Below are 143,807 nucleotides of genomic sequence, written 5' to 3' on the forward strand. Positions count from 1 at the left end.
CTCTCTAATTTTTTCTCATTATGAAAGTGCTGAAGCAAATAGTTCCTCAGTCTCTCTTCTGGTTCCTGGTATGTAAGTGAAGCAGAAGGAATAAAATATATATATAAAATCCTGTATTAGATGCTCATCATGTACTATCTCACTATGACTGAAAGCAGAAGTGACAGAAATCTCAAGGGAACCTTTTCTCGTGAGCTTCCTTGTCCATTTTTGCAGAGTCAGGAGATGCAGATAAACTCGGTTTTTCAGAACTCAGTTCTAAAGCTGATACGCAGTTACAGAAGAGTTTTCTTCAGTTTTTTTTTTTCACAATACTAAGCATCCCACGGTCCTGGTTTTTTGTTTAATGATTTTCCCCACAAATTATGTAGCAAAAAGGCTTTTTACCTCTCCATTGCATCCCACTGAAGATGGAGAGCGGAAGGTACTGTTAAAATAGCTGCCCCTTGTTCCTACGGAAGGACAAACTTTGCAAATGATGTTTGCAGCAGAACAACGTTATTCAAATCATGCAGCTTCACCAGTGTCAAATTTAATGTGACAGCTGAAGTCATTGTAGACTTGACTGGAATAAGCAAATATTTCAGAAGATGGTGGTAAATGTTTACTTGTTTGCACAGAAGCTTTAAAGGGAGTTATGACAAATATTTGCAACCAAGGGTGACCGCAGAAGTGACTTTAAAGAGGAAATAATCTTCCTAAAAAACGAGGAACCTTGGGGATTTTAATTCTCTCTTCGCAAAGTCTTCACTTGAGAAATTGATGCGTTGGTTGTTTTAATTTTTGCTGTTGCTTTTAAAAATTGGTTTGTGAAACAGTGTTGATCTTGGGTTACTGGTAAATCATTGCCTTCTCTTCTTTTTTCTATATGTTATTTAAAGTGATATTGTAACTGCGAATCCTTAAACTTTTGGCACCTACTTGCTCGGTGATACAGAGCGCTCGGGGAGCCCTGGACCTCAGTAACAAAAAGATCTCCAGAGATGTTTTCACAAGTGCCAAAGAGCTGCAGAAACCAAAACCAAAGTCCCATCCCCTGTTCAATGTTCTGACATTTGTTTTGCAATTATCGGAGCCATTAACTTGGTCTTCACAGGGGTTGCTTGTAGGCTCCTAAAATTTTCCTCAAAATGAGGCAAATATTCCTTTTATTTCTGGATTGTTTTATATATCTTGCTTGAGAAAGCTTCCATTTCATGGTCAAGTTCAGAAGTCTTTTGTTTACCGTTAAGACTGGGTCAGTTATGGTGACAAACAATAAAATATTTCACCTAGCAAGCAGCAAAAAGAGGCTGATTTTATTGTTTTGGGGCTAAAAATATGTCTTGAATTTGCCTGAAATTCTAGAAATTTCTTAGACACTGGGAAAAGTCAGTCCCTTTCTAATTTCACTGAAATTCTCTGCGCTATAACAATCTCAGGAATGGTCTCCACTTCCCCTTCTCGTTGGCCATAAAACCTTTTTAACAGCTTCTCCAAGATGTGGTTGGATCATCTCGTGTTACGTCCTGGCCTTATGTAAGAACTAGTATTTCACAGCTGAGCAAGCTCAACGCAGTTGTGTTTTAATTATTACTTGTGACTGCTACTTAGCAACTCTGCCATTATTTGTTAGGCAGGATTAATTAAGATTGTCTAGGCAACCGTCTGGAAAGCCACAACTGAAAGGATCTCGAGTTGTGTCAGTTCGCAGGGCAAGGTTTGGAAGGTGCTGGAGAATGTATCTGGAGTTGGCGTCACGGCTTTTAGTCACGTTTTCTTGCTCTGTGATGGCTCAACAAAGCTTAAAATCATCTGGAACAACTGATGTTTTTGCAGTCTCGTGGAGCTGGGTTTTTACACCAAAGCTTTGCTGCTCAGGGTTTGGGTCTCACCTTGTGTCTTAGAAGACCCAGCAGCATAAACTTATAGGTATCCTTATTAGCAACCGCACGTTACGGCATCGTGCAACAGCTGGTATGACTTGCACCATGATGAACGCTTATGAAAATATTGTCTTTGGGTAGATTTTCACGGTATGGGGGAAAGCAAGGTGAGCCGACGTGGTGTTTGGGGAAGGCGCCTCCTCCAGCTGCCGCGCTCGGCGCCACAGGCATTGCTTTCACTTGCGTGGTTAAAACATTTCGTGTGCTCCCATAGAAAATTCTACCATCGATGAAGGCCTTTTGCAGAAAATGAATGGGTGTAAAAACTACCTGTCAGCAGGGCAGGTTTGGACAAGGGTGCTTGCACACACCTTTATCCACTACTGTGTAAGCCTGAAGTAATGAGCTACACCTGGTTACCGTGAAAAAATAAAGTGCAGGGCAAGAATGCATTTCCTGCAGGATCCTCCTTTTCGTGGGGGTTTTTGGGTTTATCCCGAGACAGAAGCATGAACTAATACTTTGCTACTGGATTAAGTAAAGATCTGAGACACTTGAAAGCAGGATGCTCCTAGTTATGCAACACTCTTTATTTTCCCACTGCCTTTCTGGTAACAGCTACTAATTAACAGGAAAAAGAATACCCGGATTACAGCTGGTTAGAAGATGCAATTTATTTTCAACTTTCTGTAGACGTGCCCTGCTACGGGCTAAATCCTCAGCTGTTTGCACTGGGTTGCTTTGAAAATCGATGCTTTGAACACTCATTGTCCTTCTTGCCCCAAATTTGTGGTGTCCATGTAAGTGAACGCTGTGATTTTCAGTACCGCCTCAGGTTTTTCAGCCAGAGAAAAGCCCAGGAGGGAAAATTTGTCTTTTTTTGTGTGTTACCTTTTCCTTTCTCACTGTCTTGACATCTGCTTTGTCTGTCTGATTCCTGGGTGGCAGAGGAGGAATGGAGTGGTTGGGTTTTTTCGGTTGTGACCAGACTCTTGCCAATGCTAATGAAAATGTCTGCACTGAGAGTAAGTAAGCACAGGAGTCAGGGGAGATTTTGTGCTAATTTGACCAAATAAGTATCAGGGAAAAAAAGGCACAATTTGAAACCATTGTGTTGTCTCTCAATATAATGCTACGTGCACACTGAAACTCCTGATCACAGGAAGAGGAGCACTCAGCTCTTAACAAGGAGAGTTTTTTTCCATCTGATGTTTTTACTGCATTTCTGCTCTTTTCATGCCTTTTAGCAGAAGAAAAAAAAAGGTTAGGATCTCTCCTTTTCCATATTTAGAGTATATAGCTATGGCCTGCTCCCTTCTGTTCAATATATATGTATGTATTGGTAGAACTTGCAGGGGTTTTGTTTTGCTTTCTGGTCTTCCAAAGGAAAGAGTGCACCTTTGCAATAAGCTTTTCCAGAGCTGGTCACCTCTTTTAAACTACCCGTTGACTATTCCAGCTCGATGCCGAAAGCCGCAGAGATGTTTTCTTGGTGGTACAGATGTCTCCTGCAATGCAGGTAAAGCCTGGGGAGCACAAGTGCTCCAGCGTGGAGGTCCATGCACCTCCAGCTGGTGAATTGCAAGTCATAAACCTGGTCAGATCCCCGTGGGGATCAGTGCTGTAAAGTCCCCTGTGAGCAAATGACATATGGCAAAAACCCTCGGTGAAGGTGATGGCGGAGGGTGCTCCCAAAGCACGTTGATCTCACGCTCCTTGATGGACTTGCCTCCAAGGGTAGGGCTGAAATGCTGAGCCCCCCTCCTTTATCATATTGCCGTGGGTGAAACAGTTACCTCAACCTGGGCTGCAGAGCAAGTATTTCACAGGGCAGGTTTCCTCGGAGGAACATTCTTGCTGTTTGTATCATCAGGCCTTGCCCCTGCTGAAGGGGAAGGAGGAGCTCCTCCACAATGGAGCTATCTCATCCGTTGTGCGCCAAATCCATCCGGGCTGGCCCTTCCCTAATTGTGGCAGCAGTCACTCAAAACACCTTCTCCGTGGACATCCAAATGTCACGGCCAACCCCAATCCCCTGCTGGCGTGACCGGCCCCGTCTTCACTCCCTCCCTCGCTTGACTTCCCCTTGAAGCAGAAAGCTGTAGGAAATGTGAATTAAATCATGGAGTGAAGGAGTTGACTGGTTACTAAAGAGAAAAGCCCCAGGTTGCTTGCACAGGTGCCTCCCTGTGCAGCCAGGGCTGGAGTGATGCTCCCTCAGGATGTTGTGTTTGGGGGCTGAAGAAAGTCCCTGAAGTGGTCAGGGCTGAGTCTGAAGCTGAGGAGCATTGCTGGAGGGGTTTTGGTGTCTGGATACAATAGGAATACAAGGGAACTGCACACTGGTGAGGATGGAAAGGAGCTACAGGGCAGGAGGATAATCATGTTCCCAGGGTGGAGCTGTGGGTCACTGCGATGAGCCTGGGACCCAAGAGGGTTTGGGGTAGTTAGAAGGAACGTGACTCTGGTAAAGGTGATGAGTTGGTCACCGGGAAGGGGCTGTGGGAGGACAGACCAGCAGTGGTGGAGGGTTTGGAGCCAGCACTGGGGTGACAGCAGGGACCTGAGCACAGAGCGGAGCTGGAGGTGACATTTGGTCAGTGGCTCTGTGGAGGTGGTGGGGCTTGACTGAGGCAACACAGGGTGTGTGATCCCCTCATCTCTTATCGAAGACGAAAACACAGGGAAGAGCCTGGGTGGCCCTAGAGGTGCCCGATCGACGCGGTTGATGGCGTCAATGAAGAAGTGGCTGGAACAGCTTTGGAGTTTGCTGTGGGACAGCAGGGACAAGCTCCCACTGCCGAAAACACACAAACCCGGTGGTTCTCATGTCCCGAGGCAGCTTCTCCTTCTGGAGCACACTAAGCTCAGAGAGAAATGCCTCTGGACTGTTGTTTGGGACAGTCTTAGCTCAGTGCAACTCCAATAGCGCACTTTCCCTCGGAAGCCCTTGGGTACCCCAGAGAGCACTGCCGGCACCTTCACTGCTGCAAACAGCAAAATCCCTTTTCACTGCTGAAAAAAATAACCGTATTTGGACGATTTAACCTACAGGCATCTTGGTTTTGGGGTAGGACAGAATTTAATGCTGGTTTTGTTAAGAGGTGTTAGTAATTCCATGGAATTCTCCATTTCATTTTGACTGGCCAGTAGGACAAACTATGTGTTTCATACAGAACATTGCTGAAGGAAATCAAACGCAAATGAGCCCGTATAGGTAATGTTTTCAATTTATTTATATAAACACTTGCTTTTTAAAAACATTCTCATCCTACAAAAATAAAGTGAAAAACAATTCACAGAATTTTCAATAAATAATCTCAACCATACACATTTATCACGAGCAACTTGAACCCAGCCAAACCCAGCAGGTTGGGTCACAGGTAAGTGACTGTTGAAATGTGGCTGCAGAGTACAACAAAATGCAGAGTGAACGCGATTCCTTTCTGAAGCGGCTTCTAACTGAGCTCCAGTGATGTGGGCTGAGGAATTCCTCTTTACCTACCCCAAAATAACTAGATTTGTCCAGACTTGTCTCCCTTCGACTCCGAGCCAGACACTTTTCCTTGTTAACGGTAGCAGGGTGCTCTGAAGTGTGTCCCAAAGATGGATCTGGATGACAATCATGTTTAACAAGTGTCCAGGCAGTTGTCACTTGTTAGCAAATACAGTACTGACCACCTTTTAATATAAGGCTACTGAAGGTTTGCCCTTCTTCGTGCTTCAAATAGAAAAAGGAAAAGCAGATGCCCTTCTTTTTCCCAGAGCATTTATACCAGAGACCGCCTCAAATCAGTCCCTGGTATCGATCGCTATAGGAGGGCTCGATCCAGCTGTTCGTGCTAATAATTACAAACTTACAGAGCATAAGGTAACCGGTGTCTCTAAACAAATCAACAGAAGTCACAGTCCGACTACACTAGTGCCAGAGCCGTTACAATGCGCAAGCCTCTAAACACGTTTGAGATTCAGATGAGACAGAAAACTCAAGTCCTTTTCCACAAGTAGTCAGGGAATTTTGGGCAGGGGCACAGAATACCAGGTTGCTGCTCTATTCCAGTCTGAAGTGACTTTTTCTTTTTACCTATAGTTCCCCAGCTGTTTTTATGGGAAGATCATCTTCTACATTTCCTCTCTAGAAATTAAAAAAAGATACCCTTATATGCAAAGGTTGAAGTGCTGGTACAAGATCCTGTGTAACTTCTTATGTTTTAGTGCTGGACCAGGACAAATACGTCCAGGAGATTTTGTGCTAGCTAGCCAGTTTTATTTAAGCTTAAGCCACTTACTTAAAATGCCTCTGTTTAGAAGTTATAAATAAAAGATCATCCCTCCTCCCCCCAATAAATAGAACTAAGTCACGAGTACAGCATGTGTAGACAGAGACAAGCTACCTTCAAGTCTCAGTGCCTTGAAGTTTTGAGAGATCTATTCTGTATTAATTTCCCCGCTGTGTATTCACACAGCTTTTCACTATTCCCTAATAACCTCTGTGCTTTAGGTACACAGAGCTACACTATAGTCATGTCCTTAACTAAAGCTACGCTGTCCATTTGTCCTTAAAGTGAGATTAAAATCATGTTATCAAGTAGACCAGAGAACTACAGCTACTGAAAGAAAACATTAGTTTTCGACTAAGTTTAAGACCTCCCCAAACTTGCACAATAAAACATCCGTATACCAAAATACAAGCAGCCTTGTATTGCAGCCTGAGTCAGTTATTTCTAAGCTCAGTACCTTATTATCATCCTCCTCTTACACAAATAATATTTCTGTGACATATGCTTCAAGAACAAGTAGAGTTTTCTTTAAATAATTAAGTTAAAAAAGTATAATGCCACATGAAAGCAGATTTACACATAAAACCCAACATAAGTTACTGTACAAAGTGCCTTATTTGCAACGAGGGAGAGGTAGTATCAACAATAAATGGAATGCATTTTCTGACTTTACATAAATAAATGAGTCTCAAGTATCTGTATTTTTTGTTAATTTTGGAATGCTCATACTGAATTCATAATCTTTCCTGGCAGTTTTCACTAGGTCAAAATTTCTTGTACTTTTAGTTCAGTGGCCTGTTTTCAAGTTTAAGAAGTTGCGTAGGCAATAACTTGCTTTTTTTTAGTGTTATTTGACCTATCAAGTGAAAAGACAAAAAAATACCCCACGAAGACCCTTTGTCAAGTATTAAAACAACATTAAAAAAAAGTTGGAACCTTGGTCCACTTTGGAATACATAGTTCTGTTACAGAAGACTTTAAACAAGGGATTCACCGCTGTCGAGCTCAGACACACAAAATCCCTTTTGTAAATGGAAGGGGAGCCTAGGGCAACCCCCACCACGAAAACGCTCAAGTTTTTTTGGTTTTAAGCACTTGAAGCCATAAATAGAATAAATAATGTAGTTAAATAAATAAATAGGTGGATTGTTACAACTCAGCAGATCGCTCTTTCAGAAGCAGTGTGGGGTTGATATCTTCCATTGCTGTTTTTGAGGTACTAACATTAATCGTCGCCTCTGTGGGTTCGGGGTTTAAGACGTGGAAGGCGGTGAAGGGACAGCCTTTCACGTTGTTGCAGATGAGCTTCTGTAAGGAGGCGGTATTGATGATTTCGAAGCCCACTTTGCCGCCGAAGGTGCTCGGCTTCCAGTACTCGGGGGAGCAGATGGCGTTCCCCATCAGTCCTTTGAGAGAGAAGGGCGCTCCCATCTCCACCATCGTCTCGCCGAAGATGGCGCCTGGCCGCGGCTTTTCCACAAGGAGGCCTGGATACAGCTCCATGGCATCGATGTCTCCGTAAAGCTCTTCCAGTTCAGCCGCCATTTCTTTTTCTCCTGTAATTATCGAAGGGTAAAAACCATTAGTGGAAAAAATAAATCCTGTTTTCATTGCAACATTATCGCATTCAGGTCCATTGTAGGACTCTATTAGCCATTCTAAGACAGGGGCCCTTGCTTGTTAGAAAGGATGAAAACTGTTACCTGTAAGTTCTTCAAATGATTTGAACGGTTTCAACATGAAGCGTTTCCTGTACTCATTCAGGGACTGGTATCTCATTTGTCTACTTTGGTCAATCGAGGCCTTTGCAACCTTCTGTACTGCAGCAGGAACATTTTTCCCACCAGCGACCTATTTAATAAAGATAAAAGGTAGTAAGATCTCCCGATCAGAGTCGTGAGGAAGTTGTACCTTCATAGTAGATGATTAATTTTGGATAGCTTTATTCTAGCCCCTCGTCCCACCCCCAGATCGTGTCCCTGTTGGTTCACTAGCAATTTAAGAGCACCTACCCTGCCAGCACTTTGCTTGGAGAAGGATTTCACCATGTGGGAAAGGCCGTGTTCCAGCATGATGGAGTTGTTGTAGAGGAACTGCTGGAAAGTGTATTCCTGGTCGTGGATCTGGAAGGTGTCGGGCAGAAGCGGGTGCCAGTGGTAGAGAGTGTTGAATTCGGCTGCAATGCGGTTCTGGTATTGAAATCGCTGGTTGAACAGCAGCTCCGGATCGAACTTGAGTTTGAAGTGGTAGCCGCTCAAGTGTTGCACATAGTCCTCGATAACAATCTTGATTGTCTCTCCTGTTGGCCAGTGAAACAGAAGATAATATTAGTGCTGGTCCCCTAAGAACCTTTGGGTGGTTATCCTGCTCCGAGAGGAAATACCACTGCTAAATTATTCTGAAAAAACACCCCACACCACTACAGTGATCAGCATAACACACACCTTAACATTCTGTTATCTCTTCTAGAAAATGATTCATGTAATTTTATGTGACTAAGAGCAAGGGATGGAACAGCACTTAAGAGTAGAGAAGTGTTTTCCACAGCCTGCTTCCCCCCTGGAGACACGTTTCCTTGGGTGTTCCACAGAATACAACACATTGTCTACATTGTGTTCAGTTATACAATACTCTCTGGGAGAGAACTAGGGGATTATGAAGAAAGTTGGAATCTGAAAGCGACTCTCAGCTCCCGAGCTGCTTAGCGCAACCGCCTTGGTTTGCCGTTTCAGCCACAGTTTGGGCAAGGTCTTTTTTACAAGCTTAGTGCTCATCACCATTTACATAAGACTAAATACCACTGAGCAGACAATTAGACAGGAGAAGTATGTAAAACTAAATTCTGCATAACTTCCTGAGCTATAGACTTAATCACAGCCTTTCTTTTAAAGCATGCCTGAACTGACCCAACCCCAGGGGAAAAAACCCACAAAACGCCCCACAAGATGGGAGAGTCTGAGGTCACGACGTAGCCTCACGCGACTTCTCCCTGAGAAATGAACCTTAGCATCCTGCCTTTTCCCTGCTTTCGGTTCTGTTAACCCTACATAAGGGAATTAAGTATCACTTAGCTCAGTTTTCTTCAGTTCTGTCTTTGGCACAGCTGGGAGGAAGCTGTATCTTATTACAAAATCCCAGTGACAGGTCACAAAGGCTCAGGCCTATGCCCTGACACACCAACTTAAGTTATAGTTTCTTTTTCTTTACTACACCTACAGCAGCCACAGCAGGTAACGGGTAGAAGCGTCACACTCAGGAGATGGTTATAGCTGCGTGTAGTAAAAAGGACACTCACCTATCAACACAAGTCGAGTTGTTTGGAAGAGCTGCTCGTCATCCCACTCTGGATGCTCCTGCTTGAGGATGTCACAGACCCGGTTGTGCTCCCTCAGCCAGATTGTAGCATACATCATCAGACCCGGGACCAAACCAAACACCTCCTGCCCCACAGAGAACTGCAGGTGTTCCGGCACGTGCGGAGGGTAGAGCATCTCTGCCTGGGTGTCCTTCACCGTTGGGGGATACATTTCTCCGTCAATCATCTGCCAGGGGAGGAAGAAAGAACATAGCGAGAGTCATAAGTTATGATGCTTACGAGTTAAGCTGTGTTGACTCTGCTAGTACTGACTTTAGATCAAGTACACCGTGCACAGAGTGCTAGTTTTAGGAAATAACTCATCTGGCAACAAGGCAGGAATTCTGAGATAAGACATACCTGGTACTTTAGCTTTCCATCCTTTAGAAGCCTCAGTTTAAGTTGTCTCTCCAGAGTCTCTCCATAAATATGGTTCAAGTCAACCTATAAAATAAAAGCATTTGGAAGATGAAGCCAAGTCGCATATTTTGCTATTTTAGGATAGGTCCCACTTCTATGGATGCCAACAGGAGCTTGTCCCTTAGATGTTTACCTTTAAATTATATTATTGTTACCTTATAAGTATCATGCACTGATATTTAAGATGAAGCCAAATTATTTCTTGGCAACCGGAGCCGTCTCTGCATAAGAGCAAGTTTTAAAACTGACTGGCAATTTAAGAGGACTCTGCTTAAAGTGTCAGCAGCTTTCTATTACACAGACAGCTCTTTGTATATACACACATATTTTATAGCTTTACGTTTTAGACACGCACACACATATTAAAGAGCTTTTTGTCTAAAGACTGCCTGTTTTGTAAAGAACCTAAATCCAAGTCTGCTTTCGAAGTTCTTTTTAAACTAAGTCTCTCCAATTAGCAGCACACAAGATAGTTTACAGTGCTAGATACAGCTCTCTGCAACCGACAGGAATAGCCCAGAGCTCAGCAAGAGTCCGCAATGTATCTAACATGCTTTAGGTGAAAGCAAATTCTGGAGAAGAATACAAAAAGCCATCCAGATCACTGTGCAGAGACTTTAAACAGAAGCACGTGAGCAGTTCTGACCCAGGAAGAGGTGCTATCGAGTGCTGTAATTTTGCCTAAGGAGAAGCTACAGCAGGTTTGTGGCAAACAGCGTTGCACAGGACGTGCCCCCGTGTTTATCTACAGCCTGCAAGGTACCATCCGAGCTGCTCAGGAGCTCCTGAGAACTAAGTGCTGTGTTCAGCTTACAGAGCTATGATCAAGTCACTCTGATCGTACCCCGTGGCCGAGGCCTTTGGTGAAGGCAGGTCCTTTCTTGTGGTCCGTCTTGAAGAACTGATGAGTGAAGTGCTGGGCAAAGAACGTGAACATCACATTTGTGCCTTGAGGGTCAGGAATAAATTTTCGCCGTAGCAGAAACTTCTCCACAATCAGCTTTGAATCTGGGAGCTCTTTCTTGCCTGCGAGAGAGCGAGATATTTGAGACAATGGTATTTATGCAATACTTAATTTTGTTCCTAACAAAAAAAAGGCTTAAGACTTTCAGTGTATTATTGAAGGATAGCGGCACACAAATAAAGGGGACTATCTGCTTTTCTGTGCTCGCTTTCCTCATTTTACTAGAAACTTCTAAATACGCTGTTTTTAGCATGTAACTCAATAGCAAGAACCAGAATAGTTATCACAGTATCACAGTATGTTTGGGATTGGAAGGGACCTCAAAAGATCATCTAGTCCAATCCCCCTGCTGGAGCAGGAACGCCTATCTTTTAGCTCTTTACATAGTCTGTCTGAAACATGGCTATTCTTAAAGTCAACTACACCAAAAAAAAGTTATAGACAAGCAGTTTTCATTGTATGTTCTAAGACGATAAGTAGGATTTCCTAGAAGTGAGCATTATGCATCTGGTTTATTCCTTACCTTTAACACCCATTGGTGTTGGGCAGTCAAGTCCTACTGGTGGAAGGCTTCTTGTGTAATAGGAAAGATTGGAATAAGCTTCCCAGTTTTTGTAACTATAATCACTGTTGTAGGTTGGTGGGCTGTCAATCAAGTGTGATCTGGCTGGAAAAGACAAAAAAAAAAGGTTATTTAATTTTTTAAAAACTGTACATTTTGGTCTCAAATGTAAATCACAGGGCCAGATCTCTTCTGTATATTTTTGCCAGCAGTTGCTCTGAGAAATTCCACACTTATCAGTTATTGATGTTAAGTGGGATAACAGTTACTGAATAACAGGATTGGGTCACGGATTATCAACTGGATCCAACTATGAGCTACGAGCCGTTTGGGCAAAGGTCATGCTAGCAAAATCCCGGATTTTATTAGAGAGCAAAACGCATTTCCATTTCAAAGCACATTTCACATGAGTGTGCGACATGCCGAAATCTTACACGTTCTTTGGCATTTTTTTGCCTTGGTGTGTTTTAGCAGATAAACCAAGTGCAATGTTCTGGAGTCCTACGAGTAGCTCCTGCCGGTTAGGAGGACTAGAAGAGAGAACTCATACTTACACGTTAATACGTATCTCATAATAACATCTCGCAAGAAGGGAACATTGTTGATGATATTCCAGGCTCCTTTGAAGTGTGTGAGGATGTAGTGGACAGTATTTGGTGACGGTTTCAACGTTACCTTCAGCCACGTGAAGAATTCCGCTGCGAGCAGACAGAAAGATTATTTTAAGTTAGCTAGTGAGAACAATCTGCAACCCTGGAACTGAATTCTGAAGTTTCAACCCCACGAAAAGGTATTTAATATACTCACGCGTCGTACAGTTTTCTCCGTAATATCCTGTCCTCGTGCAGTCGCATTCATACTGATCAAATCCCGTTGTCATGCACACCCCTCTGTTCTGGCAGGGGTTTGAGCAGCAAGGGTTGGCTGGAATGAAACCAAATGCTCTGGTTAGCATCTCAAACAGCTACGGGGTTTCGCTAAACTAACTTTTCAAACCTAGGTAGGCAATGCCCTGAAGTTTGGTGCTTACCAGGAAGACAGAGAGCATCCTTTCACAAGCATCATTCACACACGAGCACACATCCACATAGGTCACAGTTATTAACGAAAGGAGAGGAATTGCTCTGTGTTTTCTGACAGCAACAACCCCCCTCACAAGGGCTGGATCATCTCACACAAGCCAGAGGAAGCCTGGCGTCCTTCCTACCATACAACTACTGGACAAACCACGCGAACAGTTAATAAATAGATCCATCCGGCAGCTGAAAAGCAGAAAGAAACCCGGTCGCTGGTTTGAATGGCGGTGGCCGGACTCACCCGCATGGCCGGCAGCCAGGAGCGCGGTCAGCAGGGCGCAGGGCAGAAGCATGGCCCGGCGGGGCTGGGGCTGTGTGCTGCGGAAATCGGCGCCGATTGCTCAGTGCTGCTGCCAGGTAGGCGCTCATGTATTTATCCCCGGCCTGCGGTGAGTCACGGCCCCCGGAAACTCCGAAAGGAAGATTTCACTGCGCTCCGGCCCGCCCCGTCGCGGCGGCCGCTCCGCTTCCACCTGCCCGCGGCCGCCCGCCCCCCAGCGCCCGGCCTGACGGGGCGGCGGGGGCGTGGTGACGGCGGACGTGCGGGCAGGCGCTGTCCCCATCCCGCCACCGTCCGCCGCCCAGCGCCCTCCCCGGCCCAGCGCTCTCAGTGCAGTGCAGTCCCCCAGCCCAGCGCGGTGCCCCGGCGCTGCCGCCGCGGGGATTAGGGTTCGCGGCCAGCTTGCGGCTCTTCCCGCCCGGTAGCCGCGGAGGAAACAGCCGCTTGGGGAACACCCGCGTGGGGGAGCTGCTGGGCCCGCCGGCGTGTTTGAGTCCCCCGCGGCCTTGAGGAGGAGGCGGCGGCTCCTCAGCGCGGGCTCGCCCTGTCCCTGCGGGCGCCGCCGGCGGCTCCTCAGGGCGGGTTGGCGGGGAGCGCGTCCTGGCGCTGCCGCTGCTTGGGGACCGAAATGCCGCCTCCGCCGGTTTCCTCACCCCCCCAAACTGCCCCTTGTGCAAGGTGGTGTTTGCCGAACGGCGCTCGGTACCCGACCTGCCCGCCCCGCGGCACAAACCGCGCTTTTCTCACTGAAAATCATGCAATAAAAACCGTCAGGCAGCAGAAGAAATTAAACGGGCAGGGGGTGTCCCACCGGCGTTTGGGTGACACAGCGCTCTCGAAACGCGAGATTGTTAATGAGGTAATTTTAACATGTTCGTCGGGGCACTTTGTTCTCCATACCCGTTTTCACGGGGCTCTCTGGAAAGCGCACACACCGGAGAGAGAAACACTACTCGTATTCATTTTATTTCTATAAACTCGTGCTTCTGGTGAGACCAAATCCCATTATTAGGCATCTTATTTTGAAATGCCCAGTGATTTTTTTTTCTTTCCCCCGGTGCTTTTGCTTTCAAATCACCCCCACTGCTCTGGATAGTCCCTTTGTAAACAAATCTTTGCTCATTTCCTTCAAACGCTGCCATTTGAGGATGCTTCACCTTTTTGTCATAGATTATGGTTTTTTAATCAGTGCGCTGCTCTATTTTTAATCTTGGTTGCGCGTGGAATATTATGAAATAAGCCGGCTGCCCGCCGGTTGTGCAATCGCAGCGGGGGGCTCGCTGCGGCCTGACCATTCCCCGCACTTTCACCCTTGATGTCAGCACCGAGCAAAACAAAACAACCCATTGCTGTTTCCATCAAAATATCCTCCGAGGGTCGACGCTGATTGTGTTTGAATTGCACATCCGTGACTTTACAGAAGGGCGGATTGGGTCCGGGTTTAAACAAAATCTTATTTTTGGCCCAGAAGAATCGTAGTGTGGTTAGTGAATAATTTGTATACATCAGCCGTAGGTCATCCTAGATGTTTTAAGGAATGGTGCACGAAAGCGTGTAATTGCGTGACTCTTCTGGCGTAGGAAAAGGCGTATAGTATAAATCTATATATTTACACGCACAGACATTAAAAATCCCCCCTGCTTTGGTCATTTGCGCTGTGCTGTAGGTCAAGAGTCTGGCTTTGTAGACACCACGTGTTCATTTTACACTGATTTTTGTCCTTACGAAGCTTTTATTGATGCTGTTTGATAATAAGCCTCGCGTGGAAACATTAAGCAAGTGAGATGTTACATTTTAATAAGGTGCATTGGAAAATGCGAAGCCAAAAAGCATTTCTGGGGCGTAGAACGAGCAACGTTAAGGGGAAAACCGAACTAATTGTGCGCAGCTAATTACCCCGAAAATCATAGTACGATGCTAACTATGCTATGATTTGGAGGACCCTGGGGATACAGGTAGCTGATATTCCTCAAAGTTTTCAATTATTACAAACAACAACCCCTTCCACACGAGGCGTCAGGCTGGTGTTGGCTGGTGATAGAACATGGAAAATCAGGGAGATACTATGGCGCTGTTTTTCCTATGGTTGCCTTTCCCCGCTTGCTTAGGGATTGTCTAGAATAAAGAACCCACTATCTGTGAGAATGGGAATTTTTCTTTAAAATAGAATAGTTTGCTGTGGCGAGATCCACCACCAGGTGGAGATTTATGTGTTTTTTGGCATCAACTAAGGTGCTGGGTAGTTTGGTTTGGTTTGATTTTAGCATATATGGTATGGTTTTTATGATTTTAGCATATAAACTACCTTTGTGAAAAATACTCTGGTTTTGCTCTGAGTCTTGGAAATCCAAAGCAGATGCTGTTGTTCTAATAATAATGATTTTTGCGGTGTGGCGTCGCTGTGGAAGGGAGGTTGAGGCTTCGCAAAGCCCATCAGGTGCCTGCAATGCAAAGTGTGCGCAGCCACTAAGCACCGTTTTCAAAGCAGCAACGTGATTATTTTAATTCGGTTTATCTGTAGCTGTGGTTCAGTGGGACAAATCGGTAAATTCCTCACTCATTGGGATTATTTGCACCCCTGATGTGAAATTCGCCTCCACCATTCTGGGAGTTTTCTTAACAACTGCGCATGCGAATTATAATTCTATAGATAGTGGAATATAAACCGATATAGGCTTTTTCGTCCCAATAGTAGGCAGAACCACACATGACCTGTTTTTGATGATTTTGAAGGAAGCGGAAGGGTTCAATGAGTATTGCTGCCCTCTCGCTGGGTGTTTGTTTCTTTTTGTATGGCGTGATAAATGATGAGACGCAAAATAAGAATAAACTCACGTGCCTTCTAAGAACCTCGCGTTCATAGACAATACAGAGACAACCGCCAGAAAACACCAGACAAGTGAAAACGCATTAAAAAGTCTTAATAATTGAATTTAAAACCAATTTGGGGAGGTAATTTAGGCAATTCATTTTTGCTCTTCTTTCTTTAGATGATACCTCCTTTGAGAATAAGCTCTATTCATTTAATCCCTTACAGTCCAAGCCACATAAAGCTCTGTTTTGTAACCAAACTTTGCCAGGTTAAGCTGTCATTAGAAATTGTTAAATAAAACACAGGGAAAAAAAAATGAGTAATTTTAAGTAGCTTGGATATAAAAAGATAAATTGATTGTTTGGAATACTTTTTGTTCTTCCAAAATTTCAGATTGTAGCTACCAACAGTGGAACTCAACAAATACTTGACCTACGAGATTGTATTGCGCTGTTAAGTATGATTTTAAAACCGCTTTGCCATCAGATGTATGGGAATGACTCCCAGGGGCTTTCGCTGTGAGCCAGATGCTGCAGATGTCAGAGAAATGTGCTAAACTGAAAGGCAAGATGAATTGGAATTATAATTTGCTGGGACAAAAGAAAAGGAAGTCAAAACAAGATGTTTATAATTTTGCCGCTTTATAATCATAAATTACCTCCCCAAATTGGTTTTAAATTCATTTATTAAGACTTTTTAATGCATTTTTGCTTGTCTGGTGCTTTCTGGCGGTTCTCTCTGTATGGTCTAAGAACTCAAGGTTCTTAGAAGGCACATGAGTTTATTCTTATTTGGTGAAAACCACAAAACCATCTACCTTTAAGCTGCGGACCTGTCATAATTGTGAATGAAAGGATTTTGTTTAAAGTATCTCTTGGAAGGTTGTTTTTCCAAGAAAAAAGCCCCATTTTCTCACTAGTTCTGCTCACTGCTGATCGCACTCTACGCATTGGAACAGGGCTGGAGTAGCGCACGAGTAGCTGTCTGGATACCAGGATGGTCGTGACTTCTGCTGAGTTTCACCTGTGTAGTATGTTTCTAAAACAGTGAGTAGATGATGCACAGTACCAAATAAAAGCATATTTTGATTTGTACTTAGAAAGATGCACATCAGAGCCTTGCCAGGGTTATTTTCGCCCTGATGGGAAGCATGGTACGTGCCACACGCACACAGAAACATGAGTTCAATATTTCTAGGCACTCTATAAAATGGAATGGAAGAAAACACATCTTTTCCCTACCCATTCATCGAATGTGCACGTTCGATGACTCCTCGTATCAGCTGGGTCAAAGGAGTAAACAGAGTTCAAACCAGTGGCTTCTTCGCACTTAAACTGGGAGTGAGTTTACCTTCCATCTTTTTTAATAAGTTTCGAATGTTTCCCCGCCCTCTGTGATTGTAAGAATCTCATAGTTATGCTAAATAATACAGTAATTTCCCAGCAAGTGAAGCAGTTTTATTTCTTCAGCCTGTACTTTTCTGCTCTTTTATTGCAAAATGTGCTTACTCTGAAGTTCGCTATGACAGAAGGTTTTAATACGTTGCACCCGAAGCAAAAACGCACTCAGAGGCTGATGGGTGTGAAGATGCAATAACAAGTCTGCATGTTCTGAAAATGTTGTTGGAAATCTAAGGACCTTAGGAGGAATTAGATGTCTGTAAGGCTTTTTGGTGCCTTCTGCTGATGAGAAACACGTTAGTGAATTATGTGAATTATCCGGAAGAATGATATACAGAATATGGGTAGATGACACAAAAAGCTACAGCTGATTTAGGCAAGACCTGAGCAAGTCTGGGCCCCCCTGTTTTTACTTCCTTTTCAAATAAGCTTAGCTTTGCACTCCGGATACTGAAGAAGACACATAAATCCACAGCTTGTGTTTTGTTCGGAAGCCAAGAGAAGTTTTGGAGGATGTTTTCCAATATGGAAAATTGTCATTTCTATCATTAACATCTGCTTAGAGTAAACCACATCCTCATAACTCTTCCCATGTTTCTCTTTTTATCAATGTCGCTGAGTTCTAGTTTTAATCCTCTGACATTCGTGACAGATTCAGTTAAAGTCTGAAGTGAAACTAAGGTGAAAAGAGTGAACTTTTATCGAATGTAACTGGTGGGATGCGAAAGGAGACACCTGTACATGGTTCTGCATCCTGGCCAGGTTTGCCCAGGTAGGTCTGTTGGCTCCGCAAATTCTTTGCCAATTACCTGGATTATAACCTGGTTATAGGGCACATGGTAAACATCCATTTGTCACAAAACTAGAGAGGAAAAAACCACAAGAATCGCTCATTAATAACAGCTAAAATTTGCATCTCTGCCTTATCCAAAGTGCGGCCAAGCTCTTTGCTGATTAGACATCGAATTCACGTTATCTTAAATGAAAGCTGATTGGCCTTCAGAACTGCGTATTATGTTTTTCAGATGAAAATGTGTTAGATGTTATTATTCTTTTCCTCATTTGTAAGCCTGGTAGCCACAAATTGAGTCCTGCCTGACGAGTTCCTGAAAAACAGGCCCTAAATGACTTAAGCTCAGCTCAAAGCACTCGAGGACGAGCTTTTTCCAAGGAGCGTAGACTAATGGAGCATGAAGCACAACACTTTTACCCCGGATGATGTTTTGAGTTTGAGGCAGAGGCAAACGTTGAAAATTTCATCCTGGTCTATCCCATTTTGTTTTAGGCAGCAAGACTTTTGCTTCCTTTTCATGGTGAATTTAAATGAAGAGGCCATAAGCCTAAGCTCTAAGCTTTTGGCAGCCACACTCTGGCTCAGATCTATGGATTTTTTAAACATTTCAATTAATTTTTAGATGCTTTGTTTGAATACACTCATCTATGGGATTTTCTGCCTATTTGAATGGTACCTGTTAGAATGGAAAGTATTTTTCATTGTTACTTGAATGAAGAAGAACAAGTTTTCTTTCTTGGCAGCCAGCTCCTGAAATTAAGCTCCTCTGCTATTGTGATTCAGTTCTCTAGGGTTTTTTTTTAGCAGAGCCCCTGTTTTTCTGCTCTGTGTAGCCTCAATATGCTTTGCATTTCCTATGTAGACATTTGATCACAGTTAGCTCTGAAAAAGACGTCACGAGGTTTTGTAACTCCATTACATAAAGAAGCACCAACTGACATTTCCTCTGCTTTTTGTCACCTCACCAAACGGCTGTAACTCATATTAGGGTAATTGCTGCTGTTCTGCCGCTTAGAGTAAGGATCGTATATCCAAACAATCAAACTATCCGTGGAAAACCTCCACGGAAAAATCTGTCCATAGAGAGGAGATTTGCGAATATTACATTCCTCATTGCAGACGCTGGAATTTTAACTACTTCCTGCTCAACTTTTAGTGAATTCTTCACCCGGTTTCAGGATCTTTTGTTGCACAGCAGAATGTGGGTCCGTTCTGATGCAAATCCAATCCTTTGTGACCTCCCACTGCTTTCCCAGCATTAAACAGCATAAAGGAAATTATAGTAGGTTTTACTGAGCAGAAAATCGTTTTGGCATAAGGCTCTTTTACATACAACATCCCTTTGGGTGCTGAAGTTTATTTAGTTCTGTTCATTGATCCTTTTTCTCACTCAGTTTGCAAAGAAGGGACTTTGTTTTCTGTTTCCACAAGAGCGTTTACCAGATCCCTTTGCGGCAGAGCAAAAGCTGCTGTTCCATCTATTAACCTCTACTTTGCTGGGGTTTAGAAGGTTTTCCGAGAATTTGTAGTTTCGTAAGATGAGCTGCCTTTAGTCACTAAGAGAAGTCCACAGATCCTGTAGATACAACGTTCATAGGAGTATTTATCGAATGCTTAAGAGAATGTTGTGATCCAAATGCTCCTTTGTCATGTAGCTGAAACTCAGTGCTTTCTATGGAGATAGGTATTGTATCTCGGATAGAATCACTTGCCAAAGGAGAAAAAAGGGAAAAAAGAGCAGCAGCAGCACTTGAGCGTAAACTGCATAAAACAAACCATGATCGGGTTTCGTGGTTTCAAGTTTCAAACATTTCTCCACATATATCATAGAATGGTTTGGGTTGGAAAGACCTTCAAAGGTCCAACCCCTGCTGTGAGCAGGGACATCGTGTATATATGATATATACATTATTTATAGCTATAGCCACATATATAACTATAAATCATCTGTGAGGGGCAATTGAGTTCTGTGGGCAGAGATGGGTTTGTTAATTCGGGCAGTTCGCTGTAAACTTCCGTCTTTAAAGCCACGCTTAATACAAGTATCAGGCTATTTTTATGATCTTCAGTACCAGATTGTAACGTCTCATCGTGATTTTTTGCTCTCTTAGCTACCGCTGAGTTTTCATCAGGGTTTCATCACAATAAATTTTCTACGTATGCAGCTCACGTGTGAAGAGTAATTGTGAAAGCTTATGTGTGCGGTGTGTAAGACAGACTTTGTGTGTAGGGCTTTATGCTTTCAGTACGTGGTGGGACTCGAGTGAGTCTGACGGGGTGGATACACCCCCAGTGCCTATAAAAACGTTCGGTGGAGGTTTATTTTGAAGCATGAACTGGCCTCATCTTGTCCTCTGCTTTTCAAACGCTGCTTTGCAAGTGTTGCAGAGGTTGTGACGTTGCTGTACTCACTGCGATCAGCAAATTAGTATTAAAGTAACTCCACGGGGGGTTGTCGTATGACCAAGCGCAGCTTGTTAAGCGATGATGTTCAGTGCTTGGCTGTAACTATTCATGGTTACCAGTGAGAATTGAAGGCACTTTAAGAAATATTGCGAGTGAAGCTACTCAGGTCAGAACAAGAGTTTTTATCTAGGAAGGTTCTGCCAAGAAAATGTGCGGCTCGGGGGAGAAAATCTGGGGAAACTTTTTTCAAAGTGAGATTAGATGATTGTGAAGGAGACATCACATCATGTTGTGTCTTGCCAAGACATATGACTCTTAAGCAAAGGCAAATAATTGAGAAATTGTTCACATGCTTTTATGCTTTTTGAGACGGCATTTTATGTAATGGCATGAAAAACTGGCTGGCTCGTGGGGCTTCAAAGCACACTTCCGAAGGAAATAATGCGATACTCATCAGGAAATAAAGTCTCGCTGGTTTTAATTCCTTTTCCCTGGAATTTTCAGTGAGGGAAAGTGTCTAATGATCAAAAATATAAAAATAGCTAGGGAGATACAAACACTGCAGTGGCTGTAAGAGATGAGACCCAGAGTTTCTTTGTGGTGCAGTTTTAAATTTGCTTTAATATTGATGTGACTCTCTTCCACTGTTTTTCTATTTACCCGGAGGTGCTCTCTGAAACATTTTGGGATTTGTTTCTCCTCCTAACGCTCTGTGAAGAGAAGATAAATCATCCAAACCCAACCGAAAACATGTCAGCTGCTCTCGTTCAGTTGTTTCCACCAGCTGTGGCAATCCTGCTCCGTTGCCACCGAAGTGCTGTGTGCTCCTCAGAGGCAGCTCGTTAAGTATACGAGGGCTCTGCGACGTGTTCTGGCAAGGCGTGCTATTTTGGGCTTCCATTTCGCACACTGGTTTTCCTGGGATTGTTTTGTAGAGTGTTGCCAGCAGCTTGGGGTGGAAATAGGAGAGTTCTGTCTGGGGAGCTGATTTTGTGCTGGTGCCTGCAAGGAGTCATTGCTTCTGTGAGCCACCACCGGTTCCTTCAAAGTGACGGGTTCCAGACCATTGCGAAGTCCATCACAAGCTTGAGGTGGACCTAGAGTGGTTTCTAGGTCAGATGGTGGCCAAGCTGATCATAGAATCACAGAACAGTTTGTGTTGGAGGGCCCTTCCCAGCTCCCCCAGTTCCCCCCTGCCATGGGCAGGGACATCTTCACCAGCTCAGGTTGCTCAGAGCCCCGTCCAGCCTGGCCTGGGATGTCTCCAGGGATGGTTCATCTACCACCTCTCTGGGCAACTTCACAGAATCACAGAATCCCAGAATGTCAGGGGTTGAAGGGCCCTGGAAAGCTCATCCAGTGCAATCCCCCCATGGAGCAGGAACACCCAGATGAGGTTACACAGGAAGGTGTCCAGGCGGGTTGGAATGTCTGCACAGAAGGAGACTCCACAACCTCCCTGGGCAGCCTGGGCCAGGCTCTGCCACCCTCACCAGGAACAAGTTTCTTCTCAAATTTAAGTGGAACCTCTTGGGTTCCCGTTTGTACCCATTACCCCTTGTCCTATCATTGGTTGTCACTGAGAAGAGCCTGGCTCCATCCTCCTGACACTCACCCTTTCCATATTGATCCCCATGAATGAGTCCCCCCTCAGTGTCCTCTTGTCCAGCTCCAGAGCCCCAGCTCCCTCAGCCTTTCCTCACACGGGAGATGCTCCACTCCCTTCAGCATCTTGGTGGCTGCGCTGGACTCTCTCCAGCAGTTCCCTGTCCTGCTGGAACTGAGGGGCCACAGCTGGACACAATATTCCAGGTGTGGTCTCCCCAGGGCAGAGCAGAGGGGCAGGAGAACCTCTCTGACCTACTGACCACCCTCTTCTAACCCACCCCAGGTACCATTGGCCTTCCTGGCCACAAGGGCACAGTGACACAAGGGCACTCTTGAAGTATTTCACCACCATGATGGGGATGCTCAGTGCCTGCTGGCCCCAGTGAACTTGTCTCCTGCAGCTCCTGAAGAGTTTCAGCTCGTGCTGCACTCTGTGCCGTGTGTGTCCTTCCTTTAGACTCAGTTTCTGCAGGGAATGGCCACGGATTGTATGGAAACAGCTGCTCCATGGCTCGCTTTGACCACAAACGCAGCTCCCAAAAGGCTTCTCCACCCGCTCTCCTGGACTCGGTGAACTCGGATGATTGTGGGTCAGGCCCGTGGGCATCTCGGGGTGGCCACGAATGGAAGCGGCATGTGGCAAGCAAGACCTTGAGAACTTCCTCTCAGTACATTCCTTGGAAATAGCCGCCCCATCAATTAAATACACAGTGTTTCATGCAAAGCAGTTCTTAGGTGGTGTAACTTAGCTCTTGGGGATTTTGAAATGGTTATAGACTTTCCAGAGGGTAGGAAAGAGGAGAAATATTTATGTGTAGAACTTTCTGTCGTTCCACTTGGATGGTAAGAACGATTAGCCCTGTTGCCCAAGGCTCCTTATCCCCTGCTCTTTAACACTAATGAATGTAAATGACATCAAGGCAGGACTGTGAGGAGTCATATATTAATTATTGTCACACTTTGAGCAATAATGAGTGGGGAAGAAAAAACCCCAACACATGCAAAGCACTTTGCACAGCAGGGATTACTAGGTAATCCGGGTAACATCAATCTTCTATTTGCTGCCCACCGCTGCACAAACAGGATTACGGTATCGGTTGATTTGTTTCCCGCTCCCAGACAAATCTCCGCAGCTTCGTGGGGCTTTACATGACAATATTTTGGATAAATTACAAGTCTTATCCTGGTCATGGAATATTTTGATGTTTGCCAGTGATGTGGAAGTCCTCCCCAGTACAAGGCCGTGTCAGATTAATGTGATATTTCTCTGTTGAGAACTTGTGCACAACATCAACACTCGGACGGTTAAAATAGTTGTGGCAAACAACCTTCTATGCAGAACTCTTATCTTCAAACCCTGCCTGTCAGCTGGATAACACCGACTTAACAGCAGAACTGTGGAAGCAGTTTCCGTGCAAAAACTATGACTTTAGGATCAAAAATCACGTGGATTGGGATCATACGTTTCATTTTATACCCTAAGCCTGTTTGGATTTCATCCAGGTGAAGATCTCAAAACCTCCCCTTCCAAGGGTGTTCTGATTCCAACTTAGTTAGGAGGGTAATTTCAGTTTTCCTCTTGCTAATCTGTTCTTTATTTTTGCTCAGATGCTTAACTAAAATATTAATAAATTGTTACCCGCCTGTGGATTAAAACTAGGCTTTCCCACCTGGTGTAGCTATGTCCTTGTTGTAAGTTGAATTGTTTTCTCTCTCTTTGAATTTTCCATTTCATATAGACGGTTTTAACCATCTTCACATATTACCGATATCTGGGGTTAAGAGAAGTAAATACCAGTCCTGATTTGGGGCTGGAGTGCTCAACCCTGAGCTCTAATCCTGGCTGTGCCCAAGGTCAGGCTTTAGTGAGCAGAAACGCTCCTGGGAAAGCTGCAGGACGTGTCTTTAAATACAGTGATCCTTGCCGTATCATATTCACATCCAGGTCTGGAAGGGTATTTTCGAAGCTTGCTGCAAACCACGTGCTCCACATTTGCATGGGTTTTGTCTCAAATCCAGCACAATGTGCATATACACAAAGTGCTTTGTTTTGAGAAGAGCTGCAAGTGTTTTAGTCCAGCAGGCTCTGCGCATTCCATGTGTCTGTCGTAGACAAGAAGCGTCACTCCCTGGAGAGGTTTGGTTTGAGTCCGCCTTGTGTTTCTTCAGTTTCTTCATCAACTCAGATGCTGGAAGACAACAGGAAAACCTGAAAAACAGAAGCTGGACAGACCCATCTGGAAGAAAACTTGCTGCTATTTTATGCACGTGTAGAGCAGGAGAAGGATCGGTGTGGTTTTGCTGCGTGTTTTTGCAGATAGAAGATGAACTGTGGCCAAAGAGCTTCCAAACCAACTCTCATGGGTTTGTGTAAGGACCCACGTGAAGCATTTTGATATGTCTTGCACTGGACGGAGGATTTAAGGATTCCTCTCCTCCTGTGCTCACAAATGTTCTGGAGCAAGAAGCTGCCAGTGTATTTCGTGTTAATTTGTGCCTGATTCCTTCCACAGATTATATTGGCCAAGAGTTGATTTATTTGCTGAATTAGGTATCACTTCAAAAGTAACTCTCCGTTCCGGCTAATTCGAGAACATGAGTCATCATTTGTTGACTTCTGTCCAAAAAGGAATAGATAACCAAAATCTCCTTTTCTCCCAACCTTCTAGCTTGTACCCTCATCTTTTTCCAGGGAGAAAAAGCCTGAAAATGCCTATTTTGAGAGCTAGGTAAACAACCCTAACAGCAATAAATGTTTTGTTTAGTTAGCAAATAGACTATCATTAGGCAAATTAGATCAGAAATTTGAGTTGACGTGCAAATCGTGCAGGGAATTCAGCCTGAAATAATCCATTCAAATGTTGAATTTGTGAGTGCACAAGTCCTGGATATCAATGTACACACGTGTCTTCTTCTGTCTCCTCTCTCTGGTTCTGACCTCAACCTTCTCCTTGCCAGGTTTCCAGGTTTTGATGTTTCATGAACTCGACTAGATAAATATGCATATTAAAGTATATCTGAACATAGGGAATTAAAAGTAATTGCAAAACAAAGTAGAAAAGAAAGAAATAATAACAAGCAAATTAAGATTTTGGGGAGAGGACACAAAGTTTATCCGCACAGCTCCCAAATTGCTCACTGGTCTGCTTGACGGGGAATATAATTAGAGAGGATTAATTTGGGGAGGGTCGTGCTGTGTGCCGGTCATCACAGTCCACTAAAGCGTCCCTGTATGAACGAGTGCGGTGTAATTTAAACTGAGATAACCTTTTATATTTCTCATACTCAGATGTAAGTGAAAATACGAAGGTTTTCCTCTGGCATGCTTACTCGTTTAGACGATGATAACATTTGCTAAAGAAGCAGATCTGGATAGCTGGGGATCCACTCTAGAGGTATGATTTGCACACACACTGTTGCATATATGTGTGTATGTACTGATTTTTCAGTGACAAATTTACTGTTCATTTCACTAATCCAAGCCTTTAAATACCTTTCAAAAAGCTGCTGTGAAGTAGTGGTTCTCATAATAACTTAAAAGTGGGGAAGTGGGAAAAAAATGTGAAAAATTAAGCTTGGTCTTGTAAGGACTGATTTAAACACACTCTGCGAATATCTACATTGAGAGTGTCATGACCTTGTCCATGGGCTTTAATACACAGAATTATGATGAGGAAATTATGGAGGAATTATGGAATTATGATGAATTTGCCATTATGATGGTGTGTACGGTCTGTAAATCCGGTCCATGAGTTTAACACTCCCTTGCTGAATTTGATTAAGTAGTGCTGACTTGGACTGATGTGCTCTAAAGAGCAAAGTATCTCCATAAGGCTAACAAAAGTAAGAGTTAATACAAGTGGTGTCCTTCTGGAAAAGCTTTAGAAATATCTAAACCTGGAGGAAATTGAATGGGAGGTTGTTTTTTTAAGCTACTAACACAAAACCCAGAACAAAGATAACGTAGGTGTATGCGTTATGTTACAGATTTTTGCGTGATGCTTCCGCTGCTGTTCCAACTTGTGATCCCCTCAGTTCAGAGGAGGGTGCAGATCCATCTATGTATTTCCATACACCAATCGTAGATTTTTATGTTCTGTGTTTAGGATTAGAGATAGTTACTTAAGATGTGTATTCTTAAGAGCAAAACCGTTGCTCTCTTCTCTGTTAATAACATAGGAACACATGGGTCATACGGATGTTCTTTAGTCTTGACCTAATCTCAGTCTCAAAGCTTGTGTCATTTGTGACCAAGCATCTCACTTTTCCAAGAGAACATTTAGCAAAAAACACAGCGCGGTGGCATTTCTGTCTCACGTATGTGCCTGTCACTGCCCAAAAGATCACATTCCCCAGTCCTTCAGGCAAACAAAGCCAAGGAGTGACTGGGCGGGATCACAGATAGGGAGCTATGAGGTGTCAAGAGACGTCAGCAGATAAATCAGCTGAGAGAAGAGCAAAGAATTGAAGCTGGTTACCCAGTCGAGCCGTCTTTCCGCATGGTGAAGAGCTGGACAGGACTGTGTCCTGGGGAAATATCCCAGAATTGCAGTCTTCGGTGAAAATTAAATACGGAATCAACCAGGGCTCAGAGAATGATGCATCAGCTCATGCAGGGACATCTTTGTTACACAGAAGAGAATCTGGCTGTCGGTGATGAGCATCCCTATGGAAAATGTATTTTTTAATCTTCCAGCTTTACTAACAATGATTTGTTAAAGCTGAGCAGGTTGAGTTGAATAGTGAAAACCACAGCTGGTAAGTATTTCTCCTTTGGTTTCTTTTATCTTTCTTGGTTGTGAGTAATTGATATTACACACTATGATGGAGATTGTGTTTTCCTTGCTTTTTGGGCATGTTATGAGCTCATAGCACATTGCACAGATGGACTTATATAGATATAGAGGGCGTGTGTCTGTACATACCTGGCACATCCAGCCACATAATCTGGTACTTACGGGATTTTCGGAGAATCTGGTGTGAAAAAATAATTTGGTGTGTTTGAAACTCTAGACTTAAATCCAATCTGGATAATAAATTTCTAGTATGTAATTTCTGAAAGGTCTGGCTGTAGATAAAATTTTAGATAAAATCTTTAACCATTTTTGGAACTCGTGGTCATCTCACTTTAGATGTAGATGGTTTCAAGCTGAAAAGCCAAGTGGTTGACATGGATGCAGAGGCTGAGTGTGGTGCCCACACTTCCATCCAATCGCTCAGTCTGTGGATGAGAAAACAGCACAGATATTTCTCTAATTTAGGAAGGAAGTTCAAGACTCCTGTGCGTTGCATAACTGCAATAAAAACACGCAGACCTGTTCTGGCATCGGCGGAGTTGGCATCGGCAAGAAACCGCATGCTTTGCTAGAACAAACAGTTCCCGATGAAGACACAGTGCAAACACAGGGGTGTCCTCCTCGAGATTCTTGCAATTCTGTTCAGCTTTTACCACCGTGCTAAATTTAAACTGGAAATATAATTTCCATTTAATTATTAGTAAAGGAGCGGTTAGTTTTTTTCTACCGCATCTTTCTTTGCTAATGACCCTCTGTGTCTGCTGGACTACTGGGTGTTTTCTCTCTGAGTCATTACTCCTGTCTGGCAGATGAATAAAATCCACTGTGTATGTATAAAACTGAAAAATCTACTCGTACTGGGTATTCCTGGCACAAAACAAGGGCGCTGTGTGGGGAGGAGGAATTAGTTATTTCTACTCAGGATTTTACCAGTTTTCAGGAAGAATGGGTTCATGTTGGCAATGAGTGTTTTCTGACAAGACAAGCGAGCACCTTTAACCTGGTTTTATAAACTGAGCTCAGTTTGAACTGTAACAATCGCAGCCTTCACAAATGTTAAAATTATTGCTCAGTTCTCAGAAACATTTAAATGTGTTACACTGAAGAATAAATATTTCAAAACGAAAATGTTTAGGGCAAAAAGGTCTGGACCAAGATATATTCTTAAGACTTAAAAAGCAAATCAGACTTTCAAAACTTCAGATGTTGTTTAGTTCAAGCTTGGGTTAAAAATGCCGCTTTATACCCAGGAATAGTAGCCCGCCCCTCCAAAACTCTAACATTCCTTCTTAAGGGAGTTTTACAAAACCAGCGGCTTAAGACAGGACAGCATATTAGAAAACAAAGTTTAAGTGAAACGTTGTCAAAAAGAATAAAAAGGAAATCCCACAATCTCAAGTGCAAAACTCCTTGAAATATCCAGTAGACTGGTGATGGGTTGATGAACAGTAAATCACAGATAATCAACCAGAATGGTTTCCTTACAGAAGTAAATACCCAGACAGTTATTAGTTAGTTAGTTGATTATCTCTAAGTGAATATTAATCAAATGTTGGACATTTGGGGAAAAAAAAAAATGATTGGACAGCTTTGATGAGAATTGTGATTAAACTGATGAACCGAATACTAGTGGTGCTTTCATAAGAGAATACTGTATTGTTTTGAATTTGTAGCAAAACAAAGAAAAGGGCATAGATGTAAAGATATAATAATATTTCATTATGTTTTTCTTCTACTGCTGGTTTTAAGCTTCAAATGGATGAAGTATTAGAGAGGTCTGTGTATGGAGAAACCTGAAATGACACTGTACGGCAGGAGGTATTGAAGACCGAAAAGGATAGAAGTAAATTTGCAGTAATGAGTAGCTGAAGAAATAAGGACAAAAGTACACAAAGTGAAAATCAGGATATAAAATAACCTGAAAAAATATAGAGAAAAATAGGAAAATAATGATGCCGTTGAAATTCTGGTACAACAATTCACAGCAGGTTTGTCACAAGTCCCCAGGAGGTCGGTCCCATCCCATACCAGAGGGGGATGTAGTAATTTGTTATGCACTTGCACCGAGATCATGGCATTCCCTTCCGAGCAGAAGACGGCTGGATAAGGGCAGAGCAGACCCAGAAATGAAGAAGGGAAGTGGCTGGAAGGTTCGGGTGATGAGAGGGCATTGAAGTAGGTAAATATAGTGCATAACTTGGCTAAAGGACAACTCGCCGGTCATCGAACTATCTATGGACATTGCAAAGGCATAGACAGGAGGATGGAAGAAGAGTTTCAGGTGCGTGTAAAAATAGCAGCGAAGTAACGGAGGAAGCATTCGTGTGGATGGAAGGGAGCGGACCCTGTGAGGATGATGTCTCCCAGGCCATCATGTTGGATTGGTGGAAACGGGAGGGTGCAGAACAGCTCCTGAGGAATGGGGAGGAGGTGGCTGCTAGCGAGAAGCAAAACGGGCACCAACAGAATCCTGTTCCTTCCCCTTCCCAACCACGCTTGGGTCGTCCTCTCCTTGCTGCACTGGATCTGACCTCTGGAGGACAATGTTTCTGCTGAGCAGTGGTGGTTCACCTCCCAGAGCCTTGCCAGGTCCAGCTTATTCAAACGTTTTATCTCAGCAGCTGAGAATTCATTCGGTCCTGCTTAGCACATACATTCCATAGGAATGACAGCAGGTTTGTAGTTAGCAGCCCGCACGTTAATTGCCTTTATTCAAGCGATTGGTAGCAAGGAGCTCTGGTGTTAAGAGAGTCCAAATTCAAGGCTGGCCCGGGCCCAGAGGAGATGCCCATCCAGAGTCGTCACAGGAAGAAACGGCCCTTGCCTACAGCGACACCAACTAATCGACCAGTCATTTTGGAAATGTTAATATTCCAGGTCTGTTCTTTAGTGATGTGTTATATTCCTAGTGGGCCAACATAAAATCTATCAGGAGGCTTGAGAATGTAACTGGAAGAATGGACTGCAAGTGGATAAGGTTTATGGCAGAAGGATTTGTTCGGTGACCTCTACCCATCGGTGGTGTTACAATAAATTCGAAGGAAACACACCTAGGAAATTGGTTGTTTGAAACAAATAATGGCCTGAAAGAGTAGCGTGCAGCCTTAGGCAAAGCTTAAAACCAAAGACGTAGCGAATTAATCATTAACCACGTAGAGATTTGTTTTCGACAGTTTATTATAAGAAAAATAGTGTTTTAATGTCATGTCTGAGAATTATTACTCAAGCTTTAGAAATTTCTCCTGGTTAGGCCTAGGATGGTTGACACGTACAGAATGGAGAAAGGATTTTGTCTTGACAAAGTGAATTAATTTCCTGGAGGGAAATGCAGGATCCCGTAGGATGCTGAATAGAAGGTGGCCATCTGTGACCCATTTCAGACCAGCCTTTAAGTGCACAATTAAAATAAAGCAAAGGCTTAAATTTGTTTTACGTCATTGGGACTGCAACAGAGCTCCAGTGATGTCCTGATTAGAACAACTTCCATCACCTCGTACTTCTGTGATCTAAAACTGGACTAAACCAGAAGCTCTTAAAGCCCATGTGCTCTTTTATGTGGCATTAAATGTGCAGTGACAAGCCATCTTCAGAACCAGAACTTGTTGGATTATTTATTGCAAATTTTTATATAGCTTTTGCACAGTTTTCTACCCAGGAAGCCTCATTTGGGGTCATACAGAAAGATGTTTCATTAGGGGAGAGGCAGCAGGGAAGACTTTTACTAATATACTCGTTGAATTAGATATTCTTGTACCACATGAAAAAGGAGTAATGAGGTAGCCAGCAAGGAAACAAGAGTTTTGTTCTGATAAGCAGAATGCTGGAACAAGCTCCGTGTTCTTGGCATCAAATTAGAGAGGACGCTGGTGTAAACTGTGCTGAACGTGTCACCAAGCGCAGTTCAATGTTTAGCGAGCAGAGTTGTGCTTGCTGAGATTGGAGTCCTGACAACGCTTGCTGAAGGCTGCTGGTGATTTATGCTCCTTCAGAAGTTGTAACAAAACCCAAACAAGCAGAACAAAAGAAGAAAGGCCGGGGTCTGTGAACTCAGAAGCGAGGAGTGCAACCGCAGCTAGAGGTGCCTGCTTTGTATTCAGTGCTCTTTTCACAAGTGCTGCTTGTGCAGAACTCCACCAAGCAAAAGGAAGAACAAAGAAAAGATAGATTCTGGAAGCATCTCAAGCATAAGATCTGCTTTGTTCTCTTTCATTTGCTGCTTCTTTACTATTTCTAATAACTTGCGTGCTTGGGTTCCTTATTACCATGTTAATTCTTCACTGGAGTCTTTATGAAATTACCAGTGTAGTCTGTCTGCTGTTTTTCTCACATGTTTCATTCACTTGACTGCTCCTCCCAGTATCCTGCCAGAAGACTATGTCCTTCTGCCAGTAATGAGCTGGTTTGTCTACTGAAACATTCCACTGTCACCTATTAACAAAAATAGAGTTTAAATGTCAAACTGCAATTGTTTTTTCTTCAGCTGTCTTACTTGGCAACTTCGCAGGAATAAGCCCTGCTCTACTGATGGTAAGTACGGAGTTATGTCACTTAAGGGAATTTAATTTGGGCATATCCAGGAATGGAAAGAAGCATAATCATTGAGGACTAAGCTGCTGCACCCATTTAGTCGTCAATAAAAGAGATTATGCTCCATCAAATAATAACATCCTCTGCCAATTGGCTTATAAGGTTTGATTTATTTGGCAAATTATTGCATATTCTTTTCCAGTAGATAGTGATACTTGTAAGGGACAAGCAGATAAAGTATGAAGTTAAAGGGGGTTTCATAAATTGCAACACAATCCTCTGATGTATTTAGATTGTATTTACTTGAAATGGGGGATTGCAGGCTCTTCCTTTCCAGGCAAGAAAGCCATTTTTCTGGTCTTCTGCAATCTGGTTTTGATTGTCCCCCGAGGCAGTGGATGAAACTTGCAGTTTAAAGGGAGGATTCTGGAGAAGAAGTGACAGACGCTGCCCAGTGAGATGGTCGCACCTTCGTTCACTGTCGCCTCGCTGGCGTTGGCTGATAATGTACATTGGAGAAAAGAAAATCAGAAAAGGTCAAATATCCTGCCCAGCATTCAGCAAGCAATGGTTTAAGAACTTACAGAGGCTGAGGTAATGCCCCTAATACTGCATTTAATGGCTGCAAATGGACACGTCCTTCATCTATTTCTCTAATCGCCGAGTTCGTTTTGTATTTGGACCTATATCTTCTGGTAGGGATCTCCAACAGTATCTTCTGGTAGGGATCGCCACAATTTTCTTATGTCACAAAAGCTACTTGATCCTAGGAGGGCCCAGTTCATTACGATAAGACGTCCTGAGTGTAAAGCACAACCAGTGTTGCTTTAGGAATTTCTTTCTTTATCTCCATACCTAAAAAAATAACTAAAGGTTTAAGAGAATGAGGAACATCACCTGGACTCGGTTTGTAACTCAAAGTTGTGCAAAAAGGCAAATCAAAAAGCACCAGGTTCTGACACATGAAATGCAGATTTATATTTTCTTCCTATATTAGGTTGCCCGGGTTTGCCTGCAGATTTGTATGAAAAACAATATTTCTGAAGGCATCACGTGTTATTGGCATTTCCCTGTCGATCTCTGTGTCAGCCACTTCAAATATTTCTAGATTTCCCTTGTATTTGGTAATTTCTGCTTGCCAAGCTGCCTGTCAGTTTGTTATTTTGAGGAGGGTGACAGATTGCTGCTGGGTGGGGTGATGTTTGGTTGGGCTTAATGTTTTCCAGCCCTTTCTGGCAGCAGATGTCTTCAATCACTAGAATATTTGACTTTAGAAATAAATAATAGTGCATATAATTAACCGCCGCGATCAAATTGATAAGTAGCAGCAACTCAAAAATTCAGCTTTCAAATAGGGAGAAGCCTTCAGGCTTATTCTGCCTGTGAGCATGTATAAGATCAAGGATTTCGTCTCTGAGAAACAGCTGGCTCCTGAACTTCTTGTTTTCAGTCACGTATTAAAGCAAACATTTGAGGCATGTTTGACTTCCAGATGATCTGTTCCTTATAGTGCAAAACAAAAAGATAGTTTTCTCATTCTGCAAATGTAAAAATTGTTCGCTTGTGCGCATTCTGCAAATTTGGACGCAATTCTTCCCAACCTTCAAAAATTGCAGGTTGAGAGATTGTTCTGTACTAGACTTATTTTGGATTATTAGATGTTTGGTACCAGATACCATTTGTAAATTAAGGTTCAGCTGCTCCAGAAATATTGAAAATGCAAATTCGGCCTCAGTCCACAGTCTTAGTTTCCCTGTAATGGAAATTAACGGCGTATCCGTAACGCTTACTGGTAGAACAATTCTCTATATTTGAGTTTAAATTGTTTTATGGAGTGTTTCTTTGTGATAAGGGAATATGTTTGTGTGCTTTGCTTTTGTCATAATAATATAGTAGATTTAGGGAATGAGGTTTCCTCATTAAGGAGTCAAGGACTCCTTAATGGTATCTTGTAACTTTATTGAATATTATAACATATTAAAAAATAAGTCCGCCTCCCTGCCTAGTGTAGTTTCTCCTATTGGTCTTTGATGTCGGTTTTTTATGTCTAACTTAGTTTATGGACATGAGACAAATGAAGTAACATTTAGAAGAATGACCACAAAATAACCCAAAAGAGATTCAAGCAGAATTTACCAGCAGCAGATGCAACACTCTTTGGAAACAGCACCTGAGGTTTTCACTGCTCCTGGCCTTCCGTTTGAATTCCCAGTGTGGGCGTCGAGTTTCTTCTTGTGCTCACAGCAAAGCTCGGGTTGATCTAAGCCGAAGAACATGCAGAAGAGTAATGGGTGTTATGAAAAAAAAGACAAATCCCTTTAGCACACAGGATAAATTGGAAATCTGGGCTTAAGTGACAAAGAAAACAGAGAAAACGGGAGGTGAAATGGTTATTGAAGGGGATGCGGCTGAAATGTTCATTTTCTTAACTGCCTGAGCAAATAGTTCCACTACAAACAGAACTGTATTAATCTGAAGAGGAAAGACATTTCTGGAGTATTTTAAACTTTTAATTGAAACAGGAAAAAGAAGAAACACTTCAATACTTCAGAAGAAAAATTAATGCTGAAGTGGTACACTGGAGATTTGCTTACGGTGGTATGTTACAGTAGTGGAAATGTTGTTGTAAATAACACAATGAGAAACTTTGCCATCGCTAAAAAAAAAAAGGCATTATAACCGAAGTGTGCTCATTTAGGAGAGGAAATGTGCAAGTTACCCTTTAACTGCAGTGTTGCCTTTGAAGAACCTGAATGAAGTATGCAGAAAACCGGTGAGCCATGATGTTAACAATAGTGTGTCAAGGGAATGTTTATTATGCAATAATTCTCAAAAGGGCAGACAAGGTTGTCCAAACACTACCTTCAGCTTTTTAACAGAAATAATTTATCTCCTGAAAAGTGTTTCTCCAATATAAACTGTGGGCTTCTTTCAGTTTTCTTGCGATGCTTGGGTGGGTTCTTTGCAGAAAACAACATCTGCTCGATGGAAGCCTTGGCCCTCTCCAGGACTCTACACACAACCTGCTCCATACTGTCCATGTCAGAAACTTCTTTCTAAACATTTTGGGTTTTTTTAATCATGCAGTTAACTAGTGTGGTCGATTTAACTTCTTTTGATTTCTGTGTTGATGCAGTTTTGTCAGATCACAAAGTCTTCATTGGTTGCTGATATTTAGGTTGAATTTCAAACTGAAATGTATTTCTTATGGTTTTCCCCTTACACCTTCTCTGTTCCTTGAGGTGCATGCGGGGTGTAACAGGAGCACTCAAGGACGACAGCAAATTGTGGAGAATCTAAATAAGTGTAATGCATCCATTCTGCAAACAGCAGAAGGCGATGGGATCCTCCCAGTGGAGCTGTTCTTCACGGGATGCGCTTAGAGGGGAAGTTTCAGTAAAAGAATTTTGGGACAGAGTGATAACAGAAATAAAAGAGCAGCTCACGTAGCGGAATTTTGAGCTGTGATTTTGCTGTGTGCAGCCTATCGCTCGATTCGGTCTCGCTGCAGGGCCAGGAGCTGGCGTACTACTGATTTTTTTAGCGACGGTTGTAGGGCAGAGTTGCGACTTCTAGACTAGTGAATTCTTACTTCTTCACAGGCAATATTGAATTGCTTCTATAAATATGTTGATAACAACGTAATTTTTTCAAGGGTGAATCATGCCTCAGAAATCCACTCTGAAGGTGTCAACCACCCTTTAGGTGATCCAGTTTCATAAACTGGGATTTTTGAAAACGAATGTAAGATATCCACAATCCTCTCATGGATTAATAACTGCTTAAAAGAGGGGAAAAAGGATAGGAAGGAGTGTTCAGTTTTCATAACTGACAGCGATAACCAGTAGAATCTCATGTTGGAGCCTGTGCTATTTAATATCTTCATTCAAGCAAAAGGGGAGGGAGGGGAGGGGAGGGGAGGGGAGGGGGAGGGAGGGAGGGGAGGGGAGGGGAGGGGAGGGAGGGGGGAGGGGAGGGGAGGGGAGGGGAGGGGAGGGGAGGGGAAAGGGTAAGGGTAAGGGTAAGGGGAAGGGGAAGGGGAAGGAAAGGAAAGGAAAGGAAAGGAAAGGAAAGGAAAGGAAAGGAAAGGAAAGGAAAGGAAGGGAAAGGAAAGGAAAGGAAAGGAAAGGAAAGGAAAGGAAAGGAAAGGAAAGGAAAGGAAAGGAAAGGAAAGGAAAGAAAGGAAAGGAAAGGAAAGGAAGGAAGGAAAGGAAAGGAAAGGAAAAAGGGAAGGAAAGGAAAAAGGGAAAGGAAAGGAAAAAGGGAAAGGAAAGGAAAGGAAAGGAAAAAGGGAAAGGAAAGGAAAGGAAAAAGGGAAAGGAAAGGAAAGGAAAGGAAAGGAAAGGAAAGGAAAGGAAAGGAAAGGAAAGGAAAGGAAAGGAAAGGAAAGGAAAGGAAAGGAAAGGAAAGGAAAGGAAAGGAAAGGAAAGGAAAGGAAAGGAAAGGAAAGGAAAGAAAGGAAAAAGGGAAAGGAAAGGAAAGGAAAGGAAGAAAGGAAAGGAAAGGAAAGGAAAGGAAAGGAAAGGAAAGGAAAAGGAAAGGAAAGGAAAGGAAAAGGGAAAGGAAAGGAAAAAGGGAAAGGAAAGGAAAAAGGGAAAGGAAAGGAAAGAAAGGAAAGGAAAGGAAAGGAAAGGAAAGGAAAGGAAAGGAAAGGAAAGGAAAGGAAAGGAAAGGAAAGGAAAGAAAGGAAAGAAAGAAAGGAAAGGAAAGGAAGGAAAGGAAAGGAAAGGAAAAAGGGAAAGGAAAGGAAGGAAAGGAAAGGAAAGGAAAGGAAAGGAAAGGAAGGAAAGGAAAGGAAAGGAAAGGAAAGGAAAGGAAAGGAAAGGAAAGGAAAGGAAAGGAAAGGAAAGGAAAGGAAAGGAAAGGAAAGGAAAGGAAAGGAAAGGAAAAAGGGAAAGGGAAAAGGGAAAGGAAAGGGAAAGGAAAGGGAAGGAAAATAAATGTTTAATAGTGAAGAACTAGTTTTGCAGCTAAGAGAATGATCTGTGTAGCCTGAACTGCAGCACATATACACAGATGTGGATCCAAATTCACTCTTTCTGTTTAGGAAGGGGCAAGCTCAGCAGTCAGCAAAAGGCAAGTAGGAAGTTTAAAAATAGTGAGGAAGAAAATGGAAAACAAAGAAAACCATCGTTACTGTGTGAACTCACAGCTTTGACGGACACATGTCTACTCAGCCATCTTGGGAAGAATGTTGGGAGGACAAATTGTAGATGAAAGACCAGTGACTTATGCAGCTCAAGAAAAAACCTTCAGCTTGGAGAAGAGGTGACAGACAAAAGTCTGTAAGTGGTTGGTGATTTGGAGAAGGTGTGCAGAAAACTACTCACTGTTACTTACAGCACGAAAACTCAGCTTCAGGCAATAAATGGCCAACCTTTAAACAAACATACCAAAGAAAGTAAATTTTCTACCCACTTAAATTGTGGGATTTCTAGGCATAGGAAGGTACAGAGACTGAGGGCATGCCATCGAAAAGGTGAGACAGATAAGAGTTATGTGTTTTTTTATTGTTTACTTTTATTCTGTAGCGTAAATGATACTCCAGGGTATAATGTAATAAAATATTTGGTCCTGTGCTCATCTCCTTTAAATGAAATGCTTCTAAGTGGTCGTAGCCCAGAGCTGCCTCTTCTTTGAGCAGGAGGTTGGACGAGAGAAACATGTCGAGGTCCCTCCCAGCCAGAGTTACTCTACAATCCCATCATTTTCTGAGGTCAGATGTTACAGATGTAATAGCAGACAGTTCGAGAGACCAACTTCTTCCTTAATATGAAGGTTTCACCCGACGTGCTGCACTTCAAGCTCTCAGAAGATATTTCAGGACCGCAGGACTGTGTCTGAAACCCACTGTTATTTTTGCCTTGATGTTTGTTTCCATAACTGCCATGGGTGAGTTGGCCACAACCCCAGAAAACCACCGTGTAGGTGGCAGGAGGGACAGAAAGAAGAGATCAGACACCTGAGCAGAATTCCCTTCGAGTGCAAACTTTCCTCATTCACAGTGGAAAGTCCTCCAGAACAATTCGTTATTTTTTTAAGCGATAGGGGGAATGTTTGCGTGTGGATGTGGGGGAGTAAATGCAGAGACAAACTGGCTTACAGGAAATTTCACTTTCTGCTGTACCGATATGCCTGATAAATAGTATTAGAGGAGCAAACTGGAAATTTAGGGTGCATTTATTGTGCCAGACAGCAGTGGTAGGAGGAACTGGATGGCTGCTGATTGCTGAGGATCCAGCTGTGGGCAGGAAACCAGCCTCACCGCGTAGGTTATGCAATTGATAAGCAAATGGCCTATTTTTCACCAGAAGCAATCTTAATAGCAAGATTTATAATTCTCCATCATCCCACAGTGTTATATACAATGGATTAAATTATTTTCACCACAGAAAGGTGGTTTTTTTTTTTGAGGACCAAATGACTCCGTGGAGGTCTTGGGAACATGGAATGGAGGTGGTTTTGTATGGTATAGCTGGGGTTTGTACGCCTGGTCAAAGAGTGTTTGTTCTGATACATTATGAAGCATCTGTGCTTAAGACTGACTGGAAGAAAACACTGGGTTTGTGTTAAAAAAATATCCCTTTTTGTCTGCTCAGTTGCTTGTTTGTCCTGATATGCCCAGTCTGGCTTTTCCACAGTTCTCCTCAAGTTGTGTCTGGGCTTTGTCGCTCCGCAGCAGCACGGCCTCTGTCATTTGTCACAGCTGCCCTCTCAAGTCTGCTTCACAAGAGACCTCGGGCTGCTTTGTACTTCACAATTCTGCTTCCCACACCCTCTAATTTCCTCACCGCAGCTCCTGGCTCGTTTCCATCAGAAAGGAGCTCATGGTCTGGGGGCTGTTGATCACTGGAGGGACATCTCACACCACAGGGTATCGCAGCACCAGCAGCAGGTCGTTGTTAGTGGGTTGAAATGATCTGAAATAAAGCAAAACAATCATGTAAGAGAGAACAGAAGGAGGTTTCTTAACCCACATCATTCAGAGATTAGTTGACCCCACAAAATCTTACAGGGTGAGGTGAGTAAAGAGCTGCAGTGTGTGAAGAACGAGAGATGGGGGAAGGCATCTGCTCAACTGGTTTTGTTATGGGGAAAAAAGAATCATAGTACACTACCCATAATTTTCTTGAAATAGGATTAATACCAAAAATAACTTTCATAGTATTACACAAAATAACGGGAACAGTCATAATGTAAAAGAAAGTTTTCCATTTCTTCTTGCGTCAAAAGGAAAGAGGAATTTTTACTTGCTAATTAGTCAGCTCCTTATCAAGAGTCTGCGTTGTTCCCTTGGACAGGAAGAAATCGGAGTCTTGCTACTCGGAACTAAGGGAGTTTGGATGGCAATACCGGAGTTCCCCGATTTGTTGGGTTTTCTGTTTATTTTTGCATGTGCTATTTGCAAAACCACAGAGGGCTATAACAAGAGCTGTACTGCGGGAATGGTGTTTCAAACGCATTTAAAATGCCAAGAAAGAGGGTTGGAGCTGAAGCCTCGGTTTGCAGATAACCCTTCCTTGGCACAGCTCAGGGACAGCTTGTCAAGCCTGTGAGCTTGTGCGTGCCTGGAGCAGGACTGTAGTACGTGTAAATATTGTAGATGCATCCAAATAAGAAAATTTGGGGAACTTAGAGCACAGGAAGGGCGATCATACCCTCAGCCTTGCCAATCAGTCTCCAAAGGGAAGAAAGTAACTCCTTAAGAACAATCGTATTCATGCCACGGCTCCAAACCATCACCGAGCTTTTCTGACACATTTTAAATAGAGTCCTTTGCTCCCAAAAGACGAGTTTCTGGTGATTTTCAGACAGTAGTTGACGTGGAATAAGACCCAAATAGTGACACCATTGTGGTTCTGCTGCATTTTTCTGGTTACTGCTCCCTCAAATATGCCCCGTGAGGAAGTGAGTGAAGAGGTTGGCCACATCAAATAGGAGTTTTCTGAGCTGGCAGGCCTGGGTTTGCTCTCTAAACATAAACTCGTCTTTCTTTGTGGCAGCCCTCCCAGGACAGCACTTTCCTCCCATGCCTTTTTTCCTTACCAGACAAGGCAGAAAATCAGGTTAAAAGTAATGGCCGGAGTTGCTCAGCTCTCGCAGTGCATCATAGCAGGAGACCAGTGAGATGATGGAGAAAATGAGGTTTCTGGCTCGCTGGCCTCTAATTGTGGCTACCAGTTTACTACATGTTAAGGCATCTTGTTAACAGAATGTGAATGCCCCCCATTTCCCCCTCATTTGTGGAAGGGAACCCTTTGGTTTTCTGTGCTTTGAGGAGCTCCTAGTTGAGTCATTTAAGCCTTTTTTCTTTTTCTTTTTCTCTTTCTCTTTCTCTTTCTCTTTCTCTTTCTCTTTCTCTTTCTTTTTCTTTTTCTTTTTCTTTTTCTTTTTCTTTTATCTCAGCTTTTTTTACAGCCACATTTTTCAAAGGAGCAAGTCCCTATTTAGATGCGCAAAGCCTCAGCGAATTCTGTTGTAAAACTTAGAACTGGGTATTTGGAAAGAGCTTGACGTCAACATCAAAGTGAAACTTGGTCTCGTCTTTTGTTGTCTCTAGAGAAGAACTGGCTTCTTTGAGATCTGTTTTGTTGAGGGCAGTAGTTACGGGTGAGCAAGAGCCAAGGTTCAGGCCTGTGTAGAAATACAGCAAATAACACCTCAATTTATAAATATAAAAATATATTTATAAATATATAAATATACTTCAGTATATTTCCATTTTAAATCCTTTGAAGCAAACCAGGAAAAAATGTAGGATGGCACCTTAAGGTCATCTCAAATCTTTGCAAAGGGGAAAAGCGATGGAATTAATAAAGATCACTGTGTTGCCGTTAACGAGAAGCCGGTGGCATAATTTGAATAAGGCGTGATGGGGCTGTGGTTCAGCCTAAAATATTTGGTGGTGCTGAGGTGTGACGGGGAGCAGGAGCCTGGCACAAAAAAGACAGTGACAAGAGGTGACTTCCATGTGTGCTTTGCGCTAAGCCTCAGGGTGGTGAAATATTGACTTGAAAGTCAGAATTCGCATTGCAGAGACTGTTCTCGCTGAGCTGAAAGGTTTATAAACGGACACCCCGTGTCCCCGGGTGCACTGTTGGTTAGAGCTGCTGGGTCCAAACTGCCTCTTTATTGATCTGCTGTGCCGCCAATTGGGGCATCTCTGCACCTTTTCATCCTGTTGCTCTCCAAATTTGTTGCCTGTTTCTGTAATTCGGACCCACGGTGGGGTGAGGAAGCACCACCTGACAGTTTTGAGAGGAGATCGTGGTAAATGTTGTGTAAAATGGGCAGAATTGCCATTCCTGTCCGTAGTTCTGAGGATTTTGGGTGCTCTTGCAGCCCTGACAAACCCTGAGTGGGAGCGGCCACGGGCTGAGGCGGGACATTCACACAGGGGCCAAGCGGGACGTGGTGTGTGGTTTTTTTTTTATTATTATGATTTTAATGCAAACTTCCATTTAGCCGTATGATAGCTATTTGACTTTTTTTTTCACTTCAACTTCATGCTTCTTGCGGGGAGGCCCCGCGGAGCCCATAGCGCCGGGCAGAGCCAGCGCTGCCCGCCCGGCCGCCGCCGCTCTCCTCAGGGCAGCGCGCGGCGCCCTTAAGGCGTCCCGTCCGCGGAGCCCGCTCGCCAGCCCGGCCGTGGCCGTGCGGGCCCCCGGAGCGGGGAAAGGCAGATAGCCATACCCACCCCCGGAGCGGGGGACAGCAAACAGCCATACCCACCGCCGGAGCTTTGCCCCCGCAGCCACCCCGGCCGGCCGGCCGGCGCCTCACGCCTCCTTAAGAGGCGGCGGTCAGCTGACGGCTGGCGCCTCCCCCGCCGCGCCGCTGAAAAGTGCCGAGTGCCCGCAATGGGGAACGCGACCGTGCCCCGGCCCGGAGGGACGGCCGAGCCCGCGGGACCCCCGGCTACCGTAAGCGCGGTGCCTCCTTCTTTAACACGCTCGGCAGCGGGTGGGAAGGGAGGGCTGGCAGCGCGGGGGGTGCCCCCGGCCCCGCGGGCAGGTGGCGGGTTGAGGCGGGGGGAGCACCCTCAGGGCGGGCAGGGGCGCGGCGGTGCCGAGAGGGCCCGGCCGCCCGCCCTCCCTCTCTCCCCCGCGGCGGGGCTATTGTAGTGGGGGTCTGCCGAGCAGCGGCGTGTTCCCGCGGGCGCCGCCTCAAGCACCTGCCCTCCCCGCTCCGGGCAGCGCGGCCGCCGGGGAAGGCGCGTTGACCGCCCGCCTCTCCGCCAGGAACGGCCGCCGTGCGCCGACTGGTCCCCCCCCACCCCCCATCCCCAGGCACGTCCGCGTGTAAAACGAAGGTTTCGTGAGGTAAAAGAAAAGCAGGCAGGGGGAAAAAAGGCGTTTGCAGCGCTGGCGTGTGTCAGCGCGGCGTGTGTGCTGTGGCATCGCGCTGCGCGGGGAAGGAGGGGCCGCCCAAGTCACTTAAAGCGCGTTAGTCACGGGCTGGCCGAGGGGTTCGTGCTCGCCCTGGCCCCGTGTCCCGGTTTTGTTAAAAACAAGACTGGTTCTCTTTTAGTGATTTTTCCTCTCAGCTAAGTGCCTTCTAAGTGCCTGCATATTTTTCTCGGACGCTGTACTTGGTGCTGATAAGAGGACCAACAGAATCGTGCCAGCAGCAACCGCTGCGAATGGCTTTGGCAGCAGTTTCTGTGAACCTGGCCGCGTCGTTTAGTGTAGTGTGTGCAGTGGAGCAACGCATTTTGAAATGTGTAGGGAAGTAAAACAATACATCTGCTAAGGAAAAATTGCACAAAAATGTCAGTGACGGCAGTTTTTCTTTTGGTTCTGATCTAAAAAGGACTGTCAAAGTTCCCATTCGTGACTTACAGCAGGTATCTGTTACGGTACATTATTGCGATGACCACAGACTGCCATCCCGTTTGGCTAGGTTTGCACGTTCCGCTTTGGGGGCAAACTCAAACGCTTCCTGATGGAGGTTCATTTGTCGTCCAGCTGCATCATTTGGAGAAGCTGCTGCTGGGGCGCTGTGACGGTTCCTGTGCTGGTGGTCGCGCCTACTCCCAGTAGCTCACTGGTGAGCACTGGTCAGTCATCTGCCCTCGAGATGCAGCTGCTGGGTTTGGAGGACTGTGCTGGGCTATGACCCTCTGTAGAGCTGGGACACCTTTGTGTCAGACCTGTGGGGACAGCTTTATTTTCTTTCTGCTGGTGTAAGGTTTTGTATATACAGCATAGAGTTAAGTGATCCTCTGCAATTGTCTCTCAGTCTCCACGTTGTCCCTTTACAACCACCTTTCTGCGCTCTCTCATTGTGCTGTGGCAGGAGTACGTAACAGAAGAGAAATGGAAATACTTATTCTTGAATCATCTAATTTAATCTCCTCTTGCGTGGCCAGTTAATCTGCACTGGAAAAGTACCAGTTTGACTCTTGGCACCAAGTGCTGTTTATGACTTAAATTTTTCTTTTTGTCTAATTCTAAGAAAAAAAAAAAAACCAAAAAACAAAAAAAGGCTCATGCTGTTGCTTCACTAAGATTGCATGTTGATTTCATCTTAACAATGGTCAATAAAATACTTTAAAGTTATCATAAGGTGTATGTGGCAACTTTGACAGCATTGGCAGTAGAACTGAAGCCATTCTAGATAGTTGGGACTTGTGAATTCAAACTGAATTAAATGAATTGACCAGCTTGGGCTGGAAAGTATCAGGGGCAGAGTTGTATAGCAGCCAGAGGAGATGTCTCCTGCTTGTACTCAGAATTCAAGCATATGAAAACTGACTATAAAATACGAAGAAAATATGTAGTTTCCCCATGGAAACTCTGCTAGCACGACAGGTGGAAGTTCTGAGTACAGAATGGCTCATGGTGAGTGTGTGGAGTTGAGGTGGGAGATTAAGTTCAAATTTGTGTTTTAGCTTAAAAACACCGCTGTGGATCAAAGCCTACTGGCCCTTCACAGGGCAGGGAAGTGACCTTGGGGGAGCAAAACTGAATTCTTCACTAACTGTTTACTTGACACTGATGGGGAAGCCCATGTTTTGGTGGTTGCCCTAACGGGAAGTACGTGTCAAAAATATCTGACTTCCAGTCTGGAGATGATTTAAGTAATAAAATCAAGCACTTGCTGACAGCTCTGGTTGGTTCAGCTCCCAGTGAAAGCCTGGATGACCACTCACGAGACAAATTTTAAAATTCAATTTACAAGCAGTCTGTTTTTGTTTCATTTACCTCTTTCTAAACAAAAGGTCCATGTAATCTGCGGAAGGATTTCTCTTTCGTTTCATGGACGGTGGCAGCAGAATTGGCTCTCATCTTCCCGAGAGGTGCTGAACCTTCCCGTGTGTGGTGGCCATGCCTCAGTGATATAACAGAGTCTTTCTCACTAGTCTGAAAAACAAATCCCAGAAACCTTAGTAATGGAAATGATCTCATCACTGCCCTAGGTTATAATAACGCAATGTGGTAACAGAATACTTTCAGAAGAACTCTCTTTTTTTTGAAGAAAAAGCACACCCTGGTATCCAGACTTCCCTGAGGGCTTTCATTTACTGTTTACCTCGGAGAAATGATACGAATTTCCTGAATGTACCAATTTCCAGTAGCCTGTGGAATGTCTGGAGCAGCGTTACTCAGCCCCTGGTGCGGGGATGAGAGGGCAACTCTAGGACATGTGAAAGTGGTCCACAAAGTGCCAAGAAGCCCCAAAGGTGATTTTTAAAGAGGTTGTGGGGAGAGTAGAAGTGACTAATGAATATTTAGACTTCAGTCTATTTTTTTTTTTTAAAGTGGAAGATGGCAATACTATTTGAGAGAATTGTTGGACCTTCCTTAGAAAGATCAATTAGTTCTTCAGTGTGAAAGTATAGTATAGAATGATATCATTTCTATAAAAAAAAATAAGACCACAGTCTTGGTGAAGGGAAAAATATCAGACAAATATCGATAGATGATGGGGGAAGTCGCTGTGTGAGTTGCTCAGACTCTTCAAGTGATCCCTGGAGGAGAAACAGGATAAAATTAATATGATCTTAAAGTGGATATCCAACAGGCCACATAATTAATGTGCTAGAAGTGCTTCTTTCTCTCTACTAGCTAAGCAGAGATGAAGACATCTACGTGATAGGAGTTTGAGGTGAAAAGCTTCCATGTACACAACTTCAGAACTACACATGTGTAACATTTGTGTTTTTTGTGGTTATCTGATAATAAAACCATTGAACTGACTCATCTTTGATACTTATCAAATATTTTTCCTTAAAATGATCTCAGCATAACTCTGTAAAACTTTTCTTTCTTTTGCTGCTGGTATTATCAGACAGTTACAACAGCGCTTCTATCCATAGCCAAGATCTGTAGGAATGTGCAGTTTTATAACAAATTATATATTTACAGTTATTAAAAAGTTGTGTGTGTATACAAATAAATACATATTATGAGATCTGTACAAATATGTATTTATTGTAATAAGTGGCAATCACAGCCCCCAAGGGATTTAATTTTAGAAGATGTGTGAGGAACAAGACTGATATGTGGAATGTTGGAGTAGATGGAGATGGTGGAACAAGATCTGGCTTTTGGGAAGCCTTATAGGTTAAGTGTAGAGGATTTATATTATATATATATATATATAATTTTTATTTGCCCTCCCAATTAGCATGTCTGTATTTCCAGCATATAGATTGTAAATGGGACTTGACTCCTAGAACTGTATTTCTCATGCATTTAACTTACTGTGTTACCAACTGGATGCTAAAAAGAAATGCCCCAAAGTAGAGCATTCATTTTGGACTGTTCCAATTCCTGTTAATATCCTCAGGAAAACGAGCAACACTTGTGGGCAGTTGTTGTATCAGGCAGGGAGAAGCTCTTGTTGTGGCCTGGGCCATTATTTGCATGCTCTGGCAGAAGAATTGTGCCTTTGTACTCAATATGCAAAGGTGTAATTCTATGCAAAGGTGTAATTCTAAGCAAAATCAGCAGCTGCTGCCTAACACTGCAGTCTTGTTAGGAAATGAAAAAAAAAAAAAAAAAAGAAAACAGAACAAATAATTTTGGGGAGAAGCTGATTGTGTAGACCCTTGGAATGTAACTAATTAGAAATTTCCTGGTTGTTACTCTTATGTATCATCTTTTAAAAATAACCTGTAATAGAGAACTGTAAAAGATAATGCACTTTCGAGGCACTTCTAATCTTGACAGTTTCAGTGATATGTATACCTGCTTAAATGAACATCTGCAATAATGATCATATCTCGACCTAGGCAATTTCTATAAAATAACCATTCTTATGCTGCTGTTTTGTTTGCATCCTTTTTCCTCTCCATCCAAAGAGTTGATAACGAGTTGCTAACTATAGCACTAAGCTCAACACCCTTTTCTCTTCCGATAAAGGCGTGAATCTGCCAAGTTTTCACAACCATGGTTGTTTGCAACTGTTGTCTTATGTGGTAAAGTATATATTTTTCACGTAATGAAAACCCTGCAGCTATGAATCAAGGACAGTGGTAGTGAAAAACCTCCAGACAGATAAGAATAGCAGCTTGTGCAACAAGAGGAAGATGCTAGGAAGCAAATTTGCGCTTTTCTTATATCCACTTTGTTTGTATGTGTTTGTGTGTGTTCAGTGATGATACCTACAGACTTTTAACCAAGTAGTTAAGGTTCCTGTAGGAAGTTGGTGTGATGTCTGTGCTGACATTTCTGATTTCAAAATCTTCCAAATTCTTGCATCTCTCTGGCACTTTCCCCTTTGAATAGCACGTGCTCACTCAGACCTTCTTGGTAAGTGACTGATTACATTTAACTGTGGCATACTTCCAGGTGTTATTGTTATACTTCAATTCCTTTTTCCAAGAGTCCCGAATGTATTAATTTCATGAGCTCTTCAACTCTCCTGTGGCCTAGTGAATACAGCTTTAATTTTGATAAGGGTGTTTTTGAAATGAAATAGCTTCTTTCCAGCTCTTAAGTCAAATCTGAATCAAAACCGTGTATCAAAATCTGAAACCATGTCTCACAGTCTCACCTTTCACATTATCCCCTCCCAAATCCACAGTGTGTGAAAAAAATGACCACTATAATTATGGTGATTTTTATGGTGACCTGGCCACATACAGCTTGGCTGTCTTGAATTAACTTCAGTTTTGAGTATAGACAGTATAAACTCTCTAAGAACAGCTTTTTGCTTTGGCAAATTGACAGTTTTCTGCACAAAAACTGCTGTTGAAAAGTGCGTGGACATTTCCACTGCGTGTTCCTCTGTCCTGTGATGTGTGGCAATAATTTACAGAGCAGGCACATGAACCGTGGTTTAATATGCTGAAAGTTGGAGTTGCCAAGGGAGGTGGTAAGTCCTTGGTGTCTTAAGAAATAGGTAAATTAAAAGCTTAGGCAATTTGGTAAGAGAGTAGTCACAGTCCATGGAAGTTTTGCCGAACTTTCTCTGGCTGACCAATGCTCCGTGCCTTGTGAAAGTCCCCCTTGTGTCCCTAATTTTGCAAAGCTGTTTTAACAAGGGAATATGTAAATGTAGAGTTTCTTCCTGACTTTGATTGCTGTCTGTTTACTTCTTGAGTCATGTTTTGTGGCTCCTTAGTGAATTGGATTGTTTGTATCACATTCCTGAAGGCCACATTTCAGGGCTGGGTAGCTGGTGGTTACTGCTTTTCGGTTAGTTTTGTGTTTTTTGTTTGCTTTGTGTAACCATTGGTGTAGCCTTTTGGTGCCGGTAGAATCAGATTACAGTAAGGTTTGACGTATCTTCTTGCTTATGATAAATGGAAAAAATTCCAATAATTATATTAAATCCAAATGTTATTTTCAGTTTTAGCCCATCTCCAAAGCCTTTGTTGTTAGTATTGTGCATTCATTAATAGTGGCTTAGACCCTTCCCCTCATCCTCCCTGGGGCTTGGCTGTGGTGTAGCGTGATAGCGCTTGAGGTAGCTGTCTAAAAATAAAGCGAGTGTCACCCGATTCAAAGCTTTCTCCCTAAATCAGCAGAGAAGTTGCACTGAGGCTCTTGGCACTTTTGCTGTTGTTACTCTGAAGCCATCTGAAACGGTGGAGCAGAAAACTCAAAACATTCTGCTGCTGTAGCCCCAGGAAAAGAGGCGCTTGTTGGCTGAGATGCCCCGAGAGCTCCAGAGAAGCTGTGAGAGGCACGGTACAGAAAGGGAAGCTGAGCAAGGAAGACAGGCTCCTGTGGAGGAGCCACAACGTCTTGTGTGAGTTTGTAGAGAAAATCAAAAGCCCTGGGTATGTGCTTTGCCAGTGTAAGCTTGGCATCTAACACAAGCTGGTCACTCGTGATGGTTGGTTTGGTTTTGGTAACTGCTCAGATCATGGAGTGAAGATCTTGCTCTGTCCCAGCTGTTTGGGTTTGTGGGGACGCTGAGGGTAAGATACTAGGTCAGTCCGCAGGTATTGATGCAGTTTCTGTTGCGAAAGCGTCCCACCACAGACTTCTCAAGAAAATGTCTAGGGCACTTGGGCTAGCCTGCTGGGTCTAGTATAGATCTAGTGAATCAGTTGAAGAAATCTTTCATTGTATAAGTTTACCACTTAGTCTTTCCCCTCAAGGATATGTCATAGAATCATGGTTTAGTTGGGGTTGGAAGGGCCCTTCCCAGCTCCCCCAGGGACACCCCTGCCATGAGCAGGGACATCTTCACCAGCTCAGGTGAACAATTTCTTCCCCATGTCTGGCCCAAATCTCCCTCCTTTAGTTGAAAACCATCACCCCATATGGAGTAGGAATGTCTATATTTGCTTGCGTGTCTGTCTGCTTGTATGTAAAACATATGTTTATGTTACTTACTCAAACTCCAGCTTGGAAATACTCATAACATATTTCCATATAAATTTTCCTTGCATCATTTAAAAGAGGCTGAAAAATCCCAGCGTCAGAAGCTTATTCATGATTAGTTTTACTAGAAAGTCCTGACAAATTTCCTTGTTTCACTCTAAGCGCTTTGTCATGCTTTTGAAGTTGTGACCAAAGGAAGTGCAGCACAATTGTCCCCTTCATTGCATACGGTGACCAGAGCTCATATTTTGAGGAAAGAGTCCAAAACCAGAACACGAAAGTTGTAACGTTGAGTCACGTTGTACAGACATGGTGAGGTAAGATGACGAAACAACCTCATGTGTGCGGTCCTTTCTCCATCCCGCAGCGCCAGCGTGACAGTCGCCTGGTGTTACAGCTTGTGCTGAAACGCCAGGGAATTCAGAAAAAAAGAACAGCTTGGATAACTTGCTAGCTGAATTGAAAAAGAATTGAAAATGTGTTTAAAGGAGATGCTTTCTTGAGCAGAAGCCAGCTGTTAATGTTACCAGCTCCTTGAATGTTTAGCTGTTACTGTGGTTGTCCATGTGTAACCACTGCATAACTGTACTGCAGGATTGTCATCCGCAATTGAAGCCTGAAAGGATCAGCAGCTTTGCATACTTGTCACTTTCCCCAAAATTGTCACAAATACTTAAATAAAAACTTATCCTAATATTTTCCTTGAAGTTTTTCATTTTAAACCATCCCTATTTCACAGCAGGGAGGAGGAAGAAGGTGTAGATAAGTTAAAGATACATGAGCCAAACTCTTGTTATTTTAATAATCTTTAAAAGGCGTTGGCCTAGAAATGTTAAGAAGTTGGATGACATCCCTGTTGTCACCAAGGAGGGTGAGGGATTTGGATTAAGCCCTTTGGAGTGTAATTCTGGTGCTCTAAAACATTCGGCACCAGTTCTTTCCGCAGTACCAGTGCAGGTTTTTAAGGGTGTTCCTGGAAGGTTTTAAAGGAGGTTCCTGGAGGTTTTGGCAGGCAACAGCTCCTGACCAGCACAGTGGGGAAAATGGAAAGTTTTGACAAAGGTCCAGGTAAGAATGAGATGCAGGAGAGTTGTTTTTGGTTTTGTTTTGGTTTTCCCCTTCACCCAAGTTTTAAAGGAATATGTTGAGAAAACAACTCTGTCCAGTCGAGGTATTGCACTTGCCATGTATGTCACTTAATTTTAGAAGTTATTATTTAAGTGCTTGCATCTTTGGCATCACTTTTAAACCTCCCACTGGGATTAAGGCTTTTCCATTTTTGAGAGCCTGGCTGGACATCTCAACCATGCCGGGTCCTTGGGGCACCCAGTAGTTTGAAATGTGAGGTTTTCCTTCTCTGCTGCCTTAAATTGGGCTTCCAAAAGTGAGAACACCCTTAAATGAATATAATATAAAAAAAGTTTATTTGCGGAATAGCTGAATTCTGAAATCCTAATGTACAGGAATGCTGGCCATATTTTAATCTTGCTTTTTTATTAATTAGTATGCATATAACAGCCTTCATAGATGATCTTGAAATGATTCAAATAATAGGTGGACTCGACTGGTATAATGTCAAGTTTTTCTGGGGAATATACCCTAATAAATCTTCTTTTTCATGGAACTTCCATTTTATTTTTCACATTCTTCTTTGTATTTTGGCCTTCTTGCTGGAAAAACAAGCTAGCTGGTTTCCACATAAGCTGCAGAGCATCTGATCTGCACAGCAGGGATTACTAACGTGCTGCTTGAGGTGTTTTGACACATTTTTAGACTCTGCCATCTAGGCTATCTGTATTGTGGCTTGGTTTGCTGTAGAAAAACACAGTGATCTTTGCCATTTTTCGAGAATGTACTTGGAGTCCCTCTGCTGAGGCTGTTCTTATTCTAGTGCAATTTCAACTGAAGTAAAATACAGGACATTGGGGAATAAAGGTATTAGCTCAAGTAACAGTGTCATTCTCAGAATAAATTGACTCCTTACTTTGAATTTACGCACTTCCGCTTTCTAGTGTTTCTGTAAGTTGGCCAGACAGTAAAATCATGTATGATGCCATGGATTTTTTTCGTAACCTCTTGCAAACCGTTGGGGTGAGTGTTTCTAGTTAACTCTCCTGTGTGTAAGCAGTATAACTGCAAGATAAACCATGGTGCCCTGAATCACCTGCCTCTTCAGGCCTGTAGTTAGTGCTCGTGGTGACAACACGACGCTTGGCTGGGTAGGAAGCATCCTGGGGAGTTCCACGAGCGGTGTGAAATAGGTGCGGGTGTTCAGGCAGAAATGCTTCTCGAGTATTTCTGTTGGTGCGGTCACTGCTTGTAAAAATGTAAGAGGGGGAGGTTTTTTTTGTTTTTCTTTCTCTTGAACAAAGTCCAGCTCAATTAAGTTGGTTACGGGAGCACATCTGATTTCCCCTGACTCACCAAGCCTTGCCTCCGGTTACAGGAGGTGACTGACATGTGTTTCTCCAGCAGCTGCTGGGCAGCTGTGTGATTATTTTACCACCTCTGTCTTCCTTGCTTTTAGGCTCTAAAGTAGCCACCAGCACTAGATAAGGTGTAAGTTTGCCTTGCTCAAGATTTCTGTGCCATTTCCAGAGTTTCGGCCCTGCTAGGCTGTTTTATAATGTTCCTTCCATTGAAAGGAAATCTTAATTACTCTGTGTCATTTTAATTTCAGTAATTGCTTTCAGCCTGACAGGTCATCTTTCAGAAAGAGATTCACGGTCTCTTTCATTTGTTACGTCCTCTTTAGCAGGAAGTCAAATGTGGTTTCTCAGTCTTAGTCTCCTATCTAGCTATTTTTGACTTGTCAACTTCCTTGCTGAACTTCACCCTGGAGCATCCTCCAAAAATGTGGCACAAAGGTCGAGCTTTTTGCTTTTCTACTCGGAATCCTTCCATCTACCCGTGCTCTCTTAGCAAGGCATGGGAAGAACAGTTGTTGCATGTCAGCAAAGCAAATACTTTTAAATTTGTAATGAAAATGGAGTGATGGGTGCTCTACGCAGAGCAAGAGGTAAACCGTCTTGTGTGGGAAGACTTAAATTGAGAAATAACATTACAGTGATTTTCCAGGATGCTCGGCAAAATCATGTAGAAACAGATTATTTGTTAGTTCTGTTATACAATCGCAGGATCAATCTGTAACCAAATAAAATTCTGTAATCTGATGTGATAAAAATGGCCGGTGACATTCATACCAAAAGCCTGAGTCGATTCTTAACTTACTCTGTAACCTTACTCTTATCATATTGGATGGAGCATTAATGACTGTACTGGTGACTCGCAATTATTCACTCACTTCTTAATTGTCTGTGTCTTTAATTTTTAATAAGAGTTGGCCAGCTTCATATAAACAGTCTCCCTCTGATGATTTTTCTTATAATATTGCGGATGTATTACGGTGGTGATATTTACACTGTTCTGCTTTACTCATTTTCAGGAGCTTTTCCATTCAGAAAGACCAACTGTGGAGTAAGTTCATATTCAGCATGAAATAGGAAAATCTCATTATTCTTCTTTTCCTTTGTCCTCGACATATCCTGTAAAACGGAGTTATCTCTAGGAATTTACTGGATCAACACTGAGAAGGAAAATGTTCCAGTAATAATCTCTGTCCTTGTGTGTGTGGAATTGCTTTGTTATTGTCGGTCTTCAGAGACAATAATCCCATTTCACTGTGTCACCTCAAGTGAAAATGAGCTAAGATTGCAGAAGAGTCTTCATTTAAACAACGAAACACCTTTCCATTAATAGCTTGTTACTTTTGATGTCTGAAACTGTGCCTAATGATTAAATGCCCTTGGGCTGACAGAAATAGAGTTCGTTTTTGGGTGAGATTTAGGAATTCAGCAGCTGTCTCTGTATTACATGACCGAGCTAAACTGTGGGCTGTTCCACAGTTCGCTATGGTGTTCTGTAAACTTGGGACAATTTGTCAATAAAACACCACAGAGTATATTGTCAGTTAGTCTGGCCAGCTCAGTTAATGTTGGTGATACTGTCTGAATTGACAGAATTGGTGCTGGTGTTGCTGCAGAGGTGCCGGAATGGCTCAGTTCACAGACCACGCGATACCAGCAGATACCAGGGAACCAAAACAAGACATGCTTATGATACAAAAGTGTCCTTGAAGATCTGCTCAGAGGCGCAGCTTTCCCTGCAATCCAGGCGTTGGTCTGGCACCAGCTTCAGCTCGAGTTTCTTTATATGCGCTTGTGATGCAGTCCTTAATTAGCTGATGATTTTTGCATTGGGCTTTATGGGCTGGACAGTGCGTAGCGGCGGCATTAAGGGGGATAATTTTGGGTTCACGGCTCTATTTGGTGCAGATGTTTGAATTAAATGTTCTTCAAGCCTTTGTGGGTCTTTATAAGTGCAATGGGCAGCTTGTCTTAGTGTTGTGTTTTGGCTCCTCTGCCACACTGAGATTTTTAGATCTAGAAATATATTGGTGTGCTTAACCCAAATTCCACTGACAATGTACTGCAAGCTTGCAAAGGGTGTGCTGTCATTATGTTAGGGTCAAGTAACTCTGATTGGAATTAAACCCACTGTAAAGGACATAAGTATTCAAGTCACTTAAACATAAATGTCTGCTACTACTTCAGATGTCCTGCTGGCCTCTGGTAGGTATCCTTGGCTATTTTTCTCAATATTCAGTGACTCTGCCTGTGTGTCCATAGCTTGCAGGTTGTGTGTGTGATCCAGCTGTTAATTACGTGATTGCATATTTATCTGTCTGCATGATCCTTGCCTCGTTCAACATGCAGGACAGCCGGTGCTCAGGGATTCATTAGGGCTCTGTAGTCAAAGAGACTCTTGTTTGCAGGATCACAAACGTGTTTCCTGCAGATGTTGAGACAAATGAGGTGGGGGCGATCGCAGAAGAGAGGATGATCTCATGTCTCAGCCAGTCGACCATTGGAGTGATTATCTGGAGAACTGGAACTGTGCCTCCAAGACAATGGACTAATAACTCAAATTAGGCTTCTTGTCCTAGCCCTAACCCATTTTCTTATTTCTGCAGATAAAGCAGTATCCTCAGCTTAATTTCATGTGATTTCTCATAAATGAGCAGAGGAACTGATGGTGCAGTTAGGGGGAAACAGTGTATTTGCTGGTATGCAACTTAAATTTCCTCTTCATTACAGTGACTGGATAACCCTCACTGTTCCCTTTTTTCGATTGCCTTTGATGTTGACAGTGTTTCCTCAAACTGATAGAGCACGGCTTGTTTACCAAGGTTCTCCAATGTCTTACTTTAAACAGGACACAAGGTAGAATAAACCTGACTGTAACAAGCCAGCTATACAATATGTCTGTAAACACAATGCTACTTCCCTTCCATCTGCCTGTTTACACCACTACTGGGTTTGGCTAATAAAACTTTAATACAAATAAATCTTTGCAATTATTATTACAGTAGGAGAAATAATGGTGGGTTGGAGATCTTCCTTTAAATCTGAAAAGCTACTTGCTTTCTGTGACAAAGGTGGCACTGAGCTGCCTTGAATGAAAACTATGAACCGAATGTATGTTCAAGTCCTCCTTATTCAGGCTTCCTCAGATAAAAACTAATAAATAAGCCCAGGGTAATTTCTAGCCTCAAGCTATTGTTAGGGTTGGGAGGATCAAAGAAGGGATATTGTAATGTTCTAGTGATCATAACGAAACAAAATTTTAATGGAAATACCTGCACATAGTTGCACAAGAGCAAGGGTTTTGGGAGTGACATATGGCATCATTCTTGAGGGCTTATTCAAAATTGGGGGATCAGGGATCGTTTCCTTGAGACCAAACCCCCACATGGTTCTTTTTGTCTTTTCACTCTGGAGCTTCTGCTGATGGTTCAGGTCTGACTGTGGTCCAGCTGAATCTGAGAACAGGTCCTATCCAGCAGTTTCCATGGGTCTTTAGAGATGCAGAAAGGAATAATCTCTCTTAATGTTTTACTTTGGTGGTTGGAAACGGTTCTGCAGTTTAAGTCCCCTGATTTGAGTAGAAACCCTCACAAAGTGTTCAGAAAACAGTGACCTGTGTATAAATCCTGGCCTCTGGTTTGCAGTTTGCCCACCAAAGCCTCTCCTGGATCTGTGTGGACAACTGGGGGGGTTACCCACAGCTTGGGCTGGAATTCCCTTCCCACAATACAGAGGGCACTAATTGCTGCTCACTTATGGCTTTTCAGTTCTAAACTTCACATCCCTTGCTATGAATGCAGGATGTATCCATGTACCTCACCTTGTGTGGGAAGGGCATACAAAAAGGAGCTTCATCTCTGTCCTTTCCTCACCATGTTAGCCTGGGAACCAAGAATTTATCACTACAGTAAAAAGGCTATTACCTGAACACTGATTATTAATTGTTTTTAACTAATGTAATGCATGGAAGCGTATACATTTGATTGGATGTAATAGATAAATATAATTGCTTGATTCTTTTGTTTATCTGTAGAGCTGCTAGAAACACTTGAATTATTGGAATTCAAGATACTTAGTGCATACTCTTACCCTATGGTAGAGGATATAAGCATGAGAAATTTCTCTAGTTCAGGCAAGTAAATAGCTTTACCTCTATAACTTATAAGAATTTAAGTTATTGGTAAACAAATGAAGTGTGGGAACCTTCCTAAAGTGGAGGGACTAATTTGCTCTGTTACAAAACGTAGTTCAAAAGGAACATAACGAATTTTTATTCTGTGATTCTATGATTCTAATTATATTTTTTTCTTCGTTTAACAGTTAAAGGATCCGTCATACTGAACTCTGCTTTGAAAAACTGAGAAGCCTCTTCTGTGTAGAATTGAAAGAGACATTTGACAGTTGTCTTGAAGAAAAATTAAGGCAAAAATGTCCATCATAGATCCCTATCAACACATTGTGGTAAGTCATTTTGAATCTTCTGTGTAGACCATCCTGTATATTATTTGTCTTGTATAATGTATCCTGTTAGGAGTTGCTCTGAGTACGCAGCATTGGAGTTTTTGTTAATTCCTTAAAGAAGTGGTAAGTGTGGTTAGAGCAAACTCCTTCAGAAAGGTATGTGAATGGAATTTGGGAGATTCAAGTTTGGTTTTCAAGAGCGTGTCATGGCTTGGAGTGTAGTGGCTCATGTGTAAGTCACAATGGAATCCGGGCTCCTAACAGCCTCGTGGGTGCGATGTCGTGGGGTTTCGTTATAAAGAACTTGCCTGTTCAAAGTGCTTCCTCAAAGTGCCTGGAGTTGACTATTTCATACAAGCTTTTCCACACGCTGATTGTCAAACTGTAGCCTACAACAGTAAAATCACGTGTTTAGCTCTCTCCTTTATGGCATAATTTGGTTTTTGTACAATTCTACTTGCTGAATAATGATTTTTTTTCCCCCCTTTTCATAGTTGTAGATAAAGGGATAAGTTGGCAACTTTTGCAAATTTAGATCTTGAACTAGTGTGTGTCAGTGGTGTTGATTCAAAGAGAATCTTTGGAATATAGCCTCCAAATTCTACGTGAAGGTCCATGTTCCGTGCCACTCAACTACACACAGCTGCCAAGAACTCCTGCTCCCTCCTTCCCTCTTGATTCCAGCGTTATTGCTGTGTCCCTTGTACCAGCCATCAAACCATGGGGCTGGAGTGAGCGCAAGGGAAGGCGACAACATGTGAGCACAACCTGTAAAGCAGAAAGCAGGGGTGAGGGAAGAAAAGCTTCCCTTTGTATGGCAAGGCAGTGGAGCTGCTCAGCAGCTCATTCAGCGCTGTAATATTCACATGTATCTTTGCTGCAGTGACTTTCCAAAGTAAACACTGAAATGGCAATTCCTCCTCAAGCTGAAGTCTTGAAACAAGCTGGGTGTGTTCGTATCAAACCGTTTTCGTAACAGTCCCAGAATCTCACGGCAGGAAAAGTGATGTGTGCTTGGAGGTAGTTACCGTATGCTTATGATGTTGAACTTTTGCATTGCTAAAAATACAGTGTGTGCTTCCTTGAAATGATCTCTTATCAATTCTGTGGTTTCTACCCCACGCAGTCACATCCTTCACATGAGTTTGCAGCCAGCAGATGTCAAACTTGGGTTTTACTCGCTCTGTAGTTCCATGAGCGCTTCTGTGAAGGCAAATTTGGGGTTGATGTCTGTGTTTAGTGCTGTCAGAATAATACATTAACTCCTTTCTGCATCAGTGCCCTCTCCTGGATGGAATGCTGGAACTGGTCTGTACCTTTATGGAAAAGTAAGGCAGTCAGTTGTATTTCATCAAGTCATTCATATAAGGTCTTTTTATATACAGATGTATTTTCTATAATGAACAAAACGCAACGTTAGAAATAGGTGGAGTTACAGTCCTGAACTGCTGCTCTAGGAATGCTGCTGATGCAGGAAGGGAGAGAGCTGATCCTATAATTGCTTGAAAAGTGAATGGACATCCTTGAGGTTTCCTAATTGAAACATTGAAATTGTATGGAAAGTTTTATGAAAATGTATAACAGTCAAGGGTAACAGGTTCATATCAATGCAAAAATGTAGAATTGTTAATATTTGGCATGAAAAGACTCAAAAGAATTCTGCATATTCCAGCAGCCCTTCTGTTGACTATGATTCGTTTTCCAGTTTACAAAGTTACTGCAGGTACAGACAGAACCCACTGTTCTAAAACGCTTTTTAGATTCGGAGCATGAAGAGTTAAAGTGTGTAATACGTCTTCAGTTACACTGATATGGGGGATAAATATTATAACAATGGGAAGAATCACTTCAAGATAAAATTTGTGTGTGAGAGCACAGATGTTTATCATAATTTTAATACTCTGAAAGAAGAACATGGATTTTATGAAAAGCTGTTACTTAAGAAAACAGGCAAACATTTTCATTTCTCCACCCAGTCATCAGCTCAAGTGTACTTAATGCCAAGGAAGTAAAAGTAATACACAATTACACAATTTATCTATACCAGAGCTTCCTGAGGGGTATTTTGTGGGCGAGTATATCTCCTGATTGAGTTACCTTTTGTGACTCAGCATTCTGGGATAGGAAATATACTGTATTTCAATGCATGCAAATCCCAGCAAGCACGGAAAGTTTGTGGGTAAAACCTGATTGTGTTACAGGAGATCTTGGCGTGTTCTTCTGTTTCCCAGTCCCGAAGTGGGAAGACGATGGTGTTTGTGTACATACGAATGCAGTAATATTTAAAATGGAGGAAATCGGATAACGAGGGAAATTTTACTGGAAGGAAAAAGAGCAAAGGTGGGAGGAGAACAAAGGAGAAAGGAGGAGGAGTTAGAAGGCTGTGGTGTGAAAACAGGACATCTTGAACCATGAGAAGCCTTGGAGAACTTGTGGGTGGATCTGCAAGGGCTGGATGGAACCTACAGAGTCAATACTGTCCCCAGGAGTTCCCATAATGCAGAAAATCCATGGTCAGAGAGGGCATATTGAACACTTTTGAAATCTCCTTTGTTTTCTAAATGTATGGGGAAATAGGAAGTGAAACGAAGCACATATGTCAAGCTAGGTCACTGTGGGATGATAGGATTTAGTTTTCTGAGTTAATGATGAGCTTCTGAAACCTTCAACCTGGCTTAGATTTTTAAAGTATGCAGGTGTTGCTCCACTCACTGTTGCAATGTTTAAGTGATTTATATAATACCATCGTCTCTTTTTCAGAAGTGATTGGGGAGTTGGCAATGTACAGATGTTTATCAAGACTTACGGTGAACATAAGTCACTTTAGAAAATGCAGCTTAGTCATCTAAAGCAGCAAGGGCTGGATTTAAGGAGGTATTTAGAGTCAATAGATTTCTTGTGGTATTTGCAGTGGGTATCTGAATTCTGTAGAACTCACTCTTCCGAAAAACTAACCAAGAAATGCTTCTGAAAGTTGTGTTAGCTGTTAATATAGACATTTAGGCCTCTTAATTCCCTTAGAAACTGGATCCTAAGTGGAAAATTGCCTCAATTTCCGATTGCACTTAAGTTGCATGAAAAACATTTGGTTTTGGGGTAAGAAAAGATCTAGACTTGTGAGCTTCCTGTGTTTCTCTGTGTATTTCTTTTTTAACTAAGAGGAAGATAATTTATTTTAGTACCATTCTGCTGCAAACTTCTTCCAAACATGTGATTATGGCCAAATATTAACTTTGTAATTATAAGTTTCAGTATATTATTTTGGGTGAGGCGTGGGGGAATAAGATAATATTTTTGTTTTGCCAGACCTCTGTGTGCTTGCACTCATCTCAGAGGATACCAGATCTTAAACCAGACTTAACTCCCTTGGCAGAACAACAGCTGGAGTGACGGGGTTTGCTGCTTAAGTCAATAAAAAGCAATTCTCGCGGTGGTATTAGCAAAACAGTTACGGACTTGATAATAGAGAGTAGTGATGATCTCTGTGCTGCTGTAATGAGAATACACTAATAAGTGGTGGATTGACGGTAGGCATTTTATTTAAGCTTGCGAGGTTCGACAGTAGGACTAGGGGATGCAAGAAAATTACAGCAGTGCTTTTTGTCAGTGAGCATCTTGTCATATCCCCATTTTACAGCCAGAACTCTGGGGCAACGAGTTCCACAGAGCAGCTGAGAACTAAATATGTGTCCTGTGCTTGTAACTTAATTATAACTCCATCCCTCTCTCCGTTGCTAAATGCTCGGTGTTCCCTGATGTGTAGTGTCCAGTGAGGAACAGGCTCTTTCTTAACAGCTGAGGAGAAGGGTGGTGTGTTTGTACTGTGGGCTGTTTCTCTTAATTACAAGGTTGTGTATGACAGAGGAGCTGCATCAGTCTGTGTGAGCAAACTCCGAGGCCAGCGCCGCGTTGCGAAACCCCCGCTTCAGCGTGTGAAGTGTGGCACACACTGATAAAACAGCTTCGAGCGCTTGCAAGAAGCGAACTGAAAATGAGGGACAGTGACAGTCGTCGTTTTCTGGAGACTCACAGCTTGTGAAGTTTTTTGAAGCAGGGTAGATGATGCGGCTGGGGTAACTTTGTGTAGCTGTGTTATAGTCGTACCAGCTGTTCACAGATACCCACCAAATTCCCTGTTTGCTGGGATGGAAAACCATGGACTTCTTTTCTTTTTGCCATGTGGCGGAGACAGAAGTTTGTCAGGGAGATCTCCCACCCTCCTTCCCATCCATCTGTCTGTCCACTCTTGGAAGCTACAATGCAGAAGGTGGTGGATGTCACAAAATTCCTATGTCTTCATGTCAGCACCAGACACGTGTTGCTTTTTAACTCCTTCAGATTCCCATATCTAAACCCTTTTTCTTGGGGTTGATGAGTCTGAGGTAACAGTCTGGGTTCTGTTTTTCCTGTGGCTGGTGAAGCACTTGCTGTGCAGCGATGATTCCAGTGTGCCACTTGTAAGGTGACAGTTGACTTGGCCACAGCTTTCCCCCTGCCTGCTTACGTGGTCTCCGAACCAGACGACTCCTACAGCTTACAGGGGAAAAATTACAGAGCTGGAATTTGCTGCTGGGTGGACTACGGTGAAATGAGCCGTCACATGTGGGTGATTCCAGCCTCAATGAAGATGCAACCATGTGGTGTCTGGGCCAGCCCGTGTCTGCAGTGAAGTCATTCCCTCAGCATCGCCATGGCCGTTTTGTCCCGGTTATTTTTGCCGCGGTGATGTGGCTGTGCCCTTGCAGACACCTGGAGCACACACTTAGGAAGGAGTTTGTGTTGGGATCATTTGCATAGTTACTTAATGTGTTCTGACTTGAGTGTCACTTAAACATTCACAAGCACTTTTGCTGTTTTTAGGGGATTGTTTTTGGCTCCCCCCTTTTTATTATTAATTTAGAAAATGATGTATTGCCTATAAGAAACTGCCACCATTTTGTTCTTATATTAGAGATCCAGTTTGTTTGTAGTCTCTGGGTGTAAGCATGTTGTAGATGTGCAATAATGAGGCTTGGCTGAAGCAACCAGTTGTGAAATGGAAATGAGAATCACCTGCAGGCAGTTAGGGATCTAACAGTTGAAGCAGCAGTAGCTCAAATGGAGGCATGTGCCACTGTTGAACACTAAACTATGTATTGTTGGCTTTTCTGTTCCTTTAAAAAGGGCTTTAAAAAAGGAAGAAGGGAACTATCCAGATGAAAACATGGGAAGGCAGCATGAGGCACAGACTGAATTAAGGATGCCTAGTGTCCCATATCAAGGGAATTGTCTATCATTTTAAATAAACTTCAATGGATTTCCTGATTCTGGTACTTTCCCCTTTTCCTTCTGATTAGAATACTTAATATTTAGTTGTTCTGCCTTACCATATGCAGTGCTGATCCTCACAATGGAATTCAGTAGGTTGGTCAAAGTTACATGCAGATAAAGTAAAAACAGGTGTGAGTTGCTGACCTCTTAATTATGGCTTTAGTTTTGTTTCCTAATTTCACGCCTATTTCTACGTGCCTGTTTTGCTCAGGACAGAGCTGCTCTTAGAAAGGCAGCTCCTGCTATGTGCTGGGCTTTGCAGGGAACAGGAACCTCCAGAAACCTCACAAAATTTGGCTGCGAATGTTTTAACAGCTTGCTTTTCACCTTCTCTCCATTGCCTTAAGGACACTTGCACTTTGAATATTGCTGTGCACTAAACCGGTATATTCCAGGCATTACTAACTCTATCCCTTGCATGTGCAGTATGCATACATCTGTTCTAGAACGTATACTTCGAAATAATTGCACCCATTGTTTTTACTGGGGAAAGATAATTACAAAGACAAGCGTGCTGTAAAATAGTCCCCTCTTAATTTTTTTCTTAGTGTACCAAGATGCCCCTGCCTGACTAAATGCCTTAGAGCAGGTTCTGTGGAGAGGAGGAGTGTTATTCATTGAGATGAGTAGGTGTGGCTGCAGGAAAATCAGGTAACCCTTGTATGAAGTCTCTGACCTTTCAGCAAAGCTACAGGGCGCAGTTCAGCTTTAAGATGCTCTATCCAGTATGAGTTTCTCTTATATTTTGACTGGGTGATTTCTCTCTCTCGGTTTTTGGACAAAACAAAACCTGTTCTGATAGGTGGTTTTTGGTTCTGGAGCTTAATCACCTCTAACTCTCTGACTTCCAGGTGGAACACCAGTATTCACACATATTCACTGTGACAGTCAGGAAAGCCACAAATGTCACAAAGGGAGCATTTGGTGACATGCGTGAGTATTTCTCTTTATACTTTGCCTCTTTCTTTTCGGAGACTGTTGCCACAGGCAGGGGGAGGTGACACATCGAGCTTGTCACGCGTTAAATGATTGTTAGTGGGTTGGTGGTTTTTTATTTTGTGTATGTCTCGCTTGTTAAAGCTGGGGCGACGTACCCATTTCATTGCTCACTCAACTCCAACTCAGAAAGCCGATCTGCCGCTCCTTCTTTCCATTGATCCGGAAAAGCTGAGCGAGTTGTAAACAATTTGCCTACAAGCAAGCAACACCTACACTTAGTTTTTTGGCTCGGTCGGAAGTGCCGTTCTGAGTGTAGTGAAACTGGCAGCCTTCAAAAGGCTGTGGTTTGGTGGTGGGAACACGTAAAAAGAAAAGTCCAGAGCTCTGCTGAGTCAATGCAGTAAGAAGAAGAAAAGAGAGCCTAAAATGGATAAGCAGATGTCATGGTGTAAGTATATATAGGACACCAGCACTTCTTTGCCTTTCTGTGATGCTTCTGAGCCTCCAGACTTAGTAGCTGAGCAGGAAACCACAGGCAAGAGTGACCTGTGCAAACTCTTGTCTGCTCGTAAGGGGGGAATAAGGAGAGAACTTGCAGCTGGGGCCGGGGGGTGAGCGCAGTGCCTCACTCCTGCTTGCTCATCAGGCTCGTTTGACATGCAATTAGCTGGCTCCCAGCACGTTCCTGGAAACTGCTGCAGGTCAAACTACAGCAGCTGCTCTGACACACAGCTTTGCTTATGTGGGTTAACTTTTTTGGTTTTTTACATAATTAGTGTCTACTATTGATATTAAACTTGGGGGTAAGTGGGAGGGACAGTTGGGGCTCCTGAACATTCCCATTGCAAGTATGAGCAGAGCCCTGGCAGATGGGGAAGAAGGAATTTGGCATCTATTTAGCATCTGCTGTGTGGTGAAGGAAAGGAGTACACGGAAGATGCAGTGGGATGTTATCCTGATGGTCCCCAAGAGGGTCTTTGCATAAGAAGACCCCAGGAAAAGACCCCAGTTGTAAAGAGTACAAAGGGCCCGCACATTTGCGTGTGTAAGAAAATGGGTTAAATGAAAGACACAGAGGCAGTGTGGGGAACACGGGAAGGGGAGAAAAGCGGTCGAAATGGGGACCCCATCATATGATATTAAAGGGAGAAGAAAGCTAGAAGACCATGGCATTCCCTCCCCACCACAGGACAAGTATGGCCCTGTAGTATAAATTCCAAGTATTACCCATCCGTATAATTGGAATTTTTTTTCCAGACCAAACTCTTATCTCGCCAAACCATCAAAACCAAACAACTACTCAGGAAGAGCTTTTTATTTCGATCAAACCTGACAGAACTGTGCTCAAGGGCCAGTGGAACCTGCTCGGTTTCCTGTCAGGCAGCTGCGAGTGCCCCATAGCCCGAGGCACCTGCGGTCTGGGGCTTGTTCCTGGAGTCCTGGCAAATCCCCCCGAGTGAAACAAACAGCTCGTTGCTTCTGGTTTTATTTTGGGAAAATGAAATATGTTTTTATTTCCCAGGTATATGCAAAGCTCGGTGTGTTGGAGCCTGGAAGCTATTCCATCAAATCAGTAATCATGTGAATTACTTAAAGATACAGGAAGCTGTGAGTGGTGGAGGGTCTGTACAGTTGAGCCTATATATATACACACATATATATATGTATACATTTTTTAATTATTATTTTTTCAATTTTATTTGCCAAAACTATAACTCGTTGAAGCAATTTCTGAACTTTTGCATTGGGTTTCTGATCGCAAGGATAGGATTCACTTCCATGGAGCGTGGTTGCGATACATAATGTGAGAAGCCTTGGTTGGGCTGGGTACGTGGGTGTTGCTCTCCCATGGTGGGCACCACCAAGCTGGTGACTCTTCTGGTGGGTTTCTCCTAATTTATTTTGCTGTTGTTGCTCCGGTTTGTATAGACAATGACTGCTCTGTGGGCAATGAAGGTAATTTTACATTGTGGTGATGATGGAGGTCCTGGGGAACATGAGGGATTTTTGTATGGTGTTTCTTTTTTTCCTCTCCATATCAGTCTTGCCAAGACTTTCTGGAAGAGCTGCAGAAGATCAGAGTGAATCGAAGTTTATTAAATATGTGGAAGTGCTTATAATTTTGCTGTTTGTGTGATATTTTTTCACCCGAAGGATTTGAGTTCTGCCTCTGCTCAAGAAGTTTTAGGAGAGAGGTCTGTTGTGCACGGAGGGCCTGACTTCTCTGCCATAGTTACCCACAATTCTGTCTCTTCAAGCCCAGGCTGGGGAGATATGCAGAATTTTAAGCAAGTTTTTCAAGGTTTCTTGAGCTCCTCATTAATGAAGCGCACAAATGGTTGTGTCATCCTTAAAACTAGGTAAGAGGTGCCCACTGCATTGTGATTTCTATAGGTGATGTGTTTCCTTGCGCGAACAGCTCACACACACATCACTGCTGATTCAAGCCATATTTTTAGTGTACTGGGTGGCTGGAACAGCTAGGATAGCTTCCAGCCCTCAGTTTTGATTTTATTTGGCTGAGGTTTCCCATTGTCTCCGCAAGCTTTAAAATGTTTGTAGAGAGATCTGACAAAGACGAGCGATCACATTTGAAGCTGGGTCATACCAGGATCTGAGGAGCTACAGCAGCTGCTTTTATTTTTCAATGATACATCAAAATAAACAAAAATGACACTAGTTGCATCATAGAAATTTTCCATGCAAATGCTTTTCTTATATGAAGTTAATCTACTTACACCAGTTTATCATTCTATGAGTGTGTGTGGGGATGATAAATGAGAATTCCTGTAAGAAAGGATGACCCAGGATGTTTGGGAGGGGGGGTAGAAGTTTTGAGGGTAGACTCAGGAGTATATTCAAGCACCTCCTTGTCTCGAGTATCCACTCATTTACCATTGCCTTTGTATAGGAATATTTCCTTTACTGTTTTGACTTGGTTTAATTTTACTATGTCCCTTTCCAGGTGATTCTCACACTCCAGATACTGTCCTATCAACATCCAATCAATTGAGCCTTGTCTTTATGAAAGATTTGTATTCTGTTATAGTGGCTGCTGCTCTGATAACTGGGCTCAGCTCTTGTGGCCAAGTCTTTTTATGGGCTGGGAGTTTTATGCAATGAGCAGCTGCAGGAGTTGTGTGGTGGGTTGACCTTAGCTGGCTGCCAGGTGCCCACCAAGCTGCTCCATCACTCCCCTTCCATCTGCAGGGCTGGGGAGAAAATATGATGAAAATCTCTCACAGGTCAAGAGAAAAGGGAGATCACTTACCTGTTACCATCACAGGCCAAACAGACTCAATTACTTTAATTTGTTGCTGATTGATTGTAGCAGAGTAGGGTAGTTAGGAATAGAACTAAAACCACCTTCCCTCTTCCCAGGCTCAGTTTCACTCTTGACTCTTCTACAACCTCCCCCAGGTGAGGCAGGGGATGTGCAATGGGGGTTGTGTTCAGTTCTTAATGTGTTGTCTCTGCTGCATCTTCTTCCTCATGCTCTTCCCTGCTCCAGCCTGAAGTCCTGCAGCATTAAGTCCTTCATGACCTCCAATGTGGGTCCTTCCCATGGGCTGCAGCCCTTCAACAGCTGTTCCAGCATGGGTGCTTCCCATAGGATAGAGTCCTTCAGGAATATACTGTTCCAACATGGATCCCCCATGGACCACAGTTCCTGCCAGCAAAATCTGCTCCTGCGTGGGCTCTTCTCCACAGGCTGCAGCTCCTGCCAAGGGATCTTCTCCTGGGTGGGCTCTACACAGATGTCGAGGTTTCGATTGCGGGGTGACAACAAAACCGTGGCAGATGTATTGTTAACCCCTTCTCCTTCCCCATTCAGCCCCTCCCGCTTCCCACTAAGGACAGGCGATCGGGAGGGAAAGGAGGACAGAGAGAAGAGAGTAGTAAAACATTTTTAATTTTTCCAAATGCTACTAATAAGAATAGAGAAAAATAATACAAAATCTACAAAACCAATCTTGAAAGTCCCGGCAACTGCTCCGGCAGATGACGCGCCGGCACCTGAAGTCCTGGACTGGATTCTGCAGCCAACTGGAACTGGATTCAGTCTGTCACTAGGCCTCAGTTCGCAGGGATTACTCGCAAGGTCCTCTCCTAATGTCAGCCATAAGAAAAAAGGTACGAGTTCCTCGTGATCTCCCACTTTTATATGAAGTATGATGTGAGTGGGATGGAATACTTCAGTTGGTCAGTTTTTTGGTCATCTGTTTCTTGTTGCCTCTCTCATGAGATGTACACCAATTCTTATCAATGACCTCGCATTCCATTGCTGGGTTTACCAAAACATGTATCTGATTCTCCAGGAAAATGCAGCTAATATGAAGCTTTAGCTGACAGGCAAATTCACTAAAAGAGAAACTTGTTTTTAACAAAACCAGGACAACAGGCTGTGGTTTCCTCCATGGGCTGCAGTGGACCTCTGCTCCACCGTGGTCCTCCATGGGCTGCAGTGGACCTCTGCTCCACCGTGGTCCTCCATTGGCTGCAGGGGACAATCTGTGTCACTATGGGGGAACCTCTGTTCTGGCACCGGGAGCCACCTCCTCCTCCTTCACTGACTTGATATCTGCATAGTTGCTTCTCTGGTGTTTTCTCCTTCTCTTGCAGCTGCTGTGCTTGTTTTTTTTACCTTTTCCTTAAATACATTATCACAGGTACCACTGAGCTGGTGGGCTCAGCCTTGGCCAGCAGCTGGTCCCTCTATCTGATGTCTTCTCATAGAAGCCAACCCTGCAGCCCTCCTAGACCTGCTGCCCAAAACCTGCCACTTAAGACCAAGATAACATGGACTGTCTCAAAATCTGCACGTTTTTGGTCAGGATTTATCTTAATAGCTTAGCTTTCTGCTGCTTGCAGGGGTCAACAGATCTTGCAAAATCACTTCTTTGCCGCACGCTTTTGGAAGAGATCTTGTCTCCAGTCCAGTGAGTTCTTATATAGCAGATATTTAGTTTTGAATCTATTCCGGGTACCACGCTGTACTGTAGGGCCTTCCCATGGCAGTACAAGAACTTGGAGAAAAGGACTAGAATCCCAAACCACAGCATTCTGGAAGAGAAATGCTTTCAAATCCTTTCCATAGGATCTGTCCCCTTCTGGATTTTCAGGAGGGTTGGTGAAAAACTGGGCCAAATAAAGCATTGAAAAAATAGCTCTTTACAGATAGACAAACTTTACAAGAGTACCATCTTTCAAAACACTTGGTAGCGTCTACAGAAGAAACCAGTTGTGTGACTCGGCTCTTAATGATCACTAATCTCACTTAATCCTGTTTTGGTTTTGCAGCTTTTATTTGCCTCATCTACTTTCAATGTTATGATAATAAACAGTGTAATTCCAGGCATTTTCTTTGAAGCATTTAAAGTTTGGATAGTTTGTGGCACTGGCACTCAGCTTTTATCCCGGTTTCTGTCCATCTGGTTGGAATTAAGGGTGCATTTCCACTGTAGTTCAGCTGCTCAGATAAACATTACAAGTGTTGGGAGTAATCCAGTCAACAGAGCTCAACCCAGGCTGCAAGACCTGCGATGGAAAACAGCTTCTGCAAACAGCAGCAGAGGTTCCCTGCAAGACAAGGAGATGTTCTTCAGCTGTGGTGGTGTTGCTGATGTGGTGACATGTCAAGAATTAAATCAAGTCTGTTGTTGCAGTCACTGTTTCTCTCTTTGTAGGCCCTTGCCCCGGGGTTGTGCTTGCTACGAGCTGTGCCTCTTGGTGTTAAACTGGCTTATTTAAGCCCAGTCACAGCAGCCTAGCGCAGTTTAGATGTGCACGTGCTCTGTTTAACCTGGGCTAGTCAAAAGGGGAGGAATTGGAGTCTTGTGTGCTTGTATTAGAGCAGGGACACAAGGAGCTCAGCCAGGACTAATCCATCTGGTCTGTTAGCACAGCTGGCTGGTCTTGTGCTCTGACTTAGTTACAGCAGGCTTGATTTCAGTCTCGGAGCGTCATCAGATAATGCTGTTCCTGCAAGGCCCTGAAGCAGGACCTGCTTTTTGCGAGGGAGGAAAACCAAGCCAAACTCCTCCCCTTTGTCAGCCTAACAATCGGGAGAAAGTAGGTCAGAGTTGGCCAATCTTCCAGGTCCTCCAGGCTGCATGTGCAGATCTTCACGTGGCCAGGAGCCAGAGGCGGAACACTGGAACTGTCTGGTAGGAAGGAGGTAGAAATATTCCCATTTGGGCCATACTGCTGCAGGCTGTGCTGGGGTGAGTCCCAGGGTGGCCAAGCTCTGTGGGCTTCAGCAACCCCTTTGGATTTACCTCTTCCTGACAGCCCTGTGCTGGTCCATGCTCCATCACCAGCCTCAGCTGCTGGTACGGAAATACACCTCCTTAAAATCTGTGCGTCTTCAAAAATGAGCAGTACAAGTAATAACTGCTTGTGAAATGTCTACTGCAGATCTCGGTCTAAGGTTGAGGCAGCTATAGACATGATTTCAGGTTCCTGGACGCATGTGGTGTAGGGTGAGCCAGCAGCAGTGCTGGGAGGTGGAAGTCATGTTGGAAACTGCTGCTCTTTCCAGTTGCAAAAATAGCTTTTTGATGAGAACCAAGTACTTGCCCTGTAGTTATTGAGAGAGGGACTGTTTCTGTGTAATGTTAATGAGAACTTCTTGTCATCCTGGGGGAAGGCTCTTCTCTTAATCCATTACACGATAACATCAAAGCAGTCATGCTGGCCTAGGCCACGGATCAGTCTTGCCCAGTGTTCTGGTTGAAGAACCTCCCTGGGAACTGCTCCTGTTTCATGTGCTGTGGTGTCTCCAGGCAGAACTTGGTGGTGGGGCTCTCTCCTCCAGGGAGCTGTGCATGCCCCTGTTGCCCCAGTTTGAGCCATCTCCTTCCTTTTAATCCATTTGTCCTCTGTATAATTTGATTTTTTTCCTGTCTTTATTTTTATTTCTTTTAAATTTTTTCCCCTTTCCCTCTCCTCCTCAATCCCAGGGAAGGCTTTGAAGTTGTGCTAGGGCTGGGCTAACGCCCCTTTCTAAGGGAGAATCAAGAAGAACATCAGTCATAGTCGGATATAAAGGGAAAACATGAGCAGGGTGAGCATGTGTTGCTTTCCTCTGATCCTCTCCACGCGCTCAGCTGCCTTCACTCAGGGCTGCATGTGCTTCTCATACCCTTAGCAGCCCTTGCTGAGTTTCTCTGGCATAAATGTCACTGGTTTTCCTTGAATCCACATAAGTCTTCTCACCCATTGTGCCTTTGATAAGGAGTTTTGCAGCCTGCTATTTACTGCATAAATAAGACTTTAAAATTGTTGTGAATTTTTTTTATAGTGTGATTTGAAGCATCCTCTGGTTACTGTCTTGCCTTTTGCAGGATGCTAGCAGGATGCTAGGAACAACCCCAGGTTCCAGTATAAGCTGGGGAATGAGCTGTTGGAGAGCAGTGTAGGGGAAAGGGACCTGGGGGTCCTGGGGACAGCAGGGTGACCATGAGCCAGCACTGGGCCCTTGTGGCCAGGAAGCCAATGGTACCTGGGGTGGGTTAGAAGGGGGTGGTCAGTAGGTCAGAGAGGTTCTCCTGCCCCTCTGCTCTGCCCTGGGGAGACCACACCTGGAATATTGTGTCCAGCTGTGGCCCCTCAGTTCCAGCAGGACAGGGAACTGCTGGAGAGAGTCCAGCGCAGGGCAACAAAGATGCTGAAGGGAGTGGAGCATCTCCCGTGTGAGGAAAGGCTGAGGGAGCTGGGGCTCTGGAGCTGGACAAGAGGAGACTGAGGGGGGACTCATTAATGTTTACAGATATATAAAGGGTGAGTGTCAGGAGGATGGAGTCAGGCTCTAATTGTTGTTGTTGTTGACAACTCCAAAAAGTTGTCACTCCTCAGTGACAACCAATGATAGGACAAGGGGCAATGGGCTCAAACTGGAACACAGGAGGTTCCACTTAAATTTGAGAAGAAACTTGTTCCTGGTGGGGGTGGCAGAGCCTGGCCCAGGCTGCCCAGGGGGGTTGTGGAGTCTCCTTCTGTGCAGACATTCCAACCCGCCTGGACACCTTCCTGTGTAACCTCATCTGGGTGTTCCTGCTCCATGGGGGGATTGCACTGGATGAGCTTTCCAGGTCCCTTCCAACCCCTGACATTCTGTGAATCTGTGAAGCTGTCCCAAGTATCATTCTATACCAAAGAAAGTTCTTGAAAATAACTAAATGTGTTCATTTATGTATTTCTGACTGATCATGTTCTGAAAAGGAGAAAAAAAACCCACCCTCATTCACCTTCCTTATCTTCATCGGCGCAGAAGGGAATGCGTTTGTAAAGCTTGTCACCATAACCAGCGCTATCCAAGTTACAGGACAGGTGCCACCCAGGGCCCACCTGCTCAATGCTAGGACAGATAAATTCACGTGCACAATCATCCCCTTCCCTCGGCGCATCTGTTACCGTCGCTGACTCAGTGCTCTGCAATCCCTTCTTTGGGCCCCTCGGGGAAACGCCTGTAACAACCTGACCGAATGGCGAGGAAACAATTCCCAGGTGTCGCTTCACTTCTGAATTTCCTGTAGTTGCTTGCAGTAGCAATGTTGAAGGTTTTACCAGGATGTCATGTTTACATATCCAACCTATACTTAGCTATGGTTCTCCCCAGTTGGGACAGCTGCAGGTTTTTAAAATGTTCCTGACAATTGTCTGAATTAAAAAATCAAGGGAAGAGCCTCTTCTCCCTCCAGGGCCTGGAGGCTGCAGTTTAGCGCTACGGTAAATCAAGCTCTGGGACCAAAACCTCTAAAGCCCTATGATACCAAACACGGATCCAGTGTAAACTTGTTCTGCGGCTTCGGGAAACGTTGCCAGTTTAAATTCGCATTAGCAGCCTTTCTGCCAGACTAGGAGTAATCTGTACTCCATCAGCTAACATGAATCTGGAATAGAAGTCAGATTGTGGGCTTTGAGTAATGGGCCAGGAATGTGATGATGTGGCTGAACCTACTCCAGGCTGAATTATCGCTGCCCGGATCTGGCGTTACCTGGGCTCCCGTTCCTCCTCTCCTGCCAGTGTCTGTTGGCACAGAAATGTTCCACAAGTTTGACACTGAAAAAGCTCTTTGGAAATAGGCATTTCAATTAATTAAAAAAGCCCCAAACCCCTTGGATTCTGGTATCTGCTAGAAAAGCAGATTTTTCTCTGAGCTACTGCAAACTAATATTTTAGTTGCTTTTCACTGCTGTCTGCAAATGGAACTGTATTAAAAACCTGGAGAAGTGAATATTTTTTTCATCTTGGCACCTCTACCAATTCAGTTTGAACCTACTGAAGGATTCTATTGATTTGTTTGGGTTTTTTTGTTCCTGTCAGGGCTGGATCAACAAAACTACTAGTGGTGTCCCGGCCCTGTAAACTGGGCAGTAGCGCATGGAACTTCAGTTCTTTGCTTAAGTAAGGCCGGAGATGAAAAGCACTGTAATAAAAGGCACTAGTAATCTCTAATAAGCACATTACCAAGTCACAGGGTTTCTCATAGCGTAGCTGCTGCTTTGGGAGCTGCCTTCCTTCACTCGTAGTCACCTTCCGCTCGTGAAACCTCACGCCGCATCATCCCCCTTGTAAAATCCCTCTTAGAAGTCAAAAGCTCTAACGTTCCCTATAGCACCTTGAGCAAAGGCACCTACTCTGTGTACTCCTGGAAATTTTAGGTTCCCTGTGACCCTTTGGCGTGCCTCCAGGCTCTTAGTCTAGAATCTGTAGCGCTCCTAAACTCAATTTATCCATTTGAAGGCTTTCAAGTATCATGTCCAAATAAATGGGAGGCCTGGATTTGTAGCGGACTCAGCTGCAGTCCTCTGAAGATGGAAATTCGGAACAGATCTAAGAAGATGAAGAGGTGGCCGCGTTGCTGTTGGCTGCTGCGGTGGTTTTGGTGCTGGCTGGAAGGCTTGCGGGTGTGCGGCCCCGCTGGGTTTTTAACGCAAAGGTGACCCAGGAGGGTGACGAGGTGTGTTGGTACGTGCAGTTCTGCTCCTGGCGTTCCCGGGCTCAACCTCTGCGGGGAATCATTGATATTTGACAGTTGTTGAGAAGTACTGGTTTTAAAAATTTCCCCTTTTATAACTCATTGAACTGGGAAAAAGCATGACTTTAATATTAATTACATTTTCGCCTGACTGTAGCGGCAAGACGGAATCCCATTTCCATGCCACTGCAAAGCATATTATCCAGCGAGCACTGTAAAATTTGCTGTTTGAGTAAAAATTCGGTGATTATTTTTAAACACACATCAGAACTAGGTTTTTGGCCTAGAAGGAGGTTCACGTAGCTCACGCCATGCTGGTTTGCTGTGATCAATACCTTTGCTGTGATTGATAACAGTTAACGTTCAACCTATTGGAAAGTAGACAAAGATGGTAATTTGGGATCTAGTGAGGTTTTATGAATGGGGTTGTACCTAATGGTGAAGGGTGTTGGTTAATCAAAAGGCAAAACACTTCAATGAACCAAACAACACCATTCTTTAAAGAAGTTCTGCTGTGTATTTGCTGGAGTATTCCTGTAATTGCATGCACGTGGTATATGGAGATCATGGGTCCAAAATCTCTGAATTAAAATTGACTTTCTATAATGGTGATGCATATATTAACTGAAATTAAAGCTAATATAGTTTTATTTAATATCCATTATGGTTATAAGTGTTTAGGATGTGCTCACATGGAAAGATAAACCCTCAAATTCTTACAGTGCAGGATTTTTTGGTAGCAAACCAGATTTTGGAATACTTGAAGAACTTTGCATTTCTTTCAGTTTTTGATGGACAAATGAGATAGATTTTAATGTATGATGGTAGTGGCTTCATCCTTGGTACTTTATATTTCAACAGGCTTTCTTCGTGACTCTTATGCTATTGAAATAATTGAGGTTGCAATGATTGAAATATAAATTATATGCCTGATAAATTAATTATATTAATATGGGGGCCTGATGACAGTCATCTCACCAAATCAGTAACACAAGATCAAATGGTTTCCAGTCATTGTATAAAATTGTAGAGGTTTCTTTAACAGATTGTTAAAGCATTACTCATTTTTAATGTGAAAATGATTGATCCTAATTACTGTCCGTTGTGTGTTTCGCTTTGTGATTCATAATGTAACGCACGGAGAGAATTCTATGGCAATTACTTGACCAGGAGATAAATCAAACGAGGAAAAGTCATTGCATCCTCACTTCTACCTCTCACCCATTTCTTCAGCCAGCGTGTGTGGAAATAACAGTTGAGATGCCGACTCTGCTGTTGTTATTGGTCTTCAGCCCTGGTGTATCTTGTCAGTCTTCTGAAAGGATTATTATGAACATTTTGTTAATTACTTTTATAACTCATCTGGCTATAAATTACTAGTTGCAGGACCTGCTGTTAGTTCCATTGGCATCAATGCTGACACTTTGTTTAGTGTAAAGCTCGGGTTTTAGATAAGCTTATACTTAATTGTCGCTTCACGTTCATTTTTTCGTGATAAATACTAATGGAGTATTTATCCCTCTACTCCAGATCACAGATAACAGCAGGGATCAAGCTACTTTTTAACTTACATTTTCAGATTAGTTTTTTTTTAAAACATACCTGGCAAACCAACTAGCAAACAGTAATAAATACATCTACGCGGAAGGATACACACCATCTATTTTATCTCTGTTTGATAATATTTTGAAACACATTAAGTGAATGCTTTTGTTTTACTTGCCAGAGTTTTTGGTCCCCAACCAACAATCAGGCATAAGATTTTGATGAACATAGTATAGCTTATAGCAATATCTTAATCAGAACACACAGTCTTCCAGTATTTTTCCTCCTCTGAGGAAGAAGGAAGTTATACAAGAATAGATTTTAATTTCCATCATTGAAAATAGCGCAAAGTAAACTTTCAAACATGAAAGGGCGGATGATTAACTCATTGCCGCGGGTTAAAAAAGATAATAAAGGCAGGCAGTGCGGGGGCGGCTTGGCAATACCTGCTTACGAGGAGTGATTTTGCTAAGTTTAGTCGTTCCAGGCCTTGGGTTTAGTTTCTGTTTCAACACTTGTTTGAGTCTGTCTGATGGGAAGTGAGCGATGGCATCGGCGTGCCAGCCAGGAGCCCTCGGACACACCAAACCATTCGCTGCCTGTGTTCAAAACAAAACAATAGACTTTTATATCTTGTAGTTAGAGCTGATCACATACAGAATTGAACAGAAAGGGATGTGTTGGCGTTTTGCGCAGAACACTGTTTAGCGCCGGTATTTTTGGTTAAAAAACCAAGCTTTGGCGGTCAAGTTTGGTCTCTTGGCTGAGCAAGTCTGTGGTGTTTATTGCCAAATAACGGCCAGGCTTACCAGGTGAGATCTTGTTGCTGCTGATTTGGGTAGGTATTTTGCTGTTTAGTTTCAAGGGGGCTCGATTCCCTTATTTATGGCACAATTTTGGGTAAGAATTCAAGAGCACTAATATAAGCAATCAGCTTGAGAAAAACAGATGGAAAAGGTACTTGGGGCTTGATAACCCCGCTCCCCTGACTTTAAAAGAAGAGACAAGATCAGACGTAAATTCTTCGGAGCTAATTAAGGTTGCTATTTAAAGGCTTTCCGCATGGATCCCCGACTTTAAATAGCTCCTTCTTAATTGCCCGTGTGGCAGCACGACCTGCAATTAGCAAAGCCCCGTAGATCCTGTGTAAAACTCCCCGAGAAGGTCTGGGGAGGGTTGGAGCAGTTCAAGGAAACTCTCACACGGTGAAATCATTGAATCGTAAAGTCTATTTACATCCAAAATTTTAATTGAGGGAGCCTTAGTCTAGCAGGAGGTTGTTTTACTGTCCCTAAAGCTTCCCTGGTTAGAGGAATATTTAATTTGCAGCGTGACCCTTGCGTGTTATTCTGTATCTTCAGAGGTATCTGGGGTGCTCTGTGGGTAAATTCAGGATTTCTTATGTTTGGCGATGGCATCGGAAGGTGTTTTAGGTCTGACTGACATTCCCCAGAATTGCTGGGTGGCCCTGGTGCACATACAGAACCTCCGGAGTGGAGGTTTTTCCTCTTTTCGTCCTCAAAGATGATCAGTTCCCATTTGACACTATCAACTTTTGTTTTATTTTGCTCTTTTCCCCTTTCTCCCCGCTGAAATGCCCATAGGGTTCTAAGCCTCAGCAATCTCTCTGACAGCATTACATTGAAATCCAAGAGTCTCTAAAAACATTTGCTGCTAAAAAAGGTTTGTTAGACATAAAGCGTGTCCAAGGAGGAACGTTCAGACCTGTTTTACCTTGTAATGGGGTTTAACCCCTTTGAAAAAGAGACTTTAGGAAAACGCTTCTTGTTTATGGCAGGTATTGTATATGCTTGAAGATGTTTCACTAGAGCAGAGGAGACGCTTTGTAGAGGGGAAGCTGGGAAGATGTGTGTGTTCTACCACAGCAGAGCAGGTGGCTTCTCGTGATCACCAAATCCACAGAAATAACTTCGCTTGCTTTCCTGTGAAGCATCTGAGCGAAGTTTTAGAGAAATCTGTGAAGGGCTTGGCCCAGTTCGAGAGAAAGGAAATTCCAACTGGGCAGTAGAAACCTCCTTGGACAGAATAAAGTTACGTAGAATCATAGAATCGTTTTGGTTGGAAAAGACCTTGAAGATCATTGGGTCCAACCATAACCAAGCACTGACAAGTCCATCTCTAACCCCCGTCCCTAAGAACCTCATCTATCATCATTTATCAACTATCATCTATTATAGTTGGCATAACGTTTCTATATTTTTGGTGAGTGTTCTGTGCGGTTGTTATTCAAATACACTGTGTTGGTGACCCCCACAAAGCTCAGGGGCTTCCAATGGGAGCAGCTCTCCTTACACCGTTAAAGGAATACGTATTTCCAATAAAATTGAATCAGTCCCAATGCTGGTCTGTTTGTTCAAGGCTTTTTTCTCCTCCCCTCTTAGAAGCATCACGTCTGTTTCTTTTTGGAAGATTGTCAATATCATTGTATTGTGTCATTATATTAATGTAATTTATATAGTTGAATGTTTTTTGTCATAGACTGTGAAGTCAAGACCATGAGCTTGACTGTATTGATGATTACAACCCAAACTTGAGTTTTATCTGACTTGAACGTGTGTTTTGCTCTGCAGTTGACACTCCGGATCCCTATGTGGAGCTGTTCATCCCGTCCGCCCCTGACTGCAGGAAAAGAACCAAACATTTCAATAACGATGTCAATCCCGTGTGGGACGAGACCTTTGAGTTCATTTTGGACCCCAACCAAGACAACATTCTTGAGGTAAATCTTATGTCTGAGTTGTACAACGTCTGGAAGGTTAAAATAACAGTAACTTGTGTGTGTATGGCATCTGTTAGTCTCAAGATGGCACTTCTTTATTAAATGTTAAAGGCCATTTTCTGCCTTTAGGCATGGTGCGAAGCTAGAGGCGCTGTATAAATTGTATTATTCAAGGAGTAGCCTTGAGAGTCATAGTGAGATCTGATTCTGAGTCACCTCTTGGACTGGCTTTGAGAATTAGGAGTTTACTGCTTTTCACATCAGCCGTAAATTATTGTCTCTTCCTCCACTGATTGAACTCTTCCGAACAGTGAATAGCTGGGGGTAAAGTCAAGTCTCTGCCCATTCCCTGCTTCTCCCTGAGGAGGCAGAAAGCAGAAACGTGGTTCTGTCTCCCCTGTGCCTGGAGCCAAGGGCTGAGCAGCCCCCAGCAATGCTTTGGGTGCTCTTGTTCCATACACAGGCTTATCGACTGAGCCACCGTTAAGTCTTAGTATGTTAAACCTTGCCAGATTGTGTACAGAAGGTGAGTGTTAAGCGTAACTATTTTGTAAGCGGGCATGGCAGGCATTTAAGGTGATCTATCGTCCTTTGTTAGCTTGGTTCTTTGTAGGAAATGACCTAATACGTGAAGTCTTCTGACCCAAACTTATGGAGTTTCAGACTAAATTGGCCAACTGGGACAGAGGCCTGTGAAGCTTTTCATTGAGTTAGTAACCATAATTTCTTGGGGCTAAACTGTTCCAGATCTGAAAATTGGATTGCGCTTCCTCCAAGGCTCCCTGTGTTCCTGGGGACAGGGTCAGGTTCTACATTTTGGGGAGGAAAGATCCCACAGTCACCTCCATAGAACATGTAGAACCGTCATACGCGTCCTGCACAAGAGACAGCAGTAGGGAATTCGCTACAACCTCACTCAGCTCTGCAGAAAACAGTTACCCAAAACAGCTTCCACCAGCCGGGCTGGTGCAACAGTCACCTGAGCTGGTTCTTGCCAAACGTTTTGGTCGTAGACATGCAAACCAACCGCAAGAAACTTGAGAGAAGTTCGAAATCTCTAACTTAGTTCTCGCTTTCTAATGACGAGTCATGCAAATAGGGATCAGGAATTGGAAAGAGGAATGGGGCGCTTCTGGTTTCTTCGTGAGAAAGCATTTGTTGCAACAGGAAGAAGAAAAGAAGAACTTGGGTTCATCAACCTACGCTTGTTGCAGTATGGGAAACAAAAATGGTTTGAATTTTGCCTGATAAAGCCTTTGTGGATTCCAGGGGCAGAGTTTTACCATTCTCTTTGCAGATCCTGTGCTTTTTTGGCAGATCTGCAGGAGCTATGGCTGGCTAAATAATTGTGATGATCTGTGGTATCTCTCGTGGTCTTCAAAAGATGAGTAGAATGGTAAACTGAGGAATAGGAAATAATAGTTAAAATGTACTCCTTTGGTTTCACTGGCATTGTGTAAAGACTGGGCCAGATTCTGCTTGGAGTTACACTCGGGCGGCTTCCCTAGTAATGTGGGAGTTTGTTGAGTACGAAGTTTGCTTCAAGGGCTTTTTTAAAGAATAAATTATTGAAGTCACAAACAGCAGCAGCCGTTGACTTACTTGTTGCCTTCTTGGGAACAGTACCGCCTCCTATACTCTGCAAAGTTTATGCATGTTGATGTGAAGAAGTTGAGATGCTGGTGAGCCATCGATTTCTTACTGTTACACGATCTCAGACACTTGTGAACATGTGGGTCGTTTGCTTCCTTCTGCAGTAATAATGTGACTGGCTCATTTCCCACCAGGCCAAGAACCCCCAGTTACCAAAGCATCTTGTATAATTTGACTAACATTTTGTACGACGTTTCTCAGTTTTCAGCATGGTTTTATGCATTCACTACAAAGTACAGACTCCACAATCCACTCAACTCAGCTTATTTTAATCTAAATCTTTAACTCTGTCCCGAGTGCAGGTTTCACTCGGAGTTGTAAGAAACTCTCCAAAATCTCATTGAGAAGTTGTTGCTGTTAATATTGGTTTTAAAGGGCAGCCCTCGGAGATTGCAGCAATGGACATAAAGTTCTGCCAGGAGATGCCTTTAAAACAATGAGTTTTGTTCATCATTTCAAAGAGTTGCTTGTGGCACAGGATAAAGAGGATTCTTTATGGCTGAGAAGAGGCTGAACCCAGATGTAGCAACTAGTTATTCAAGCGATTGCGTCTTCATTCCTTTTGTTTTATGCAAAAGATATGATCCAAGCCGCAAACATATGTTTTAGAATAAAGTGGGAAAAGTTCCTAAGCCAAAAGAGTTTGGAGAACTGATTTAATAGAAGCTATGTAAATGGTAATATGAAATTCTTTCTGAATATCTTGCTTGAGAGCTTGAAAGGCTGCCGCTGAGAAAAAAGACTCTTAGATGTAGGAGCAAAAAGATGGAACGCTGCTCTGCGGTATCCACGCGCATCTTTGGATAGCATCGCATTTTGCAAAGGTATATGCTCTGACATGGGGAGTATGAGAAGAGACTTGAAGATCTGGCTGGACACAGAGAAAAGCTCTATGTCATTTGGAATGCTGCACATTTTGCCAAATCATTGCTATAAAGATCTCGGTCTGTAGATACAAGGCTGGGATGCGTGGATTCTAACTTCACTGAAAAGTCACTGTGTGTTTTTTGGTGTATCACGTTTTAAACTACGTAAGTTTCTCCATAGAGAAGTTTTACTAACTGGAAATGTGAAATAATTGTATATTTTATATGTATATTTAGAAGTTACAATATCTGCTTAAAAAGATGGTGGGATTTAGTGACAGAGAGGTGCTAGATGGAAAACCCTTTGTAAATCATAGAATCATGGAATCATTTATGTTGGAAAAGACCTTTAAGATCACCGAGTCCAACCATTAACCCAACACTACGCCATGTCCCTGAGAACCTCATGTCCGTCTGTCCAGCCCTCCAGGGATGGTGACTCCAGCACTGCCCTGGGCAGCCTGTTCCAATGCCCCACAGCCCTTTGGGGAAGAAATTGTTCCCCAGATCCAACCTCAACCTCCCCTGGCGCAACTTGAGGCCGTTTCCTCTGCTCCTGGCGCTTGTTCCTGGGGAGCAGAGCCCGACCCCCCCTGGCTCCAAGCTCCTTTCAGGCAGTTCAGAGATCAGAAGGTCTCCCCTCAGCTCCTGTTCTCCAGCTGAACCCCCCAGGTCCCTCAGCCATTTCTATTCCTTTTCCATAAAAAAAAATATATATTTTTTTTACTTTAGGCATAGGCTGTATGGAGTTTAGAAGGGATTTATTGAAACAGAATTGAATACCCCTGTATCTTTTCTAGGTTACTTTGATGGATGCCAACTACGTGATGGATGAAACTCTTGGCACATCCACATTTCCTATATCTTCTCTGAAACTGGGAGAGAAGAAGGAGGTCCAGTTAACTTTCAATGACGTAAGTTGCAACATTCACGACTTTGCCTTTGTTGGTGCAGCTTTGAACATGAGGGAAAGTTCTTAATATAGAGTGAAGTTTTGAATTCCAGAAGGGGTTAGAATATGCTGCTCAGTGTATTACCTGGTGCCTGTGGCTCCCGGAAAGCTAACAGAAATTCTTTTGTCATTATATGTTTCCCTTTCAGTAAATGGCTTGTTGTAACACAGCCCTAGTTGACATGCAATAATGCATTCATGTGAACGCTCAAAATAAAAGGCAGATCAACTGGATCATTCTCTTTAAACATAATACAAAATGGATGGAGTTGTTGGTTTAACGGGGATTGTCTGCCTGCACGGTAACTCCTGGGAATTGTTGTTAAATCTGCATGTAGTTGAACGCGGTCTGCACGTATTAAAATAACTGTCATTTATTAGAGTAACGTGTCAGAGGCCATTCTGAACATAATTCTGTATTTGTAATTGTATCTATCACATCTGGTTATCTTTTTATACATATGTATATATATAAAATGCTTATAATGTATGTATAAATACTGTCTGTATTTCTGTTTGGGGTATAGTTTATTGTATGATCAAGGACTTGTGACTGCTGGTTTCCGTGTAGTTTAATAGCGTGGCTACAACAAATAACTGCTTAAGGCCTATTAGTTGCAAATCAGACAGTTTCATATGTAAGATTTAGCATTTCATAGCCTTAGGGAAATTGGAATTTTGATACCCTCATTTTTTTTTTTCCTTTTTTTTTCAAATTCACTGCATTTTTTGAAGTTTCTGCTTATTTCATTGAGTGCTTTAACAGCTCGTGGGCTTCCAGAGCACAGACTGACCGCTGGTGCCTGGTTCTGCCAACATGACGGGAGCTACTGAGAAAGAGCAGTACATTTTTTATCACCCAGTTTACAAAGCTCATACTAATAACACAAGGCCTCGCCACATTACAGATATGCTTGAACTTCTTGTCAGCACTCAGCAAAGCTTGCTAGACTACATGGGGAAAGAAATCCCTGAAAAAAGCCACGTACACTCTGAAATTTGTCAGCATGAAGTCAGATGGACCCCCGTGTAGACGATTTGTGTACACAGTGCGTATTCCTGAGATTTCTGTGGCAGTCTGTATAAGGTATAGAAAATGGCCTGCTGGTTCCCGATTGGAACACTTCATTCCAAGGGTTTATTTAATGCCATGCGCATACATTTTTTTTCAACCACTGGATCGCTGCGTGGTTTCCAAAGTGCTTTCTAAATTAGTAATATCAGGTGCGGGAATAGTGTAATTGCTGCCCTGCCTTTGAAGTATTTCTGTAAGTGACTCTTCACTCTGTTTCTTCATGTTCTCCCTTTGTTATTTCTTTGCCTTTTCTGTGTCCCACCCCCTCATGCACAACTCCCGTTTCGGAGGGGAGGAGCGGGGTGCCAGGTTTTGCCAGGGATGTGGAGAGGGGCCAGAGGAGTCACAGAAATGATGCAAGGCTGGAACAGCTCTGCTGGGAGGACAGGCTGAGAGAGCTGGGGGGTTCATCTGGAGAAGAGAAGCTCTGGGAGACCTTAGCATGTCCTTTCCGGCCTTAAAAGAGGTCGATAAGAAAGATAAGAAAGACTTTTGAGCAGGGCCTGTTGTGACAGAACAAGGGGTGATGGGTTTAAACTAAAGGAGGGAGATTCAGGCTGGACATGAGGAAGGAATGGTTGGCCCTGAGGGTGGTGAGAGCCTGGCCCAGGTTGGCCAGAGAGGTGGTGGATGAACCATCCCTGGAGACATCCCAGGCCAGGCTGGACGGGGCTCTGAGCAACCTGGGCTGGTGAAGATGTCCCTGCTCGTGGCAGGGGGGGCACTGGGGGAGCTGGGAAGGTCCCTCCAACCCAAACTGTTCTGTGATTCTATGATAAGCTGTTTATAGGCAGAGGGAGAGTGAGGCGACACCGTGTGAGACTGTTCCACACCTGCCAGGCCGTACCGATATGTTGGTGGCCATCGCATGAGAACGAGCTCGGGGAGATGAAAATGCCTGTCTGTTCTTAGTTGTAGCGACTTCGTACTCTCACATTTTGCCTAACAAATGCAGTTGGTGCTATAACCATAATTTTTTTAACTATCTCCCTTCAGGCGACCCCTTTAAATGAAAGGCAGAGGAGACCAACCCATCGCTTATGGCTCAGGTCATTCTCTGTGGCCTGCGAGTGAAATGATGTAGTGCCATTATTAATAAATTTCTTCCATCTTTCAGAAACTAGTAAGCGATTGCTCTTCCTGCTTGATAATTTCAATGTATTTAGCTGTGTTAGGGCACTCGGTGGCTCGTGTGGAGCGCTGGGCAGCCGTTCCCTCACAAGTCTTTGCTTTAGGCACAAGCTAAGTCTGAAGTTTACCCAGCAAACTGAGAAGGAAATGGCAGATAGACCGTGGCTGGCAGGAGAAACAAAGGATCATGATCGCATGAAGATAATGAGATCCCTTCAGGCCAAAGATGAATAGCAGTGGCTAAAAGTCCATGGAAGAAAGCCAAGAAAATGGGATCTGGTGGATGAAAGTCAGGACCAAGCAGCACCCAGCAGCGTTTTCTGCTGCGCTCAGTGCTGGTGGTGTGTTTTGGAATCACACTGTGTGCTTTTCTGTAGAAAAGAAACACATTCATATATCTCAGAAATGTCCTCTTTTTTTAAAAAGTGATTTAAAGAAAAATCCTGACAGCAATATTTTATGTTCAGGTGTGTTTGGTTTTTTTTTCCCCTTTGTAAGTGGTGTAACCATGTTTAAATATTTCTTGTTTAGGTCACGGAAATGACCTTGGAATTGTCTCTTGAAGTATGGTAAGTATCTCCTATTGAAAAGAAAAGGGTGGAAAATGGATTAGCAGCGAAGATATTTTTTATTTTACTCCATTAGAATTTTCTTAAAAACATGTCACGTATAGTGCAAAAATTTCTTGTTTTAGCAAAGAAATACCAACTGCTGGAAAGTCAGGAGACTTTAAAATGGAGGGGTATTTTCACACTGTAATTCTGTCATGGACTTAAACACCATTGCTTGTACTAAGAGCTGTGCCCTTTCCAAATGTTTGCAGGAGCGAGGCCAACGTGTCTGAATTTCTCATCCTGGTTTATATTAAGTGCTTTACTTTTCAAGGGCTTTTTCTTTAATAGACTCACACCCATTGGGTTCAGCTGTTCTCCTCGTTATTTTACCTTCTGTGGTAGCTTTGTGTCTCACGTTCACATTCAGCGTATGTGGATGCTCATTACAAAGCTGCTCCTGAAACAGAAAATATTGGAGTGTTGATAGCACACGGTACTGAAGCCAAAGGCGAAGGTCTCAGCAGGGCCAGGATTTCACCATCTCCAGATTGCTTTCTCAACCTGTCTCGGTGAAAGACCAAAAATCACCTTGAGGCATCATCAGAAAAATCTCTTTTCATCCTAAAAATGAGTTACTGAGAACAAGGCATTAAAAGTTTTGTTGTTGGGGTTTTGTTTTAATGTGTAACTATAAATAGCAGCGCTGAGCACTGTAAATGTAGAACTCTTTAATAACGACTCTGGAGGCTGCCAAACATCCCCCAGGGATCATTCCTGCTTATCTTTCTGTACTAATAGAGATGTATATGTGGGTGGTCCTGAGACCACTCCTAAATCACCCAGGGCTTGTACTTTTATTTCTCTGACATTAAAACCCCTTGGAACGACATACGGGCTCCATGAGTTAACAAGTCCAAATGAGGTGACAGTTCAAATTGTTCATCCCACCTCAATATCTGAAATGAGTGAAGTTGTAGCTTTTGTTTAAGTACAGTATTGGGGTCGTTAAGCAGCCCTATGTACATTTTTGATCACACATTGTGGGGAAAAAGCTAGAGAAATCGTTTTTTCCTCTGGCCAGCCAGTACAATTAGTGCTGAGATCCGCACAGTTTTTGACTGTAAGATGGAATTGATATAGAGTCAAAATTACTCTCTCCTCCCTTAACACAAACCTGTAACTTAGGAAGAGTAAATGTTAGTAAAAATGTATGCACATTTTTCATTGCAGTCCTTTGTTCCGTGGATTAGCAGAGAATTCACATTTCTAGACTGTGGAAATGTATAATTGTGTGTGAGTTGTGAACTCACTTGCTATATTCTCATATTTATTTTAGTCCACAAAACAGACCACTTTAAACTGCAGGTTTTGTTTTCAGTAGTATGTGAACAATGAGGTTTCTATATAAAATGCCTTAAAAACGCAGCTTGCCATTGCTCTTTGTGTCCATCGCTCCATGGAATCAGCTGTTGCAATTGCGTTACATGAAAAATCTTTTGTTTTATTTTGGTTTTTGTTACGTTTTATGTAAGTTAATGAGGAATTTACTCTAACTTCCATTCATTTCCCTAGGTGATACTTGAACTGTGTTTGGAATTAAGCCTTTTGTTAAAACCTGTCTGTTTTCCAAAACAGCTCTTCAACTGATCTCCGGTTCAGCATGGCTCTGTGTGACGAGGAGAAGAAATTTCGGCAGCAGAGAAAAGAGAATATCATGCACAGCATGAAATCATTTCTAGGAGAGGAAAACAGCAAGAACTTGACCAGTTCCCGTGATGTAAGTTTGAAAAGTTCCCATTAAGATTAGTATCACCTTCTGCATTTCTCTCTGAACGGCAGAAGGGTTCAATGGAAAGGCAGATGGCAGACGCAAAACAATTTCTTTTTCCTCTACACACATCGAATGTTTAGAATGGACAATAAGTTTTTATTTTGCTCCGAATTCACAGTTTAGGAGACAAAATCCTGTGCCAAAGTAAAGCTTCACTCATTAACAGGTGGCTAGAGGATTGGTGTCACTTTTCTAGAAGGAGATTAAAGTGCTGGAGCGGGTCCAGAGAAGAGCAACACGACTGGGGAAGGGACTTGAACACAAGCCTTATGGGGAGAGGCTGAGGGAGCTGGGCTTGTTTAGTCTGGAGAAGAGGAGGCTTAGAGGTGAGCTCAGCACTCTCTAGAACTACCTGAAGGGCAGTTCTAGCCAGGTGGGGATTGGGCTCTTCTCCAGGCAGTCAGCAATAGGACAAGGGGGCATGGGCTTCAACTCTGCCAGGGGAAATTGAGGCTGGATATTAGAAATAAATTCTTTACAGAGAGGGTGGTCAGGCATTGGAATGGCTGCCCAGGGAGGTGCTGGACTCGCCGTCCCTGGAGGTTTTTAAACTGAGACTGGACATGGCACTTAGTGCCATGATCTAGTAAATGGACTGGAGTTGGACCAAGGGTTGGACTTGATGATCTCTGAGGGCTTTTCCAACCCAGTCGATTCTGTGATTCTGTGATTCACTTAAATACTATATATATCCATTATATACAAAGGACAAGATGGGGTAAATGACACTGTAGGACAGAAATCACAGCTTTTCATTTGCACTGGCAAGGTAAACAAACTGCTGTAACTTTTACTTGGTTCTGTATTGGTTGAACCCTTTGCAGGCTGTGCCTGGGTTAAAATTGGGTAAAGGAGCTAAATGCACGCTTTTCCTTTTTGCTCTGGTTCTGAATTCCGTGCTTTGTTAAGGCGCTGGTTCTGAGCTGAGCTCGTCATGCGCGGGATGCCCGGAGGGTACGTGAAATATCGGCGGCACGAGGCGCGTGCAGCGTGTGGGACCTGCCCCTGCCTGCTCCGCCCCTCCCAAAACGGCCTTGGCCTTCATGTCGGAGGGAGGAGGCAGAAAATGAGCTGGTTTAATGACACCATCAGCTTAGAAATTATTTTCTTTCCTTCCTTTCCTTTGGCCTGTTTTATATGATTAGGATTATGAAGTTTATTTCTTCAAGAATGTGTACAGACGCAGCTTTTGTTGGCTGGCTGGTGCTCTGGACCAAGCCAGCGGATTGAGATGGGTCACATCAAAGCGAGGAAGGGAGCCGAACCCCACCGATCTTTCCAGCAATGTCCTAAAACCCCACGTTATTTTGAGTTAATTAAGAATCATAGAATCATTTTGGTTGGAAGAGACCCTTAAGATCATCAAGTCCAACCATAAAAGGATGCACATGGTACAAATCCACTTGTTCTGGAGTAGGTTTCCATTCTCCTCTGTCTTCCCTGCTTGTTCCCCGTCCTGTTCTGCTCCCAGAATTGTGACGGGAAGACCATGTGTATGTGGGGGTGTCAAGCCGTGAACAGAGTCAGTGAATTAATCCAAACTGATTCCTTTTGAGTGTTTTTAGTATAAGCAGAACGTGACGCTCTTTTGCAGAAACTGGAACCGACACTGAGGAATTCCTTTTAAATTTCTCTGAAGTTTAAAGCAGGCGGTAAATGTGTTATTGTCATCTAGTTCGGAATTGTCTTGCCTGGTAAAATGTGCGTACTTTCTGAGGAAGGTGAAAGAATTTGACAAGTATTGTACATATTTTATTTGTAGAGATATAAGCCGTCCATATTGTGAAGGAACATTTTCAAGGCTTTTTAGTTTTCAGTTCAGTTATTTTAATCTTAACACAGGCAGATCTTATCAGAATAGACATTTGTGGATGTGACGCTGCGCTGATCTCCTAGAGCAGAATAGTCCCTTTCCCAGGGTACAGATATTCTGCCCAGATGCAGTTAGGACCGGAGTGATACCCGGTGCCTCAAGAATCAGCTTGGTGCAGCAGGTATGTGTGTAGGAATTATTGCAAACGCTAGGCAAGATTTCCTACTCTTTTCGCCATCGTTTTCCCTGGGTATCCCTTGCTGTCTCAAATACTGAAAGTTTCTCAGTTCAGCTGCGTCTTCCAAGACCAAACCGCGATCTCTAATTGCAGGTTTATCTGAGGACTGAGGTAATGCAATCCTCCCCATTTTCATACGCCGAGTGTGTATTTTTAAGCTGACTCGTCAGAATTTTTAGCTGCCTCTAGCAATTAAGAAAACCCTTTTGTTCAAATTAAAATACAGTTTTGTCCTTAGAGCCCATCATTTTTGCTTTTATTGCTACAGATGGGAGATAGCGGGAGGATTTATAGGGTGTTTGTAGTCTTAACATGGCATCAAAAGGCAGGAGACGTGAATATTCTTAGCTGCCTGTGAGTCATTGTTTAATCTTAAACAAGTCGCTTACTTGCTCAAAGTTCACCTAAGTTTCTTCATCTGTGAAGAGCAACTCGTGTGCCTTGCAGGAATGCCGGGAGACGTCAATACCTGTGAAATAATTATCCATCCCTGCCTGGGGAAGTGAGTACTTCCAAATTTCCTTACTTCATCTTGAGGCACTTTTTGAAAACACAGAGGATGAGTTTTCTCATATCTGTGTTACCGCTCAGCTTATTTCTATAATTTTTGTTGCTTTAAACAGTTTTCTAAAAATGCCATAATTAAAGAAAGAGCCTATTCCCAAAGACTGCATTGCAGAACACTTTTTAATAATCATCCCTGTACCCCATGGCATTTTGTTTTGCGCCACAGGTCTGGATTTTGTGTGCTGTGTTTCCAGGGCATTTGAGTAAAAGCGTCTACACCACTCATTCCCAAAACAAGATTTAATATGTTTTAGCTTTGCTTTTTTTTTTGCCAGATGACTGCAAAATACTACGATTGAGATTGTTTTTTCAGAGCTCGCTTTTCCTGAAACATATCTCGTTTCCCAAATCCTTTTCATTTTCATGCCCGGTTTGGTGATGAAGCACTTGTTGAGATGACCCATATGGTGCTGAGCTTGTCCACACAGTGCAGTGCCCCATGGATCTGAGAAACAGCACAGATATATTGACAAAACACTTGGTCTGCGCCGTTAAATCCTCTTCAGTGGAACTGGAATGGTATCTCAGCAGCTTTGTCCAAAACCAGTGTGGGTCCTTCAGCCTTGTGTTCAATTCCCATCTTGGCCGTTGACTCACCACATCGTTATCTTGTGAGTCACTTAAAAATGGTTTTGGGTCTAAGTTTACTAATCTTCTCGAATGGGTTTAGTACCTCTGCCCCCGTTTTATCGATTCTGTACGAAGGCTGTTGGGTTCAGAGCTCCCAAGAGTGGAGCCCGTGCAGATGGAGAAGTCTCCGCGCCTCCATCTCCCATCTTTGCTCTGTTCTTTCTAGCCATGAAATGGCTTCTTGGTTCTTTTCCCTTTGGACTCTCTCTGCAGCTTCTTCCCCCCACCCCGTTTGTCTTAGACATCAACTCGTAAAATAGACGTCATTTCACATTTTACCATTTCTTGTCCTTAAACGTTTTGGAAACTGAATTGCAGCTAAAGGGCCGCTTTAACAAACCTGCCCGCTTGGAAATGTGCTCCCCTCTTCAGAACTCAACCTTCGGCACCTGGCTTTTGCCTACAAGTCAACGTGCGTTCAGTTGGCTGAGATAAATGAACGTAAATGCGCAGCAGGTGATTGTTTGCAGTTCTTTTTTCATGGCTGAAAAGCTTTCTTTACTGCGGGAAGCCGGCGTGAGCTGCTGCCTTCTGCTTTAGAGCTCTTTAGTTGAATTGAGTTTCTGGAAATAAAGTAGCGATCGCAACTCTTTGTACTTTGTTATCAAGAAGAAAAGAAGAGATCTTATACTATACATCCACCGGCCTCTCGTTAAACTCGCCCTCCAGTATATGGATCTGTGATTGCCAGTACACCTGTGGATTAAATACGTGTTTGCAGCCAGGATGCTCGTGACTTCTCGACTGTCTTTGTTGATCCTCCCTGCAGATTCCTCTGCATCCTGAAGAAAACTCAGATTTTCCCTTGTGTTCATTGCTGATGAATAGAGCTGTTGAGTAGTGGTGCTTTGGAATTGCTCTCACATACTTTTTCCAGGCTTGCACCTGCAAACCAGTCTTGGTCCTGTTGGGATTTGCCCACGGAGGTTAATTAGGTAGTGTTTGTAAAGAGCTTTCAAAGCCTGATGTACATTATGAACTTCGTGATTAGTAATGTGGCTCTTCTGTTCAAAGCAATTGCTCCGTTATTGGGGCGTTGGCTTAACAAAACAGGCACGTCCTAAATCTTTACCTTTGTTTTGTCGTTTTTTGATAGATAGTTATCTCTGAGGCGCGGGATGCGATCCAATGCCAGAAATACCTATGGTTTCTATTACTAAAGCTTCACGCTTACGAAGAAGATAATCGAATCATCTCACCGCATCACAAATAAGCAGTTTTTGTGAGAAGTGTCTCGACGTATTTGGTCATCGTGCATTATTATGTCCGTGTGACTGTGTTTTCGGTCCGCAGGGCAGTTTCATGGCTTGGTGCATGGAGTCCACAGAACGAAACGCAACTCAGCACCCGCACCGGTCCTTTTTTTATAGCTAATCCCATCTATTGGCACCTTAAATTGCGTTTCAGTGAAATTTTTGACTGATGACCGGTTTGATCAGATAGGGACTTTCTGCACGACTGTGTAATTCTTTTTACGCTTCGTAACAACCAAGAGGCTGTTACCTTATCACCGCTGAACAGTGGAAAATTCTTGTAGGTTTCGGAAACTGGGAACCAGGTGGGAGCTTTGCTGAGTCTAAAACACTCTGATGATGGTAGCGAGTGAATTTTGATTGTATTTTGTCTTCTTTCTAGATCCTTGGGGAAACTATGCAGTGGAAGGGAACAGCTTTGAAGCCAGGACTGGGGAGTAAGAAGGAAAGAAGTGTAAAATAAACCCCCTGTAGATACATTTTCAATGTGGCATCACTTATAACTGGCCCTGCTTTTCCTCACTTTGCTGTCTCTTGGTAGCTGCAGAGTTACACGTAAATGCTCCTTTGATCTCCCTGTAGTTTTTTGCAAGATTATTCTGAATTTGAGAGCGTTTGCATGCGCTCTAGTAATAGCATATTTGTATTTGAAAACGTGTTTTTAAACTCCTAGCCAAAATATTATTTGTCTCTCTTCTGGTTCTGATTAGTAACTTGTACTGCTTTTGGCTCTGTCACAAAGATGTCATTTGGTGCTTGGAATGCTTTAAAAATTTCTGTGGTCTTGTAACTAAATAGTTTATTTAATAACTAAATTTTTAATATCTGGGATTATGAATAAGAAGGACAGGCATTCTAAAGAAATTCTGAGTATATTTTTATTTATAAATCTTGCTACAAGCGGTGACTTCTTCAAATAAATTCTAATTCCTCAGATACTAGGCAATTAGAGTTCAGTGTAACAGGGCATCATGGGGGCGACCACTTACTGATGCTGAGACCTGGCGCGGTTTATTCACCCGATTTGGAGTCTTATTGGTTGTATTTTAAGGTCTGCAGCGGTGCCACGGATCTGTGTGAGTGAACTGCACTTGAAATTCTGCACATTATTTTAGTAGACAGGGCGCTGACATCCCCTGGGAGCACCGTAGCCAGATCGGGACACGTCTGGTCTTCAGAGAAGTCCCTGCCCGGCTCATCCCGTCGCTCAGCAGTCTGAATCCCAGCGCCACCACATCCCCAGCGGTACTTTATTTCTGATCGCAGCCCAGGAACTCCCAAAACACGCGTGTCTGGTTGTATCCTGATGTTCTGTGCAACCAAGGAGCTGCTTTCCCGTAGAACACAGCCCCCTTGTATGCTTTCCCTGCCTGCATTCCCTCCTCCACCCATCCATGGCAATGTCCCAAGCATCCCTGCTGTCCCACCAAATCTAAGGCATTCTGATTGTATCTGAGGCTTGTGACTGCACTTGAACTTCCAATTTTTCTTGTGCATCAGTCTAGAGACACTGGAGGGTGTTTCATTTGCAGTAGGAACACACAGATCTCACCTCCAGCTTTTTCTCCCCTGCGTTCCTCCTGCCTTTGCAACATTTGCAGCCTTTACTCGCTTAGGTCCGCGTCACTGAAGTTTGTCTGAAGTCTTCCTCATTAGATTAGCAAGTCCGTTCATGCGGGTGTTCCTCACTCTGTTGGTCAGGTGGTTTCTTTCTTCTCCTGCGGACCATCTGCATGAGCACGCAAGAATTCGTGATCAAGAAGCCAAGAGTCTCACTGGTGACACTGCCTGAGCCTGATAGCATCTGCTGGAGCTGGTCCTCTTTCAGACTGGAAAGAGCAAGTCTGCAGGCCCCAATCTTGGGTGCCTGCGCCCCTCGTTCTTGCTCTGAGGAGGGTCTGGTGGGGGTATCCCCTGCCTGTGTGGCTGCTGCCCGCAGTGCTGAGCAGTCCCACATCCTCCCTGACAGCATTTGCTCCTGTGTGATCAGAACTCTGAACTGAGGCCAAGAGCTGCAGGTGGCAGGTGTCTGTCACTGCCAGCAGGAGCAATCTTGCAGCTCCCTTCTCTTGGGCATTCCTGCTTTTGTCCTGCCCTCGTGTTGCCTCAGTCAGATCTTCCTCTTGCCTGCACGGGAGCCAGGTGCATTTAGAATCACAGAATCTTTTTGGTTGGAAAAGACCTCTAAGATAATTGATTCCACCCATACCCCACCCCTGGCACTGCCCCATGTCCTGAGAACCTCATGTCTGTCTGTCCAGCCCTCCAGGGATGGTGACTCCAGCACTGCCCTGGGCAGCCTGTTCCAATGCCCCACAGCCCTTTGGGGAAGAAATTGTTCCCCAGATCCAACCTCAACCTCCCCTGGTGCAACTTGAGGCTGTTTCCGCTTGTCTTATCACTTGGGAGAAGAGACCGACCCTCGCTCGGTCCAACCTCCTTTCAGGTCACTCTAGTAACCATCTAGAAACATTTAACTGCCCTTTATGTCCCTGCCTGCTAGGTGCTTTGTTATGTGCTGTCTGTTTCGCCTCCTGGGTGTCCGTAGGGATAAGATAAATAGGAAGCCGAGAGGAATCATGCTCTACTCCTCCGTGAGGTTTCCACCGCGGCAGACAGGACCTCTCGTGCTGCTGGTGGGTTCTGGCGTCTCTTGCTCGTGGTCGGCAGCGCTCTCCTCCTGCACTGCAGGCCCAAAATCAGAGAATAACAGAATGTCCTGAGCTGGAAGGACCCACAGGATCATGGAGTCCAACTCCTGTCCCTGCATTGACAACCCCACAGGTCACCCCGTGTGTCTGAGGACGTTGTCCAGTCTCTTCTTGAACACTGTCAGGTTGGGGCCGTGACACCTCCCTGGGGAGCCTGTTCAGTGTCCAGCACCTCTGGGTGAAGAACCTTTTCCTCGTGTCCCACTGACCCTCCCCTGGCAAAACGCTTCTGCCCTCCAGCTCTTTGTGAAGCAGAAAGGCCTGAGTAAATGACATACCGATACTGAGCGTCACTCTTGGGGACAGGTGACTTCATGGGTGGGATTACAGTACTGTTCCGTTCCACGCACACTGTTTAAAAGTTGCATCTCAAAGTGCTTTGTTAAAGTGCTGTGTTGTCTCTTACACACATACCACTGCGAGACTGCAGAATACCTTCTTTTTGGCTTGCTAGAGCTTTTGTGCCCAGATTTGGAAAAGCACAGGTCTTTTTGTGAGGATCTTGGGATGGTCACCTATGAATTGCACAAGTATGTTTGTCTGGGGGTTGATCAACAACATTTATTTAGTACTTTTAAGTCTTTATCAGCATTGATGTGGTGATACGCTGTTCTTCCCGTCTCTGCAGGTGCCAGTGATCGCAGTGCTGGGCTCAGGAGGTGGATTTCGCGCCATGGTCGGCTTTGCTGGCGTCATGAAAGCGCTTTACGAATCGGGAGTTTTGGACTGCGCGACGTACGTTGCTGGTCTCTCAGGATCCACGTGGTAAGGGGCTTTTTCCTTTGTTTTTCTTCACTGTTTCTTCAGGCAGTTCAAGAAGGAATTTTTGTGAGACTTGACTTATTTCTAAGGTTCTAATTCACGGACAATTTTATGCATGCACGATCAGTGCTGCAGAGACATACGGAGCAGCTGCCTGGCAGCGTAGCAGGTTGGTGGGGCAAGTCTGCTGGTTGGGGTGGTTCAGAATGGCTCCATCTCCAGGTCATCTCCAAGGAGTTCTGACAGCAGGAGTGGATGAAGAAGATGCTACACGTATGGACCCATGTTTCTGAATCAACAGCTAATGTTTTCTGTATTCTGTAACTGATTCTTTCACCTTGATAACCAGAAAAAAAAAAAAAAGACTTCATGCCATTGGTATAAATGCAAAATATTTTTTATTTTCCTGATGAAATTTAAAAAAGCGTTGTGATTTGAAAATGATGCCTCGTGCAACCGAAACTGCATTATATCCTTTTGAGGCACTTCTCAGAGATTCTCAACATCACTGGAAGATCTTTTGCTCCGTTTTAGACTCAGTAGTCCCCTTCTTAGTGGATTTACTGGGGATGTATAGGACCTGTTCACTAATTCTTCCTTAATGTAAGGAGATTTGAGCAGATGTGTTTCAGCTTGTAGGAAAGCGCACCGATCGACTGCTATGCTGCGGGGTGTCCTGCTGTGGATTGCCTCATATTGCTCCTATTGTCACTGTTTAATTTAGAAATTACATCGGTTTTTCAAACAGTTCTCCCTGTCAGATGGGAGAAAAGATCTACAAAGACGTCTCCGTTTGAATGTCCTAAGCATGTAGTGATGATGTCCTCGTGTCTGACTCAATGGATGCCTCAAACCATTGAGAGGAACAACATCAACAGGGAAAAATCAGAGTGATGTCACTGTGTGAAAGGCATTTTTTGGGTGCTGTGAGCTCAGCGTTTGTGGGCAGCAGAACGCTTTGAACCCCAGGATTGCGGCTGCATCAACCACTCTTCTGACTGAGCGGGTTCCTCCCTGCCCGGTGCTGGGAAACCGCAACCTTTTGTCTTCTCGCCTTTGATAAAAACTCCCCAAATCACACTTACTACAAACGTTGAAACTATTTGTCTTGATGTTTCTTCGATGAAGTGATGTAACACATTTAAAAGCCGCGTAGTTTTCGTCAGCCAAAGACATCTGACAAATTCAATCCAGATTTCTTAACTGTTTGGAATCCTTAACACTACATTCTTTTTCATTGAGCGAAAAATTACAGGCTAACTTTACAGTCGAACTTTTAAACTTGTAACAACCTCTTTTTGGAGATGGGCAGCAAGAGGATGAGATGTAATGGCCTTAAGTTACAGCAGGGGACATTCGATTAGCTATTAGGGAAATGATTTTGCAGGGAGAGTGGTCAAGCTCTGGGATGTGTTACCGCATCCATGTTCAACTGGGTGAGGTGTCGTTCTCTTTCTCTGACTCAGTGAATTCTTCACGTGAACACAGAACTTGACTGAACAAAGCCCTGAGCAACCTCGTCTGACTTCAGCTGGAGAGCTCGAGGTTCCTTCCAGTCTAAATTATAAGGTTAAGTGAATGTCTCATTTCTTCGAGAGTAAGGGAAAAAGACTTTTGTTGGACTAGCTAAATATAAATAAGCAGAGAATCTATGTGGATGAGTTTTATCCCTTGGTTTAACCGAGGAAGCACATGAATTTTGATTCCACACACTCTAACCCCAAAGTTGTTAAGTCTTTTGGAGTAGATAAGGATCTATTCTGTTCCTTGTGTGGTTTATTTTCAATTATTTTTGATTTGTATGAGGCTTGTTTCCCCTCTCCCGGACTAGACAGAAATCCTTCAGAATGCCAGAAGATTCTGAAATGCCGTGAGCGTTCATCAGCCAGAGTACATTTCTCGTTCAGGTGGAGCTCTAAATGGTTTGCATCCCTGGAACCTGGGTTTTCTGTCAGTAGTGCTTGTTGGGGGCAGATTTACCACTGTGTGTTGAGAGACCTGAACGTACTTTTGTCCGATTTGCACAAAGTGGAAGGTGTGTTTTGGCTGCATAAAGAGCAATAGCGTAGCCTGATGCGGTGTGGAAAGTTTCCGCTGTGTTCCTGGGGAATGGCGTGTAGTCCACGGTCTGCAAAGATGTCGGTCAGCTGGCCACAATGTCCATTTATTGGGAAAGCCCAGGTGTGAATACGTAGTTGATTAAATGTACACCTATAAAATTGGTATTAAAATAGCAAGATTATCTGAACTGATTCAGTCAGAAACATATGCTGGAAGCAGTTGCATTTAAACAAATTTGCTTTTCCTGTCTTGGTGATGTCACCTATTCAGTCTTTCTGTGCTTGATGAATAAATAAATTGACACTTTGGCACTCCCTTTCTTTTCTTTTTTTTTTTCCATGCAATCTATACTTGGGAATAATGCTCTTTTCTTTTTCTTTCCTGAAGGCTGGAGAATTCCTTTTCTGGAGACAGAGGCAGGTTTTTGCTTGCTTGCCCAGCTGCATGCCTAACCTTGGAGCAATGCATTGACCTCTCCAGTAGTTTCTGTCATCTGGCTTCAACCTTGCGCTGAATTCTTCATCCTGTGTTTCCCTTTCTCCGCTCACCTGGAAGCCGCTGCCCCGTGCGTTTCGCCCACGGGCTGACGTGCGCGCTCAGCTCTAGCGGCTGCGCACGGACTGATGAGTCAAGTTCTCGCATCACCCCGTGCCAGGGCTCGTCGTGCTGCCCAGCAAAGCGCCGGGCAGTGATCTCAGGGCTGAGCTCACGCAGCGTGTGCCTCGCCGCTCTGCACAATTATAGCATTATGCCTGCAGTGTGGTATGTATACCTGAGCCAGCTAATTGCATAAGTAATAGTGAAATTAGCAGCTAATAGGTTGGTGCAAAAGTAATTGCGGTTTTGGACTATGGATTTTAAACCGTTGTAACAAGACTCAAACTCATCTTTTAGTAGTCAAAGTAGGAACCATTATGATCAACACATTTTTGCCGATGAGAAATAAGTTTGTTTATTCCTGTAGCGTAAAAATCCGTGCTTTGGGATTCAGCGAACTCTTGGAAAGCACAAAGCTGTCGAGATGCTTGAAGAGGTGCAGTCGGTTGGGGGAGCTCAGGGGAATGTGGCACATGAGGCAAAACTTCATACCCCAATTGGTTCAGCTTTTGCAGCGTTGTTTGTGTGACGTGCTCTCTGGCTTTGTCATGGAGAAGAATCGTCCCTCTCTGGTGAGCAATGCTGCTGCCGACGCTGCAGTTTTGGCGCATCTCACCGGTTTGCTGAGCAGACGGCTCAGGTGTGACGGTGCCACCGGGATTCAGGAAGCTGGAGCGGATCAGAGCGGCAGCACCAAACAGTGACCATGACCTTTTTTTGGTGCGTGTTTGGCTTTGGGAAGTGCTTTGGAGGTTCTTCTCGGTCCATGCACTGAGCTGGTTGTCGTGTAAAATCTACTTTTTGTCACACATCACAATCTGATTGAGCAATGGTTCGTTGTTGTTGTGTAGAAGACGACACTTCCAAACAATAATTTCTTTGTTTTTCGGTCAGCTCACCAGGCACCCACTTATCAACCTTTTCCACCTTTCCAATTTGCTTCAAATGCCGAACGACCGTAGAATGGTTGACATTGAGTCTTCGGCAGCTTCTGGTGTAGCTGTAAGAGGCTCAGCTTCCATGATCACCCTCAGTTGGTCGTTGTCACCTTCCGATGGCGGCCGCTCCGCTCCTCATCCTCAAGGCCTCGTCTCCTTTGCAAAGCTTCCTGAACCACTGAGCCCAGGCAGCTCCTGGGCCAAACGCCGTGTTCGTCTTGTGAGTTGTCTCCGCTGCTTTATGACCCATCGTGAATAAGAACATTGCTTGAATTTTCTTTCTGTCTGACATCATTTCCATAGTCTAACATAAATCTAAAATAAACAAAGTGATAAATCAGCAACAAAAAAACATAAAGTGAGAAAAGCGCATTAAAATGATATATAACATAACCACATTTATTTAAGAATGTATTCCAAAATGGCAAATTTAAACAAGGCAAAAATGGCAATAAGTTTTGCACCAACCTAATAGCAGGTTTCAGCGGCCCATCTTGAGTCTTTACCCATCGTGTTACTTGAGACAACCGAGTGTGAACCACACGTGCCCACAGTTGTGTCTGAGCACACAAAACTGCAGTTTCCAGAATTAGTGGGAAAACCAGGATTTGCCTGACATGCCTCTCCTGAAGCCCCAGAGTCAATTAAATCTCTGCGCACATTGTAGTTATTGTGCTTCATCTGATTATGGAGCCATCTTGGTGTTCTCATATGTTTTAGGGATTTTTGAATAGTGATAATAAACTGGAGAGTGACAGAGAGAGGTAGAGTGACAGACCTGTCTATTTACAGGACCTCCCATCTGCAAAATATACCTACACCCTGACAGCTGCTTTTTCTGCTTATGATGATTCTGTTCTTTTCCCTTAAGTAAATAAATGAGGAATACTTTCTGATCTTTTACATCATCCACATTATGGAAATCTATGAGTGTCTGTATGCTTACATTTTGAACCAGTTGTTTAGCTTTCTATGCCTTGAGAAAAAGACATGACCATTTACTGTATAAATGGTGAGTAAATTAATCTGATTCGTTCAGTAATTGGATCAAATTACTTATTGTACATTTCAGGCAGGTGACTTTGAACCAGGCTTCGGTACTTACCGAGCAAATTTTCCATTGCAGGTACATGTCGACTTTGTATTCGCACCCGGATTTTCCAGAGAAAGGACCCAAGGAGATTAATCAAGAATTGATGAACTCTGTGAGTCACAACCCACTTCTGCTGCTCACTCCTCAGAAAGTCAAACGCTACATCGAAGCGCTGTGGAATAAGAAAAGCTCAGGCCAGCCCGTCACCTTCACCGATATCTTTGGAATGCTGATAGGTGAAACACTTATCCATAACGTGAGTTCATTTTTTGATGGCAATTAGGGCTGTGAAACTATTGCATAATAACCGCTGATACTACTTTTTTTTAAATTACCTTGGTGACATTGTTTAGCAATAGGAATGTTTAAAGTTACAGCTGAACAAATACTGAATAGGACACTTCTAAAAGGCTTTCCTTGCTCTGGGACATGTTTGTGAATGGTATTAATTTATTTAAGAGCCAGGAAAACACTGTGCGTTCGTGTGCAACAGAAACGAACTCAACTGCTGGGTACTTGCAGCAGCCTCTTAACATTGTGTATCATCCATTAAAATCACCGCTCAAGCCATTGCAACAAAAATCACGGAATGGTATCACCTCTTCATGCGCATTTTACTATAAGGAAGGCAACAATTGCTTAACAAAATACTAATTTGAAGGTGAAATATCCACATCTCTATTTATTATTACTTGTTTTCCTGAAAAATAGAGACCATAAGAGGGCTTCATACTGTTGTATTTCGCAGATGTGTTTTCTATACCTGTATTTTTCATGACTACGCAATGCCGTTAGGTTTAAACACTCTAAAATATTGAAAAACAGGCAACACAGCTTTTAATAACTGTGATCCCTAAGGTGAGTTTCTGATGCTGAAGGGATGTTAAAGATCTTTGTTGACTTTTCAGAAGAAGCACAGATTAAATACAAATAATACATTATGATCAATGGTGGTTCTGCCTAAGAGCATTTTCCTTGTTTCCATCATTTAGAGTAGCAAAGAACTTACTTCATCCAGCACTGCCGTTTGCTTTTTGGTCACATTATTTTTTATATCATTCATGCTTATTTCATCTTCACATCACGTCTACTCCCACTCCTTCCTTCCTGAGTTGTGCACTTAGAAGATATTCAAGTCAATTACTTCCTTTTACAAGTTCTTCTGTTTTTCTTGGCAGTAACTGAGCTTGTCCATTTTCCTTCTCTTGGAGGATTTTCGAGCAGTGGGTAGTTTCCCAGACATGGGCAGGATCTGTTTGGCCGTAATATCTTTCTTTTCGTGCAGAGAATGGACACCACCCTGAGCGACATGAAAGAGAAAATCAACCATGCCCAGTGCGCTCTCCCACTCTTCACGTGTCTCCACGTCAAACCAGATGTCTCAGAGCTCATGTTTGCAGGTGTGTTTTCCAGCTGTGGATGAGTCAATTGTGAAAAGCAGCGCGTGGCTGAAAAAGAGCTTATTATTGTTTTTTTAATACTTCTGAGACTAATTGTATCCTGCAACTTGGGACACGTTGAAGTTATTAGTTGTATGGCGAGGATTAGGAAAGAATTTGCCGTGATACAAAAACATTCTTCGGGGCTTAACAGAATTTGTGTTGTTATAAACTGAGTTATGGCGAGATTTGAATTTATTTCAAAAATAAGAATGTGTGATATCAGAGGATATACCATGTCAGAGGATATACCATGTCAGAGGATATACCATGTCAAGGGAGATACCATGTCAGAGGATATACCACATCAGAGGATATACCATGTCAGAGGATATACCACATCAGAGGATATAGCATGTCAAAGGAGATACCAAACGAGGCACTTCCAAGGGGTTTTCAAAGGTGATGGGGAAAGGGACACATTTGTGTTTGGTGGCTTCTGAAAACACAGAGTTACTCAGGGATCACATACTTCAGTAGGTGCATATTTATACAATTGGTGCAGTATTTGCATCAAGTTTGTGGAGATCAACTATCGTACGGACGTATTTTTCATGGCGTACCGTGGAACTGAGCCTATTTTAGGCTTTTAAGATGCATTTTTTCCTGTCCATGGAAAGACAGACTTCATTATAGGTCAGTGGCCTTTTATTTCTTGGGTTTGGAGACTTACTCTTAGAGTATTTTGTAACCTTTATTTTTTTTTCCTGAAAATAAGTCTAACACTTTAGGTTGCTGTGAAATATTAAGTGGTGACCGAGGTTTATTCTGTATATGTGGCAAAAAGATTATTTCCTGCCCGTTGTGAAGAATATTGCTTTTCCATGAAGTAGCTGTTAATAAGTACATCGCTTGAGTCAAGACAAAAAGAAAGCTGCTGTTTCTCCAACAGCAGAAAACTGCTTAACATTAGCGTATGAAACAGGGAAAGGGAGACGTCTTCAGTCGGACAGGATTATTCCTCTTTTTAATAAAAGTTAAAAGAAAGTTAAACAAAGATGATCTACTACCTCTTTTTTACTTGTACAGAGCCTTAAGTACTGTTAGTAACACAAAAGGGGGGTTTGCTTTTATTTATGCTGTAGGTTTTAATCCCAGCTAGTAGCCTCAGTTGAAAGTGGGTCTAATTGTGCTAGATGCTCTATGAAAAAAAAGGAGATATATATAAAAAACTATAACTATATATTTAGTTATATACAAGACTGAGAATGTAAGGACCAAGGTTTCTAAGTCAGGCATTGTATCCACATTTCCTAAAAAGATTATTTGGAGAAGCTGCTGTCAAAACTTTGTTTGTAATGGAAAATGAGGGTGTAAATTAGGTTACGTTTTTCATGGGAGAAAGTCTACTTTCCTCCTTAGGAAATGGAAAGCTTTTTGCTTAAAATGAAAGTATTTGGGGTTTTGATGAGTTGCTGTTTTATTAAAAGTTTTATTTGGGTTACTTGCTTACCATTTTAAAAATAAAATTATCTTTAATTAATAATGATGTTCTCTAAGCGAACCCAGAAGTACCCGAAGGCTGGTCTATAACTTCTCTGACCTTACCGATTGGTCTAATAAAGGCATCACCTCTACCCACGGATCTTGGTTTTGCTTTTTGAGACTGTCATCTCTACCATTATATAGGAAACGAGATCTTGATCCTTTCTTTTGTACGTTTTCTTTTCCTTTTATAACGGAACAGCTTGATGTGAAAGTCATAGTAAGATTTGGACAGGACTATTTACACTTTTTTATTTACTAGATGACAGCCGTAGATGAACTCTTTCATGTGGATGCGAGTTGAAATGCATTAATGATAGCAGATAATTTCCGGGAGCGCTGGAGCGGGGTTTCCTGCAGCTGCTCAGAGCTCTCGTGCCCCAGGCTCTGCGTGTTTTCCCGGCCACCGGCATTTCTGACCCAGCATTTATCACAGATTAAATTAATTCTAATTCTAAATTCCATTTTGCCGTCAACATGCTTCTGAAATCCCTATCTGCCAATTCCTCTTTATGTATCTAAAGGGAAATACTGTTATATTCCTAGACTGGGTCTTCCCCACGGAAGGAATTTCCGTTTGTTCCAATGAATGCAAAGGCGTGTGGGTGGTTTATTTGGAAAATAGGATGTTTTATTTGACTTAGCATAGATAAGCATTGCCCCGTGAAACGGAACTCTCAGCGGTCGTGATTAAACCTTTCCTTTTCAGGACGAGTGGTTAACGCTGGTATTGACGTTTCCACAGAAACACCGAATATCTCGAGGAGCGGATCGTGTTCCATCACTTGTGGGCATTTTTCAAAGCTGTTTCTTTCGCCTTTCCATTTCAGAGCTATTTCTGATTTGTTCACAAACCAATCGCTGCTAAAAATATAGACCATCGAATAGATGAATGAGTGAAATACTTACAACGTAGGGTATTCTTCGTTTGCCTTTGCTCTCTTTTTGAAATGAATTCCCTAATGTAAGCAGCTCCACTGCTATCAAAGAAGACATTTCAAAATCAGCTAAAATCCGTTTTCAAAAAAGACATACATCACAGAATGTAAATCACTGCTGAAGTGTTCTGCTAAGATCATAGAATGCATTTTAACATTTTATGCCATATTTTTATTAAGCTCTCTATTCAATCATGTACTTTTAAAATCTATTTTGCGTCATTTAGTACTAATAAGTTTCTCAGCTGCCTCCCAGCTTTGCCTTATCGTATTGGATTTCACTAGAAACTCCAGGTTTTGGCGGAATCCAAATGCCTCTCCTAGAATCTTTCCCAACTTTTCTGCTATTAAGTATTTTTTCTGCCGCCTTTTCCTCTGCCCTCCACATTTTTGCAGGATCACAATGAAAGAAACTTGGAACTTGGACCCACGTGGCATTTCGTGTGACAGTGAAGCATGAGATGGAAACCAGATGTCATTTTGTTTTACTCCTTCGCGATGGCTACTTTTAGACGTCTGTTTTTACAGCCTCATATTCTTCCACCATAGTTTGTTGTGATACGAGAGAATGACAGTTCCTTCTTTGCTGTGACATTAGGCTGTCCGTCATTTGAAATAAAACAATTCTGACTTCTGTACAACCTCAGAGATATTCCTTTTGGTTATTTACCTTCCTATGTAACTAAAATGTCTCTGTTAGGACAGAGGTTTCGTTCGTTTATGAATGAAGTACCCTGGATGAATATCCTCTGCTTCTGTTCGGGTTGAGATTGCTAATTAAATCAAATGTGTTTCCTGTTTTGCAGACTGGGTGGAATTCAGTCCCTATGAGATTGGTATGGCCAAGTATGGCACTTTTATGTCTCCTGATTTGTTTGGAAGCAAATTTTTTATGGGGACAGTGGTGAAGAAGTATAATGAAAATCCCCTTCATTTCTTGATGGGTGAGTATGTGACTGAGACTTTAAATTAAATCTAATTTTGGTAGTTCACAGAATCCCAGAATGTCAGGGGTTGAAGGGCCCTGGAAAGCTCATCCAGTGCAATCCCCCCACGGAGCAGGAACACCCAGATGAGGTTACACAGGAAGGTGTCCAGGCGGGTTGGAATGTCTGCAGAGAAGGAGGCTCCACAACACAGGGGGTTTTAAATGCAATCCCACAAATTGTCCAACAAGCAGCAGAGTTCTCAGTTTGTTTGGAGACATCCATTTGAAAGATTTCACAGACATGGGTTGGCATTCCCTGTTTCCTTGTTGCTTTTGAGCTTATGACGTAGCATGTTCCAAAATCAGAAGTGTGCTCAAATACTTGCTTAAATACCGCAATATATGTTTGGGTTTTTTTCTTCTACCAACCTCCATTCACTGTTTATTTTTCCCTTTCAGGTGTCTGGGGCAGTGCCTTTTCTATATTATTTAACAGAGTGCTTGGCGTCTCCAATTCTCAAAATAAAGGTCCCACCATGGAAGAAGAATTAGGTAATACTAAGAACTAATTCTGCTGCTATGCAAAATAATTATGAGCAAGATGCAGGGCTTGTGGAAGGACGGTAGTCATTTGTGGTCATCATTTGAAGAATGCAGAATGAAGTCACTGTAGTGGCTGACATTGCTAAATGCTGAATGAGGTCAGGGAAAGAACATTCATAATTGGATTTTCTTTCTCTCACTTTGGTTTCTGATCAGTATCCGAGGTGCTGTAAGTCACCTGCGTGTATCCAACTGTTTTCACACAGTTAAGAGAGTCCAATTCCCATTTTTATGTTGCTAGGCAGGTTTCTGGAGATCAGAAGTTGACAAACACTGTGTGGCCTCTTGTCACTGAACTGTATTATTCAAGGGATTAGTAAAATCAAATTTTAGCATCTCTATATTGTTAGGTTGTTCCATTCGAACCACAGATCACCTGTTGGTATCTGATCCTTTATTTACTACTTAATAATTTTGGTTTCATTCCTAACGCACAAATGGCAAAATGACTGTAAGGAATTCATCGTAGGCTGGTTTGGATAGACTTTTTGTGTTTCATTTGAGAATGCAGTTGACAATGAAGGGGTTTTTTACACTTTTTTTTTTTTGCTATTCAGAACACAGGGACATATAAAACCAATAAATAAATTGTACTAGGCAGTCAGACTTTTTCTGAAGAGCGTAAAGAGAAAATACAGATTGAGTTGATTTAAAACAGCAACAACAAAACCAAGCCCCTTAGCTGTCTCAGTCCCCTAATAGGTGGCATTCAGCTGTGTGAAAATGTACTTTTATGGATGAAAATGAGACCTGTGCCTCCAGGTTCCTATTTCTGATACAGCTCATGAGTGTTAACACCTACTGATGGGAAGAAGCCAGAGAGTCACGGTCAATGGGGCAGAGTCCAGTTGAGGCCTGTACCCAGTGCAGTGCCTCAGGGGTCAGTGCTGGGGCCGGTATTATTCAATATATTCATCAACGATTTGGACGAAGGGAACAGAGTGACTGTCAGCAAGTTTGCTGATGACACCGAGCTGGGAGGAGTGGTGACACTGGAAACTGTGCTGCCATCCAGAGACCTGGACAGGATGGAGAGCTGGGCAGGGAGAAATTAATGAAATATAACAAGGGCAAGTGTAGAGTCTTGCATCTGGGCAGGAACAACCCCAGGTTCCAGTATAAGTTGGGAAATGACCTATTAGAGAGCAGCGTAGGGGAAAGGGACCTGGGGGTCCTGGGGACAGCAGGGTGACCATGAGCCAGCACTGGGCCCTTGTGGCCAGGAAGGCCAATGGTACCTGGGGTGGGTTAGAAGGGGGTGGTCAGTAGGTCAGAGAGGTTCTCCTGCCCCTCTGCTCTGCCCTGGGGAGACCACACCTGGAATATTGTGTCCAGTTGTGGCCCCTCAGTTCCAGCAGGACAGGGAACTGCTGGAGAGAGTCCAGCGCAGCCACCAAGATGCTGAAGGGAGTGGAGCATCTCCCGTGTGAGGAAAGGCTGAGGGAGCTGGGGCTCTGCAGATGGACAAGAGGACACTGAGGGGGGACTCATTCCTGGGGATCAATATGGAAAGGGGGAGTGTCAGGAGGATGGAGCCAGGCTCTTCTCGGTGACAACCAGTGACAGGACAAGGGGCAATGGGTATAAACTGGAACACAGGAGGTTCTACTTAAATTTGAGAAGAAACAGAGCCTGGCCCAGGCTGCCCAGGGAGGTTGTGGAGTCTCCTTCTGTGCAGACATTCCAACCCGCCTGGACACCTTCCTGTGTAACCTCATCTGGGTGTTCCTGCTCCATGGGGGGATTGCACTGGATGAGCTTTCCAGGTCCCTTCCAACCCCTGACATTCTGGGATTCTGTGATCTCTGTCAATAAATCTGATAGTGGACATGTCTCTTATTGCTTTTGAAGACTTTGAGACACAGAATGGTTGCTCTCATCCATGGCTCATTTCAGATATAAGTTGAAAAACAGGCTTTGAAGTGGGATCACATGTGAAAATACTGATGTGGCTTGAACCACCAGAGCTGTAGATGTCCCAGTGAAACTTCGGTACCACCAAAGTCAATGGCAAAATTCCAGGGAACATCCGAAAAGCCACTGTGCGTAGAGCACATAGAAAACCGCACCTAGAAACAGTAAATAAGAGATTTTGCTTTAAAGAGATGATTTTATGTCCAAAAATTTGATTTATTGGGGGTTTTTGTCTTCCTTTTTTGGTCACTATTTTTTATTTTGACCTGTCTCCTATGTCATCGCCAAAGAATTTGTGTGTGTTTGTCTTTGGAGCATGTTTGTCCATTGACGGTATTTGAGGACCTGCTGAGTATTAAAGAGAAAAAATACTTAAGGAAAAATACATGATGACTAAGCTCTTCTGCTTCTGTGGGGGTTTTACAGTGTTGTATGTTCCTTTGTACAAAAGAGGCGACAGTGGTGGTCATCTGAGTCCAGCATTCATTACCTAGAGTAATAAAGCTGTTTTTTTTACACTTGATATTACAGAGACTCTCTCATTAATCTTTTCTCTTGGATTTAGACTTAAGCAAAAAGCGCCAAGTGTAATTGCCGTTGTAATTACCGCATTGGGTAGGAATCACAGCGTTTGTGGGAAATACCAACCCAAGGCAGGGACGAGCCACCGGAGACCAACGTTGTCCTTCTGTCAGATTGTATTTTAATTTTCAAATGGAAAAAGCAGTTATTGTAGTTCAAGTTCATTAGGAAACAACCCTCATTAAGTTTATTTTAACTGGCTTCAGATTTCTATGAGAGATTAATGCCAGCATACAATACACTAGAGAATAAAGAGTGCTAGTTTTCCAAAGTCTTCTCTTGGATGCCCTTGCCTGTAGGCTCTACGCTTCCAAGATAAGGCTGCTCATAAAACATTGCAAATCTGTTATATTTCAAAAAATTATGCCATCCATAATGAGTGAAAATAACGTCGTCAGCCTATAATCCATTTTTACATGTGTTCACCTCCACTACAAACCTTACTCAAGGGGTGGAGGGTGTCGCTCTTCAGTACTCATTTTGATTTGAAATAATTCCGTGAGATAGCAATGAACAGGTAACAAAGAGTTTGTGGACAAAGCTGTTCACCTTCACAAAGCTCCAATTTTTGCCAGAGAATTTAATTCCTTCCTTGCTTTATTTCTCTCACTTAACGTTATGAGAAGAAATGGTCTTTTCTACCCGTGTAGCTGCATTGACCTTTATTTTTCACACATATCCAGTAGAACTTCCATAACCATCTCGGATTTTGTTTTCTCCCCACTGCTTTGGGAGGTGCTTATTCATAGATGAATAAGGTTAAACACTTGTTTTTTCCAATTAGCAGGTAATTAATAGAAATTAACTTGGAGTTATTGGGCGAAGAGAAGCTATACATCTAAATTTTAATCACGGTGAATGAAATGAGTCAGATGTGTGATGCAGAGGCGAGCGGTAGGTCCTGCTTTAGGATGACATTTTGTTTTCTCAGCCCTTTGGCTGCATCTCCTTAGCGCAGGAGCTTTGTTAAAATTGCAGATGAACACGAATATATTCTGATCAGATTCTGTACATAGAGATATATCGAATCTCTTCAGCTGGATTTTTCTATGATGAAGACTATGATAGCATTTATGACCCAGATTGTCTTGAAATTCTTAGCTTTTCTGCTAATTAAAGCCCAGCTGTTTAAAGTAATTTTCTATTTCTTTCAACAGAAAATATCAGGCTAAAGCACCTCGTAAGCAACGACAGTTCAGACAGTGAAGATGAATCGCAGCATCCAAAAGGTAAGGAAATGCTCACGTTTTCTTCCGTAGTTTACTGTTTTCATCAGCTTTTGCTGACGAATTGTAGTCAACCCAGCCAATTATGTCCATTGTTTTCAGGGCTTCCTTGATCAAGTATTAATTTGTGCTTCCAGCATTCATAGGTATCTTCTAGCACCTTTACATGGTGTTTTAAATAATGCCCAAATCCGGTTTCCCAGAAAAGGTGCAGCCACAAGGGGAACATGGGGCAGTGGGGTGAAAAGATCCTCTTGAAAATTATCTTCAGGCACCTAAACCACCTGGGGATTGCTGGGATTTTAGTCAGGATCTATGTTTCATCCTAATCATGCTTTTGTATTTGATGATACTTTTGGGGACAACAGTGATTTTCACCTGAAGAAATCGACGGTGTTTTTAACAACTAAAGCAAATAAGGGAATGCAGCTCTTGGGAATTTTGGGATCTCCAGGAAGAAAAGATCCTGTGCGATGAGACGATGAATTATGTCATTAGCTCAGTTAAACGATTACTTCTTCTTGTGTAAAATAATAGGGGGCGGGTGATACCACAGTTTTGTGTTTGTTTGTGGATGTCCTGTGTAAGCACTACAGCCAGCACAAAACGCTGCCTTTCTCTCATAGTTTGTAGCCATAGTGGGCAGCCTACAAATCTGTCATTTGTAAACACATGGTCATCCCTCTCACTTCTATAGAATATTATTGTACAGATGTTGGGCCTCTAAACTTGGTGGCGTTTGATGCATGTTTGCTCTCTACTTATATAAAACCTAGCTTTGTTAAAGCCTGGTTTAGAGAGGCACATCTCAGTGCTGGAGTTAAAGTATCAAGCCTGAGCTTGAATTATCCTCTTGTATAAAATACCCCAAAAAGTTAAGTTTTGACACCAGTCCAAGCCATCTAGCAGTAGACATCTAAGTCTTTTGTACTCTTCAGTTAATCAAAACCAGATATTAATTGTAGTCTACAGTTGACTGAAAGGATATTTTGAGATATTTTAGAATTCCCATGCTGTAGCATTCTCTTTTAAGCAGACTAACTTTGCCTTCTTAAGGAAGGCTCGCCGTCCCTAGAGGTTTTTAAACTGAGATTGGACATGGCACTTAGTGCCATGATCTAGTAAACGGACTAGAGTTGGACCAAGGGTTGGACTCGATGATCTCTGAGGTCTTTTCCAACCCAGTCGATTCTGTGATTCTGTGATTCTGTGAAAGCTGGGTTTCTAGCAGGCAGTAAAGGGTGGAGATGGGTGTCAATACACAGCCAGGTGAATTTACCTCTACGTAAATCTTGGATACTCAAATCTGTCCCCTGAGCCTGGATCGTTTGCATTTTGGTCACTAGTGCAGATAAAGCTGTATCCTCATCGCCCTCGCCATCCGGACGAATTATGTCTGGCTCAGGTCATCTATTATAATAGATGCTTTATTTTAGTAGACCTGGAAATCTTGGTTTTACACTTTGCATATGAACTCTCTCACTGTGGATTATGTTGATTTTCCTCTACAGGCACTGAAAACACTGAGGCGAATCAGGAGTATCAGAACAGCAGCCAGGAGAGCTGGGTGCAGCGGATGCTGATGGCGCTGGTGGGCGACAGTGCCCTTTTCAACACCAGGGAAGGGCGTGCTGGAAAAGTGCACAACTTCATGCTGGGCTTGAACCTCAACAGCTGTTACCCGCTCTCTCCCCTGGCAGATCTCCTGTCCCAGGAGTCCGTGGAGGAGGACGAGCTCGATGCTGCCGTTGCAGGTTAGAAATGGCGAGTTTGCAGCGTGGTATTGTCAGCTGTTGTGACAGGACAAGGGGTGATGGTTTAAACTAAAGGAGGGAGATTCAGGCTGGACATGAGGAAGGAATGGTTGGCCCTGAGGGTGGTGAGAGCCTGGCCCAGGTTGGCCAGAGAGGTGGTAGATGAACCATCCCCGGAGACATCCCAGGCCAGGCTGGACGGGCTCTGAGCAACCTGAGCTGGTGAAGATGTCCCTGCTCGTGGCTGGCACTAGGGGAGCTTTGGAGGTCCCTCCAACCCAAACGATCCTGTGATTCTGTGAACCATGTGGCTTTCTCCTGCCTGCAGGTACGTGCTGTTGTATGTTTCTGTAGCAGCAGTCGTGACCATTGACCGGCAGCTCTTCTGCTGCCTTCGTCTTCCTCTGAAAGAACTGTGGAGGCGACACATTGCTTTACTCGTAGATCCTTGCTTGCTGACAGCGTGTTCTTCCCAGTGACCCCGCTCCATCAGGTGCATCCACCTCTTGGTTGCGACTGATGGGCAAGTCACATTGGCATAAGCAAGAATGTGGGTGAAAATTTAGAATTCTGGGAAAACATTGATTTGCAAAAGAAGTTCAGGGTCTTCCCCTACTCCATGAAGTCTAAGGTGTCTGGGACAGCAGCTGCAGAGAGTTAGGACTCATGTTTAAGTAGTATTTTGAAGATTTGCTATAGACAATCATGACAATCTTGTTAATGAGAGCCAGTGTATTTCTTAGTATTCTTCCAGCACTGGTGCTTTTTTTAAATTCCTCAGTAGGCAACAGAGCCCTGAGTTAAGACTGTGAGTTTCCCTATAGAAAAGCTACGTCGTGGTGAAGATGCGCAGGTGGTGGAGCCTCCACCTACAGTGTCTGATACAAGCTAACTAACTTACTTCTGGATTATTGTGGATTATTCCTGACATCCATCGAGTGGAGGAGCTACAAATCACTGAAAATGGCATTTCTCCCCAATCTTGTGTAGCGGCACAGCGCTGGCAAGCATCCCTCGCGATAACAGGAGTCCCTGCAGCCTTTATTCCCTATCCAGAGGAAAGAGATTGTCCTGCCTGGTCATTATGCAACAGTAAATACCAGATGTCGTTTAAGTGCTTAAGTAGCAGACGCGCTCTGATGTGTATTTGTTCGTGTAACAAATCCCTTTGAGTGCTTCTATAGTAATTTCCATCTGTACTCCACTTTCTAAATATTTTTGTCATCTCAGAGGTGTTTACAGCTGGGTAATCTTAATATTTATAGTGGTCGTAAAAGAGACAGGAAAGAGGGTAGTAAATTTATGGTTGGAAAAAATGGCAGTTGATGAGAATTTTGCATAATTAAGACATGTGGATAATCTTCAGAATCAACTCTCAACTTCCTGGGCTTTCATTTCAATTGCACTAAAATGCTGGTTTGACAGAACGAGCCTGCACCCCCAAGACAATTACTTTTCAGTGGCTGAAACTTCTTGAGGGAAAACGTCTGGCAAAAATTTGACATAACTGCGATTTTTTTAGCGTTAGCTGAAGCCCACACTCCTAATCCTCAACTAACAAATCTAACAGCCGTGAGTAGTTGCAATATTATGATCAAGAATAGCTAAAAACCCTTGAAATTTCAGTAGTTAATGTGAAATTCAATCATTCGGTAGCGTGGTAAGTGTATCCACATTTTAATGCTGTGAATTTTGCCTAGGAGCCCAGGGGAGTAGATAGAAAGGAAACTTTGGCGTAAATTTAAAATACTGTATATTACCAAGGAGCTAGATGCATTTAAGCTTTGCATATGTATTCCTACCACTGTCAGCTTGAGTACAGAGAGAAGTCTGAATTGCTTTAGGAGTTTTCCTTTATTACCAGGTGCTGTGAAGAAGACAAAAGTTTACCAGAAAGGATCTAAATAATCCTTTACATCTCCAATTGTGCCAAAGCTTCTGTGACCCCCGCGTTGTGCTGCAGGGATGGAGCTGTGGCAGAGCTACGCCCATGTTAGAGCTGTTCCTTAGGATGGAGTTTAGGCTCTGCCTAGATCGCAGTGGCTTGGTCTAACAGTAAAACTCGGCTTGACTTTGCTACAGATTCCGGTTTTGCTGAGCGTTTTTGTAATTGATCTCCAATCTACTTTATGGCCCTTGCGTGATTTCATCGTGTTTTGTTTCTGTGCCTTGATGTTACAACACACCGAAATCGCTGGAGAAAATGCCAAGTGAATAACAATAGGGGAAAAAATAACTCACAATCTGCTTCCTTCTTTCAGTATTTATGGAAACTCCGCTATAGCAGACACGCGTCAGTAGCAAATGTGGATCCGATTACTGCAGATCAGACAGATCTGCGCTGGTTTAAGGCAGAACTGGGCTCCTCAGCATCTCCTGCTGCTCCCGCTTTGCTCTTTGATGGACTGAAAGCTGCTCCTAATACCAACAAATCTTTCATGAGATGGGTTGGAAGTTCACGGACTTCTAAAAGGAATTCTAATAAAAAGCAAAACCTTTAGGTTGAGTCTCTCCTGCATTTGCAGAAGACCACAACCAAGAAAAAACATCTATGCGATCATTACAAATTTTTGACGGCGTTATGATATTTTATCATCTATAATATAAAATTATTATGATAAATTTGATGATGGAGCCATGAAGGCTCTAAGAATAGGAGCTGTCTTGTTCTTCAACGCCTTTTTGGTAGGAAGTCTGCAAGTGCAGTAACATTCCTATCGCAAACGTTATTACAGGCTGTACGATTCTTGTTTAAAGAATCACTGTTGACTTCAAATTCAAATTTCATAAAATAAGATAATACAAAACTTGAACAAAATTATTTTTGATTTTTTTTTTAAATTCTAATGAGAACAAAGCTTAAATTATGTTTGAAATATCTTTTAAAAAGGAGGGGGAATACAAAACCGGTTTACTCGTGCTAAAAGGATCTGGAGTAAGTGTATTTTTTTTACCGGGAAAAGATTTTAATTGCTTTATGCCAACGCATGGTTATGAAATAAAACTGGTTCTAAAATAGGTCTATAAACACAGTTGGCCCTTTAGCAATAGGCAATGATTTGAAAGTGTTTTCTCCCTTAGAAATCAAGGCAAATATTACAAAACTTGTGCTTCATTTCACAGTGCACTCTAAGAAATATTAATAATAATAATAGTAATAGTAATAATAATAATAATAATAATAATAATAACAGAAATAAAAAGTCAAAATATCTGCTCTGAGATTTTTTTGCTGCTCAGAGCAGTAATTTTTTCTCATGGATCCTGAAACGATTGGAATGAGAATTTGAATGATTTTAATGGATTTTCTTCACATTAAAATATCTTTTTTTTTTTTTTTCAAATTACGTCCATCGCCAATAAGTGGGTGCTAAGAAATCTAATTATACAATAAATATTGTATACAATAAAGAAATAGATATATAAATACAATCATAAATATATTATTCTGTTCAGCATTCCTTAGATTACACTGCCCTCTACAGATATGAGCATTAGTCAAAAGGCCAGAAACATGCACTGGAAACATGTTGAAGACCTAGAGCAAGAAAAAGACCATCAGGAGAGAAGTTCTGAGCTCTGCAGGGATCGTTTAGTAGAATCCAGAGACTTGATAAGCGCAAAGACACTTGGGACAGATTGCTCATCCTTTCTGGAGCTTCACCCAGGGATATTAAAGGGGAAACCAAATCTTTTCCAGCCCTCATTTTGGGCGCTGGAGGCAGGAGATAATTTTGTCCTTTACCACGACGGTAACAGCCGTAAGGGGCTTATACGTAATTCCGCTCGATGCTTAAAATTCAGATATGGCAATTTTTGGTTTGTTTTATTTGTCCCGCGCAGATCCTGATGAGTTTGAGAGGATATACGAGCCGCTAGATGTGAAGAGCAAGAAGATCCATATAGTGGACAGTGGGCTCACCTTCAACCTGCCGTACCCGCTTATCTTGAGACCTCAAAGAGGTGTCGATCTCATCATCTCTTTTGATTTTTCTGCAAGGCCAAGTGATTCCAGTCCTCCTTTCAAAGTAAGTGAGAGAGGCCATTCCTCTCTTTGTGTTCATGAATTCGATTTGACTCGGCTGTATTTTTCCAGCCAGCTTGGTGGCACATCTCATGGTTCCAAAGGGCAGTTTGTTTCCACATCCAGGCCCAATATTGCACTCTGCCTCGGTTCCTGTTTACATGACTCACACGAGACAACTGACACAAAGAAGGCTAAAATAATTCATTTCAACTAGTAGCTCTGTTGTTTTGATGGAAGTCCTGCTTTCACACTGAATTGCAGAGTTTTATGTTATGTCAGTATTAAACAATTAAGTCAGTTATTTACCATTGTGCTCTGTGCAGCTGTTCTCTTCTGTCATGGAAATTAATCGTTTTCTGTCGTCATCTTGAAATGCCTTGGTCATTCCGGTATTGCTAAATATGTAACTAAATATATAACTGTTCATTTACATCTCACGGGGATAATCCCAGTACTGGTTTCAGTAGGATTCCTAAATTATTCAGGCAAGAGCAAAGCAACCACATAGAGATCCAGCAGGTGTTGGAAGCATCCTATACAAACCTATACAAACATGCCCAACGGACTAGACAAGTTTAATGTTGGACCATTTTGGTAGCTAACACAAAAAAAGCAGCACTTAGGAGGCTATTGTGAGGTATTCAAAGTGGCAACATTTATTTGAAACTCCTGTGGGTTTTAAAAAATAAGTTTTAAGGAAACCGAGAGAACTTGCCCGTTTGAGAAACAATCGGCGTTGTTACTTTAGAGAAAAATTTCAATTAGAACAAGTAGTATTTTTTTCCTTCCTCCTTCCATCCCAAAACAATATTACAAAATAACAGCAGTAGCAAAATGAGCTCTAGATCAGTGTTGTCAAATGCAAAAATCAAAGCAAACACCAAAAGCAACAACAAAGCTTCAGGAGAAGCAAGAGGAGTAAGTTCTGCACTCTCTGGGTTTCTTGGGGACTACCTGGAAGTGGAGAGCACTGTCAAGACTTGTACTAGTGCTGAGATCCTTCGTTTTCCCTGAATTGACTGAACCGCACGTATCATAACATGGAGAGATTGGAAGTCAAGTGGTGTCCTGAGGGTTTTTCCATAAACTCTGATTTCAAAAAGGCAAAAATCCTTTTACGCAAGAAGAAAACGCTGGGAAAATTAAATGGCGCTTTACGTTTTGGTGAAGCCACCGTTGAAGGGAATGGTTCATTATTTCCAATGCGCAAATCTGTGTATAATGACGAGTGACGTAGCTCCAGCTCACGCCTGGTCATGGGCCACAAGCTGAGGCCGTGTGCTCATGGCCTAAAGGACAGAAACCAGTTTTGTCCACCGTCCGTGCAATCCCATTGGTTCTGGTTGGGTTTCAAAAAGCAAACAGCGGTTCCGGAGCTGGCCTGTATCTGTGGGAGCACTCGAATATGTTTCGTTACTCCAGCACATGGGGAAATCAGCCAGCTGGAGTCAATGACTCCGCTCTTGTTTTGTTGTTTTACACCCACTATCTTTCAATCTCCTGCGTATCCAAAACAGTTGCCCAAAGAAGGGTCCTGTTTCATTCAACACCAAGATTAAAGACATTGACCTTCCCTCTCGCACACCCTTATTACACGCTTTTGAGTCATTATTTACAAATTATTTTGTTTACCGAGTTGTCAGGAGGAAAAAAAAAGCCTGTTTTCCAGGCTTAATTCTTCCCTTAGCATGCTTTGAAATGCCGGGCTGCGCTGTGATGTGACTGGGAACATAACAACGCGTGGACTGGTGTTTATGAACTCGCGTTGGTTTCCATAGCGCTGATACTCAGTTTGCAACCAAAATCACAGACGTTTTTTTTCGAGCTGTCAGCTCAGTAAATTCGCCCCGAGATTTATGCGCCAGAGCAGCTCTTGCCTTCCTGTGAGTCATCGCAAATGGGGGGGACTGGGCAGGCTGGATTAGGTGCCCAGTTTGCCACATCTGTACAAAGATCGATTGACTTAATTGGTCCTTGGGCCGTAACGAAGCGTGAGTTAATCAAACTACTTCCAGTGACCAATTTGACCCGTGTCTCGCTACAAAACAACCGCACTTTGCAGCAGTTGGTTACAAGTCTTTGTCCTCTTTCCAGGAAATTTTACTTGCTGAAAAATGGGCCAAAATGAACAAGCTTCCTTTCCCGAAAATCGACCCGAATGTCTTTGATCGAGAGGGCCTGAAGGAGTGCTATGTTTTCAAACCAAAGGATACCTCTTCGGAGAAAGACTGTCCAACTATCATCCATTTTGTTTTGGCCAACATCAACTTCCGCAAGTACAAAGCTCCAGGTGCGCGCGCAGTGTCTGGTGCTAAATCAGAAGTTCCTTTGGAGTTTTATAATGCCGTGGTGATTACGAGGAATGTTTTCTCTCTGAAATAACTCTTTAGTTTACCTGTAGTAGTTAGAACCATTCCAAAACAAGATGGTAAGTCCTCAGACCTCACATTTAGATCGTATTTTTGTATTTGTTCTGTACGCAGGCGTTCCGAGAGAAACGCAGGAAGAGAAGGATTTTGCAGACTTTGACATTTTTGATGATCCAAATACACCGTTCTCCACCTTCAACTTCCAATATCCCAACGAGGCGTTCAAGAGGCTTCATGACCTGATGGAGTTCAACACCCTCAATAACATAGACGTACGTACGCTCTCAGAATTGAGGTTATAGCTTTATTTTAATGAGGCTGGAGTGTACCCGAGGTAGGTTCTTCATACACAAACTGTGGGGTGGTCAACGTGCACCCTTCCAGCCTCGGAAGAAGAGTCCAGACACTGGAGGTGAAAAAAGTCTCAACAGTATTTCAGGGTCTAAGAAGATTGATGTATAATAATATTGTGACCATTTCCAAATGGCAGAACTATTGGAGTGTAGCGTGTGTGCTCTTCGTCATGTTTGAGCCTCTGCTTGTTAGGATCCATTCCAATTCATACTCTTTTTAGTTGCGTTCCTGGGGTGTTTTTGTCATTTTACCATCAAAAGTTCTGCAGGGTAACTGAGCAAAGGAGTCTGCGCAGGATGGAGACATTGTGATCAGGATTTTATACTCGGTTCATGATATATGTCAGTTTTCTAACTGGAAAAAAGGAAAATCGAATTTTTTTAAAAAACATCACTGTAAATGTCTGTATCAAGTCAGTAATAATTCTTTTAAATTTATACCATAACTCGATGTACCGATGTACTCGATACTCAACTCGCTGTAACACAAGACCGTGATCCCAGCATCCACAGATTGAGTTGCCATATTCACAAGTGTCAATGATCATCCCAGATAAAGAAATTACTTTATGTCAATGTTAGTGAACAAATCTTGTTACTTGAGGACAAGGGACACCACAGCGATGATTTACTCTTGCTCAAGATAATTGTTTTCAAGATCCTTTAAGTATGGATTTTCTCAGTGTTTTGATTCACCTGTCAGAATTTCACTGGGACTCGGTTTAAATAATGTATATTCTTAGGCGTTGGTGGTATGCAGTCATATCTTAATTAACTACGTTAAAATTGTTGCTTTATACAGCCAGAAGAAGAGTATTAATACTCAGCAATCACTTTGTTCAGTGACGGAGCGGTGATTAAAGCAGGAGCAACAATTAATAGCTGAAAGGGTCTTTTCTATCAGTTAATAAATCATTAAATGGTTATTTTTCCCTGAATGAGAGGTTGTTCCCTGTTTTCCAGGTGATCAAACAAGCCATGATGGAGAGCATCGAGTACAGAAAAGAGAACCCGTCGCGCTGCTCCGTGTCGCTGAGCAGCGTCGAAGCGCGGAGGTTCTTTAACAAGACCAATCTGAACAACAACCTGACGTAGAGGACGCGGCGCAGGTCCCGCTCCTGCCACGGGCTCTTCAGAACTGGAGGCAAAGAGACATTCTCAGAGCGTCACTGCTCCCCAACGGGGCTGTGCGAATCCACTTTCCCCTGTGGATTTGCGAGTTTAAGTATAATTTTGTACTTCTTTTTTTAAGAACCTAAAAAGGAGTTGAAAACATTTCAATATGCTGTTATCCTTACTCTAAGAACTATGGAATTAGTTTATCTTGACTGTCATCATTGGGTCCGCCACCGTCTTCTTTTTCTCACAAAACTCTAAATGCTGCTTTCTCGTAGCGTGGCAATCCTTGGGCTTTTAGTTGGTGTAAACTGGGCATGTCTCGAAACGTAAGTGGAATGGGAAACACAAGAGAATAAAATCTAGTAAGAAAGAGAATACATGTACCTGAGCTTAAGCCCGGATTCCCCTCTGCTTTGTGTCAGATTTCCTCTAATTTTGGGTTGAAAAGTCAATAATTGGTCACGGCCAGTTCACTAATAACCATTGGCTCTGTTGGCCTTTCCAAAACTCCATCTTCAAGCTGTGTTTCAAATTTTCTTGCACAAGTGGCGTCTCTTAAAATAGAACCAAACAACCCCAGACGTGGTAACGAACAATCACAGACGTGATAACAAAAGGGCTTTGATAACAAACGGGGTTTACACCTCAGCTGGTTAGTAATGCTTTTGTACTTTTGTGGCTGATGCTGGGTAGGACCCGCTCTTGAATCTTCTCATTCCAAGTATTTTCACCAAAATCAAAGTCCACTGTTTAAGGACGTATGTATCCACTGGGCAAAATATCCAACCTCTTCCATTTTCTTGTTCTCTTTCTTTGCACAAAATCACGTTGCTGGAATTCTTGAGCTAGCAGCGCCTGTCTGTTAAATTATTGTTACTTTATGTATTTCTGATCAAAACGTTTATGGATAAATTAAAAGTGATTTTGCATTTGATGGTGGTTCGTATTGTCACATTTCTGGGAGGGGACAGTGGCGATGTTTACTGGGGATCAAGAAAACGTTCCTAGGGAAGAACGGGAAGTAAATCATGTGCTAAGGGTTATTTTTTAAATATATTTGTAGTCAGTTGAATAATGAAAACCCGCACAGAGACATAGACTGTTTTAGTTCCGTCTCAACACGTGTTGAGATAACTCTGCAAATGCACAGAAAAGTGCGGTCGCACCCCAAAAAACCTCCGAAGTCCTTGGAAATGGTGTCATGGGCCAGCAGGTGACAAGGGAACATGGCTGTTCCCTTTATTGTGAATTATTGAGCTGCTTTTAATTGCAGAAACCTCTAAGCCCACGGGAAGAGAAGCAATTATAATGCATTTCTTTAGCAGCCACTGCATCATCCCTCCTTAAATCTACGTGCAACGTTACGTGATGAATAACATCTTCTGTATTTGATTAATAGGTTTTATTTCTGCTTGACTTAGTGCCTATTTAAAATCAGGAGAGAAAATAAAAGCAACTTACTGTAGTGCTGCATAATTTAAATGTTTTCAATACATTTGAGAATACAGGAGGAAACTGGTACCATTGTTTTACTGTAATATTTTCTTTTCCTTTTGTTAACATAGTCTTTTTTATTTTATAATACAGACCTACTCTGTTTTATGAAAGTGTTTTATCATACTCTATACAGTTTTATATTATCACAGTGTTATCAGCCAATAAAAAAATAGCTATATTGGGCACCACCTGTTTTCAGACAGCTTATTTTGCTCGTTTGCAGGACATTTTCACTTCTGTGTGGCCAGACATGGAACCAGCTCCACGGTGCGTGGAACCCGGTGGGACAGCTCAACACGCAGGAAATCCCAGGTTTTGCCCGTTAGTCTTGTCTTTTGAGTTTAGCTGTGAAAACCACAACTTTGTTGAGCAGGTGACAGTACTTCAGTCCGTTTTTGAGACATTGTGGTGTCAGGACTCTCTCAGATATTTTGTGCTGTTCTTTTAAGAGCTAATACAGCGAATTATAGTCCGTCTTCCTTTGCTAAAAGCAAATTTGTCTTAAAACCTCACGAGTTCTGTCTTTTTCAAACGTTTGAAGTGTCTTGGGCTTGCAAGGAGCTCACTGGTAAGTTCATTGTCTCGAACAAAAACACCTCTCTTAATTCTGTGTCCATACGCTTCAAATGGCAAAAACATCCATCGTAGCATGATAATGAACTTAGAAACGGAAACGTTATCGCAGTTCTTCTCCGCAGGACCTTGGGGCAGCTCTGGCTGGGAGGATCTGAACCCTCTGTTCGCATTTTGCCTTCAGCAGCCGAGGCGAACGCTCCGAATATAACCCCCTTGGCCCGCAAAGCAGGAGAGCGTTGACCTCAAGCCCACATCAGAGAGAAGAAAATTCCCTTTGGCAGGAAAACGGGGCGGCGAGGAACGCGCTTTCTGGTTTGACCCGGCGTGTTTGGGCTGAAACTTGAGAAGTGAGTGTAAAGCGGCCGTGGTTTTCTCCCGAGCGTTCGGAGGGGGGTTCTTCACCGATGTGCTAACGCCGAGGAGCGAGTTAGTTGTGCAACCACATGCGTTTCCATATCGCGTTTTCGCTCGCTCAAAGCCAAAGCACGCAGACGTTTCCTGAAGCTGCGCATTCACCCGGCGCTCTCGCTGCTTTTTTGCACTTGGCACGCGGGTGAGATTTTGTCTATTCGTGTGACTCATCCAATTAAGTTTAATATACGCACTGGTGCTTCTCACGCTAGGTAAAAAGTAAAGACCGTCATGGTTCACAAGCGAGGAGTTCCCCATGACAACAAAAACATGGGACTTCTGCACGCGAAGAACAGGCCGTGTGGCAATGAAGGTGACAGAGCCACTCGTTAACCCTTAAATTACCCCCAAAAATGCAATATTCAGTACGATGGGAGCAGGAACTCCTTATGTGACGGTGCAACCCGTGAATGCCAAGCCACAACCACTTGGCTCAAACAGAAATGATGGCTGAAAGGCCAAGCTGAGAGACCTCTGTTCTCTTTTGGTTTTGGCAGGAGATGTACAGGAGGCTTCAGCCCCGATCCTGAGGTCTGCCAGGAAAACCACAGGGAGCTGAACTCTGACCCAACTTGATGCTGAAAAAAACCCCTTTTGCCTTTATAACAGAGCGATGCTCTTCCAGTGCCTCCTCCTTGAAGCCTGTGGCCAAGCCAGAAGCAGAAACCTGAGCGCTTTGGGGTGGTTTTGGCCTTTGTGTTCCCCTCTAATTCTCAGCCAGATGTATTTTTGTAGGCAAGAGTGAGCAGGGAAAAACATGCAGCTCCGTTCTTTGGGTATGAAACGATAACTTTTGCCATTGCAGAATGAGCTGTGTAAGTAAAGCTATATACACTTTCTTTGTTACCATTTTCTGGCCGGGGTGGCAAAGAGGGATGGATGGGGCCAGCGCTCGCTCTGCACAGGAGGCAGAAACTCGTCCCTTCTGTAAGGCGGCTCATTAAGCACTCGTTAAGATGAGGAGGTTGATGTGGGAGGCATTTACCGCATCCAGCTTGTCCTAAACACACGTTATAGACTTTTTGTTGCCAAGACATTGTTTAGGGTGTGTTCTGGAAAACATGAGGCAGAATTAACATGATGACATTCAAAGAAACAGAGGCGACTATTTTGCCAGCGCGTTTGGGAAGTAGAAACGCTGATATTTTGCAGCTGGAGATTTAATACAAATCTTTCCTTCCGGTCCAGTTTTGCGTTAAACCCCGGGGATTTGCTACAGGGTGTTTTTGTGTCAGACGCTGTTTATGATGGTAACTCATTTGTGCTCTCAACAGAAACAGGCACAGCGTAATGCCTGAGATCGTATCTACGTACGAGTGTATGCAGGTGTGAAAGTCCGTCTGTCTGTCCGTGGCCCCAGGGCTCTCGCTTTCGGCCTCATTTACCTGCAGATGCCAAGTCAGGATGAGCAAACGTGGCAGGAGCAGAGGCTGAAACCAGGTCTGAGGCTGAAACCAGGTCTGACCACGTGGACCGCAGACATTTTTCTGCTATCACGTGCCTGTATGTCTTGTCTCTTTTATTTTTCTTTTCTTCTCAAGCATAGTGGAGCCAGGGCTTGCCAGAAAATAAACGACATAAAAATTCAGCATCTGAAATCCCCACTGTGTCTTAATTCTCCAAGAGGAGCATCCGTGCTCGCTTTTCCTTGTCGCTCTCCCATGGCACTTCCAAAGCAAGATAAGGAAACGCCACCTAAATTAGTGAGATGCCTGTGATTAGTAGGCTTCATTAAGTCACTCACAGGTAATGGTTGCATCCAGCAGTAAAGGTGATAGTGGAAACCGTGAGTCACGTTATCAAATATGATTCATACAAATAGCAGAAGGTCACAGCTAATTATTCTGCGGGAGAACGGCTTAAAATGCAGGGTGGGTGGTGGAGCATCGGGCGGCTGCCCGGGATGTGGTCGTGGCGAAAATAAACCCCCCAAATGTTTCTGCTTAACTGGAAGTTTCGATGTTTTGCAACTCTCTTCCCGCATGGAAAATCCCAAAGAAAGGAGAAGCATCTGGCCGGACGCTGGCCCTGCGGCCACCCGCGGAGCGGCTGTTCCCCCGCTTTTGCTGCTGTTTCCAGCTCCCCTGCCCCGATCCGGACCCTTCAGATGATGCTCCCACCCCGCAGACTTGTCCCGCACATGCTGCTGGTCCTTTTCTGCGCTAAATCGCCAAACCTACGGTGTTTCAGTGGAATATGTGTAAGTAGTTGTTTCCCAATAATACCGGAGACTCCAATACACCATTACTCACCTTAGACTTGATATTTGCAAAGTGGAAGTACATGGGGGAAATAAGACGATTGCCTTTTTCGTGAATCCAAAAGTTCCCCATCTGCTTCCAGCTTTCAAGAAAAATAGAAATCTTCCCTTTACACGCAGCTGCTGTGAAGCAAGAAGATGTTTGGGTCTTTGAAGCTATTTCAAAACGTCTCCACCGACTGGTTGAAATACAAGCAATACGGTATTTATACAGTTAAATATATATATTGGAAATTTAAGTTAAACTTATGAATTGTCATTGCTCAGGACCAAACACAACCCACTTTTTCTTCTCATCCCTCTGGGCCAGTGCACGTTTCCAGGTAAAGGAAATATTGAAATGATGTTCGGTTCACGTAAAGGCAGCAGAGCCGTGTGGTTGGGGTTTGTCTTTTTGCTTGTAAATGATGTGGTACGAGTAGTAAGACGGGTGAGTTGTGCCAACAGCAAAATGTGATGAAAGTGGCCTTCTAGGTTTAATAAAATGGCTAAAAACCGGGAGGACGTGAAAAATAGGTAAACACTGAGGGATGCCGATTGGCCTGGTGTGTGATTTACCTACTAACCGAGGTAGAAAGTCTCTCTCTGTCTGGAAAGCCGTAGCCTCAGGTCTTTCATACAGCACAGGCCTAAATATAGGTGTTTTTCTTATAAGCCGTGCCCGCAATATCATCCGAATTCCAGTCAATTTGAATGAAAATTCAAAGACACAGACTTTGGTCTACAATTGTGTTGTACGCTAAAACCGGCCATTCTTTCTTCTGCCCTGAGTTCCCCTCCTGTCGAGCCACAGCGGCTCTGAGGCAGTGTAACCCAGGCCGCCAGACGTCTTTAATAAGTGCCATTTGTAACGTTTTCATTTAATGCTTTGTTTTTAAAGGCACCGACTTGAGGGGATTTACCAGGAGAGATTTGGAGCGCACCGATGACATGGCTGATAGACGGAGGAGAAAACCAGGTCAGATCATATTGGTGGGGCTGATGGATTGAAATAATCACAGGAGCTCTGTCCTGCAGCCTAGTTTGCTACTTTAATTTCCTTTCAAATCAGAACGGGCAGTCGAGTCCTGTGGCTGGAGCACTTCTAAGTATCTCGCTCTTATAAGTTGGAACGTTTCACTCCGGTGTAAAATTTCAACATTCTCATTCTACAGCGTGATGAACGCCGACTTTCCAGCGATGTTGTGTAACGTAGTAAATGTCACATTGAAAAATTCGACTTCATTGAAACGTCCTTTTAGAATTGCCCGCGATGTTGTAAGACGCACTTAGCAAAAATATGTTGCCTTAATGCACGCGATTGAACCACGTTTTTCTGATGACAAGTGGAAAACAGCCTTTGCTAATATTTTCCTTGTTCCTTGTGTGGTAGGACAGCGAGGAAAGCTCTTGCAAAACACAAAATGTTGCCTTATGAATCTACAGGTAAGAACCAAGCGTTGGTCTTTTTTCTTTTTAAGCAAACACGGCTTGTTTAGGCAAAATAATTTAAGAACCTGGCTGTGATGTGTGAGCTCAGTAAATGGGGTTTTGATGGTTCACGAGGTTTCTCCTGGCCGCAGGATCGGTCCGTCGAGCCGATGAGCTCATTAACATTGGGACACAGGTTATTTTGGTGTAAAACTCAACAAGTTTCAGTCTTCCTTTCTGGTAAGGCACTCTGCCAATTGATCCTAAGATTGTTTTCGGCAATCTTGGCCCAAAATGTTTTCTACTTCTCAGTAGTATTGCAGTAAAAATAATTGTAATAAGTAATAAAAATTAAAAATGATATAAATAAATATTGAAACAATGAATAAATAATATAAAGAAATACGATAAATATAAAAAATATAAATAAAATAATAAAAATAAGTCATAAAAATAAGTAAATAAGTGTAATTTTATTTTTTTCCCCAGTAGGATTATATCTATTCTATTCTATTCTATTCTATTCTATTCTATTCTATTCTATTCTATTCTATTCTATTCTATCCTATTCTATTCTATTTTGTTCTATTCTATTCTATTCTATTCTATTCTATTCTATTCTATTCTATTCTATTCTACTCTACTCTACTCTACTCTACTCTACTCTACTCTACTCTATTCTTATTCTATTCTTATTCTATTCTATTCTATTCTATTCTATTCTATTCTATTCTATTCTATTCTATTCTATTCTATTCTATTCTATTCTATTCTATTCTATTCCATTCCATTCCATTCCATTCCATTCCATTCCATTCCATTCCATTCCATTCCATTCCATTCCATTCTACTCTACTCTACTCTACTCTTATTCTATTCTATTCTATTCTATTCTATTCTATTCTATTCTATTCTATTCTATTCTATTCTATTCTATTCTATTCTATTCTATTCTATTCTATTCTATTCTATTCTATTCTATTCCATTCCATTCCATTCCATTCCATTCCATTCCATTCCATTCCATTCCATTCTAATTCTATATGATATGGTATTATATTATATATATAATATATTATTATATTATATTATATTATATTATATTATATTACATTATATTACATTATATTACATTACATTATATATTCTTATCATCTTGTCTTATCTATATTAATTAATGAATGAATGGTTGGAGAGCTTTGCGTTTTCTGGATCCTGCAGTTAAGTTCAAGGGAAATTTTGCTCTGTGCCTTATTGTTTTTTCTTCCCTTCAGGTATTTGCAGCTGTAAAGATCTAAAAGATGCATTTTAAAAGCATTATTGTGTGTCACCCTGCAGCAGGTGCAGCCCCCGCGCCCCCTGCCCTCACAGCCTCCTCCCTGAGGGCACCAGGAACCAATGGGACGCATCCCCTGGTTGACAGACAGCGCCCTCGACCAATGAGACGCCTCGGCTGGGAGAAGGGTCTAGGTCATGACCAGGTGCGTTGGTCTCCTCAGGGTCTGCGGTTCGAGACTCTCGTCCGAGGAGAATTCCTCTCATGTCCGAAGAATGTTCTTGGAGGACCGAGACACCTTTTCGAGCTGGTGAGTGATCTCCCGGGTACCCTTGAGAGGCCTCTCTGTGTGCGGGTGGGAAGATGCGCGTTTTGAATCATCGCTCAGGAGTTTTTGGGATCCCCGGAGCCTGGACCGGCTGCGTAGTGACTGAACTGACTGGAATAAAATTCTGTGTTTTATAATGTTGTTGAATAAACCCTATTTCCAGCTGGTTTCTTTGCTAAGCAGTTCTGGTTAGAATGAAGTCAGTCTGGAACTTGTCACCTGCCTAAAATTGATTTTTGGGGTGTCTCTGTGGCACACTCTGGCCAGAAAGAAAACAAGACTCTGTAGCTGGGCTTAATTTTTGACACATTAGAATCTTATATGTAGATATACATGTCTGTACATTTATAGTGGTGGTTCTTCCGAAGAGGCAGAGCCGATGTAACATTCAGGGTTTGTTGGATTTAATACCAGGTGGTGGAGGAACAACTGCAGCTGCTGCCACCGATGTCCCATAGTTTGGTACCTGAGATCTGTTGGTTAGCTTTTAAAGAAGTGGATTTGATCTCAAACCCTTATTTTGTCAGTAGTAAAAATTCCACAACTACTTCCTAAACTTGCTCGCTCTTCTCTCCAATCTTTTATATTTTTTATTGTTTTTTTTCTGATCCCATGAGGCTTGAATATACAGCGGCCTCGGGACTTTTGCATTTTGTAAGCAGTAGGGGAAAATCTCTGATTAAATATATGCTTTGTCAGAATTTCATAGTGAGGAGAGTCACACAGATGCAGACGAGCAAGAGGAACGGAGGTTGACCAAGCAAAAGAGAATAAATGTCATCGTTTGGTATAATGGTGGACTTGGCAGAGTTGGGCTAACGGTTGGACTCGAGCTTTAAGGTCTTTTCCAACCTGAGCAATTCTGTTTTTCTCTGTCTTCCCCACATGTAGCCATAGATCTCTCTAACAGCCAGACATCCATCAGAAGACTAATGAAAGTCATCCTGCCCTCTTTTTGTAGTTGCTAACTAGTCATGCTTTAAACCTCCCCAATTCTTCAGCCAAACAGGAATTCTGAGTTGTGTACAGCATTGTTTTAAGTCTCCAACCCAGAACTAAACAAATGTTTAGTTCCTTCTTAGTTAATATTTACCTGGGCAAATAAGGCTGTGATTATTTTACAGGTTGTCTTGTAATAGCTACCGGTTTTGTTTTCTCTTCCTGACAACGAATTACAAAATCCTGAGGCTGGAAGACAAGTAAAATATTGTATCCAGCTGTGTTTCTGTATTTTTACTTAAGGACAGTCACACCAGGATCTGTATCTGTATCCAAAAGAACCTCTCTCTAACTAATAGCTAAATTTGTTTTGGAATTCACCAAATAAGTCCGTAATAAGAGGTATTTCAGAATTGTGCAAAAAAAATGACTGAAAGTGTCTCCAAAGGTCATGAATTGTGTGAAGGTGAGAAATGGTAACAATTGCTTTAACAGTTCCTTGTTTGAGGATCGATACAGGGTGTTATTATTTGACGTAAAAAGAAAAAAAGCATCCAGAGAAAGTTTTGACAGTGCAATAGATTAATTTTAAATTAGAATTCTGGAAAGCCTTAATTTCATATAAGGTTACTTGGTTGTTTGAAGACTTGTCCAGTTGGCCCTTCCAAAATTCTTTGACTGTCCTCTGTATCACAGAATCAACTGGGTTGGAAAAGCCCTCAGAGATCATCGAGACCAACCCTTGGTCCAACTCCAGTCCATTCACTAGATCATGACACTAAGTGCCATGACCAATCTCAGTTTAAAAACCTCCAGGGCCGGTGAGTCCAGCACCTCCCTGGGCAGCCATTCCAATGCCTGACCACTCTCTCTGCAAAGAATTGCTTTCTAATCTCCAGCCTAAATCTCCCCTGGCAGAGTTGAAGCCCATGGCCCCTTGTCCTATTGCTGACTGCCTGGGAGAAGAGACCAATCCCCACCTGGCTAGAACTGCCCTTCAGGTAGTTCTAGAGAGTGCTGAGCTCACCTCTAAGCCTCCTCTTCTCCAGACTAAACAAGCCCAGCTCCCTCAGCCTCTCCCCATAGGGCTTGTGTTCAAGTTCCTTCACCAGTCGTGTTGCTCTTCTCTGGACTCGCTCCAGCACTTCAATGTCTTTCCTGACCTGAGGGGCCCAGAACTGAACACAACACTCCAGGTGTGGCCTCACCAATGCAGAGTACAGGGGAAGGATCACTGCCCTTGTCCTGCTGACCACGCTATTTTGGATACAGGACAGGATACCGTTGGCCTTCTTGGCCACCTGGGCACACTGTTGGCTCATGTTGAGCTTCCTGTCAATTAGCACCCCCAGGTCCCTTTCTGTCTGACTGCTCTCCAGCCACTCTGCGCCCAGCCTGGAGCGCTGCAGGGGGTTGTTGTGGCCAAAGTGCAGCACCTGGCACTTGGCCTTGTTGAACTTCATCCCATTGGAATCAGCCCATTTTTCCAGTCTATCCAGATCCCTCTGCAGAGCCCTCCTGCCTTCCAGCAGGTCGACACTCCCTCCCAACTTGGTGTCGTCAGCAAATTTGCTGATGATGGTCTCAATCCCCTCATCTAAATCGTCAATAAAGCTGTTGAACAGGACTGGACCCAACACTGACCTCTGGGGAACACCACTAGTGACTGGCCGCCAGCTGGATGCAGCCCCATTCACCAGCACTCTCTGGGCCCGGCCCTCCAGCCAGTTCTTAACCCAGCGTAGAGTACACTTGTCCAAGCCATGGGCTACCAGCTTTTGCAGGAGTATATTATTGGAGACAGAGTCAAAGGCCTTGCTGAAGTCCAGATAGACCACATCCACAGCTTTCCCCTCATCCACCAGCTGGGTCACCTGATCATAAAAGGAGATCAGGTTGGTCAGACAGGACCTGCCCCTCCTAAACCCATGCTGGCTGGGTCTGATCCCTTGTCCATCCTGAAGGTGCTGTGTGATTCCACTCAGGATGATCTGCTCCATAACCCTGCCAGGCACCGAGGTCAGGCTGACAGGCCTGGAGTTGCCAGGGTCAGCTCTGCAGCCCTTTTTGTGGACTGGGGTAACATTGGCCAATTTCCAATCATATGGGACCTCCCCAGTGAGCCAGGACTGTTGGAAGATGATGGAGAGCGGCTTGGCGAGCTCTTCTGCTAGCTCCCTCATCACCCTAGGATGGATCCCATCTGGTCCCATAGACTTGTGAGGATCCAGATGTCTCAGTAAATCACCAGCCATTTTCTCCTGGAAATATGTTGCCATCGAAATCAGAAAGATAGAAAAGATAATACAGAGGGGAAAAAATACGTCATTCCAGGTACTGTAAAGACTTTTCAGTCTGGTAGGTGAAGTGTTTAAATTCAAATGTCATTTCTGTGAGTGTTTTGAAGAAATTTGTTTATCCATTACACCGCATGGCACTGAGGATGGATGGTGTAAATCGATAGAGAGCATACACTGTGTTGGATAAGAGGTTAATTTTCCTGTGCTTGAAAAGATCTCATAGTGAAGATGGAGAGTGCTCTTCTGGAGTAATTTGTGCTTAGGAGGAAAACGTCGAAGGCACAAAAAGCGGTGGAGATTCCCACTGATTGCTTGCTACTAAGCAGATCAAACAAATTACAAAGGCAGCTGGAGGTGACTTTTGACATAAGTCAAAAAAAGTATGCTGTAAGGAATGGAAGAATATAATAGGCTTTTGCTGTATTAATATATGCATGAAAGACTCCCTTTTTAAGTGAAATAATTCAACCGTACTGTTAAGATTCATGGGGAGAACAAATATATTCTCCCATTTGCAGAATTTCTAGTTAAATCAGCACCTTGCTGGCAAAGTAGCTGCTTATATCTGTGTTGGTTTTCACCATCGGCGCATGGAGATTGCTCGTGCTGATGGCTTTTGAGTGTGTTGTCATCCTGCTGTTAGGTGGGGAGAAAAAAGCGTATGAGGAAAAGCAAAAGCCGTGGGATGACAAGCAGCCCATAGGTTTAGCAGGAATTATGTGAAAAGGAAAGAACACAGCGTGGCCGTATATGACTTTACCGCTCTGTTGTCTTGCTATTATGCCGTGAGAATAGTTTAATTAAAACACTCGCAGCACTCCAGATGGAACGTGGCTTGGAAGCTACAGCGTGGAACCTTCTTCCCTCTTCGGGAGACACAAGAGGGTCCATTGGGTTCAGTTCAGAATGAAATCTCAGGGTTTTTTCAAAAGCACATTTAAATATAGGCAGCTCCCCCCCTATTTTTTTATATAGCGATGAGGAAGACTGCCATGAATCTACACCAATAGTTGTTAATAAAGTTGCTAAAAGATTGTTTCAGCTCCTTTCCTTTGATAAAATCACGGAGCAGATTGCTGCTAATTTGGGTTATGTTTTCCTTGCTGCTAATTGGGGTTAAGCTTGGTGTGTCTTTCTTTCGTGTTCAGAAAAGCTTAATTTTATTTTTTTAGCCTTTTTTTAAGCAGCTGTAGAAAAATCTGCCCATAATAGTTCCAGCTCTTAGTCAGTGACCGTGTACTCTGAAGCACTGACTTATCAGTCTCTTTAAATCCTGCAAATATTTTGTTTATTTGTACAAAAATCTTTCTTAATGCTTACAGTGTCTTGGCCTCAGTGAAATGTCTTGGCAGTGAATTTCATGGACAGATTTCAACCAGACCCTCCCCCTGTTCTCTTCCTTTTCCCTTTCGGTGCTTTGCTGATCGTCAGATTTTGCTCATAGCGTGAAAGAGCGAGAAGTGGTAGTCTTGCACTTTGATTTGTTTAGCTTTATTAATCTCTACATTTTATGTTTCTCCATCTGGGAATGTTCCTTTTTCTCCATCTGGGAATATACTGAAGCTGCAAGTCAGGCCAGTTGCGATCCCTTCCCCTTCTATATTCAGGAAAACCGAGGCATGTGGGGATGGAGATGTGCTGGCAGCAGAGCCCACAAGGTTATATTATACTATATTTAGTGTTTTCCACTCTGTTAGTAATTAATTCTTAATGCTGAATTCTGTTTTCTGACATTACCTTGAAAGGTCTTTCTTTTTGCCAATGTCTTTTGCGTGTTTATTTTATTCTTGAATGCTCCTGTTGGCTGTTTGTCTCTGAACTGGACTGTAGGTAAGTAAATTTTACCCAACCACATCCATATCGCAATGTCACGGTGTAGAAAGGCAAGACTTGTGATCAACACGTCATGAGTGTCCAAAACTTCAAGACAATACAGTCAAACTCTTTTAATCTCCAGTAGTTTGGGGTTTAAAATGTTAATATCGTATATTCTGACTTCTAAGCAGAGAAATTTCAGCTTAATGAGATCGGAAAAGGGACTGGAAAAAACCTGCTATAGAATTTCACATTTACACTGTTCAAGTGCTCTTCTGGGGGGTGGATACAACTGAAGTTGGGGCCAGTAACAGAAGCCAAGGGCCCGCCTTGAATAAATCAAATCAGCAAAGATGTGGGAAAGGAGCACATGGCTTATTTGGGCTATTTAGGGCTGCAGTAACCAGAGATGTAGGTGCTTGGAGGCTGAGGAGTTGGGAAAGCTGCTGACTCGAGGCTGGAAAGAGCTGTTCCTCTTTTTATACAGTTTCCCAAACATTTGCCGGGTTCTGCTGTTTATTTTTCGCCTGACCCGACAGCGTTCTGTTGACCAGTTCCCCCACCTCAACGAGTCCCACAGGCAACATCTACTGGTTTCTGGGCGCCACCTCTTGGTCACTGGGGATGGATCATTGCATGTGCTGGGCTTGTGAAGCTCTCGTTCTCAACATACACTGTGCACGTCACACTGGGCTTTCAATAAAATAATATTAAGAGAAACGTGATGCAAATGAGAACCTTACGTTGCTCACGATTTGGTTAAAAGCAGAGCAATATCATGACAGTGCTCTACAACATGGTCTTCAAGGAGGTCATCTCCTGTGAAGATGGGCAGCGAAACTCGCTGGCGTTAGTGACAGCTGGGTCATGGTTGTGCCGTTTCAATGCGTTTTCCGTAATCCTGCTCTTGAGCTTCTCTCTAAATGGTGCCAAGGTCTGGGACGTGCGGTCAGGTCTCCTCCGTTTGGTATTGAACGTGGGTCTGTCTGGAGTTCTGCTCGTTGGTGAGCAAAGCCACGGATGTGTGTGGTAGCAGCTCATTTGGAACATCCCTGCAGCATCCGCTGGGAGTTTAGTAACATCTCACCAAAGAGATGAGCAAAATCTGCATCTCAGAAATGAGTTCCAAACCCACCTCTGTAAACCACACGTTGCTGAGCAGAAACAGAATCTAATATTTTGGATCAGATCAGGTTTATCTAGTTGGTGTTGCTTGGTTTTGCTTTATTTTTGTTATTTTTGTGGGCATTTCTAGTCCCTAAAGCTTGCCTGTGCCAGCTCTGTACCCTATAGGGATAAAGTCTGATGTGAAAACATCAAAGGACAACATTCAGCATCCTTTTCATTCACTCACAGAGCACAGGTGCAGCTCTCCATCACCTTCCTTTTCATCCAGCTCTTACATAACTGATTAAAGTGTCAATAATTGATTAAGACAGTGCGTTTCAGTTCCTGTGTTGCTGTGCTGGGGAAAGCAGACTTTCCCAGCATGGTGTGTGCTGAGGGTTTTACACGCCGCTCTCGAGCCCCCAGCGGCACACGGAGAGAAGCCTGAGCAGATGGCGGTGGCTTTCCCTTGGGATCCCCCATCAGCGTTTGGATGGAAGTCTCATTCGTTAGCTCCTTAATGCTGAGAGCTCGAGTGACTCTTGGGGCATTATCTGAGGAATTGCGAAAGGAGGAGGTGTGCATAACCGCGGGTGGGATGGAGGGTGAGCGGTTTTGCCTAAAATGAACCTTTCTGCCGTGCGCCTGCAGTATCGGAGCCAGCGCAGTGTGTGAGCCCTCTGGTGTCACCATCCTGTGAGCCTCCCCGTCAAACAGCTTCACCTTCCCTCTCTCAAACTAAATGTACTTCTCTGACTAATTAAGACTTGAGCCTCGGGGCCACTTTCTACATTTAAATGGCAGGAATTGCAGCGCTATTAGTGGTGCTGATTAGATAAATAAGTTTTGAACCCTGCCTTGAGTCCTTGAAAGAGGAGCAGACATGGAAGGAGTTAACTACTGCTGCTTTATCCAGCGGGGATTTGTGCCGCAAAGCTCTAGGAATGACTCGCTGACTTACAATCTGCCTCTGTTTGCAAGTTTTATGATGCCACCCAGGATTAACTGATTTTGCCATTAAAGGGAGATAAAATGATAAAACTAAAAAGCAGTCTGTAAATTCCAGCAACAAGGGGTGCCAACCTCTGCATTTTGTAATGGATGGGACTTTGACATTTTTATGTTCCTCTTTATTCGCAGTTTGGCTCTAGCTGGGGGAGACAACATTAATTGCCAGAAGGCAGAGAGAGCGCGGTGCAACTAATAACAATGTGAGGTTATAAGACTGGGGGATGATTTGGAAAAGCATGTGGATATTCCTTCATATTAGTCTTTTTTAATTGGATATTAAGGAATCACTAAAAGAAGCAATAGAAAGTTTTAAAGGGATGGAGGAAGGCCTACAAATATTTAAAGAGTAGACTGGGAAGTCCAGGTAGTGAAGGCAGAGCACAAAGTAATGGGATTAAGCTGCACCAGTGAAAACCTGGTGTAAGTATTCCCCATATTGGAACTGGAAATGCGTGCATCTCTGACTGCTCAATCATTTGCTCTCATTGAATTAACCAGGACAGCCATACTAATGTGGCAGGAGCAAAAATAAAGTGCCAGGGTTTGATTTACTTTTTTTTTCCCTAAAATGGAAGTGGGGTGATCTGTGTCCCCCCCCAACCAAATGAAGGGCTTTGTTTCAAGGGCCTAACGATGACTCTCAGCTCTACAAAATATTCTCTTACTCGCTATTTTCTGCTCTCCAGTCTTAATTCAAGGGCTCGGCTTTGTTCCATAAAAATAAAGTTGTTGTGAAAGGATTTTACTTGGAGTTGAATTTTGAGGCACAAATCGTGGAATAGTTCCCATGAGCAGAAGGGAGCTCACAGGGATCGTTGCTCACCTTGGGCCATGTCATTTCCTTGTTCTTGTCATCTGTGTGTGGAAGATGGAAGAGATTTTCTAGAGCTGTAAAACAATCCTGATAGACCAGGCTGTTCAGGACCTGAATTCCCCTTGTCCGGCTGGTACGTGCAAAAGTCGGGATGCTCAGAGCGATCTCTCTGTGCATCCAGATGTTCATAAGGCTTCTAACACTGTAGTGTCTTGTTTCTGAGTATTTTATTTGGTTATTAGTTTCTGTGTGCTAAGAGTGAAATTGGAATTAGTCCATCAAATCTCTCTTAGTTTTTTTCCTTACCTAGAAAACTAAAGGTTTTCTTCAGTGGGGTTGGGGCGCAGAAGGAGAAGAAAAAGACAAGGGAAAGAAAAGAAAAATTGTTAGAAATTGGGTTTGCTAAATTAAAAAAACCCCAATGTTTTCTGTTTTCTCTCCTATTTGTTAGGAGCCTAGAAACCAGCTGAAAAAGCAGCTGAATGCAATATTTAATTTCAGTGGTTTGACCTAGAGGTTAAGAAGCTATGTGAAAGCAAAAATTACATTTGAAATCGAAAATCCAGATAAACTTGACAAATATGTAATGTTCGTGTTGAGCAAATGAGAGTCAGGGCACGGGCTGCAGAAATTAGTTCACTAATATGGGGTTTTGAAAGTCTGGTTGTATATTGTGGGCCTAATACAGACTGAAATTGTATTCCACTCATTCATACCCATAAGGGGTAATTCAGGGAAAAGTGTCTCAAAGGATGGTTTAGCTGATTAGTGCTTTGATGTGATCTTGCAAAGTTGAATTTTGAAGGTATACTAGTCTGAGTATACCACAAACTCAATATGGATCGATTTGTATGTCCAAAATGCTCTGAATTTCCCTTTCTGATTTTCACCTCAGTTTTGTATTACTTTAATACATCCAGCAAATGAGAGAAGATAGATGAGCATTGAAAGATGCAATCTGTAGTCCGAGTGAGCACTAAGTAACAAACCAAACTAGGCTTTGTCTTTTATCAGTAATATCAGCTCATGATGTCTTGTTCAAAATGAGGGGAGGGAGTCAGAGGGATCAAGGCTGGAATGATGCTGATGCGTCACTCTGGGATCCAGCGAGCGCGTCCTGAGATATAGATGCTGTCAGATAAATTCTCATTTGCTCATTTAAATTGGTCTTAGAGTAGAAGAGAATTTAGCCTCTTCTAGATATCATATCTGTCTTTAAAGCTAGAGGAGTAAAATGTGACACGTTGTTGTCCCTCAGGGCTGCAAAACATTTCAGCTGAAGAACCCTGAATATTAAGCTGAATGGTCTGAAAATGGAGTGTTTGGGGATTTTTCTTTCAAGGCTGTATTATTAGCCAGGCCCCAGTTTGCACGAAGTACCGCGGCTGCCTCCGAGGTGATATAAAGCTTTATTGCTTTCCCAGTGGATGGAGCGGAGGAGAAACTCTCTGCAGGAATATATTTACTTGCGATTTGCTTGGTTAGCATGCTGTAACATTGCAGAATTTGTTTTTATTTATTTTGTGTGTGTGTGTGCAGACTCTTCCCCGTGTCTCTCGCTCCAGGTGGTCTTTAACTTCAGTGCTGTTATTAACCTCTTTCTTTCGGCAGCTCGGTCCTCAGGAGCTCCCCACGTTTTTAGGGTCCCCGAGCACCCTTGCGTGAGCAGGTGTTTTATATGGAGGTGAGAGCCAGTCTGTCTCACAGGGTCCCGCCGGCTGCCATAGCTGATTTCTATTTCTGGAAGCCACTTCCACTTTATTCCCGGCAGTAAAACTTTAGTGGCCAATTTAATGAGGTTTTTCTTACCTTTGGGAAATTAAAAAAAAATAGTAATCACTTATTCAGAGCTAATCTAATATATTTTGAGGGATGACAGAAAGAGAGCAGAGGGAAGGCGGTATCACCTAATGTGTTATGAGAAAGCAGGCTGCGGTGCTTGACTTCTCCAACAACGAGAAGCTGCCCAGAAACACCAAATCCCATCATCCAGTTGACTCCTGAGAAAGTCAGCTCACAAGTCTCCAGGTATTTGAGAGTTAGCGTGAGGCCATCGTAGGTTGGATCCAGTTTCCAGGAGAAGCTGTTAATCACGTTAAAACACAGATATCAGACCTTCTGGACTCGATCTTCCTTTATCACAGCTGGAAACTTTGCAGAAGTAACTAGAGCAAAACCTGAAGTGGGCGATAATGGAATAAATGAATCCAAGTCTGATCCTGCAAAATCTGCCCCAGAGAGGGTGAGATAAGTTACTCAGACTTATTTCTGTAGATCTTTTAAATACTATTTCAATTAACCAATAATTATTAACTACTGTGAACATATACCATGAGTGGTCATTACTGCTTCTTAAAGGATGTAACCGTGGACATTGGGTAAAGCTGATTTCAGGTAGAGCAAAGAACAAATATCCAGCTTACAGCAACTCTGCAATATACAGTAATGCCTCATATAATATGGGGTTTATGCAGCAACAAGGAGAGAGTGAGTAAGCAAGCTGTTGGGGAAGTCATAAAAATAACATGCGCAGACTCCAGTGAAGAGCTGTTCTATTCTATTCTATTCTATTCTATTCTATTCTATTCTATTCTATTCTATTCTATTCTATTCTATTCTATTCTATTCTATTCTATTCTATTCTGTTCTGTTCTGTTCTATTCTATTCTATTCTATTCTATTCCTATTTCTATTCCTATTTCTATTCTATTCCTATTTCTATTCCTATTTCTATTCTATTCCTATTTCTATTCCTATTCTATTCCTATTTCTATTCCTATTTCTATTCATATTCTATTCTATTCTATTCTATTCTATTCTATTCTATTCTATTCTATTCTATTCTATCCTATCCTATCCCTTTCCTATTCTATTCCTATTCTATTCCTATTCTATTCCTATTCTATTCTTTTCTATTTCTATTCTATTCTATTTCTATTCTATTCTATTCTATTCTATTCTATTCTATTCTATTCTATTCTATTCTATTCTATTCTATTCTATTCTATTCTATTCTATTCTATTCTATTCTATTCTATCCTATCCTATCCTATCCTATCCTATCCTATCCTATCCTATCCTTTTCTATTTCTATTTCTATTTCTATTTCTATTTCTATTTCTATTTCTATTTCTATTTCTATTCTATTCTGTCCTATTCTGTCCTATTCTGTCCTATTCTGTCCTATCCTATTCTGTCCTATCCTATTCCTATCCTATTCCTATCCTATTCCTATTCTATTCTATTCTATTCTATTCTATTCTATTCTATTCTATTCTATTCTATTCTATTCTATTCTATTCTATTCTATTCTATTCTATTCTATTCTATTCTATTCTATCCTATCCTATCCTATCCTATCCTATTCTATTCTATCCTATTCTATTCTATCCTATTCTATTCTATCCTATTCTATTCTATCCTATTCTATCCTATCCTATTCCTATCCTATCCTATTCCTATCCTATCCTATCCCTATCCCTATCCCTATCCTATCCCTATCCCTATCCTATCCCTATCCCTATCCCTATCCTATCCCTATCCCTATCCTATCCCTATCCTATCCCTATCCTATTCCTATCCCTATCCTATTCCTATCCCTATCCTATCCTATCCTATCCTATCCTATCCTATCCTATCCTATCCTATCCTATCCTATCCTATTCTATTCTATCCTATCCTATCCTATTCCTTTCCTATTCTATTCCTACTCTATTCTTTTCTATTTTTATTTCTATCCTATCCTATCCTATCCTATCCTATCCTATCCTATCCTATCCTATCCTATCCTATCCTATCCTATCTATTTCTATTTCTATTTCTATTTCTATTTCTATTTCTATTTCTATTTCTATTTCTATTTCTATTTCTATTTCTATTCTATCCCTATCCCTATCCTATCCTATTCCTATCCTATTCCTATCCTATTCCTATCCTATTCCTATCCTATCCTATCCTATCCTATCCTAATCAGCATTATAACCTTCCTTGTGAGGAGTGTGGGATGCTGACCGCAGTGTCACGACGTTCAGTGAAGGGTGGGCACAAACTAGAGAAACGGACGGCTGTGAGACCGTTTTGCTTTTATGGATTTTAATTATGTCATTATTGCAAAAGAGCTGCTATAATCGGATGCTTTGGACTATAAATGTTTGTAACATTGTAATTGGACTAATAATAATTATTGGATTAGGCTGTCGAGACTTTAATGAGACTATCAGGGAAGTCTTGACCCTGCATATCAGACGTGTTCCTTTGGGTCGGAGAGGGTGTTGGTATGACTGCCCACAAAGGCTCTTGTAAAATCTGGATGCAACAGTGTATATTATGCATAAAGGGCCTTTTTTGTGATCTTTTTAGGATGAAACAGAGAGAGTGGTGCAAATGATTTGTTAGAACTTGTTATGTGACAGTTACAAGAGGTTATTCCTGAAGATGTTAATATTTGTGACCCGTTCCTCTAAAACAGGGCAATTATAAGGCTAACAGGGAAGAAACACCTAGAAGAACCTAATGAAGACTTCATGTCTTGATTGATCTTATCTGCTACAGCTATTTCATAGGAGGGGCTTTAAAATTCAGCTACACGTTGAACATTCATGGTAATGTTGAAGACTATATACCTTTCAGCAACCGGGGAAAAATGGAGTATGGATAGTGGAAAATCTTTTCTCTGGACTGAAGGGAATTCCTTGAGGTGGCGTGTATTTAATTCCAGCTGTTTGCTATTGCGCTGCTTCCTGCAAAGAAACTGCAAATCCAGCTGTAGAAACTTCCTTTAAAAATGTGGCCAAGGTGAAGTGAAGAGGCTGGAGGCAACTGGCTTTCAGGAGATATGTTTAGGTAGGCTTTGGGTAAAGAAAGAGATAAGGATTGCTTGAATTCTGCCTAAGTCCTGCGAGGATTTTTGGTGCTGACACCTTTCTGAAGCTCAAACATCTGGATGCTGTTCTGAAAATGGGGCAAAAAGCAAGCTCCTGTTTTTAGTAAATACGTGAGAAAAGAAGAATGTTATGAAGGAGAAGGTGATGTCCCAAAGTATTGGATGTCTTCTAGCACCGTGACATTCCAACAGGGTCGCAGATCCAGCCAAATCCATTTGTTTTCGGGCAACAGAGGGTTGTTCTTCCTATTCAGAAAGATACAGGTTGTAATTTACGGGCAAGCCCATTGCTGAGTTTTAGTGAAAACTGACTCTGATGTAAAAGCCGCTTCTAAAGTAAAACTAAACAAAACCATAAAAAACAAAGCGTGTTTTCAAAAAAACCAACTTTCAGATCACATTTAAAAAATGATTAATGAAAATATCCACACTGAAGAGCTTCACACGTGGCTTTCTAATATGTTAAAAAATTCCAAATGTCTATTTCTTGATTCCATTTTCTCTTCACAATGTTCACAGATGTTTTGTTACAGGAGCTGATGTTTTTCCATCTCTTCTCGTCAGAGACGAGACTTCAGCAGGTAGCAGATGAACATGCCTCTCCCCTTCCTGACTGCTGACCCTGAGAAAATGGAGAGAGAAAACTGACCGTTTCCCTTCCCTGAGTTTCCAGCGTTTCAGACTGTTGTGTACGACAGTAATTAATACAGTTGTCTTCCTCTTAGGAAGGTGGCAAGTTTGCGGTTCAGAACTGCAGCGCAGAAATGGTGAAGCATTTCAGTTTGGCAAAGTGGCAGCGAGATTTCGCTAGGGCTGTTTAAACAGGCGTATATCTCTATTTTTTAAACAAGGGCTAGGATGGTAAGGGCGTAACCTTGTTTTCTCCTGAAATCTGTTTGCTTTGCTAATGGTGAATGTGGAGCCGCAGTGTCCTGCTGTGGAATTTCCCCCACGTCCACTAGATGTTAGTGTTGCTCTGTAGAAATGCACTGCAGCAGTGACACTGAATTCCTCCCCAAACCTCTAACTGAGCCTGAGGAGCTCTGTGTCAAACCCGTCTCCATCCCCAACAACCTCCCCCCTCCCTCATTTACTTTTTAGATTGTTCCTGTCACATCAAGAATTTACAAAATTGTCACTTAAGAGTGGAAAGTGACAATTTTCCTTCGAAATCTCCTGGTTGTGGAGACCTCTCCTGCCCTTTTCTTTGAGCACATTAAATGCATCCAGTACATAGCAACAATTTAAAGAGCAAAATAGCAAAAAGTAAGGCTATCATTTTTAACTGTTCTGTGTGTTTATGACATAAATCTTGTAAAGAATTACTGAGGAGCTTTACATTTCTCTGTTACTAGTATGGGGATTAAAGTAATATGCTGTGAACTTTGTAATTAATTTTAACTTTGGGTTCTCATGTTTTTTTCTTTTTCTTCTTGTTTAGCACTTAGGAAAAATGATTTTAAAGAGGATTGTTATGTCTTTGCTTCTTTTCTGTCCTGTTCATCCTCCCTCTTTGCCCTCGTTTATCTCACAAGCTTGACTTCTTCCCTGTTTCCTTCCATCTGATTAGGAGACCTTTAGTAAAAGATGCTGGTGCAGGAAGTCATGAGTAGGATTTCAGTCGACCGTCACACTGGAGAGTTTAGGGTGGGTAAACCATTCGCTTATCCTGCTAAATGTCCCCAAGATTGTTGCAGGCTGTCTGCGGGCTCGGGAAGGTGATGCTGCATTGGTTATCCTTAAATGACAAATCAGTCTGCAGCCAAAGCGTTTGGAACAGCAGCAGCTTCTCAGGTTGTTCAGGAGAGATGGTGGTTGGATGGTGCTTGTTTCAAAGCTCTGCAGCAGCTTCAGGCAACAGCCACAAAACATCTCCCTCGTCAGCCACAGGAATGATGTGAGACTGGAACAGCTCTGCTGGGAGGACAGGCTGAGAGAGCTGGGGTGTTCAGCTGGAGAAGAGAAGCTCCGGGAGACCTTAGCATGGCCTTTCTGGACTTAAAAGGGGTCGATAAGAAAGGTGGGGACAGACTTTTGAGCAGGGCTTGTTGCAATAGAACAAGGAGTGATGGTTTTAAACTAAAGAAGGGAGATTCAAACTAGATTTAAGGAAGGAATGGTTGGCCCTGAGGGTGGTGAGAGCCTGTCCCAGGTTGGCCAGAGGTGGTAGATGAACCATCCCTGGAGACATCCCAGGCCAGGCTGGACGGGGCTCTGAGCAACCTGAGCTGGTGAAGATGTCCCTGCCCATGGCAGGGGGGAACTGGGGGAGCTGGGAATGGCCCTTCAGCCCAAACTACCCTGTGATTCTGTGATACTATGATTCTATAGTTCTGTGTGTGTGGTGTAAAGCCCATGGTCACAGGTACATGTTTTCAGAGGAAAATGACACGAATCTTGATGCTTGTCATTCTGTTCCTAGTTATTTCTGCATGCGCTATTTAAAATGTTTACAGACACCCTAATTAACCTGAAGTTGTGGCCAATCAGAGCAGTGATGGTGATCCCTGGAGCAGGAGGCCTTGGTGCAGCTTTCTCTTCCATCTGAAAGATTTTCAACCCAGACCTCCGAATCAGCAGGTTTTTTTCTCTCTTCTGCTTCCTGAAAGTTTAATTTCCCTTGGGGGTAACCTTAACATGACTGTTAGTTGGTGCTCACAACCGTGGTGGTACCAAGGGCATTTAGTTTCTTAAAATCTTTGAAAAGGACACCAAAAAATGCACCTGCCAAACGGTTCTGCTGGGTTACCAGCCCAAAATAATCCGTATTTGCTCGGGTGAGAGAAGTGCTGAGAGTCACCCTCAGCAAGAGCGAACTGAGGATGTGGACACGTTTCTCTGATACATGTTTTGTTTAGGTAACGCTTTGCGGGGTGCTTGTCACAGTGTAAAATACTAAAAGTGGTGAAAACCCTTCGGTTTCTTCTAAGATGCTCATTCCTAGTTTTGTTACCTGGCTGAAAATCTGATTCTCTTCTGAACGCTCCTGGGAAAAAATATATGTAAAACTGCTGGATCTCTTCCCATACCAGTCATTTCCTTCTTTCAGAAGATCACAGAATATAAGAAAGAAACTAAAATGGAGCGATTCAGAGGTGCTCGTTTATATCAGAAGCACTTCCCTTGTGTCCTGAGTGCTTGTCCCACCTGCGTCTGGTTGCACAGTGACATGGACACCTGGACACACTGAGACCAGCACACCTGCGCTGCTGGACTCACCCACAAAGTCCCAATTACCCCCAAAAGAACAAATGGAGTGATTTTGGAGACAGCCCTTTAGGGGTGCGGCGCCATGAGCCTTTTTCAGATTGTTTTTCTTATGCGTTTACTGGATGTGGCTGTTCCGCATCATCCCAGAGGGCATTTTATACAGGGTAGTAAATATGAGAAGATAAATAGTTGGATATTTTGAAGTTGTGTGCTTTCATGTAGCTGTTTTGGCATAATTTTCATTTGGTTTGGTTTGTGTCAGGAATTGGATGGGAATTTCATTGCTACAGATGGTGCTTTGACTGAAGACTTTGGTCTAGTACAAATGGAACGGAAATTTCAAATGATGCCCACAGGCTTAAATGAAGAGAATCCAAATCAGTAATGCAGCAGGTGTTGGCCATTTGTAATTCCTGTTCCCTCGTTCAAGCAATATCAAGCTTTCTGTCAGTTCTGGGACTTGGGCAGCTTTGGCTCTGTTGAATCAAGGCCAGCAATATTTTTTATTTTCTCTAAAAGATTGTCTGTGCATAGAATTTAACTAGGGTTCAACCTGAGTGTCGGTCAAGCCTTTATTGACTTTCCTTTGTCCATCCTTTTTATAACAGAACACTTTCCACCTGAAATGCACATATTGGGCACTTCTGCTTAGCTTCATCCTCACTTAAAACTCACTGCAGTTTGGTTTAGGTGGTGACACTAGTTGGTTTGCAAACGTTAGCTGGGCTATGCCACATTATAGATATGAAAGAACAGAGTTTCTCACAACCAGATTCAGCCCATGGCAGATAATATTCGCTCACCGTTGACCTCACTGATAATGGATATTTTCTGAACACTGTTTTTTTGTTTAGAAGTCCCCCTGCAGCGATTCTAATTGATAGGAAAGAACATGTTTCATTTAATAAATGAAGAGACAAGTGTCCAAGGAAATATTCTGACCGTTTAGTTTAATTTTTAATAAAAAGAGGATATAGAACATATCTGTTTCTTAAAAAAAAAACCAACAAACCTTAAAAAATTGATATTAAAATTTCCTGTATCTTACAGAAATGCCACCATCAGAACCCTTAATACACATGAATCTAATCTTCTGCCTTGATTTTTTGGTGGTTCTTGTATCTTTGGTCTTTCTCATAGATTGATTGGTTAAAATCGAAGAATCCAATGCCACAGATAGATTCCCCAGATTGGTGTGGACAGATCATGATGAAATCTTCTATTGACTTCTCTTTTGGTTCAACTAAGAAGACTGAAGTCTTGGACTCTTTCCATGTGAATTGAACTCCCCGAATCTCTGATTTATTGGTAGGCTTTTTGAACCATGTGCACCAAGGCATTGTTAGCTCTCCCATAATACTAACAGACGTACAACTTTATGTTTAGAGGAGTATTTAGTATTATGTATTTAGAGGAGAGCTCCTCGCTTTACCTGGGCTCCTGAATGGGGGGTGTTGGACTCTTCTCCCGAGTATCAAGTAATAAGAGGAAACGGCCTCAAGTTGCGCCAGGGGAGGCTGAGGTTGGATCTGGGGAACAATTTCTTCTCCAAAGGGCTGTGGGGCATTGGAACAGGCTGCCCAGGGCAGTGCTGGAGTCACCATCCCTGGAGGGTTGGACAGACGGAGATGAGGTTCTCAGGACATGGGGCAGTGACAGGGGTGGGGTATGGCTGGTCTTGATGATCCTGAGGGTCCCTTCAACCAAAATGATTCTGTGATTCTACTCAGTGATTCTGAAGATGAAGCCTTTCGTTATCAGTGACAGTTCCTCAGTCGTGTTTTCCCCTGTCCCGTTCTTTGTTTCCTTTGCAAGTCTTAGCAAGGGTAGGATGGAAAGTTTTCCTTCCTCATGTCACTAATAAAAACATGCAAACCAGCAATTCATCCTAATTGGATCCTGCTGAAAAAAACCCTTCAGTTCTGTGTCCTTTCCCCTTCAGTGGGATTTCAAGAGCTAACGTGTAGCTGTGTAGCAGCTGCCATCAAGATTTTTTGGTAGTACTAGTTACTTTACCAAAGCACCCATGACACCCATGCACAGAGAGATTGTGGAGTGTCCATCCTTGGATGTATTCAAAAACCATCTGGATATGGGCCTGGGCAACCAGCTGTAGGTGCTGGAGCTGAGGGGTTGGACCAGGCGGCCCTGCCAGCCTCAGCTGTTCTGTGATGCTGTGAATAACCCTGAAGTTTCGGATATCCATTCTTTACATCCCTAATTGTTTGATTTAAGTATGTTCACCTCTTACTTGTACTCTCTGATCAGTAATTAGAGGAATGAAAGCTGATGACCCTGGGTTAAAGGCCACATGTTTCTCTGACCTGGTTGACATACACATGAGCTAACTTTGTTAAAAAACCAGCCCCCCTGCTCCACCAAACAATTCCTGCAGCTCTGAGACACAACACAGATTTCAGTTTGCAATCATTTTTATGCCGCAGAGACTCAAAAATTCATGACAACATCCTGGCTCACTCACATGTACGAACTGTATGCTGGTGACTTTAAAACCAGGTCTCAGCCTTTTCGCAAAGATTTGCTGGAGGGGATGTGTGCATCTGGGTAACAGTTGTCTAGGAGTTTTTCGTCTGTGCTGCTTCGTTAGCTGAAATTAGTCCAGTTAAACTGGTTGTGGGTTGTGCTGTGTGGTTGCAGCTGTGAGGTCCGTGTTCAGACCCAAATCTCTGTCTTGTTGAGGTGTGATACTCTAATAATTCCATGAAATGTGTGCATAAAATCCGGTTCTCCACAGCAGGAGCTGCATCTTGCAAAACAACGTGTAGTGTAGCCGTGTCCTCCGAGGAGCCACCTCCACCATGGCCATGCAGTAGCCAGGCTACTCAGACGTGCAAGGCTAAATACGGTGCAGGTCTGGAGTCCAGGCCCCAGCAGAAACTTCAGGTAAAATCAAATACTTTGCAAACTGCTTTGTTTTGTATTGCCTCATGTATAGTTAATTTGAGAGAGATAGATAACGATAGCTTTTTAATCACCCTAGAGATGATCCTTTTACCCTTGAACCCCCTCCAAAATGAAGTTAGGTTTACTGTTTCCGCCATGGCCTCGTATTGCGTTTTTAGCTTAGAAAAACTCTCGGGTGTCATAATTAGAACTTAGTTTTCTGTGTAGGTTTTGTTTTGCATAACTGGAATGAAGAATTGAATACGTGATACAGTATTTCACCGAAAAACAGCCCCAAAATGGTGAAGATGAGGGTTGGTTGAATTGTCTTCCAATACGGGTTGGTATGCCAACATGCTCCATTTGTCACCTATGCATGGATGCATTCCTGTAAGACAAAGGGCATTTCTTCCCAGTGCTTTCCAGTGATCACTTGCTACTACAGACAGGCTTTCTTCTTCAGACAGCTATCACTGCTTGGATTCTGGGATTTTATTGCAGATATGGAAAAAACCTGTCAAAACCGCTGAGAAAATCAAGACATGCAGGGTGGAGAGAAGTTTTCCAAGGGGTGGAGAAACACACACAGTGGGGATCAGTGCAATGAAGGAAAAATCATAGTGAGTGTAAACATTGAAATACAACAAAATATAGCTTGAGATTGCCCAAGAAAGTAAAAAAAAGAATGTCCTGAAACTGGTAAAGGAGACTGACTGGTAAGGTCAGTGCTCATCTGTGTAGACGTGGAATTCGCTGTTTAATTTTTATTCAGTGCGTCTCTGCCATTTATTATTCAGAGGAGACTATGCAAATGGTTGACATTAGCATTTTAAAATATAGTCATGTTGAACTACTTGAAAAGAATACACCGAAGCCTATGAATGCAAAAAAAGAGTTTTTCTGATTGTTCACCCTTATCCCATTGTTCCTGATATTTGCCAATTATTTTGCACGAACATGGACAGAAGAAAATGTCTAATGTTGGAAGTCGTCACTGTGGAGCTGTTTTTCCCAAGCTGTGCTACCAAAGGTATTTGTTTACCAGGGGGATATTTATCCTTAAATGGTCTATATGCAGTTGAAAAATTAATCAGAAGTCTCCATGGATTTCCCTGTGGACATGAAAAACGTCCTACACGGGATGACGTGAATTTGCCATCTTGCCAGCAGTCTTATCTGAGAATATCAAAGCTTCACCTACAGACTAGAGTATCTCCCTATCTCTATACGCTATTTCAATAGATTTTATTAGTCCATATGGATTCCAGTCCTCTAGAGAAATGGAGAATAATGGTCTGATACAACCAATTTGGAATAATTCCTCACATCTTACATCAGTTTTGTAGAAAGCCTGCCTTAGGTACAGAAGTTGCATAGGTACATGTATGTAGTTTTAACCCATGTAGAGTGGAAATTTAACTACTCTATAATTCTATAACACACACGTTTAAACATATGGTAAAGCAGATGCAGGAGTTGTGCAGAGAGTGGCCCGCTAAAGGAGTGGAGCTGTAATCCATCGTTCTTAGCTGTGGGCTTGCAAATCAGGCTGAAATTGCTTTCTACAGTCTGAATAAATGGTTCATATAAATCCGTTGCTCTGTGTTGATTAACTCAAAGCATAAATTGCTGAGCTGGCCTTTATTTGCATAACCAGCGAGCATTTTTCTTGAAAAAGGAAGACTTCAGAAACGCTACCTGGTGCTCAATATGTTGCTGTCGTACTAAAAAATGCACTCGAAAAACACAAAATCCCTAAATAACCGGGATGATGAAAGCTCTAATTTCTGAGACGAGGGGTGGGATTGACGAGCAGACGCCGTTCAAAGTGGTTGCCCTGTCATGGTTACAGATACAACTCACAAAAGGACAGAACCGCTGACCTACATCTATTTGAGTTTAAGTATGTTGACGAGTAGTTCAGATAAACGAGGGTAAAGCTCCTTTAATGTGCCAGAATGTGATTTGATTTCTTGATGTTTTGAGAAGAATTCCTCCTCTTTTGCTCCGTTAAAACTAAGTTGCCAAGGTAACGTGAGAAGGAAAACTGTTCCTGGGCGTGCGTGGCGCTCGGCGCGACTCGGTGATGTGACAAACCACGGTGGGCCGGCGAAAAGCCTTTCCCTGCCTGCTTGGGTTTATTTTGCTGAGTGCTAAAGTCTGCAGAGCTGCAAGATAAAATAAAGGATGGACAAATCAAGCTTCTTCACTCCTGCGTGGCTTATGTCTCGTCCTAAGTGTGAGGATCTTAGCAGCCCCATTTTCCTTTGTAT

General features: G+C 43.0%; 2 protein-coding genes across 7 annotated transcripts; one reads left to right on the forward strand and one right to left on the reverse strand.

Annotated features, from left to right (window-relative positions):
• Positions 1-5,723: 5,723 nt before the first annotated feature.
• Positions 5,724-13,001, reverse strand: PTGS2 (prostaglandin-endoperoxide synthase 2). Of its 2 annotated transcripts, XM_065072809.1 has the most exons (11): positions 12,764-13,001; positions 12,254-12,370; positions 12,001-12,144; positions 11,408-11,551; positions 10,765-10,946; positions 9,861-9,944; positions 9,441-9,687; positions 8,158-8,444; positions 7,849-7,996; positions 7,370-7,701; positions 5,724-6,000 (listed from the first exon to the last, which is right to left on the reverse strand). In XM_065072809.1, the coding sequence occupies exons 1-11, from the start codon at positions 12,813-12,815 to the stop codon at positions 5,950-5,952; spliced, it is 1,788 nt and encodes a 595-aa protein (XP_064928881.1). In that variant the 5' UTR covers positions 12,816-13,001; the 3' UTR covers positions 5,724-5,949. The 2 variants fall into 2 exon arrangements, with proteins under 2 accessions (XP_064928881.1, XP_064928880.1); XM_065072808.1 differs by lacking the exon at positions 5,724-6,000 and having other exon boundaries at positions 7,081-7,701.
• A 476-nt stretch (positions 13,002-13,477) lies between these two features.
• Positions 13,478-115,728, forward strand: PLA2G4A (phospholipase A2 group IVA). 5 transcript variants are annotated; one of them, XM_065072806.1, is made up of 18 exons: positions 13,478-13,661; positions 54,675-54,815; positions 60,977-61,058; positions 75,184-75,332; positions 78,652-78,765; positions 81,541-81,578; positions 83,199-83,340; positions 91,235-91,371; positions 96,091-96,313; positions 97,343-97,457; positions 100,726-100,863; positions 101,307-101,399; positions 105,104-105,175; positions 106,684-106,926; positions 110,770-110,954; positions 113,048-113,243; positions 113,437-113,594; positions 114,639-115,728. In XM_065072806.1, exons 2-18 carry the CDS (start codon positions 54,783-54,785, stop codon positions 114,768-114,770), a joined length of 2,250 nt encoding a protein of 749 aa, XP_064928878.1. In that variant the 5' UTR covers positions 13,478-13,661; positions 54,675-54,782; the 3' UTR covers positions 114,771-115,728. The 5 variants fall into 5 exon arrangements, with proteins under 5 accessions (XP_064928878.1, XP_064928877.1, XP_064928876.1 ...); XM_065072805.1 differs by lacking the exon at positions 13,478-13,661 and adding an exon at positions 30,667-31,144; XM_065072804.1 differs by lacking the exon at positions 13,478-13,661 and adding an exon at positions 40,931-41,067.
• Positions 115,729-143,807: the final 28,079 nt, after the last annotated feature.

The sequence above is a fragment of the Columba livia genome, chromosome 8 (genome assembly GCF_036013475.1).
Source record: "Columba livia isolate bColLiv1 breed racing homer chromosome 8, bColLiv1.pat.W.v2, whole genome shotgun sequence".
Lineage (NCBI taxonomy): Eukaryota > Metazoa > Chordata > Aves > Columbiformes > Columbidae > Columba > Columba livia.

What these genes read in the sequence shown, in the direction of transcription:
- PTGS2 (XM_065072808.1), bottom strand. Translation starts at nt 12,815, where the DNA reads ATGCTTCTGCCCTGCGCCCTGCTGACCGCGCTCCTGGCTGCCGGCCAT. An exon ending in TATGAGATACGTATTAACGT is followed by an intron (nt 11,552 to 12,000) that starts GTAAGTATGAGT and finishes TGTCTTTTCCAG; the next exon opens with CCAGATCACACTTGATTGAC. An exon ending in AACTCGACTTGTGTTGATAG is followed by an intron (nt 8,445 to 9,440) that starts GTGAGTGTCCTT and finishes ACTGGCCAACAG; the next exon opens with GAGAGACAATCAAGATTGTT.
- PLA2G4A (XM_065072806.1), top strand. Translation starts at nt 54,783, where the DNA reads ATGTCCATCATAGATCCCTATCAACACATTGTG. An exon ending in CTCAGAGCTCATGTTTGCAG is followed by an intron (nt 97,458 to 100,725) that starts GTGTGTTTTCCA and finishes CCTGTTTTGCAG; the next exon opens with ACTGGGTGGAATTCAGTCCC. An exon ending in ACACCCTCAATAACATAGAC is followed by an intron (nt 113,595 to 114,638) that starts GTACGTACGCTC and finishes CCTGTTTTCCAG; the next exon opens with GTGATCAAACAAGCCATGAT.